The sequence below is a fragment of the Calliopsis andreniformis genome, chromosome 6 (genome assembly GCF_051401765.1).
Source record: "Calliopsis andreniformis isolate RMS-2024a chromosome 6, iyCalAndr_principal, whole genome shotgun sequence".
NCBI lineage: Eukaryota > Metazoa > Arthropoda > Insecta > Hymenoptera > Andrenidae > Calliopsis > Calliopsis andreniformis.
The window spans coordinates 21,993,627-22,115,705 of NC_135067.1; the positions used below are offsets into that span (position 1 = coordinate 21,993,627).

At 39.8% G+C, this 122,079-nt stretch overlaps 17 protein-coding genes and 1 long non-coding RNA gene across 37 annotated transcripts; 10 read left to right on the forward strand and 8 right to left on the reverse strand.

Moving 5' to 3' along the window:
* Positions 1 to 6,867: 6,867 nt before the first annotated feature.
* Positions 6,868 to 20,245, forward strand: LOC143181007 (uncharacterized). Its single transcript, XM_076381129.1, has 7 exons — positions 6,868 to 7,038; positions 10,707 to 10,849; positions 11,248 to 11,465; positions 11,787 to 12,013; positions 12,166 to 12,492; positions 12,584 to 18,212; positions 18,279 to 20,245. The coding sequence occupies exons 1-7, from the start codon at positions 7,009 to 7,011 to the stop codon at positions 20,108 to 20,110; spliced, it is 8,406 nt and encodes a 2,801-aa protein (XP_076237244.1). The 5' UTR covers positions 6,868 to 7,008; the 3' UTR covers positions 20,111 to 20,245.
* A 4,940-nt stretch (positions 20,246 to 25,185) lies between these two features.
* Positions 25,186 to 27,171, reverse strand: LOC143181010 (translation initiation factor eIF2 assembly protein). 3 transcript variants are annotated; one of them, XM_076381135.1, is made up of 8 exons: positions 26,837 to 27,169; positions 26,708 to 26,758; positions 26,426 to 26,640; positions 26,243 to 26,350; positions 25,953 to 26,175; positions 25,750 to 25,872; positions 25,422 to 25,681; positions 25,186 to 25,357 (listed from the first exon to the last, which is right to left on the reverse strand). In XM_076381135.1, the coding sequence occupies exons 3-8, from the start codon at positions 26,630 to 26,632 to the stop codon at positions 25,295 to 25,297; spliced, it is 984 nt and encodes a 327-aa protein (XP_076237250.1). In that variant the 5' UTR covers positions 26,633 to 26,640; positions 26,708 to 26,758; positions 26,837 to 27,169; the 3' UTR covers positions 25,186 to 25,294. The 3 variants fall into 3 exon arrangements, with proteins under 3 accessions (XP_076237250.1, XP_076237251.1, XP_076237249.1); XM_076381136.1 differs by having other exon boundaries at positions 26,426 to 26,650; positions 26,708 to 27,171; XM_076381134.1 differs by having other exon boundaries at positions 26,708 to 27,168.
* A 69-nt stretch (positions 27,172 to 27,240) lies between these two features.
* On the forward strand, positions 27,241 to 30,817 carry Sstn (stepping stone). Its single transcript, XM_076381130.1, has 4 exons — positions 27,241 to 27,548; positions 27,653 to 27,933; positions 28,014 to 28,314; positions 28,384 to 30,817. The coding sequence occupies exons 1-4, from the start codon at positions 27,545 to 27,547 to the stop codon at positions 29,976 to 29,978; spliced, it is 2,181 nt and encodes a 726-aa protein (XP_076237245.1). The 5' UTR covers positions 27,241 to 27,544; the 3' UTR covers positions 29,979 to 30,817.
* Positions 30,818 to 31,010: 193 nt separating this feature from the next.
* Positions 31,011 to 37,297, reverse strand: LOC143181009 (putative E3 ubiquitin-protein ligase makorin-1). Of its 2 annotated transcripts, XM_076381132.1 has the most exons (7): positions 37,028 to 37,297; positions 36,193 to 36,480; positions 35,699 to 36,023; positions 35,304 to 35,626; positions 35,086 to 35,242; positions 34,917 to 35,023; positions 31,011 to 31,043 (listed from the first exon to the last, which is right to left on the reverse strand). In XM_076381132.1, coding segments are annotated over exons 1-7 (1,236 nt in total). In that variant the 5' UTR covers positions 37,063 to 37,297; the 3' UTR covers positions 31,011 to 31,042. The 2 variants fall into 2 exon arrangements, with proteins under 2 accessions (XP_076237247.1, XP_076237246.1); XM_076381131.1 differs by lacking the exon at positions 31,011 to 31,043 and having other exon boundaries at positions 34,331 to 35,023.
* A 645-nt stretch (positions 37,298 to 37,942) lies between these two features.
* Positions 37,943 to 44,114, forward strand: Woc (zinc finger protein without children). Of its 2 annotated transcripts, XM_076381315.1 has the most exons (12): positions 37,943 to 38,040; positions 38,688 to 40,866; positions 40,956 to 41,309; positions 41,377 to 42,212; positions 42,297 to 42,520; positions 42,589 to 42,824; positions 42,903 to 43,089; positions 43,158 to 43,283; positions 43,351 to 43,472; positions 43,556 to 43,703; positions 43,766 to 43,865; positions 43,940 to 44,114. In XM_076381315.1, the coding sequence occupies exons 2-12, from the start codon at positions 38,722 to 38,724 to the stop codon at positions 44,112 to 44,114; spliced, it is 4,653 nt and encodes a 1,550-aa protein (XP_076237430.1). In that variant the 5' UTR covers positions 37,943 to 38,040; positions 38,688 to 38,721. The 2 variants fall into 2 exon arrangements, with proteins under 2 accessions (XP_076237430.1, XP_076237431.1); XM_076381316.1 differs by lacking the exon at positions 37,943 to 38,040 and having other exon boundaries at positions 39,081 to 40,866; positions 43,769 to 43,865.
* On the reverse strand, positions 43,830 to 50,634 carry Rip11 (Rab11 interacting protein). The gene is made up of 7 exons (XM_076381317.1): positions 50,365 to 50,634; positions 47,671 to 47,709; positions 46,849 to 47,095; positions 46,042 to 46,420; positions 45,691 to 45,971; positions 45,179 to 45,620; positions 43,830 to 45,107 (listed from the first exon to the last, which is right to left on the reverse strand). The coding sequence occupies exons 1-7, from the start codon at positions 50,393 to 50,395 to the stop codon at positions 44,931 to 44,933; spliced, it is 1,596 nt and encodes a 531-aa protein (XP_076237432.1). The 5' UTR covers positions 50,396 to 50,634; the 3' UTR covers positions 43,830 to 44,930.
* A 2,833-nt stretch (positions 50,635 to 53,467) lies between these two features.
* On the forward strand, positions 53,468 to 60,586 carry LOC143181100 (uncharacterized). Its single transcript, XM_076381320.1, has 2 exons — positions 53,468 to 54,345; positions 59,978 to 60,586. Exons 1-2 carry the CDS (start codon positions 53,920 to 53,922, stop codon positions 60,317 to 60,319), a joined length of 768 nt encoding a protein of 255 aa, XP_076237435.1. The 5' UTR covers positions 53,468 to 53,919; the 3' UTR covers positions 60,320 to 60,586.
* Positions 60,587 to 62,729: 2,143 nt separating this feature from the next.
* Positions 62,730 to 64,232, reverse strand: Mrpl19 (mitochondrial ribosomal protein L19). Its single transcript, XM_076381319.1, has 4 exons — positions 64,095 to 64,232; positions 63,546 to 63,990; positions 63,181 to 63,465; positions 62,730 to 63,089 (listed from the first exon to the last, which is right to left on the reverse strand). The coding sequence occupies exons 1-4, from the start codon at positions 64,159 to 64,161 to the stop codon at positions 62,960 to 62,962; spliced, it is 927 nt and encodes a 308-aa protein (XP_076237434.1). The 5' UTR covers positions 64,162 to 64,232; the 3' UTR covers positions 62,730 to 62,959.
* LOC143181097 (uncharacterized) lies at positions 64,108 to 66,217 on the forward strand. Its single transcript, XM_076381318.1, has 4 exons — positions 64,108 to 64,362; positions 64,463 to 64,530; positions 64,607 to 64,752; positions 64,841 to 66,217. Exon 4 carries the CDS (start codon positions 64,989 to 64,991, stop codon positions 66,108 to 66,110), a length of 1,122 nt encoding a protein of 373 aa, XP_076237433.1. The 5' UTR covers positions 64,108 to 64,362; positions 64,463 to 64,530; positions 64,607 to 64,752; positions 64,841 to 64,988; the 3' UTR covers positions 66,111 to 66,217.
* A 137-nt stretch (positions 66,218 to 66,354) lies between these two features.
* On the reverse strand, positions 66,355 to 71,625 carry LOC143180901 (oxysterol-binding protein-related protein 9). 7 transcript variants are annotated; one of them, XM_076380946.1, is made up of 13 exons: positions 71,505 to 71,625; positions 70,821 to 71,036; positions 70,518 to 70,748; positions 70,355 to 70,430; positions 70,197 to 70,286; positions 69,976 to 70,096; positions 69,791 to 69,900; positions 68,829 to 68,858; positions 68,590 to 68,752; positions 68,254 to 68,519; positions 67,784 to 68,178; positions 67,473 to 67,700; positions 66,355 to 67,395 (listed from the first exon to the last, which is right to left on the reverse strand). In XM_076380946.1, exons 1-13 carry the CDS (start codon positions 71,610 to 71,612, stop codon positions 67,303 to 67,305), a joined length of 2,127 nt encoding a protein of 708 aa, XP_076237061.1. In that variant the 5' UTR covers positions 71,613 to 71,625; the 3' UTR covers positions 66,355 to 67,302. The 7 variants fall into 7 exon arrangements, with proteins under 7 accessions (XP_076237061.1, XP_076237060.1, XP_076237056.1 ...); XM_076380945.1 differs by having other exon boundaries at positions 69,791 to 69,903; positions 69,976 to 70,099; XM_076380941.1 differs by having other exon boundaries at positions 67,784 to 68,519; positions 69,791 to 69,903; positions 69,976 to 70,099.
* A 164-nt stretch (positions 71,626 to 71,789) lies between these two features.
* Sra (RRM_RCAN_like domain containing protein Sra) lies at positions 71,790 to 74,686 on the forward strand. Of its 6 annotated transcripts, XM_076379979.1 has the most exons (7): positions 71,842 to 71,962; positions 72,121 to 72,239; positions 72,604 to 72,881; positions 72,954 to 73,143; positions 73,218 to 73,370; positions 73,440 to 74,004; positions 74,134 to 74,686. In XM_076379979.1, the coding sequence occupies exons 3-6, from the start codon at positions 72,624 to 72,626 to the stop codon at positions 73,565 to 73,567; spliced, it is 729 nt and encodes a 242-aa protein (XP_076236094.1). In that variant the 5' UTR covers positions 71,842 to 71,962; positions 72,121 to 72,239; positions 72,604 to 72,623; the 3' UTR covers positions 73,568 to 74,004; positions 74,134 to 74,686. The 6 variants fall into 6 exon arrangements, with proteins under 6 accessions (XP_076236098.1, XP_076236097.1, XP_076236094.1 ...); XM_076379983.1 differs by lacking the exons at positions 71,842 to 71,962; positions 72,121 to 72,239 and adding an exon at positions 71,790 to 71,834; XM_076379982.1 differs by lacking the exon at positions 72,121 to 72,239 and having other exon boundaries at positions 71,825 to 71,962.
* A 62-nt stretch (positions 74,687 to 74,748) lies between these two features.
* Positions 74,749 to 80,344, reverse strand: Cul5 (cullin 5). Of its 2 annotated transcripts, XM_076380951.1 has the most exons (11): positions 80,216 to 80,344; positions 79,620 to 79,823; positions 79,362 to 79,541; positions 79,159 to 79,300; positions 78,771 to 79,085; positions 78,217 to 78,689; positions 77,867 to 78,130; positions 77,635 to 77,790; positions 77,077 to 77,357; positions 76,884 to 77,007; positions 74,749 to 76,806 (listed from the first exon to the last, which is right to left on the reverse strand). In XM_076380951.1, the coding sequence occupies exons 1-11, from the start codon at positions 80,216 to 80,218 to the stop codon at positions 76,612 to 76,614; spliced, it is 2,337 nt and encodes a 778-aa protein (XP_076237066.1). In that variant the 5' UTR covers positions 80,219 to 80,344; the 3' UTR covers positions 74,749 to 76,611. The 2 variants fall into 2 exon arrangements, with proteins under 2 accessions (XP_076237066.1, XP_076237067.1); XM_076380952.1 differs by lacking the exon at positions 80,216 to 80,344 and having other exon boundaries at positions 79,362 to 79,440; positions 79,620 to 79,670.
* A 683-nt stretch (positions 80,345 to 81,027) lies between these two features.
* On the forward strand, positions 81,028 to 84,044 carry Ero1l (endoplasmic reticulum oxidoreductin-1-like protein). 2 transcript variants are annotated; one of them, XM_076381100.1, is made up of 9 exons: positions 81,028 to 81,153; positions 81,627 to 81,865; positions 81,989 to 82,192; positions 82,294 to 82,445; positions 82,513 to 82,698; positions 82,785 to 82,831; positions 82,897 to 83,245; positions 83,324 to 83,617; positions 83,706 to 84,044. In XM_076381100.1, exons 2-9 carry the CDS (start codon positions 81,740 to 81,742, stop codon positions 83,755 to 83,757), a joined length of 1,410 nt encoding a protein of 469 aa, XP_076237215.1. In that variant the 5' UTR covers positions 81,028 to 81,153; positions 81,627 to 81,739; the 3' UTR covers positions 83,758 to 84,044. The 2 variants fall into 2 exon arrangements, with proteins under 2 accessions (XP_076237215.1, XP_076237216.1); XM_076381101.1 differs by lacking the exon at positions 81,028 to 81,153 and having other exon boundaries at positions 81,475 to 81,865.
* Positions 84,045 to 85,920: 1,876 nt separating this feature from the next.
* On the reverse strand, positions 85,921 to 86,799 carry LOC143180599 (uncharacterized). Its single transcript, XR_013002158.1, has 2 exons — positions 86,718 to 86,799; positions 85,921 to 86,408 (listed from the first exon to the last, which is right to left on the reverse strand). It is a non-coding gene; the product is annotated as an uncharacterized LOC143180599 (long non-coding RNA).
* LOC143180598 (D-aspartate oxidase-like) lies at positions 86,236 to 87,918 on the forward strand. The gene is made up of 7 exons (XM_076380453.1): positions 86,236 to 86,421; positions 86,696 to 86,905; positions 86,964 to 87,189; positions 87,254 to 87,321; positions 87,386 to 87,503; positions 87,590 to 87,691; positions 87,773 to 87,918. Exons 1-7 carry the CDS (start codon positions 86,237 to 86,239, stop codon positions 87,881 to 87,883), a joined length of 1,020 nt encoding a protein of 339 aa, XP_076236568.1. The 5' UTR covers position 86,236; the 3' UTR covers positions 87,884 to 87,918.
* Positions 87,919 to 88,446: 528 nt separating this feature from the next.
* LOC143180491 (tubulin polyglutamylase TTLL13-like) lies at positions 88,447 to 92,292 on the forward strand. Its single transcript, XM_076380246.1, has 11 exons — positions 88,447 to 88,723; positions 88,919 to 89,006; positions 89,088 to 89,378; positions 89,445 to 89,601; positions 89,802 to 89,902; positions 90,006 to 90,134; positions 90,206 to 90,431; positions 90,515 to 90,696; positions 90,770 to 91,004; positions 91,067 to 91,219; positions 91,300 to 92,292. Exons 1-11 carry the CDS (start codon positions 88,447 to 88,449, stop codon positions 91,708 to 91,710), a joined length of 2,250 nt encoding a protein of 749 aa, XP_076236361.1. The 3' UTR covers positions 91,711 to 92,292.
* Positions 92,293 to 95,189: 2,897 nt separating this feature from the next.
* Pygo (pygopus family PHD finger) lies at positions 95,190 to 98,635 on the reverse strand. 2 transcript variants are annotated; one of them, XM_076380247.1, is made up of 5 exons: positions 98,340 to 98,634; positions 97,397 to 97,694; positions 96,298 to 97,317; positions 96,077 to 96,222; positions 95,190 to 95,989 (listed from the first exon to the last, which is right to left on the reverse strand). In XM_076380247.1, the coding sequence occupies exons 2-5, from the start codon at positions 97,610 to 97,612 to the stop codon at positions 95,869 to 95,871; spliced, it is 1,503 nt and encodes a 500-aa protein (XP_076236362.1). In that variant the 5' UTR covers positions 97,613 to 97,694; positions 98,340 to 98,634; the 3' UTR covers positions 95,190 to 95,868. The 2 variants fall into 2 exon arrangements, with proteins under 2 accessions (XP_076236362.1, XP_076236363.1); XM_076380248.1 differs by having other exon boundaries at positions 95,876 to 95,989; positions 96,068 to 96,222; positions 98,340 to 98,635.
* A 4,970-nt stretch (positions 98,636 to 103,605) lies between these two features.
* Csp2 (chemosensory protein 2) lies at positions 103,606 to 108,677 on the forward strand. Of its 2 annotated transcripts, none has more exons than XM_076380267.1 (3): positions 103,606 to 103,755; positions 107,701 to 107,890; positions 108,368 to 108,677. In XM_076380267.1, the coding sequence occupies exons 1-3, from the start codon at positions 103,738 to 103,740 to the stop codon at positions 108,511 to 108,513; spliced, it is 354 nt and encodes a 117-aa protein (XP_076236382.1). In that variant the 5' UTR covers positions 103,606 to 103,737; the 3' UTR covers positions 108,514 to 108,677. The 2 variants fall into 2 exon arrangements, with proteins under 2 accessions (XP_076236382.1, XP_076236381.1); XM_076380266.1 differs by lacking the exon at positions 103,606 to 103,755 and adding an exon at positions 106,290 to 106,511 and having other exon boundaries at positions 108,368 to 108,556.
* Positions 108,678 to 122,079: the final 13,402 nt, after the last annotated feature.

The window sequence follows — 122,079 nt, forward strand, 5'->3', positions numbered from 1 at the left end:
TAAAAACGCACTAATCCGTAGAATTCCTTCCCTTATAGTTACTCCCCCGCCTCGGCGATGGAGGAATTTTACGACAGGGCGAACGTTTAATTCCGAGGTGTCTGCACGCTTCTGCACGAGGAAACCCAGTGCAAGGGTGCGCGAAGGCTGCCTCGGGTTCTCGAATAATGCGTTTAGCTTCTGAGCCTCGAAAGCTCATTACGGGACGTCGAAGATCGTCTAATCTTGGATAAACGACCAGAAGAAGGTACGCGTAGTACTTCAGGGTTAAGCGTAAACTTGGTTGGTAGGCTCTTTCGAGTTGTTACTAAGAAGCGTTTCAGCAGGAAATAGCTCCTGCTTGTCATATTAGCGAACGAGGCCGCAAAATAACACTACTCGTTGTTTACTATACACAGATTCTAACGTGTAGTTTTATTCATTTTACATACCTGGATCCAATAATATACTTTGGTTCTGGGTTCCAAACGTAGCTTTGGGAATGACACTGACGATGAGTTTGCTTCAATTTTATAAAAGAAAATACTTAAATAGTAAGTAGCAACTGTGTATAGATCACAACTTTGATGTCTCATATTTCTACTCTATCTCGGATTCCCACCTTCTCTATTCATTCCATGCTGTTTCCCTCCTTCATAGTAGATTTCATCATACTTTCTTGCAAGTGTCTTTGCGGTTGGCAGAGTTCACCGTACTGTCGCAGATACTCTTCGCTTTGATTTCAATCTGCATTAACTATGTTCTAGCGCTTTTGACTCGTTCTCGCTTCTCCAAGGGAACGTTTTTCCATGCTCGCGGGAGGTGAAGCGGCAAAAGCAGCTGGCGTGTTTCTCAATTTCTGCGAGGAACGAAAACCAGGGTTCCGCGGAGACGTTTCGGAGAGATTAAAGGCCTCGGAAACAGCATCGGTGTGTCCCATACGTGTATCGTGGCGCAGCGATTTTTGAACTCCATGAGAAATGGGTTAGCGTGGTCGCGAATGGGAGGAGGATCGTTTTAGGGAAGAAAGTGGTCGGCCGCAAAGCGAGGGCCGGAGCGACTTTCTCGCTTTGTGCGCTGCTATCGCGCATTACTCTGACCACGCGCAAAAGCACTAGACGCGCGCGTTATCGTCCCTATCGCATCTTTTTGTGTCGCGTGAGGCACGCGAAAACTCGACAGCCCGACTGGCCAACATCTCGAGACCTGGATCTTCTTGCGATCCCCTAATTCCTTAAAGCTCTCGTCTCGCGATTCTGCATACTACAGACCAGTTACAGATCGGATGACTTTTTTAGTATTTAACATGTTTGCGTAAGTTGGGCAAGTGTCCATCACAGCTTATGTCATTTAAGGGATTACCTTACTGTGGTGTCCTCAAAAACAGTGGGAACTTTGGAAATCCATTTTGAAGATGTAGATTAATAGATACCAAAAAGATGAATAAAGTCGCATTTGTAGTCCTTCCAGTATTAATTCCCAAAGTTCCCACTACTTCTGAGGTCGTCACAGTACGCTAACCATTTTTGGAGTAAGCAAATAGTTTGCTAGGTTTTGCTCAAGGTGTCAGCTGCTAGATACTTTACCCTGTTGTAAGTGGTACTGAACGTGTTGATACCTTGTCATGGAATTGCGTACCTGGAATTGTATTAGCTGATACTGCGAAATAGTCACGAGCGTTGCTGCAAGAGTTTGATAGTTTTTGCTTTGGGATTAACAGAGAAAAAAATTAATCGAATCCGACGACCCCTCCGCTATGACCTCCTTTCGTGTAAGGTGAACTCGTACGAAGGCTCATTTCCTTTTTCCGTCGCGAGGAAGTAGGAACGAGTGACGGGTCTCGCCAGCACGGTCACCGATGAAAAATACGAGAGAGGCCGGCGCTTAATGAAAACTAAGGTATTCGCATGGCTGATCCTGCGTCGATGCATCAGCTGTTATGTGGCAACAGGTGGTCCTTTGTCGAAATGGAGAAAAAAGGTATAGTTTTTTAACGACTTTCCACAGGGCTCGAGAACGAAGCCCGTGAAATTTAGAATCCTTTTTTCCCTCGCAATTATTCTTCGCGTTTCGATTTTCCGTCATCTCTCCTTGCCCTTCGTCCCCCTGTTTCCCCTTTTTTCCTCTCTCCTGGTTAGAAACAATGATCGAATTTAATCAGGCAAGTACGCTCGCAATTTTCCCGAACTTTTTTTTCCAAATTTCCTTCCCTTCCATGTTTAGTTTCACTCGCATTCAAAAGTCTGCCAGACACGTTCCAATTAACTAAACTTCGAATATTCACAATTTCTATTATGTATTTAAAATTGTGTATATAGGTCGCATTAACGATAAGAGTACAGTAGAATATTGATAAAGACTTAAACAGTAAAATAATAGTAGCTCTATGGAGAAAAAGCTAGCTGCCACAAGTATAGATCCGATGTAGAGTTATCCTTATAGTCTGCCACAGTAAGTCTTCAAGAGCCTCTTCGACTCACTTAACAATGGCTCAAGACGCAGCAATTCCTTGCTCGAATCCTCGGTCCACCCTAGGCGAACGTAACGCTGACGACTCCAATGTAACGTTGCCAAGCAATGGCGCTGTTTTATGCGAGCAACGTGTGCCATCGGCCCCAACCATGCTGCGGAAATCTATCTATTTGCGTGCTCGGTCACGCGAGAATTTGCGCGCGATACAAAATGCAGCGCAGCCCGCTCGCTGGCTCGCTAGAACGATACCGAGCGAATCCACGCTAGACTGCAGCGGAAACGACAGGAAAGTTGCGCTCCTCTCTGAAACGAATCGTCCAGAAACAGTTCCATCGAGGGTCGGGTAGTCGTCTATTAATCGACGGGGAAAAATTTACCATGCAAACGGTAAGACTCGTCTCCTTTCTTCCATCTCCTCTTTGCTCCCCCGTCCTTCGAGGAAAATTAATTCCACCAGTAGGAATAGTGGGCGAGCGGAATTTATCGCTCGCTCGGAAGTGGAATAATTTAAATGAGCCGTCGACGATATCGGGAATGAAAATTAAAGAGCCGGTCGGTTGACGAGTTGGAACCGCTTCCACCACGTACTTGGTGGAATGGTCGCTCGACATTAGCTTACTCTTCGATCCTGAGAACCGTAGCGGAAATTCGATTCTGCTTATTTATCAGGTGTATCGAATTTTCCCTTGGCCAGCACGGCTATGAAAACGAACGCGAAAGTTCCTCGCGAACTATGCGACTTCAGGGCCGCCTCTTGTTTCGCGGTGGAATTCCATAGGCTGCCCAGTCGGTGGAGCATCTTCGAAAATCGATGGACAGACGAGGGATTCCATTCAGAAGAAAATTATATATTAATGCTTCCTGTTTTCATTATAGGTAATCTTTACTTTGTATACGAAGGGCCTTTGGAAAAATATCTGTATGTGGTGAATAGAGAACATGACGCGAAAAGCAACGCACAGTGCGAGTGAAAGCTTGGTAGAACGGTAGACGAGGTAGAATGGTGTAATCGATAGATAACTCGGTAGTCTGGCCCGGGCTCTAGTTTCGTCGGGAGACGTTGAAGGGAGAATAATTGCTACTCGTCACGAACCGGCGCGCTTTCCTCCGAGAGAGACGGCAGCCAGGATTAATCTTATGCAAAACATCGGGAAAAGAGACCGACGCCGTGCGGCGTCTACGTCCCCCGCATCCCTTTTTATCCTGCGGATTTGTCAAACTTTATCTCGCTGGCGTGATAATTGAATCCTTTTTGCTGTTCTCGCCGAAAAATCTTCCAAAAGGGTTGCCTGGTAGCACATTTTGTTTCGCCTTGGAAGCGTATGAAAGGCAGCGGCTGATTTTTACAGTACTGCTATTTTTTGGAACACTGTACGACTCGATGAAAGTTTTTCATCGAAAAACGCTCCCAAAGCTTCCCCTGTTGAAAGATTCATCAGATCTAACCAACTCATATACCAAAAGGATCTCTGACGGAATTGGGAAAATAAAATGAGAGGCGAATGAATATTCGTTTGCTTTACGATCGGAGTGTACAGCAGGGCCCTTTTTCTGAGTGTCAAGAAAGAAATAAATGGTCGAAAGCTGAAAGACAAAGTTGACAAGAGAGTAAAAAATTGAAGGGAAGCTCTTATCCTCTGGTCGACCAAAAATTCGTTCCTGAATCGAGCTCGAGTTTCTTGCCCATCGAGATAAATGGATTCATGTGCGAGTTCTCGAGTAAATGAGCGATATTTTCACCCACGACTGTCGCAGCGAAATTTTCCTCTCTATTTTTCTTCGACGATTACATGAACTCTGTAGCATCGCACTCGAGGTAATGTTTTTTTTTTTTCCCACTCTGGGGAACGAAATGCTCGACGGCAGCAGCTAGTGGAAGGATGCTGCGAAGGAAAGAAGGAGGCTGACAGCGGAACCTGTTATTCTTCTGGAACAAAGGAACGACGTTCTAGGGCGAGAGGATCGATCTGGTTCGGGATAGTATCGAGATTCGTGCTTGATAGACGTCCTCTTCTGTTCGTCGGACGGATGAAACAAAATGTATCGCGTGGACGACGCGCTTCCGGTGTAGCGTTCCACTGTGCTCCAAGGAAAACAGATTGGAACGACGCTACTTATCTCAAATACGTGATCCTGCCTCGTATTTATTGTCGCTGGGTTTCTACCACTATTATACGACTTGTATACTCGATGCATTCGAGAAGCAAGAAAGACCATGGTTCTCTGTTGATTTATCTGTGAAAAGAATCCACTTTTCTCATCCATATTAGTTTTAGAAATGCATTCTGCATGGTACGTGCATGTATAAAAATTGTTAAAATACTATGCACCATACGTTGCCCTACTTATCAGTGGTAGAAAAAAATAAAAAAGATGGTAAAAGCAGTTTTCCAGGTGGCTCAAATCTTGCTGCGAAATTCACAATAGTTTGAAGAACGAAATTCAGGAATTATTTCCCTCTACAAACTGTTATCCTGCTCTTGGACTTGTTCCCTTCTCAAAACTACCGATCCAGTTATGGAATCTTCTAACAGGAATACCTAATAATAGATCATCGTTACTGCGTTCCAAGATTCAGGGGGTGTATCGTGCTATCATAGCTAGTAGAATTTTTCTTTTAAGTCGCAATTCAGTAGGTTATATTCGATCGAAAGATAGCGTGAGCGACGCATAAGAGGCGGTGTATAACGACGTTTATCGTGGCTGCGTCACGTACGCTTTCTGTCCTGGTTCGAATTACCATCGCGACTCCGTTGTGTCGTCAAGATACGTCGATAGAATTTTCTCCATGTACCGTCGATGCATTTGCAATCAGGGTCGACGTAGAAATTCGGTGGAAGAGAATCGCGAGAACAAAAGCAGCCAATGAATCGCATAGGAGCGGAACGGGGAAAAACAGTTGCTGACAGAATGGGAAGCAATTAGAAAAGTCCTTGAATAAATCGAAGCTTTTGAAGCTCGGTGTCCCACGCGCGGTAGCAAATCCTTGTCGCGAACAAAGAAAAAAAAGTAGAGAGAGCAGGAGGAATGGTGGGAGGTCCCGGGCAATCGGACAGGGCCTGGCATCGAAAGCCAACAATCAGAAAGAAGCGCGGCTCTCGCCGCGTTTAATCCTCTTTAGATTCGCTAGCTGCTGGGGCTATCGGCGCTCACGTTGTTCCTCTAATTGGCTGTCAGTTCAGCCGGAAAAGAATTTTTAAAGCTCGAAGCCCACAGAATTTCGCGAACATAATCCCCGCGCCACGGCGACTGGATATTCGGCTTGATCCATTTTTATGAGTTTCAGAAGGAATAAACGCCTGGTGACGCTTTACGCCCGAAGCTCTCCACCGTATCGTCTGACGATTTAAGCATAATCCTATAGCGTTTATGATCACAGACACAGATATAGTGAAAGTATCTTATGCACCATTAGAAATGCGAGAAATGTCTTAGGTCACCTACATAAATATAGGTGAAAAATCTGTCCAGTTTTGGAGCCAGCCGATGTATTGATATTCGTCTCAATACTATGATAGAAGAGATAAGGCTACAATGATTTCATTGAAGCTTTAGAGTGCACAATAGAAAGTCGATATCTTACATCGGCCACAGACACACGTGAGCTTCATCTGTTGCATTCCACCGAGGAACTACAGCTGAAGGTGTGTCTAGAGCCTATGTCCATTGAGCGACAAGTAGCGAAACATTTGTCCTGCGACTTTTTCAGCAGCGTAACGCCTGGACACTCAACCCTGTTTCCCTGCCACGATTAAAGTTCCACTACACAGTTTACTCTCGACCCCGCAAGTTAAACGATTTCCCGATTTATCCATCCGTAAACGTTTGTCGTTCGCGGGTGACGCACGCTAGCCTCGGATCGCGTGGCGATCGAAACGGTCAAGAGAGAGTTCGAGGCAGGCAAACTAGGTGAACGACAGGCATCTTTCTCTAGGACGAATAGAAATGATTCGATCGTTGTTATTTTGCATTGCAGATGGTAGCGGTGCAGCAGGCGCTGGCGTTGAGTTGGTAGTGCCGTGTGTCCCGGTTGTGGAGACCACCCGTCGAGTCAGCCTGGAGGAGAGAAGAGGAACGGAGGTCGGCGGAGCTAAAGCGGAAGGAAGAGGCGAGAAGAAGACTAGACGGAGAAAGAGAAAGGGGAAAGATCGGGTCGGCGGGCAGGAACGGGGAAAAAGGGGGAAGAGGCTGAAGGAGAGAGGAGGGAGGCTGGTCTCGTAGGAGGGCATCGTTCAGAGATCTTCCGGTAATTCAGGATCAGGAACCTTGGGGCTGCGAAGGTCGCTGATGTCTGCTACGAGCCCTGCCCTTACCCCTGCCACCTCACCGTCACCGTCACTCTCACCATCGTCGTCGGCCGAACGCATCGGAGGAACGAGGACACCTTTGCTGGCGTCGACGACCGGAAAGCTTGCGTCGCCCCTCGTTACCCTAAGCCTCGGTCCAACGAGAAGGAACAGACTGTATCAGTCTCCTCGACGAGCATCACGCGTTCTATCGCCTGGAACCTCACTACCACTGCTGCTGTACCGCCGATCAGCTCGACCACCCCTCTGAATGTCTTCGCACATCCAAAAGTCGTGCGTGGTGAGGACACAGGTTCACTTCCTTCCCCTTTTATTTTATATTTTTTTTACACCTCCTCTGTTTTTCTCAACGTTACGCTGCTCGAGCCACTTGCTCGAGAAATGAGAACGTTTCTGTATTGTTAGTCGACGCACCCAACTGCAGCCTCGTCCTTCGCTGCTTTCGAACCAATTATCACGGCTGTTTTAGCCAAGATCAATCGCAACCTTCGTCCCCCGAGAACAACACCTGCAAATGACGCGCGTTCCAACTGGAACAGACACGAACTCTGCTCGCCAACCTTCCACTCGAATAATGTTGTCTACTAACTATACTGGAGTTGACTAGTTTCGGCCAATCGCAGTTGTTTCGCTAAGTGCGATGGGGGGGAAAAATCACCTCTGCTTTTCGTGCTGCGTAGAATTGCGTAGAATTGTGTTAGAGGACATACCCCAAATTTCACATTTTCCGAGGTGTGGGCTGAGGAAACCCTCTTTTTAGTATCCTAGGGTTAAAACTTTTGCTTATTTTACTATCCTCCATTTTCCATTGCTGTGTTCTAGCGAATACGGTACAATTAACAGGCAGCAACGTTTGTAAGAGTAAACGAGAACTAAAAATTGAACGCGAATAGCCTATTCGTGTTTCTTCGACCGTTCTAACGCGCATTACGAGCTTTTGATGCGTGTTTGCGCGGCGTATGGAACTGGATTGCGTGTCATAATACATATGGATTCACGGGAAGCGGTCCGTTCGCGGAGCTGAATATTCATATCGAAATCAATCTGTATTTTTGTTTACGACCTCTTGCAACATATACACCTTACAGGGTTCGAGTGTTACATAGCTGCAGTGATGCCCATTTTAGTCTCTTCCTCAACTCAAGTCACTTAAGTTTATCGCGAACTTGAACAAAGTTGACCAAAAAATTATTACCTTTCCTTTTTTTCTATTAAATAGTTGGGTAAGTTAGTCTAAGACAAGAAAGGTAGAAATAAGAGGTAAAGAGTAACTCAGCTAGTCACTTGAAGGAGTAAAGCTCATTACGAGACACTGTTTCCAAGAATTGAAGGAGATAGCAATGGACACTGAAATGGCAGGCATCATCGATCGTAATACGTGGTGGGTTCGTGAGCAATGTTTACTGATTAGAAATGACTAGGAGCCGCTGACTTCTGAAAGGAGATCGTGCACGATGTTGGCCAGACTCCAAGTTGGTTCGAGGCACGTGGGGTACATCGATACGGTGGCTCGCACGCGATCGATGTCACGTGCAGCCCATGGATCGGAACCGCTTTGATAGAGCTCGATCGCGAGTTCGAGATTCCCCCGAGCAAAAAGGCTGAGGAAACAAGAAGGAAGAGAAGGACGAGGAAAGGTTGCGTTCCGCCGCGGCGCACAGTGCATTTAATATCGATTCAATATCGCGCGGAAAATGAACAGAATTTCGCGAAAGGTTGCTGACGCGCGTCGCTGGATCGCATTATTGAAACGTTGGAATTTAAGAGTTTGTATCGGAAATCCTTCACGCGCGTCCCATCGAATTTTGCTGTTTGCAAAGCCGCGCGCATTTTCCCTGCCCGTTGTTCTTTCCTCAGGGAAAAAGAAAATTGGAAAAGTGTAACGAGGGAAGGAGAACTGCCCTCCGGAAATCGTTTCTTTCCTCTATTGAGTCACGAAGTCGTTAAATCCTTGAAGATGCGGTACAGTGGCTCGAAACGAGTTTCAATTTCACTGGAAAAGAAAAATAAACAAATAAAAAATAAAGGGAGGAACATAAGGAAAGATGAGGCTGACTCGCGTGATCTCGCGAAAGGGATTGATTTTCCAGTTCCACCGAAAACACGCACCTAGCTGAAAATTTTGTTACTCAAAGGGAGGATGTAAAATAAAGGAAAAGGTGGCGTGATATGGACGCGAAAGAATAAAGAAGGAAACGGCGAAAAGGGGAGGCGCGATGGTGGTGGTAAAGGTTTGTGCACGGAGGGGCTGGTGAACGAGGCACTGAAGTTGCAAATGGGGAAAGTTAGGCGAAAGTAAGATCGGCAGGGAGAGTTCCGTATAAGTAACTGATGGCCGAGCTTTACCGAAGCATGCCTTCTAAATTAACTCCTTCGCAATCGGGAAGTTTTTCATTCGGGCAACAGGCAATTTTTGCATCGACTTGGTTCGATCGTGGAAATTCTGTCGGCTGTTATTTCCGTCGATTCTTTTTAAATGCCACGTTTCTTTTTCTTTTTCCGTGACTCGACGAACTGATCGATTCTGCAAAGAAGCAAAAACGTCTCGAGCCAAGGTCGCTTTAAATACTCACGGTGTTTTAACGTAGCAGATTTAAGTACTCGCTTCAATGGCCGACCAGTTGACCCTTTGTTTTCATCGGGCTAATTTTCGCCATTACTCGCCTCTTTTCATTCTTTTACTTATTTTCATTAGCTTTTCTCGGCGCCTTAAAAAAGCCTGGAGACGTGAAAAGCACACTTAAGCGCGATAAAGTAGATACCCACGGAAATCTTGGCTGCCTTATTAGTCGTTTCGCAGACGAGACGATTTTTTTCCTCTATTTTCTTTTTTCTTTTTCAAACCTGATTACTCATTCTCTCTATTGGTTATTCTCTGCGGTTGCCCGTTTTTATAGAGACGCTATACACGCGAGGAGACGATTAACGTCTCAAAAAAACAAATCTCACGTATTACTTCACGCGAGAGCTCTTTTTCGATACCGCTAGATCATTTTCCTTTTATTCTTAGATATCATGCTCGTGTGATTTCTTTTATAAATCATACGTTTTCGGTTTAGATAAAGATACCGATTCAATTCTCCGTAATGTCGAGTTATTTCCACGTCGAGCTCGACATTTATTGCACGCTCAAATCATCCGTTTGACCTATATACGAAAATCTCGGGACGCGTGCTATTTCCCGGATTTGATAACGAACAGATTGAATTTGATAAATGAAACTGCAGCTATTCAACGTTTTTTCCTTCGTTCCTCCCTCGAATACCACCAGTCTCATTTTAATCTTTTCAATTTTGACTGGCTCCCGTTATGTTTAGAGACCAATCTACAAATTGCGCCATCCCGATGAAAAATCACGCCTGGGAAAATTTGATTGGCTGTAGTTAATCTACGTGTAACGAGAACCAACTTAGCCAGGGTTAATTAATTGTCGAACTCCGGTGAAACTTCGTCATTAAGTATTTTACCGGTCAGTCGGAACTAGCGTTAGCTACCGGAAGTAGTTCTCCTTTTCTACTTGGATATTACGATCCAGCTTTATCGGGCCACTTTTCCGAAGTTTTCTCGGCGAAGATCTCCGCCGGTTGTCCCTGGAAACGATTTCCGCGTCCTGTCTTGTTGTCGACCCCCTTCTGGCAAATTCCCATCGGCTCTCTCATCGTGGACAGCAAACGGTTCGATGATTTCACGAGTCTCCGCGTCAGTGTCGCGCGTCCAGTTTAGAGAAACGAACGTCATTTTATCGGTTGTTTATCGGACGAAACGGGAGGCGTGCAAACGATGCAATTGGCGAGAATAGCTGAAACGAGCGAGCCGCTCAGTCTCGAAAGGCGACGTTTCAAAGGGTTAATTTAAATCATTTTACCCCCTGTCATTCCGAGGAGTCTTTGAACGCGTGACGTTTTTATTTGTATTTAATCGACTGCTCACCGATTTACCGGATTGCAGGGGCTTGAAGCGACATTGAGTGACAGCAAAAAGAAGTACGGCGACAAGGTGAATGCACTTCTGTCCGCCTGGGAGCATGTCACCAATTTCATTCCTGGGGCAACGCCAGAGGCCACCCAGTCTCTCATAGAATGGGCTCACAAGTGAGTATTCGCGTCGATCGTTCCTCCCGTATGATCGAACCATCGCAATTATCCTCCGCAATTCCTCCTCCCGTTTCCTCTTGTTATTCTTTGGCTCTGGAGTAACGATGTCGCGGCCCATTCGTTTCGCCGTTTCTTCACCGCGAGAAGAAGAGAATACCGCGATGAATGGGTCGCACTGTCTCTGAGGCGTCGCTAAACGAATCTTCTACAGCGCCGAAGAGAAGAATGAGAGACGAAAGAAGGACCGAGCCATTGTTTTTTAAACGAATCCTTTCATGCTTCTCGAGTGCGAGCTGTGCTCGATGAAATGAACGTTTAGTCCTTCGTTACTCTCACCCATCCCAATTTTATTCCTTGTAGTTCGGGGTTTAATGGTACTGTTGGATTTGTCGTAGACACACATTGAAACTGGTACTGCGCGGGGAGTGGCCGAAGTTGTCACCCGCGACAAAGACGCACCTCAGCGTTACCTTACAGAGGTGCGCGTCTCACCTGGTGCAACATCCCGCTGCACCCAGGTGCACTGCCCTGATATCTCTGGTGCACAATCCATGGACTCATCCCGCTCTCGACAGTATACTTAACGGCCAACCTGAATCCGAACATGAAGAGGGTAGGCTATTTATACTCACCACTGTCTCCTGCTTGTAGACTGCGTGGACGTGAAGAATGTCCCAAAATGATGAGATTAACTTTATGATCTTACTATATAGGATGATCGACAACAGGAGTTCAAGTACCTTTTCTCTTGATACTCTTAATATAGCTTGTGAAGACCACAGTAAAATGTAGGAAATGTGATTGATCGAGTCCACCCCCCGTGGCCTTCACATGGAATTACCCTATAAAATTGTTCACACCTTTGTGGGACACCCAGTACATTAATTTGTACTTAGTAATCAGTTTCTAACGACGGGCCATTTGACTTGCATAGAATTCTGCTGTTCGGAGAAAGGAGAACTGCTGACAATGAGGCTGAAAATACTTTGCGAGGACCGCTGCGAGGACATAGCGGTAAACCTCGCGGCCGCCTGCGTACGTTCTCTCCGTCGGAGCGATCGGTTGCGCTCGCTCTCGGATTCTCATCACGTTCATTACATGATCGACGTCTATATTGTCCTCTTGTATAAATTGAAACGCACGCAAGATATATTCGCTCAAGTGAGTACTCCGGAGACGAGAGAGAATTTCTCGCCTCTCATGTCTGTCTCCAAGCCTCGGCTTCTTACTATAAGTCCTGCTTTTTGGCTTTGCCTTTCTGCACGCACAGGAGAATAGGGACTAAAAGAAGCGGGATCTCTTCTATTTTTTAGTTAAAATTAATGGACCTCAGCGATGGATTGGAGTTGGTCCAACGACTCAGCGGAGAAAGGCCGACGAAATATGGAACTGCGCGTGTTTGGAGGAATTCGATAAAGGCCGCCGAATTGGTCGCACAGTATCTCGTTACCGCCGGCATGGTCCGCCCTGTGCCGGAGACGGGGGCAAACATTCTGGAGCAGATCCTCAGTTCTTGGGCATTGTTACACTCGAAATTGAAAGACGTCGCCCCCACTTTGCCGGGGATGATTAGGAAATTGATCGAACCAGCGGAGAGCGCTCAACACATTTATATCTTTTGCGCGGTACTCGTGAAACATGTGAGTATTCTTCTTATTCTTATTTAAATAAATCATCGATATAGTAGAAGTTTTCGTTTCATTGATTTTTATATTTGCAATATCATTGCAGTTTGGCGACAGCATAAAGCCTCTGGTAATCGAATTGTACATCAGAGCGTTGACAACGGATATGAACGAGCTGGAGAGTCAAAAGGCAAAGTCTGACAAGGAGAAGGCTCGCGAAACCTCGAAGCGTTTGAGTTTGCAATTTTTGAAACTGGCTGACGTGGTGGGCAGCAATATCGGTATCGCTCGAGAATGCGTTTTAACTGCATTCTCTCTCCATCCTACGAGGGCTTGTTACGATAGGATCAAAGAGATTGCTGTGGCGTGTGGAAAGTCGAAAGAGGATAGTACAGTGTTTGCTGAAAATGCTGTCGTGAACGACAAACTCAAACACGTCTTGGAGAATCATTCGAATGCGGGGTTGATGAAGAAAGACAGCAATACTGGGAAGAAGAGCGAGGGGACGAACGATGGAAATGAGGAGTCGTCCTCATTACTTCCAGCACCGTCGTTGCCTGGCTCGACGCCTACTCCGTCAACGCCAACGGCGACGAAGAAGAATATCGACTTCCAGAACGGTCAAGTAAGCAAGAGTTTCGAGCGTACAGATCAATTGCTGAAAAGTTTGCTAAGTACGCCGAGAAAAGGAGAGTCTGCGTCTGGCGACAGGTGTCTTCTACACGCGAAGAGGGATCCACTATCGAATGGACCGCTTGGAGAATTGTGTTTCAATTGCGGTGAATTCACTGGGAACGATATTTCGAAAGGCAAACCTGCTGAGAACAATAAGACAGCATCCAGGAACGTAGAGAGAACACTTGACGCTTTAATCTTGATCAAAGGAGATGCTGTTACGGGTTCAGCAAATTATGACGAAAAATCTGTCCCGAATCAGGTCCTAGATGGAGAGAAGCTCGGTTTGTCGCCGCAACTTTGCGACGATTTATCTGTAGTTTTGAGCAGTCCTCGCTATCACATGCTGAGCTGGGTTTTAGACTGGAAAGAGTTGAATAGTTTGTGCGAGAGATACTTGGAGAATGCCGAAGAGATGAGAAATACGAACAAAGAGCTCAAGTACCTCAATATCGACTATTCGCAGTTCAAGGATTGGCCCTCGGAGGACGACACGAAGGACATTTTCTTCGGTATCGAGAAAGGATACGAGCAGTGGGTCGATTTGCCTTCAGACAATTCGGAGCAATTTGGTAGCTTTCAACCTGCTGGAGGATATAAAAGATCCTCCGCTAGAAGGAGCTTAGATGACACCACTACAGACTCGGATAGCGGGAGCATATTGCGTATAAGAAGAACTGGACGACAGAGGAAAATTCACAGACTGGAATCCTCGGAAAGCGACTACGACAGTACGGAACGTAAACCAAAACACTTTAGGAATAGAGTTAGCTCAGTCTCTGATAGTGACAGCAATACACAAGATAGTCAGACAGACAGCCTCGGTAGCGATGGCTGTCGATTGGAAACGAAGAAGAAGCCAAGTAAAGCTTCCAACAAGGAGTCGAACAAGAAACGTCCCAAGTCGTCGAAGTTGACCGTCGAGTCAGTCTCTCATTTTCATATGCTTGTCAACGAGAACGTTCGACGTACGAACGCAAACGAAGATGCTAGCGGTTCGGACGTGAGCAGCAACGATATCATCACTCTGTTCTCTGCCGATATGGACGAGAATAAACGGGAAACGATAAAGGGTTCAGCGTACACCGCAGCTGCTCCTTTAATAATCACTGAGAGAAGAAGTGACCCGGCAGTACTTAAATCCTTGAGAATGTTTAGACCCCAAAACACGAAAAAACCTACAAGAATTTCGCAGATATTACAGAAAAATTTGTTAAACAAAAGTAAGGACAATAATAATTTAGAAAATAATGCAAACAGCGTGACGAAATTTGCTCCTATGCTCAGCACATTAAATTTAAATCCAAAGATCGTGCTGACTAGAGCAGACGAGATCGATGGGAGATTGATCCGATCGAAGAAGCAGCAACGATTGAGCAGTGGCGATATTACCAGTGAACTAATAAATATTCAGAAAAATATGCCGTTTTCGCCTAATAAGAATGCGTTATCCACGTATCAAAAGCAAAAAGGTAACGGAGGAACAAACACAGCCAAGCCGGATTTAAAATCTGCCGATGGGCGAGACTTGAATTCGAAATCGAATCTAGGCAAGCGAAAGTTCGATATTCTCGCGAAGGCAGTCAGAGATTCGGACATCTTGGCGAAAAATGTACCAGGTCTGAACTCATTGGATATGATGGTACCGCCGAGAATGCAGCCTACTGTCAACGTTGTGCAGCTTTCGAGAAACATTCCACAAAGTCCAAATTCGGGTTCAGTTAACAGTGGCAACACTCCTCCTAGACCAAACAGAACTCCGAGTGTAGCTGGAACTATTCAACTACCTGGTACGCCCTCTTCAGGAGGACACGACAGTGGTGTTGGTATGAGTCCAGCAGGGCAGACTCCTCCTCCCAGATCTTCGACTCTCCCTGATGTAAGCGAAGAGGCGAATCAACCACCAGATAGCTCACCAACTTCCTCGATAACGACGAACGCTTCTAGCCAATTAGAAGCAGACTCGAGTCCAAGGCCCATGCCGATTCGTCGGAATCAGCAGAATCAGTCACCGAAAAAGTCTCCTTCCCCTTGCCACGCGGCCACAACAGCCACAACAACGACAACGACGACGACAACGACCACTAGCTCAGTTGTCGCTTCGACAGCCATCTCGTCCTCTGAGCAGTTGCAGATCGTTTGTAAACCAGATGGTACTTATCAGCTGGCCTCTGTGAACCCGAATGTCGTCTCTAATCAGAGAAACATTCTCAATTTACAAAATATGGACGATGGGAATGTTGGTGGGTTCTCGCGACAGAACCAACGTGCTGAGAACACGGTGAACGCGAATAGGAACGCATACGAGAGGCTAACAACAACTACAAAATTGATCGCGCATCAGGGACAAAACGCTGGCTTGCCTAAATTTCAGCAAGCATTCGGTAAGACAATATACACCCTCTCAACTGACACAGCTAGTGGCGTCGCGGGTGCGGCTTCAGAAAACCTTGTTCAAACAGCTTCACCGCAGAAGACGAATCTCTCGAAAGCGGTGCAAACTTCCGTGCCCAACGCGCAACAGACCAATCCATCGACAGGCATCAACGTACAGTCGATCACGAACATTCCAAACACGCTGCAACTGTCCACTGGCAGACAAATATTGAACATAGTTCAGAGCTCTGGAAATAACGCTAACGTAGCGTCCAGTCCGAATGCCAACCAGACATTAACGCAATTGGTACAGAGTGTACAAAACGCTTCCCCGGGTGTGATATACACGCACAAAATTCCTGTTACAATATCCTCTACTAACCCGAGCCAACTGAATATTATACCCACCATATCGCACGCGAACTCGATACCAACTGGAAGAACACCTGTGGTTAAACTGAACATCATTCGAGCCACCACACCATTGCGCCAACAAAACATTACAGGAGCTATTCAAGCCGTCTTAACAACCCCCAGATTGCAGCAGCAACAGCAGCAGCAACAGCAGCAGCAGCAGCCTCAACAGCAGCAACCTCCAGCAGTTAGAACGGACAGTTTAATCGGCTCTCCTATTGAAGTACCGAATCAAGTCAGTTCGACTACTCTAGAACAGCTGAGAGAGTTCGAAAGTGTCTTGGAACAAGTGAAGGAGAGGAGCACGATTCAGCCACAGTCTCATCAGATGATCTCCACGGCAGCTACCACTACCGTGCAGACGCAAACGAACACTCAACAAACGCAAGCTACCAAACAACAGCAACAACCACAACAGGTTTCCGTCAGTGCTCTAGCCCAACAACTATTAATGCCTACACAACAAGCCACTAACAGTGACTTTGCGAGTAATGGTAATACAGTAAATTTCCAGCAGGACGTTTTCTCTCAAAAAGTATCTTTGGCTTATGTGAATCAAAGCGCGGGAACCGCGACAGCTAAGACCCCCAATTCTACGCCAGTCGTCGTAGTAACAAGCTACTGTCAACCAGCTGCGTCCCCAGCTTTGAGCGTCACTTCGCAGAGTTCTTCCAGTCCATGTGTCACGCCAGCTCCCGCGCCTATACCTTCCGCTGGAAAGACACCTCCTACTCCACCATCCGCGAAAACTGTGAAAAAGTCTGCGCCCAAAACCGTGAAAACCAGCGCGACAAATACCTCGAAGGCTTCGCCAATACCGAAGCCCCAGCAGAAGCCACAGGAGGATGAACAAACTGCTCAAAGGATCTACGCTATTTTGGATGAGTATGCAGAGCAGCTGCGAAACTCCCCTGATCTGAATAACAAACCAGCTCCGAGGAGAAGATCAAACCCTCCAACGAATCCTAGTCAGTCTTCGAAGAGAAAGAAATCCAGTGCGAATAAAACTAAGCCTGTTGGTCAGCAGAACTCTGAACTAAGTCCGAGCACAGATGATCTCGGCAGGACTATGGGCAGCGAGGACTCCTCTAGTGGCGTGGTGCACGTGCAAGACAGTCCAGCGGGATTCTCTGCCCCAGAGGAACCAACGAGCAACGTTGGGAGCGTGACTGACGCGAACGCTGAAGTGCGAAACCTAACCAATGACTCGAACGACGGGGTAGAGCTGAACGTGAAGAGACGAAATCTGATCTTCGCAGAACCTGGATCCGGCCAACCACGGGCGGTGATTGTTCAAGAAGCTGTGCAGGCAGGTTCTGTGAGCGTCAGCGAAGCTCTAGCTTCAGTTACAGGCAAAATGGGCAGCACGGCTGTTTTGGTACCAGGCACTAACTACATCTTGCCTATGAACTTGATGAAGAGCGGTCAGCAGTTTACAATAGTGTCCAGCGGATCGAAACTCCTCGCCACTGTTCCAGCGACGGTTCGAACCACTGGGAACACCGGCGTTTCGAACACCTTGGTACTTCAGTCCTTTCTGAATCAAGCTGGAAAGATAATCTCGCAACCAGCGCAGGTGAAGCAAGTGAAAATACCAACGCTGCAGACTCTGTCGGGCAACCAGACTTTGACTACCGCGCAGAATGTTCAGAGCGCCTCGGTAGTGATCCCTCAAACTGGAACCACGACGCAATTCGCTAGTGAGACGTCAACAGAGAAGAGCAACATCATCGGTGACCTGACTATGACGAAATCTGAAACAGTTGCAGGAGCTGTCGCCGTCGAGCCCACGACGAACGCAATCGTGGTGAACAAGAGCAATTCGACGATCGGTTTGATTCAGCGGAACTTGAATGAGACTTCGGAGAATCAACAGATATGCGGTGTTATCACAAGCAATCCGAATTTGACCCTTCAAGGCGCGAGACTGTTCAATTCCTCTATACATAAGTTGTCCACACCGACGGGACTGAAGTCTGACAATGTAGTGTGTCTAGCACCCGCTACGATCGCTCACACCACTGAAAAGAAATCCCCACAGGAGAGTCAAATTCATAATGAGAAGCCTGTCTCTATTCAACCTGGAGCCACGATCGCTCTCGCGTTTGCTACCCAGTCGGATGTTTCTATGCTGAACGATACTCAGTCGCAGCAGCAACAACAGCAACAGCAGTCGCAGAAGGATACGAAAGAAGTATCCACGGAAATAATTCCCGGTGCCAAGATCATCTCTCCAAAAACAGTTAAAAGAAAAATCGACGACTCTATGGGTAAGCTGAATTTTACATATTGCTTGTATGGATAAATAGTATTTTTAATCATATTTTTCTTTGCAGACTCCATGTCAGCTATAACAGTAACAAACAAGCAATCGGGAGGAATCGACAGTGCGACGCAGTTTTTGGTGACCGGTGGACCGAGCAGTTCCGACAGTCAAGAGTCTCCAGTGCAGCAGTCTGCCGAAAATATCGATATGTCCTGTAAGGTCGGGAATGGCTTGCTGTACGGAAACGCGAGGCTGCAAGAGGCTTGGGAGCCGGAAGGCAAAGTGTCACCTGACACACCTTGGCGATACGTTCCTACATCGACGAACTCTTTGAACATAGAGCCCTTAAACTCGAGATATTCGGACAATTCGGAGAATGTGCAGAGCGTATTGCAAATAATTAATAAAGGCCAGGGTGTCGAGATGGCGAGTGGGCAGATTTACCAGACGAATACAAAGAAGTACTTCATGAACCACACGCTGGAACCGTTCCAACATTATACGAATAAAAGCAACGCGATGAAAACACCACTAAACCCTATTAGATTAGACCGAGACCTGTTGCAACAGAAAATGGAGAGAAAAGCCGCGGCGATAGAGCGTGAAATGAGGCTACAGAAAAGCTTGTCCGACGAGTGCGAGGATTTAGGCGTAGATGAGCCAAGCACCAGCGATTTGTTCCCTGAGGCGGACTTATTGTTCGACACGAATCACTCGCCATCGTTCGACCATTCATCTCAAGATGCATCCTGCAGTCAACCTCTTGGGATGAAGTCGTATAGCGGTTCCTATTTTCGTTCTTTAGATTTGTCAAGCGGTAGCAGGGACGCTAGTCCGGTGGCCGATTTCAAAACGAATGAACGTAGAAAAAACACGAGCCAGCGGACCAGATCCTCGAAGGACTCCTCGAAGAGGTCGAAGAGAGACAAGGTAGAGGAACTGCATTTAGAAAATCCAGCAAAGCACATGCGCTTTACTTTAGACAATTTGAGCCAGGATGAAGCGTCGAACAGCAACTCCGACATCTCGAGGCTCTCACCGACGAATCTCGGTTCGCTGGAGAACGATTCGCTGAAGGACAGTGGTCGAACGAAGCTCGCTTCCAGGAACGGCTCGAAGGAAGGCTCGCCATGCAGCGTATCCAGTATTCCATCTAACATGAAGCTAGACATAGACTTGGACTCGGAATCGCTACCTCCTACCATCAACGTGAACAACGCGTCGGCAGCCAGCTCGGGAGACGAGAGTCTAACTTTGCTAAGCGGAAACACCGCCGATGTGACTATACCCTCGCCACTCTCACCAATCGCTGGTCCGATGTTGTCCACGCACAAGTACACCTATACGAATAAGAAGCGCATAGCGAAGGTAACGAGAATGGACTATCTCTCGTGGGAGAGCCCGATGTCCGAGAGAACAAGATCGAGTAGCGACGATGAGGATTCTAGCATAAGCGAGTCGATCAGCAGTCAGCCAGAGGAGAACGTTCTGAGTAATGGTCTGGACGATAGTGTGCAGAGTCTCAAGTCCCTGTCAAACGAGCGGCGTTGCAATTATTTAAAAAAAAAGGATAAGCTGCAAGTGAACGCGAGAGTAGTGCTGAATCGAGCCGATCATCACAAGGGCAACTTGTCAAAGCGTATAAAGGCAAATGAATCGCTTCAGGATTCGGTGATGGTCTCCAGCGACAAAGCGTCCGAGCCTTCCGACGACGAAACTAGCAATATCGCGCTGGTCGAACCTGACTGTCGAGCCAGACGATCCAGCTTGCGCGGTCACGTGAAGAAGGGATGCGCCTGCTGCAATGGATCTCCGGAGAGACCGAAGAAAAAGTCTGTGAAGTCGGATCATTCGAAACTAAAGAAACGCTTATCGTCAAAGCAGGCCGGGAAGAAAAGGTAGTCCTAGCGTTCGAAGGCTCGCTGGAGCATCACGTATCCTATTGTAATGATATGCTCATTCCTGCGACGCGTGACGGAAGTCAGTCTGACGACAGAAGAACAGCTGGAAGAGGAGGAGTTTTCGGATTGTGGGACGTATCGTCGCCTTCGTTTCCGTGGACAAAGCTAGAGCCGACGAGGAGAGAGGAAGAACGAACTGGGGGGTTAGACGATGATCCATAGAACTAATAAGCTTCTTGTACATATGTAGTAGAGAACAGACATGCAAATTGTTGAAAACGGAGAAACTTTTTCTGATATCCCTCGATGTGTGCCTAGCATCTGTATAGGCAAGAAATGTTAACCGCAAGACAGATTCTCCGTGCATACGATTTATCACACCCGCACTTCGTTCTGCTAATAAGGGAGGGAGGACAAACGATTCATTAGCGGTTCTCGACGAGAATAGATCATCCGTTTACCACTAGATGTTATTATGATACCTAGCTGTAAGGTACAGATTATAATGAATGGCAGACTTAGATTAAATCGTTAAGAATATTAGAGACGCAATCTAGTCAAGAGATAAGGTTTGTGACGGGAAATAGGCGCGCTTGGGAGGGAGAGCAAGAGAGAAATTGAGAGAATGGGAAGAAGCAGAGAGAGTGTGAGAGAAGAGGGATGTAAAAGAGTAAGAGTGACGTGAAGTTAAAGAAGAAAGGAGTGAAAAATAGTATGAGTGAGAAGAAAGGAAAGAAGAGAAGAAAGCATGGTCGAACGAGGTAGAGAGATGAAACTAAATAACGTATCCGATTGTTAATAAGATCCCTCGCAAACTGAAGAGCCTGAATTTATAATTCTGTCTCTACCGTATCTATCATGATGATACTATTCCACGTTCTTACACGGTGTGGTCAGACTGAGTAGACGAATAGACTATAGATCTCGTTCGGTGAATAAAACGTAGTGAGACACGCATTGAACTTTTGCCTTTTTGCGTAAACGCTTCTTGATAAGCTTAGAACTTTAACTTTATAATCGGAACGATTCTTGTAAATTGTAGCATCGTACTTTGAATCGAAGGGGTAACAGGAGTTTCAGAAAAAGTGGACGCTCGATAGAAGCCGGTCAATGGCAAAGGAATAAAAAGGTATATCGAGAAAAAAGCAAACAAACGAGGGAAAAAATATATATATTATATATATATATGTATAACTAAAAGTAACTTGTCTGTCGTACGGGCCGACCATACCTTGTCACGGTGCATGTAAAAAAAAGTACCCAAAAATTGTACATTACGTAGACAATTCATTAAAAGTATAATATTATATCGCTGCACTTTAGTACAAAATCGCTTCACCTTGTTTCAGAATGACAGGTTTATATCATCTTTCGGTGTGCTGTCGTGACGCGTGAGAATGCCTGCAATTTATTATAAAATATAAACAAACAAGCTAAACAAAAAAAAATGAAACACTTGTAAAGGTTGTGTGATTAAGCTACGGAAACCACTGAGATGAATTTGCGTACGTTTCTTTCGTGCTTTGGTCGCGAAGCGAGTCATTCGAAGATTCTCGCGTAAGTGGCTAGAATTCATTAGTCGTGAGGCGTTTGTTATATATTATCTTCCGACGCAGAAGCTAAGATTTAAGAATGTTGAAAAGTAATGTTCCTGTGAATAGTCTCCTTTTCGTGATACGAACCAAAGTGACTCTCCATTAAAAAGGAAAACAAATGCAAAAGAAAAGGCACGAAAAATAAAGGCAAACGACACGAGAGAGAAATGACGAAGAAGAAGGCAAGATGCGAAGAGAGCAAAAGTATGGAAAAGATATATGAAATTTACTGTCTTTCTTGTAATTGGATGTAAACTGTATTAGTTCGATTGCTTCTCGATTCTGAACGTATTAATGTAAGTGATAGATATCTTCTTTTCATATTTCCATTCTATCGACGACGATTAGGAAAAATACTCTACCTCGTGCACGTGTCATCTTTCATAGTTCTCATCGTGTTTTTAAGCAATTTCTATACGCATGTAGGTCGAAGAAGTCGCCCGCTGTTGCTGAAACGATTCTCAATAACAATTAACAGACAATCCAACAATACATGTTAATCAGTTTGCCTACCATTTTTTTGTTGCGATAAGTATAAACTTCTAAAGCTGTAACACTCTTTTCAGCTTACTGTCCGAAGCAAAGTAGTCTATCAGTTCTGGTTGTGTTACGGGCAAGAATTCCTCGACTTTTTTTCAAACTTAAGAAAGCACCTCAAGAACATTCCAAAAGGATCTGACAAGCATTCAGCGGCGCGATTGGCGAGTAAGAAATCAAGTTATTGCTGTTGTCTAAAAAAGTAAATTCTTATCTTCCTGTACATTTGAAGCGAGGTATGAACATGTGTAATGTTCGTGAGGAGGACAGAGGAAAGAAAACGGACAGACGAACTTACAAACAAACATGAACGAAATGGAAACACTTAGAAGAGGTGCATCTGTGTGTAGATGTAAATTTTGAAGGAGCGTCGCACCAAAATAATAATACGTATTTTTTGATGGGATGGAAAGGAAAAAATGTTACATGTAGCTTATACGTTAGAGCAAAGCGAGCGACTGAATGAGAGGGAGAGCGTGAAGAAGAGAGTACGTTTTGTCGGTGATAGCCTGGCCTTTTTCGCCACCTTTTAGTCGTACCAATCGCATTTATAATAGAGGGGTAACTGTAGTCTTCGTAAAAAAAAACATCTCATGAGTGGACTTAATTAAGAAAGACGATGGAAATGTAGAAGAAACGCTTAAGGATGAACAAAGTTTTCCAAAGCCGAGAGAACTTTTTCAGGTACTTAAACTAATAAAAAAAGAGATACGAGAGAAGGAAAGAAACGGACAAAAGGGAGAATGAGAGATAGAAAAGGGGAGATAAAGAGAGAGAGAGACAAAGGCAAACATGAGACAAAGAAGAAAAAGCAACCATGTTACACTGGCCGTTAAAAACGATTGACTTAAGAAGATTTTGTATCGTATAGTATCGTACCGTATCGTTTGTTAAGACTACTGTTTTATCTCGCTCGAAATACCCCTTACTACCAGTATTCGAGAAGACAATGTTGTTACCGTGTCACTTTGATATCCGTAATCGAGCAATGCGAAATGTTAATGTAAAAGGGAGAAAGAGGAAGAGTGAGAGATAATAAAATTATGCAGAAAAAAGAAGTTAAAAGATAATTAAAAATGATGTTAGAGAATAGAAGGGGGGAGAGCGGAAGAGGAGGAGAAAAGAGGAAAAATACGAAACGGCCGTACACTGCGAAAACGTACATTGATTAAGAATACGTATTGTCGTTTAGCACAAATCAGTTGAAGATCGAGAGATTAAATGAACGTAAACGATTAAGAATCGTGTTGGAGGAAGAGAAGCCAAGATAGGCCGAGGACGGAGTTGTTGAACAAAAAAGTAATAGTCACCCGGTACAGTCATGTCCGAAGAAAAAGAAGAAAATGAAAAATCTGCTTCTCTGTATATACATATAATCAAATGACACAGTATAAAACGAAGAAAAAACACACACACACCACATATGCGCGCGAATGAAGGGAACATTTCTTTTCTAGACGTATGCCGCTATACATAATGCACTGTAATTAAATACAAAGCGTTAATGATACATATTTTCGAGATACGCATTCTGTCGGAAACTGTTTCTTCGGTGAAGACCAGTCGGTTTGATCCAACTACGCGTCGTATGTATTCTTTAACGTAGGCTCGATGTTTACATGTAAATACACGCACGCGTTTACATTTATATGTAAATATTTGACGAGCGTTAAATGAAGAATTTACGCATAAATTACCGCAACCTTCGTAGCTCTCTCTGCGCTGTATGTATTTATTAATCCCTCATGATCCCCGATGGACGCTATGATTCTCGTGCTATTTCGAAAAATTTGCTTTGGAAAACACGCATTCTGTATCAAAGCTACTGAATTCTTCAGCCAAAATTCGCTCGAACGTGTACCAATGCGTTAAACGATTCGAATTATCGGAATTAAAAGATCGTATGGAAGCCTTTGTCGACTCGATATCGGCAGTGAATGGTTTTTGTTCTTTTCATAGTCACGCTTCCATATATTAACCACTGACCCGTGATACACGAGCTTCTTCATTGTATTCCCGCTTTAAAAAACAATTGAATTTTACACGATCGAAATTGGGATTATAAAAAGTTGAAACCACTACTCGAATTTTTTAGATATCGAATGTTCAGGTATTCGAACATCGTTCATTGAGTGTGGATTCAAAGATCAAATGTGTTGATCAAGGAAGTTCTTTGATTTCATTCTTAATTGATGGGAATAGTATCACTGAGATGTACTTTAGTTGTTTTATTTGATTATCAATTGAATTTAAATCAGTGGAAATGTAATGAAAATCTAAACTTCGGATCCTCACCAATGACCTCATGTTCGAATATCGGAGTACGGATTGTTCTGAAGAACGTCAGAAGAAAAAGGAAATACTAATAGAAGAGTGCTGATTTAATTCACGTTTGTAAAAAGCTACTACCCAGTAGTTTTCGTATCCAATTTTGTGAACGAAGGAAAAATTACCAATAATTAACGGAAATAATCGCTCGATCTCGTTGATTTTTATCGTTGGCGAGAGAAAAAAGATGAAATGCTCCGTGGATATGACTGTACAGCGTATTAACTTGTCCGGAGGTACATATATCGAGAATCCTTTTTCAAATCGAAGTATTAAGGATTGCATATTGTACATAAACAAGACATATTTTCTATATAAGGGACGTCGCTCGGTAAGGCCGATGGCTCGAAAAATATTGCAATATTATGATAATTCTTTTAAGCGGTAGGATAGCCTTTAATCGTTTTATGTAATGTAATGATAGAAGAGGGTCTGGCAGAATAAAAGTGAAAGTTCTGTATTTAAACATGTTCTCAAATTTATATTTATTCAGTTATCATTTATTTATGCGCATTTTTACTATTTATTACCTTAAAGAGTAGTTCAAAGGTAAGAATGATCATTCTCAGAGAACTAAAAACGCTTTTTTCGGTTGAAGTATAAAAAACAGTAACAATTTTTGTTTTATATATAAATAAATGTATTCGTATCTTTTATGATACATTCGTACAAAAAAATGCGGGAACTATCACATGTATAAGTGAAACTTTTTATTCGGATAGACGTTAAACAGGATCCGAAGGATTAGTGTCAGCGCTTTCTTGTTCTTTTCGTTGACTTTCCACTTCCTGGAATAGAGAACATATGGAATAAATATAGCAATAACAGTGAATAAGAATAACGTAAACTTACTCGTTGAATAATATCTAGTAACGTGGAACTTTCATTCGATTGAAAAAATTCATTAATTTCTTGTGGAATGCAAAAATGAGTCGGAGCTTTTGGTTGAATACCAATTTCTTCGCCGATAAATCTAAATTCAGGCGTATCGTTTATCTGATTTTTTAATTCTTCATATGTGAAAAGAGTTCCCTTGGTAGCAGATTCATCCAAAGGTCCAAAATCGACGATCTTTACTTTTTCTTTCTTGTAGCGTATAACATCAAACGAGTCTGTAATATTGTGAAATTAATATTTCATCAGAATTCGATATAGAAGTATATAACATTTATTTACTTACAATTACTCAATGGAAATCTGCCTTTAATACGTTCCATAAACAAGCTTTTGATATCTGTTTGTATATTATACTTTTCTGACTCATTGTAGCTATAGTATTGTGATATATCTCGTTGACTAATTGCTACACACAATTAAGACAGGAATCTGATGAGAAAAATGTGTATCAAAGCAATACAAAATAATGATATGACAAATTATTACCTATAAGTTCATTTTCTACTACAAAGCATCGAAATTCAGTACATGGATTAATATCTCTCCATTGCTTCAATATGAGACAAGATTTCAGAGGAGTTTCATGATCTATACAATTTTTAACATTGTTTAAATCTGTTGCAATTCTATCTGAACTCTTTAGCAGCAGATATACTTCCTCCAATGTCTTGCATTTTAGAGTTTTAGTTGGTGCAACCCAAGTTGCATCCTAAAAAGAGATACTTATAGAAAAAGTAAATAAATACATTAGAACAAATATAAAAAATCTTACATACAGAAGGGGAACTCCAATTACTTTTAATAAAGACTGCTCCATACTCATCTATCACATCTTGGATTTTCTGACTAAATTCTGGAAATGTTGGCTGAGGTTCAAGCGAATTCTGAAAAAAATAGAATTCATTTATATCATTCATAGCAGTAATCCACTAAATTGTTACACATCATGTCAAATATACCTCATCATCTACTACTGGGGACCCATCTGCCCACTCGCTATCTTGCAATGAAGCATTTGTAGCTTCAACTGGTAATAGGAATGCATCGTGCTCCAAATATTCAAGTACTTCATTAGGGATGTGAATAATAGTGGCTTCCAAAGAAACTTTATGAAACTGTGGATACCATGATGAAAAGGAGCACTCAGGTTTCAACCCGCTGACCATAGTAATACCTAAATTAAACTTTTATACATATTTTTATATGCACATGTACTTAACTACAAAAATCCAAATACAAACCAGTTAGAGTTGAAGAAGAATTCTTATGATTGCAGTCAATGATTATACAATCTAAAATTTAACGAAATTCCTTAGCAATCTAACAACAATTCTAACAGATTCTAAAACGCCTAAAACGCATTAGGCTACCGAAGAATAAAAATCCATCGGTGATTGGCTCAAGCCCTCGGAAAAGCGTGTCCTCAGCCGCGCCTTTACTAGTGTAATTCCTCCCAATCTTTAATAAACGCAATTAAAATTGTTGTTTGGAGGACATCAAGTAATGAATCAGAAATACAAATTTACGTTTAAAAAACAAAGTTATGATGATGCTTGTACGAAATTTTTTTAACTGTGAAGTCCAGTTATCTCGGGTTGTCTTACACAATTGGTTTTAAAATGGCAACTTTACGGAAAAGATCCGCGCGTCACTATTCAATAGTTTTGATTGTGTTTTCCGTTTGTTCATCGAGGAGTACTTAGCGCGGTGTTTTTTAAATAAAAATAATTCCTATTTGTTAAGCAACGTTTCGTGAAGTCAAAAGAATGCAGCTATAAAAATAACTATTACGTTACGATAGTTACGAATACGTAATAATCGAAGGAGTTAACCTACTGGATTCTTATCAAGTTCTATATGCAAGTTTACTCAGTGTAGAATAGATTAATATTGAAAATGGATACTTCGAAAGAAATTTTTCTGAATGCAATGAGTCAGAGAAACGTCAAACACCATATCGCGTATCTGTTAAATGCGTCAACATCGATATTTTTAAGCGTCTGAGATACACCTCGATTATATAAACATTCCAGTTAAAGTACATCTAGCGAACGAAATCGTTATATCTCGTTAATAATATGGGTAAGCAAATACGATTCGTAGAAATTGTAATGTAATACTCGCATAGGACTGACTATGTAGGAATAATTTAGTATAGCCAAGTATAAAGGAACTTATGTTTCAAGTGATGGCAGGGAACGAAAGTGCCCCTGGATCTGTGGCAGAAGATTCACTGTCCACAAGATTGCAATGGCTTCGACAACGAAGAGAGGCACTGCAAGAGAAGCTAGCTCAAAAAAATAATGAACTCAAAAACCTATGCGTTGAGGAAGCAGAATTGACTGGTGTTTTACCACCAGAGATCCCATTAGAGCCTGGAGAGAGCCCACCTGTATTTAGAAGAAGAGTTGGGACAGCATTTACATACCCACAGAATTTAATTAACAAATTGAAAACAAACGAAGTTGTATGTCTTATAATTGTGTCAATTATAAATTAGTTTATCTGTTTGGATGTGTTATAACATGTCAAACATTTTTTATGTAGGAGGAATCTGCTCTAGAATTGGAACGACAGGTTCAAATTGGTATAGTAGAAGCTGCTCTAGGAATTGTGAATGATCCCACAGAAAGCAAGGCAGTCCGGCGTAAACATAGATTAGTTTACCAGCAAAGTCAGCGCAGGCTTCAAGAATTAGAAGCACGGTTGAATTTTATAAGACAGACTCGTAGTAAAACACATCATTCACAGCAAGTCCTACACTCTACTGTATATAATGCACAGCCACATTTGTATACAAATGTGAAACATAGAACAAAGAAGCCTAGGCCACCATTGGATGGCACAGGTATTATCACTATGTGTGTTTATTGATAGATAACATTCCCCAATCTTGTTAAATGTGTTTTTTTCACAGTGAACGACGCAAACACAAAATCCACAAGAGGTTTGCTCCAAGAAGGTGGTATAAGCCTAAGTCCATTAGGATCAGAGGAAAAGTGTAATATATATCCTAGCCATGGATACGACGATCAACCGCTAGTACCTAATACGTGCAACCATAATCATATTGGAGCGTACTGTTCCCCAGTCTCCGATCAACGACAAAATATCAAAATAATAGAGCACGATCACAACGACAATCAAAATGTTTACATACTACCCGATCAATATCGAACACGAACGTATTCTTACGGAAGCGGTGGTTCCCGCAGCCAGAACCACTATCAGGACAACGAGCGAATGTATCGTCCACTGCCAAATACGTACACTGAAGAAGAGCGGCAATTACGATATCGTCAACTTCAACAGCAATTGCAAGACCAAACTCACAATTATCAGTACTCGGATTACAAACATTTAGACAATGATGTTCAGCGAAGATCCGGTCAAGAATATTACGAGAGAGACTTTCGAACGCTGCAGTACACGCACATACCCGAATTTCCAATTTACCATAAAAATAATTCTCAGTCCCAGTCGTTACTAAGACGGGATCGTGACGCTGCAGGAAATAAAAATCTGCGTTACACAGATTCACCTAGCGAGGCGCAAATGCCGTCAGGCTATTGGGTGCGCCACGATGACGAAATTATCTGGTGCACAGACGATCAACCTATTACGGATAGATTCGGTAGTTTGGATCGGAGAAAACGTAATGGCATACAATATTCTGGCAGCGTAGGTGCTGACATGCAGCCACGATATCGTACGAGTAGTAAAAATTCTCCTTCTATCCCGCCGCATCAAAATGCCTCTGTTCATTTGCTTCCTTTATCTGAGCAGCCGTCGACGAACAATAAAATATTGCTGCGTACGCAATCGCTGGGGAGCGTAGAGAAATGGCATTCGAATCATTTGCATGATCCGCATGATGGTAACGATACGACAGATAATGCTAGTCGTAAAGTGAGAGAGAAAGAGTGGTATGAAACCTCTTTGGATTCGGGTGTCAGTGCTGGATTAGATTTGGGTTTAGTAACGTCTCACAAGAACACTCATTATCAGTCCACTATTCCCGTTTGCTCTAAATCTCCTCGTGATAGTAATAGCGAGGATGGAAAAAGCAATTATATTCCTCCAATAAGTCATCGTAAACCTGACGTAATAACCGAACCCGAACAACATTTGCAACCACGGAAGAAGGTGCTTGAAATACCAGCTGAGTCCAAATTGTCTCAGGAAACGAATGAAGAAACAATTATATTAGGATCTTCCCAGAATTGCACAATTGTTCAAGCTGGAAAATATCAACCATATAGAGAAGTTACGAAGCCTTTTGAGATGTCTGACTTTTATAAATACTCGACCAAGTTTCGTAAAAGAAATGAAGCGAATGGGCAAAACGTTCCTAATGATGTTCAGGATGATTCGCGAGGGGCTCATTTACACGCAGAATCTGATTCTTCGAATCTGGCGTACAGTGGATCGATTTCTAATTCAGTTCAAAAGAGAATCTATCAGCCGGTTCAACGAATGACCTGCCAGCCTTACCTTGCGTCATTGAGGTAATTGTTCATTTCTACATAAATTAGAAAAAAGTGAAAACGATAAGACAAAACAGATGAGATAGGCTGGACCTATCTGGAGAAATATTCGCAATGTTCTGTTCACATTACATGACAGATTGAAACGTGATTTACTGACTGAAATAATTCACGTTCTAAGAAACTTCGTGATTAAAAATACTCGGAAATAATCGCAATAAATATATTGCATTCTCGGTTTGTCTAAGTTGGTAATTGATATTATTAACGTCATATTTGTGCAATTAAAGAAATTTGTACTTTCAAAAGGTCTAGTAGAAAGTTGCATTAACATTGAGACCTGAATAGTGCCTTATTTCAATTAAAATAATTATCAAAACTTGTAACAATTGAAATCATTCTAAATACGAATGTAAAAACACGGAGTTGAGAAATTTCATGGATGAAAAATATTCTTGAAAATGTCTATATATTATATAATTTGTAATTACAAAAGAATGATCAAATTTGTCTATTATACAAAATAATAGAACAAAATATAAATATTTTTATAATTAATTTTATATCGAACACTTTAGAACAATGAAAAGCACTGAAAGTGCATAAGAGAAAAATAAGGACTGATATAATACTAGAAAATGAGAGATTCATAAGTTAATTATTATCAATAAGGAGTGATCCCTTGAATCATATCTTTCAATATATCAATATGTACTCCAATATATATTTTTTTGTACCAGTATTCTATGCAGCGTTTGACATACACAGTTTAGTATATATTAGAATATATCTTATCAGTAGTTTATAAAAATATGAATTTCTATTAATTTTGAATGCCTTCAATTTGAAGAGCCAAACATTCATGTCTGATTAAAAATATTTTATATTTATTCAAGTGGAATTTATACATATTTCAAATATAAAAGTGTAATAAAATTATATTTAGTTTTGTAATATATTCGTAATATTAGTTCCATTTTAAGTTTTTTTACTTGTAAAACAAATTTATTTCCAAAATTAGAGATACTATAAATTCAAATGAATGTTCAGATTCATTATTCAGCACATTTTTTGAGATGTTGCAATGCATCTGTAAAGAGAAAATAAAGAATTGATTAATTTACATCTGTGTGTCATCGATCGCCTCTACCAAATGTAAGAGATAAGAGGATGATTTTTTTCTGCATGAAAGGATGAGTAGGGTAGATAACTTCAAAATTGTTAGTCTTTGTGCATAGACTCATGGTCTACCGTTTTATTAATCTACTTTAGATAACAAAAATATATCATTGCAAGAAACGAAGTTGAAACCAATATAAGTATCGCTTATTTTTAACATTGAGCTTTACTAATACGTATATATAAATTAATGACTATGAACGTACTACTCGACGCTCGAGCAAAACATGTTCTTCGCGATGCTTTTGAAAAATTTACACTTCTATTTCGATTATATATAATATAATCATCATTCTTCAAAAAATTCCTTATATTTTTTAAATACTTTCGCTCACGAAGCGAAAAAGTATCTAAAATAAAAATGTTAAAGATTCACAACGTGCGAGACGAATTATTGAATCTCTAACAGCATTATAAATTTTCTATAATTAGTAATGATCCTAATTACGCGCGGTATGCAAACTCTTGGCGATGGTTTCGCATTCTTATGAAAGGACAGTGTAATTATGTTATATTTAATTGATCAGCACCTTAACTTATAGCTTCCTAATCGAATGCTGTTAAACAAACGCAATTATAATAAGCCAATGTTTGTCACAGAAACCATCACTGCTTTTTGAAGTGGCAATTAGCGCTTCAAATTAAACTCCTAGCTTATATGGGACTTTACAAAATTCCATTTATTACTTACATACCCCAGAAAGCCATTATCTATTAAGTATCTTAATTCGGTTAAAAACGAATTCCTTTTTTTCGCAGTATCATTCTACAGACTTATCTGAAGTACTTCGAAAAACTTGTCACATTCTCCCAGTGTATACTTAAACAATTCTATCTTTAGCAATTTACAAACGCTAATGGATGTTAATGTCTTAAATATTGTACTTAGTTTGTTATTTAAGCGGCAATAACAGTTAACACGAAGATGTTCGCCTTGCTATATTTTTAGCATTGCAAAGGCGCTGATTTTTGTGACAAGAAACTGATAGAACATTCTTATTTCTAATGTTTGGACTTATAATAACGGCACTCAGCGACAATGCTACCCTGACTTAGGGAACATTAAAACATGAAAGACATGAGTGCATCGATAAATCAGATAAGATAGAAATTGCATTGTCTTTTTTGCAGTTAGCGCGACTATATTTAACATATAATAATAAAACAGTACTTTTTTGTTTAACGCCATTTGTTGAAGTTCTCTTTAGAACAAAAAACGAAAACATTAAGAAAAAAAAAGGACTCGAGTTTTAAGCGCATAATAACTCGAATCTCGTTTAGAAGATTCGTCAATATAATTAGGAAGTAAAAGTCAAGATCCATTGTACCTAAAGTACATTTTATAAATCTACTATCGCTTAAGAAAATGAATCCTAAAAGTTTTGTGACTCGTGCAAACACTCGCAATTCATGTAAAAATTCTAACTTCATACATTCATGTAGTTGTAATAGCAATTATACATAGATGTAATTTCTTTCGAAAAGAGAATATTCCATGTTCTCTTGTACAACTAAAATAAATTAACGCTGAAAACTTGCAATCAAACTCATTGGCACTTGGAATATGTACTTTCTTTTCTTACATGGTGTTAAGTAAAAGATAAACTTTTAAAACGAATGCTAATTAGAATCTATAAATGGTCGTAATACTCATATTGGCAAACATTTAATATTCTTATTATTCTTATTGTTAACGCATGAATAATAATAATAATAAATTTTGTCTCGACATAATTCGAAGAAATTTCAGTAAAACGTAAATGCATAAAAGATTTATAATCATGAATTTTTCAATTAAAATATCATTAAAATTATAATTAAAATGCCTAAATGAACTAGATACTTGACTGATAACTTTAAAAGAAAAATTCAAAATAGACGTCTATCATATGCACAATAATACTTCAAATGTGTTCATAATTTGCGTTAGCAATAACAATAACTGTTGAACTATAACATTATCTATAAAATTAACGGTAGAGAAATTCTATAGAAAATATAAACAACTCGTACACAGTATTGTGGAAAGTTTGTCCGTTAAAATGTTGTATAACGTTAACTTATACTGGCGAACAATATAATTACACTGTTCATTAAAGGCAACACTGAGAGTAGATTCTTGTAAAAAAAGAATGTATCTTATTACTACGGACAACAGGTTAAATTTTTATGCGCAAAATATTTTGAAATGATTTAGTAATCTAGTACTTGTTTAAGGCAATTTCTGTAACGCCATAGAAAACCGTTCTTACAAAATAGTTCTATCGAAAAAATTGATACCATATTCTTTGGCTTTTATTTCTGTTCATAAAGCTCTGATTGCCTTCATTTATCAGTATAAATAATTATTTATCTCTTATAACAAGATCGTCGATTTCGGAAAGACAGTAGTCACAGATGTGTAAATATAACAGATAATAAAATGTAAAGATAAAATGATAAAGATACCGAACAGTTTTAACTTTACCTATCATTTATGACATAGTCTTTATTTGTTATTTTACTTTTAATCTGGAATCCGTGAATGCATATTTGCCAAAAATCATTTCTTTTTTGATATACTTAGCATTAGACGCATTCAAACGAATTTTATATACTATCGCATCACACATACATACTTATTACACGATACACTCATTTTGCGCATTTATCACGAACATCTTAAGACTATCGATTAAAAATTAACACTATACAATTGAATAATTTAAGAAAAGTTTTTAAATATTCGCAGAGTCGTGTAACAGGAGGTAGGACGAAACTCGTTAATTGTATTTTCGATATGAATTATTGATAATCAAATAGATGTTATGCATCGATTTTCACGAACAATTGTTTTTTTCTTTTTGCTATATTTTTGGAACATGTACTGATACTCGTGATGTTTCCCATGAATTTTTCTTTATTTGCCAAGTCATGTAACAAGTAAGATTAATAAAATAAGACTTGGTTCATTTTACCTGCAGAATAAGTACTAAACAAAGTCTAAAATTAATTCTAAAGGATCTAAATCTATGCCATAAGAGAGATGAGAGTTAATTAATATCCTTTCAACTTATTCAGTGGGTTTTTAAATTAACTATGAATTTGTATGCTAAAAATGAAAGAATCTAAAAATAATGTTTATAGGAGTACTCTCATTTGAAACAACAAAATAATCGTAATACACTTATTCTGCCCCCCCGCCCGCCCGCCCGCACATAACGAAAATTCATTGCATTACTGAATCCAACATCATCAATATATTACTTGCTCATTGCGTGACTTAAAAAAAAAAATAGGAATATAGAGAATTGTAGCAACATAAACAGGTGTTTGTACCTAACAAAAAATCATTAAAAATGTATTAACATATACTCTACACATTGAATTAATTTGGACCTCTGATGTAGTAGATTTGATATATACTGTATGATTGAGTTGTTAGAATATTGGTCGAGATATACGGAAAAAGACGATTGCAAATGTGACAGCGCGTATTAACAAACTTGTCCTAATTATTCATACGACTGTGACCTCATTCTTACTATTATTTTCTAATTACCAACCTGATGTTATTTACAAATTTCTCGTGTAAACATCATCAAGCAAAGCACACAAGTTTTTTTTATTAATGCAGACAAGACACTTCTGAATCGTAACCATTTAAACAATTCATAAACTACTTATCTATTCAGCCATTGAAACCACATAGAAGTGGTAGGTAAGAAAGATAAAGAGATAACAGCAACAGCAATAATGATTACTGAATTAATACAACTACTCAAAAGAAAATTCGTATTCTGACCAATTAGAGTCGTCCGAATCCGACAGAAAGGGAACTATGTCTTCGAAATCTACATCATATATCCAACGATTATCTCTTTCTTCAAGAAAGTCCCACAAAATAACTTGCTGTAAAAAGATATTTATGGATTAAAATTGAAGATTCGTTTTGCAGAAAATTTAGCACTTACATGCAAGATATCAATTTCTGCATCCGCATTGCGCCGTTGACGAACAGGTGCATCAACTTCAACTTTAGTGCCATCTGGAGTTGCGTGTAGATAAAAACACTTTTTACCAAAGGGACATTTACCACGTCCCTTGTTGAAATATTTGCAATCTTTGGTCCTGCAAGAAATGAACGATGAAAGTAATGCAATTAACCGCTTATGGAACATGCGCTTCTTACCTTAACGCACGTTTATAATCTTTGATTAATTTTTCCTTCTCTTCTTTTGTATCTACCCAATACATACTGGGGCACACAAAGTCTGAAGTGACACGACATTCTGGACAAGCTCTTATGATTTTATTATCAAATTGTTTAGCTTGTCTCCATTTCCTAATACAACTTAGACAAAAGCAATGATTACAATTCGGTAAAATACCGAATCTTTGTTCTTGAGATGCCTTTTCCATTACTACTTCAAAGCAAACACCACAAGACTTGTCCTTACTACGCTGAATAGCAAAAGAAAGCTCCATATCTACTTCATGTTGTTTGATACATGCCTGAAAGTAAATAGTGATTAGTGTTTGAATTTAAAATAATATTGACAAGTGGTTAACAGAAGATATAATTACAATTGTATGTTTTTTTCGAAGTTCTACATTGTGTGGATGCAATGCAGCACGATTGCATAATTCACAAATATCTCCATGCAAGTATGTACAATTACGTTTTTTACAAATTCCCATTGCTTGTGCATATGGACACAGAGGTTCTAAAGATGGACTGGATGCCTGACCAGATGGATTTAAAGCTTGAGCATAAGATACAGGTAATGAAGAACTAGTAGATGTTCCTGATGTGGTAGAGGCTTCATTTACAGAGGATGAACCAGCTACATATGAGGGTATAAATTCTGGTGCCTTCACCCATTCCTCAGCTATACAAGCATTCTCTTTGCTGAAAATGTGTAAAAGAATATATTTTTATGTGCCATGTCTTTTACCACTTTGTAATATACATATGTCGCATATTTTTATATACCATAGTACAATGTATTATGTGATATGCAAATGGTATTAACGACTTAAATCTTGCTGAACTATAATGTCATCTGACAACAACATACACATTCTTTATTGTTGTCGAAGTTGAAGTATTTGAAGTCTGTTGACCAGGTGAAGAACTTTCTGAATTTGCATTCACCAAATTATTATCAGCAGTGTCAGCACTGTGACGAAAATGGCACTGATTTCCAAATTTACAAATGCCATGCTTAAAAAATCGACAAATAGTGTTAAAAGGTGGTACAGATGAAGATATTATTGTGTCGTTGGTACTTCCATCGTTTCCAACTCCTTGGGTATGGCGATATCTGCAATTATTCCCTTCACGGCACATACCATTTTTGAAATAACTACAACCAAAAAAATCAAATAGTAAATCAAACTATCTGTCCCAAAAAATAGTTTATTACTAATATATACAGCAACTTTAAATATTATTGCAAATATATAGTACACAATGCATATACAGGTGCATAGAAATAGATGAAAAATGATTCACATAAATGTCATAACTTCATTTATTGCAGATATCGTTTTAAATGCATACATTTTGTAAACATAACATTGTTTTCATTTTGTGAGTTCGAAAATATACATAGTTTATATTCGAATGAAACATATATTTAACGGAAAAAGAAGCCTTGAGTATACAATTTTCTATCAATTGACAAACGATTTTAATCCTTTGACAAGTGATGAAAACTAATAAATAGTTACAATTTATTCAAAAAACAAGAGAGAACAGCGATCGACTCAAGAAGTATCGATATTTGCACGGTACAGTTTGTTGACATGTTACAAAATATCTATCCATGAAAGGAAATACTTTCTACTACTCTGTTCTGGTCGTGTTATCATCGAAACCCATTGGCAAACTTTATTATGCGAATCTCTTACCGGCAAACAACGTTCTGTGTCCAATTGTCGGCCATTTTCTAAAGCTTCCACTGTACAATGATCGACAACGCGTCCTCGTAGAGTCGCGTGTACTCTCTTCTCGTTACAGCAAACCGAGTTACAGCACGAATTTATTTAAAGAAACCTGCACTAAAAATTGCACGATAACTCGTGCTGCACCACCAGTTCTACCCGACAAGTATCTTCTCACAGAATTCCTTCAAATGTATAAAAAAACACTTCTCTTGCACTCTACCTCCTCTTCCTCCCCCTTCCTCCTCCGACACTGTTTCGTTCGTCTTCTGCACTATTCTTATTGTGCAAATTTTAACCGTAGATGTATACTCTCAGTTTATATTCGTTATCGACAAATGTTTAACGTGCGCTATATAATCATTAGCTTACGCGTGAGAACACATATACGTCACACTTAAACTAACCAACAGGCAAATTCACATTTGACCTGTATACACAAGCAAGAGCATGCGCTTCAAAGTTTCAACCATTCAAACATGTTTCGTTACATTTAACGAATTCGACTGCCAATCTTAACACCTGCTGCTACGCAGTTGATGGAATTAAAAAGAAGTCGCGGAGAAATTTTCGATGAAAAATTGAAACTTTATTCTTTATACTGTCTACTGTATTTGGAACTACTGGGTACTTACAGCAGAATCCTGCATCTTTGTTTACATACAGCAAATTATACATAAACAACATATTTTTCTAATATCTGTTTTTTCAAATACATTCAAAATTATGATGACAATTATTCACACGTGTTTGTGATATTGTTTTGCAATTAGTCGATAAAAAAACAAAATAATGCTCATATTGTAGTTGTTATGAGAATGCGGCTTCACTTTAGTTTGATCCAAATAAGAGATTAGGATCATATGTTGGTAGTGGATGCGGATTGCCGCCACGACCGTGATGTTTTAACGATGTGTACGAGTTAATATTTTTATTTAAATATCGTGAGACGAAGTGCTGTTTAGCATCGAGATTAAAAGGTGATAGTTTTTAGTTTTAAAGGATTCACAAGTATTTCGTGCCTTTAAATATACTGCAGTGATTGCGACCGATCTGTGATTTTAAACTGTACGCAATATTCCACTTTGAAATAGTAAATTCTGTGGATTGATTTTCTCTCCATTCACTAGATATTACCGCCAATTATTATTGAGGGACACAAATACAAACTTTCTGTGCTTTCCTTTATTTATGTTTTGTTCTTGCTGTCAGACTCGATTAAATCGCAAGTGTAAAATGCAACATGGCGAAGCGAAGCTTCTTTTTGCGATAACCTCAATCTTTCGTACATACAATGATCTATTACACCGATGAGAAGAATATAGTTTCAATTGTTTCTGGGCAATGTTTCATTATTTCTTCACGCTGCGTAGTATTCTCTTCTCAACTGTGACTAATTCATCGTACTGTTACATTCGAGTTTTCTGTATTTCTCCCAGTGTTAGGTTTAAGCAGTTGTTTATGCAGTTCAAAAATGAATTTACGCAATTTACCCGCGTGTAGCGAGTAAGATATTTTATGCATTTTTTAATTGCTTACTTAAATTAACTATTTTTTATCACTGCTTTAAATAATTTAATTTTATGCTTTTATCGCAGCTTTTCAATGTTATTGTGTGTACTTTCAGATACATGTAGGCATATTGAAGCACATGACTGAGAATGGATCTCAAAACTGATATGGAATCCTCAACTGATAAATCTGAAATGGATTCATGCAAGGAAAATGAAGAAAAAACGGATAGTTCAGTTATTCAAGATAAAGAAGCAGCTGTTACTACAAGTGAATCAAAAAAGGAATCAGTGATTTCTGAAACAAATAATGAAGTTATTGATAAGTGTGAAACAAACAAAGAAGTAGTTAATACTGATAGTGAAACACAAGAAAGATTGTCTAATCAAAATGTAGAAAATAAAGAGGTGTTGAATATTGATTCACATCCAGAAAATGTTTTGGAAGAAGGTAACTTACCACAGAATGAATTAACTTTACAAGAAAATAATACAAGTGTAACAGTTACAGATTCTAATGATGTACAGTCAGAAAGTTTACATGAAAATACTACAAAAACTGTTTCACAGGAAGAAAGTTCAGGAATGACATCCATACCCAACCCTATGGAAAAGGATGGCATAGATAATTTAGCAACTGATGCAAGTGTAATAGAACCTACAGAATCTCAGAAAATTTCAGAAGAAGCAGCAGAGAAAATGGATACACACACTATAGAAACTGTTAATACAGATGATACTTGTGATTCAAATTTCACAGAAAAAGAAACTGATAACAACACCTTAGATGCCTCTCAGACAAATAAGGCACAGATGTCTGAAAAAGATAACATAACTAATAAAGAAACTGACTCAGAGGGTATATTAAATGATTGTGATAAAGATATATCAGAAAAAAATATTGTAGAACCAGAGAATACTGAATTTGTGCAGTTTTCTCAAGAGAAACATGGAGATGTACAAATTGAAAATCAATCCATAGATGCTGAAGATCCATTTGGAGGAGACAACCTGAATACAGATAATGTTGAACCAATGGATACAGATGATCTCACAGAAACAGATGTACTTCCCAAATTATGCGGTCAAGCTGATAATCTGCAAGATGTTGTAAATGCTAGAGAGGATAATCTTAATAGTAATAGTAAAGATAATGAAAAAAGTGAAAATATATCTATTCCTATATTGCAGTCTTCAAATGTCATACAAAGTGGTGAAAATGAGAATTCAATCAGGACAAAAGGAACTGAAACTTTAAGTACAGAAGTCACAGAATCAACTAAAAAAGATAATAATGAGGCAAAAAAAACTGTTGATGGAATAACACCAATGGATACTGAAGAGCAGTCTGATGTTTTACCTGGGCAAGATGATGAGTTATGTATTATTCCAGACAGCATGAAGGTAATAATCCCTGGTCATACAGAAAAGTCAGACTCTACTAGTGAAAAAACATTAGACAAAGTTACTCATGAAAGCAATGAAGCTCCACAAGATTGTCCGGTTAATAAATCACCTACTGATGCTAATAAAATTTCGGAACAAAGCGTGAATGAATTAACAGTTACACATCAAAGTAATGAGAAGGACACAGAAAAGACACAGAATGAAAAAGATTCATCTGTCCCCAAGGTTACAGCTACAACCGAAGATGTTATTAACATTGATGATGAGTCAAAAAATTCTGAAATTGAAGAAATCACAGCTAAGGAAATTTGTAAGCAGTGTAATGAAGAAAGATCATGTAAGATTAAAGTAAAAGTTGGTTTTGATACTTATAATGTCTGTTCTAAAACTTGTAAGGCATTATTCAAAGCAGCTAATAACAGATCTGTAGACATACCTAGTGATGGAGTGAATTCTAAAAGAGAGAAACGCTGTGCAAATTGTTTACTAATTGTTGAACCTAATGATGAACGTAATCTTTCCTGGGAGACAATGGAATTTTGTAATGAAGAATGTTTGGGCAAATTTCAAACAAAATATGGCAGTTACTGTAGAAATTGCAATGGGTCAGTACAAGCAGTGAGTTTGGGCAAATACTGTGTACGATTTGGCTATGATGTTAGACAGTTTTGTTGTTCTGTATGTTTAGAAGAATTTAAGAAAGGACTAAAAGTATGTACGTATTGTCAGAAAGATATCAGTTCAAGTACAGATGGTTTCCTTGCACCAGTTGGTGATAAAGGACAATTTAAAGACTTCTGTACACAAGATTGCATGGAGAAGTATTCAAGAATGAGTTCTGTTGAACCCATAAGCCTGGAAAAAAAGTGTTGTAGTGTTTGTCAAGAAGTAAGATAATATTTTGTTTTCATTTCATACTTGTACACTTAATGTGGAGTATAAAAACTTTGATGTTAAAATCGTTTTCTTTGTAACAGGAAAAGGTTGTTCATTGTGTGGTTCAAATAGATAGATCTGATCCAGTATCTATTTGTAGTGAACCCTGTTTTGCAGCATTCAAGTTTGTAAAAAAGGTTGATCCTGATCAGTGTTCTACTTGTAAGAAGTTTTTTGAATTTCCCAACAAGAAGTGTTCTGTTGTGTTTTATGAAAACGAGGCTCATACGTTTTGTTCTAAAACTTGTTTGAATATATTTATAATTACGAATAGAAAAATTATCCCCTGTAACTGGTGTAAAGTAAAAAAATATAATTTTGATATGATCAAAAAGGAGTTAAAAACAGGTCAAGTAATGATGATGTGCAGCTTAAATTGTCTAACACTGTATCAGGTATGTTTCGATATTATTAATTCAAAACATAAAAAATATAAATGACTCCATTTATTTCTGTATGCAGGTATCAATTAATGCAGTTTCGGCAAAACGAATAAACTGTGATTTCTGCAGAGAATTCTCCCAAGCACAGTATCATTTAACAATGTCAGACGCAACGATACGAAATTTTTGTTCGTACAACTGTGTAATGAATTTTCAAGCTCAATATACTAAATCTCCAATTACTATTCCAACGAATGACGATCCTGTGCCTACTGGTGGGCCTAAGAGATCGATACCTCCAATTAACCGACTATCAAATAGTCAGAAGGCTAGCGATTTGCAAGCCAAGAAGAATATGCCAGTTATTTCTTCCGTAACAAGTTTAGCCGCATTAGCAAATGGACAACCAAGTCCAACGACGCAACAGAACAATGTAAATAACATGGTAATACCTCCAGTTGCCATTGCCCAAAATCAAGCACCACAAGTAATTTATAAGCAACACATTATAACGAGACCACCAAGCCCGGTCCAAGTCCATAATAAAACTACTCAATGTAAGCCTGTTACGCACACTAAAGGAGTTTCGGTTCGGCCTCATCCTTGTACAAAAGCCACGCAAACCGATGGACTTCAACAGGCAGTTGTACCAATACCGGTACCAATTTATGTCCCATATCCAATGCACATGTATAGTATGCCTTTCCCAGTTCCATTTCCTTTTCCATTGCCAATTCCCGTCCCAATTTTTATACCTACAACAAGAAATAGTGCTAAGGGAATATTCAAAGACATTAAAAGAATACAAGAAAAAATACCTGCAGATCCATTTGAAGCTGAGCTTCTTATGATGGCAGAAATGGTAGCAACAGAGAAGAAAGCTAATGAGAGTGATTCAGATTCTGCGGATGATAGGTATAAAATAGGAGAGATTAATAAATTAGTCTTACTCTATTCAGTCTTATTCAAGGAGTAATATTTATTATTTTCTTTCTACAGGGATGAAGATAATACTGACCGTGATCATTCACATAGCGGGGGCTTTAGTCCAGAAGGAGTTGACTCTAGTAATACATTTGGCGACGATATGTTACAAATGGCTTTAAAAATGGCAACCGGGGAATTAGATGAACCGGCTGTTGATTTAGAAGCTGCTTTAACTCCGAATACAATTACTGCTACGCAAGCACCGGCACAATCTGATACAACTATGGAAAATGATGGTAATAAGACAAATATCGGGTGTTGTAATGAAATTGAGGTGGTAACATCATTTGTACTTAATCTTTAGTTCAATCAGAACGATTAATTCCTGCCCCTCGTGGAAGAAAACGTATGGTCCCATACAAGCCACGATCTACTCCGAATAAACGAGGAAGGCGGGCATCTGCGGCAAACGATATGCCTTTGATGCCACCTCCAGAGCCACAACCACCCCCTCAACCGAGAATCATAGAACCCATTGAGAAACCAGATGCTAACATGGCACTCAAGTATACTTTTGGAGTAAACGCATGGAGGCAATGGGTAATTAAGGAACAATTGTAATTTATTTGACTGAGAATGAATACAAAGTTTTAATTACAAATTTTTATTCAAAAATAGGTGGTTGCAAAAAATGCTGAATTAGAAAAACAGAATACACCAATGAGGAAACTGAAGTTGTTTAAAACAGACCTTCTGCAACTCACAGCGGATGAATTAAATTACTCTTTATGTCTTTTTGTGAAAGAAGTTAGAAAACCAAATGGCACAGAATATGCTCCCGATACGATATATTATCTTTGTTTAGGTAAATTTATTGATCAAATTTTTTATTTTAAAAAGTATTGGGTTTTTAATCATAATGTCACATTATAGGAATACAGCAATATTTATTCGAAAATAATAGAATAGATAACATTTTCACGGATTCATATTATGAAAAATTTACGGACTGCTTGAATGAAGTTGCAAAGAAGTTTTCTGTTCTCTATAATGATTCACGTAAGTTACATAATTTTTATTTGTTAAATGAATTTAGAAAAATTGCTGATATTTGCATTTGTTCCAGAATACATTGTTACGAGGGTTGAAGAAGAACATTTATGGGAATGTAAACAATTAGGTGCTCATTCTCCTCATGTTCTCTTAAGCACTCTCATGTTTTTCAATACAAAACATTTTAATCTCGTAGTACGTATAAATCATTCAGATGTTTCTTAGTTTTAAGAATTGAAATTTTCATTAAAATTCTACAAATAAGAAAAATTTTGCAGACGGTAGAAGAACATATGCAGTTATCCTTTTCTCACATTATGAAACACTGGAAACGTAATCCTGCTGCGCAGCCTACGGCAACAACGGGAAAAGTTCCAGGTTCTAGGAATGTTCTTCTTCGTTTCTATCCTCCTCAGTCAGCCTTAGGTAAGTATCAGACTATGTAAAAAAAAATTGGAACCAAAAAAAAAGCACAAGATTTGTTTCAGAAGGCAACTCACGTAAAAAAAAGGTGTATGAACAACAAGAGAATGAAGAAAACCCATTAAGATGTCCAGTAAAATTATATGAATTTTACTTATCCAAGTGGTATGTTAACATATTTATTCAAATTGTCTATTAATAAATATCGTAATATTATTAATGTATTATTCCTGTTCTAGCCCGGAAAGTGTAAAGACTCGTAATGATGTGTTCTATCTATTACCTGAAAGGAGTTGTGTGCCAGATAGTCCCGTATGGTATTCGACATCTCCATTAGCTAAAGAACATCTCATAAAAATGCTCTACCGCATTAAAATGGTTAAAGAAATCAATGTGGCATTATTAACTAGTTAATTTCATGTTCACATATTTATCTTTCCCCTGTTCATTTGGATTACATAATATACATAGAAAAGAAATTATTTCCTTGTACAACAAACAAAAATGTTCGACGGATAATATGTAATCATTGAAATTTTATAATTTCTATTGTATATTTTTCACTTCCTAATAAAACAAAAAACTTATCATTAACAAAATTTCTGTCTAACCCTTGGGAAGGGTTAACTTCTTTATTAGAGGGTTCAGTACATTCATGGTAGTTCTGCATAAATTATTTAGATCAGATGTATACTTATATATGTAATATTTCAACTTCTTATTGAAAAGTCCATTTCTAAACGTACAAAGACTATTATAATATAATTAATTTTGTTGGGACCATACTTTGGACGGAGATATCATTGAATATAAAAGATAATTCTTTTTCTTGGGAAGACTAGGGGAGTATTCACATTTTTTCGTAGTTTCAAAGCGGTTGGCACAAATGTCGCACCTTTCCTTTACCCTTTAAAAAATATAAACCTTATAATAAAATACTTGATTCAAATGATAACAAAGTATTAAACGTACGATAGAAGTTTATACAATTCAAAAAGCAACGAAAAAATTCTACGTGCAAATTACGCAAGAACTAAGTTCTAATGGTTATTAGTTAAAAATAAATTAAAGCGCGTGAACAATAAGATAGCCGGTTGCACCGGCAGCAGTCAAATGATACATAAAATGATCGGAAATAGGGTCAACGAGTGTTACGCAATTATCACTGTTACGCTAGATAACGTAATTAACCTCGACATCGAGGGACATCGAGATGAGAAAAGCATTTATCTACTGATGCCCAGGTGATGACAAGCGCCTCTGCGACTGGAATGGGTTTTGCAACAAACGCGGCGAACATTCAATTACTCGCAGCAATAGCGCATCTATGTAATCTTCCAAGTCAGTTAGGCGTTTCTTCTTCTCTGTTACTTCCGCTTGTAGTTGCAACGTCAGTTCTATGAGATCCTACATTCATAAAAGAACAATTTAAAATATATGCTAATTAGTATGCACCGGAGTACAATCGATGCAATTACCTCTCTCGATTTTCCTTCAAATTGGGTGAGGACTTCATGTGGCAAGTGACTTTTCCCAATCACTGTACTTCTGATAGCATCTTCACCACCAATGATTATTCTTTCCGAAGACAAATGACTTTCCTCAATTAATTCCTTCAATTTAGCTTCCTTTTCTTTCTTCTTATCTTTTCTTGATTGTTTCTCCTCTTTAGGACTCCAGCAACCATATTTATCATCCTTCCTGTCTTTTGTCTTGTCTTCTTTGATGTTCTTCTCTTTGTTTGAGATAGTCTTCTCTTCTTTGTTTTTGTTGTGTGTGGTGTCACGTGGTGCTGGGACAGGTGATTCTACTTTTTCTTGAAACTTTAAAGTAGATGCAGGCGAATTCGCAGGAGACGGTTCACGACGATCATCCTTTGGCTGATCGATTACAATTTTCGGGCTTGGTTTGCTTTCCCACCTAAAAATAGCACGTGTCAAAATATTTGTTCTTCTTATAGAGAAATTCTTTAGAAACCATTCGAGTGTACCTCTTAACAGGGTTGTGTATTTGCTTGCCATAAAGTTTCAGGCCCCATTCGTCATCTTTGGTATTTTCAATCTTAGATAAAGAAGTAGTTGAAGCACTCATAGAGTATCGCGGGGGTTTGCTGGGGGCCGCGTTGATTGGCGCAGGTGGTATGAGGTGTGAATCGTTGGCATTGTTACTGGAAGAGACGCTTGAAGCTGCTGAACCCACGCTATTGCTGTGGCCACCGACGACGGGGGCGTTTAGAGACGATGCCGAACTCTTATGAGATAGATCATCAAACTAGAAACATTTAAAAGTATCAATTAGTGCATGAAATATGCTTAACACTTCAAACAATAGTTTTACTTACTGTAAACTCATCTTCGTCTTCGCTAATAACACCAGGATCTGCCTCACCAGGCTGCTGTCGCGTAGCTTTAAACTTGTGCTCTTCTCTTTCATCCAGGCCTTCCTCCTTATCAAGATTGTGCTTGCTTTTCCCTTTCACGCGATTCCCGATTGTCTTGGCCAACTTCTTTAAACCTTTTCGTTTCTCAAAGCTCCCTATACTTAGCAGACTTCCTCCAATCGAGTGAGCAGCATTAGAGAGCTGCCCGAGCGAACTTTTGTGACGTTCTTTATGGCTCAAATCTGTCAGGCTCCCAGCTTTGACTGTGAAACCAATCTTGACTTCGAGTTCGCCTCTCTCCTTCGTATTTTCTTTGCCTGGCTTACTTCCCAGCGTGTACCTGTAGAAAAGTATTTATAATATACTTGACTCTTAACTGAATTTTGCGTTTATTAATTTTTTAAGGTACTATTGATATTTATAATAAGGCATTATTGATTTTAGGACACTCTCATAAATGTTGATTTAGAGAGAACTTTCCTCCAACCGTATCTTACCTTTCTCTTTTCTTACTAATTCCAGAGTACGATGGAAAAGGCAATAATTGCAAGACGGAAATTTACCTAATATTCGCCGCAACTTTCCAAAACCCATTACTTGATCTAACATCACACGTTCACTCGCGATACTTTCCTACCTCTAGTGTGTATCTAATATTACCATACAAGCAGTAATTGCAACATTAACTCTGCTTCAGATAAATGAAGAAAAGCTAAAGAAAAGTGATCCACTTATTTCTCTTATGAAAATCGATCCCTAATGACTTACCATCTATTCCTCGGTCTCTCGTAAACATCGAAGCTGGACAGAGGTATGCTGATGGTGCCCAGGAACTCATCCACGCCCAGGAAATTGCGATGAAGCGCTGTCAGGACTATTTCCGCGGTGTTTCCCTGCTCCGGGATTGTTAATTCGCATTCCTCGTGCCATTCCACGTCCTTCGGCGCCTTCTCTTTCACGGACGTTTGAAATTTTTCCTTACCGAGGGCGATCGTCACGAAACAGTCGTTGCTCTCTGTATTTTATTAAGTTTAAATGTCTTAACGTGGGTGGAGAGAGTAGCAGAGGAAGAAAGAAATAAAAGAGGAGAAGAAGAGATTGTTAACCGCAAGGTCATGATTAACGAGCTATATAACGGGAATTAAATCTCGCAGGCGGCCACGGGCTCTCATTTGTATACTTGTTGCCCGTATAAATTACCATTGCACATGAACTCGACGTGATTCGGCGAGCACATCAATATTCAAAAGTTTGAATGACTAGAAATCCAGTATCCAGAAAAGAGAATTGTGGCAGCAAGTTAAATACGTGAAAGGTGTTCGTTTCACACGACGACAGAAATATACGTCGATGCATTTGCATCACAAATTTGAAGTTTATACATATGCACGCGGATTTTGCATGCTCGGTGAAATTCGAATCAAACTCCGTAAAATCGACGCAATATTGACAAGCGTCATAAATTCGATTTCCATTATTTTGAAATTTAACCCGTCGAACTGGGAAAAAGTACCGACGTTAGCAAGGACGCTTGACGTAACGCTATGAATGCTGAGTTATTAATATCGCAGGCCCAATCGCGATACTTACTGTGCTTCCCTTTGGTCAATAAGTTCCTCGCCCTCTGAACTGCGAACAAAGGAAAAGGTCTAGTTAGACGGCAGCAAGTAGACAAGATTAATCTGATTGACTCCGCGACACGCTTCGATACTTTGTCGTTCAATTTGATTCGTTGTACGAGAGCTGTATGTACACATGTACAAATTCGTACTTACAAACATTACGTATAACTTCAAATCTCCATAAAAAGCATAAGAAAGTAACTTTGTATAAATAACTGATAACTTAGAAATTGATCATTGACGTCTACCCACACTTTCCTACTTATTTATTTAGTTTCATTACTACGTCGGCATACTACGAATTTTGCAAACATTCTGTGCATGCGTCATACTCTGATACGTTCGTCAAATCGATACGTGTGTTTTGCATCAAATTCGTAAGAAATTCGAGAATAGGATAATCGGAAGTAGGCGTAGTCGGGAACGATCTCCCAACGCGCGATAAAATACTTTACACTTTACATGATCCGAACGAAGCGTGAAGCACAAAGTATGCACACCTCCAGACAGCAGTTGGCTGAATTTCGACCGATCATTACAGGATCGAGATTAATAAATTAGCGAAGGTGTTTTTCCTTTTTGCGGGATAAAAAGTTTTTCCTTTTTTTCGGGAACGATGAAAGTGAGTCGAGATATTTAAGATTTGCAAAAACACGTTCATGGCTGGCGAGTTTAATAACGCACCTTCCTACCGCGGTAAAAGCGTCGAACGAATCAGTTCCTACCCATTATTCGCCCCTACATTCTTACCGCGAAACCACACTTCTACCGCATATCGTTGCCTCACTATTTTCGACTGACTCCCCTCTTACCAACATTTCGTTGCTTTCCGTTGCATGTACGTTCAAGCAGGAAACGAATATTCTATATTAGTTTCAACATTTCTAAGGCTCGAGCCATGTTCAATAATTTTGAATCGAGTACGAATGTTGCTATTGAATAACTCAGTAATCTTCAGTCAACTAGAGATCTCGAAACTAGAGTGTATAATTGCATATATAAATGAAGAAAATAAGCACTAATAATGCGGGACTCTCAAGGTACCGTTCTCATTTTTGATGAAGACTACCAGCAACGCTATGTTCCACTTTGCGCGCCAAATAATAACGCGTGGGATGCGCTCAGCGAGCACTAAAAAGCAGTCGACTAGCTCGTATAGAGATACAATACATAGTTTTCCTCCGATTTCTCGGCTGGGAAAATGAACTCTTCCGTTGCATTCCTTCCACAATTTGATTGAACGTAAGCCGCGCGTTGCAGCCAAATACCGTTTACTCGGAGAGAAACATTAACGGTTTAAGAACGTGAGGGTACCGGCTCGATTAAATCGGAATACTTTTTCAGTCGACAGAACACGAAAGAACATCCTTAAGGCTATCATTTTATTCAATGAGATACAGATAGCTTCTCTTCCATACATATCATGGGAATAGTCACGATAATTTGCCACCAGCTCTATCTAGGTAGTCAGACTTCGTATTTTCAGTATATGTGTAGAAGGACATAGTCGAAGGGCTCTACAGGACGTAGACACGATCCTGGGCAGAAGACTGGTGCATACGAATGAAAAGGGGGACACATCAGCTGCTTCTACACATGCTTTCACGCTCTGCCTCTTTTGCATGGAAACGAAAGCGTCGAGAGCGTGTCAACCAACATGCACAGGTTCCAAGGGTCACGATTAATTGGAATAAAGAAAATCTTCAAACGAAAACGTAGGTCAGTATCGTAGCGACATCTCGTTGTGCCCTTTGTGCTTGCGCAAGCGAACGTATCCGCTTGACAAATTGTTTACCTAGCAAAACACGCGCGAAACAATTTTCAGCTGTTGACTCATCAAGAGTATCTGGGGCATAGATACGATCGTATGCCTTTTAAATGCCTCGCCCCATTCGGCGCATCTCCGGTGCACGTCTTCTGATTTTAAAACAGAGCGGAGGAATATTTCATTTCGAGGGACGAACAGGAATGCGCAGGTTCGTCCTGCTCTCGTGCATACGCGCAATAAAAATATGCATGCGCGCATGCAAACACGAGCAAGATCGCTATCTCCCCGCTTTTCAAAACGTAAGTAACATTCTTCAAGTTTTCACCGCCTCTTCCGAGCTGCGTTACGAGAGGCTGAGTTTCAAGAATTGATCAGACTTTTCATCGACAATAGCTTTCCCTAACTATTGTTGACAAAACAGGTAAAAACCTGAGATTAACCTTTTACATTCCATTGGCTGCTCCGAGTGAGCATCATCTCGTGCATCCCAACTAACAGCTGTCCTCTCAGAGTAGATAAGAAGTATTTAAAAATGAATAAAGTGCATAGGATTGGATCGACCCATTTATAAATACTGTCTTTCGATCTTCGAGGTTAGTTTTAAACGTATTTGTTGATCGTAGAATAAAGATACATGAGAAAATTGTTAATCTTTAAATGGAAAGGGCATCACGAGATATTCGTTAGTATAGTGACACTTTCTTTTGCTAAACGAGTTCTTGGAACCAGGTAACGAGATTGCGGGGCTTCGATCGCCTAGATTCAAGCCTGAGTATACGTAACCTAGCTTATGCGCATGCAATAATCGGTTTACGGTACATCTGTTTTAGTTCAAGCCACTTGCCGCGCCAATCAGCGTTTGGTGCGTTTCGGAGCACTTCTTCTTCGACTTACCTGTCACTTGAACGTGCGTAGGACTCCACATTTTCGTCGACTAGGTCACAGGCGTTCGCTTACAATGTTCATCTGTCGCTTCTCTAACCGACGTACCGATCTACGTGACAATGGGTAATTTGAAACTGGTTACTAGCATCACGCGTCGTTATTTTCGCGGCTTCGCGAGCTACAGAGACGAGTCACGCCAACGGCTAAATAATCGCTCGGCACCGTGTATTAACAACAACTATACTTCGCTAGCTGCTGTTCGAACAACCGCTACGTCTGTCTCGCGCATCGCGCACCATTACGGTAACTACTGCGCATCAAGCCTCGCGCAGCCACCACGCTTACGTCTCAGGATCGTACCACGCAATTTGGGGGCCCTAATTCTCTAATTGCGTACGTCTCAAATAATAGATTTTGAGACGGCAATATTTTACATTTTCATCTTTAGATGAAACATTTGCAGTATTATACATGCAAGAAATAAGAAAGACTAGAGAAAATTCGCCATTTCTTTTGTATATTTTTTATAATCTATGTCAGAAATTATAAGCAACTCCGTTTTATAATTGCTAAGTAGCCTGTAATAACTCACATTTGTATGAGTATAATTGTAATTGGAAATGAGTGAGGGAATTACCGAGAAAACACTGCGACCTCTTTGAGGATCGTGATCGATAGGTTGGAAACGGGGGCTCTAAATCGATGTCATCAAATTCAGGAAATTCTAATGTTGAAAATAAGGAAGTCTGGTATAAATTAAATATGTCAAATTAGAGCTTGTCCCGTGTGATTCTAAGGCGTTCGTAGCAAAGTATTGTTCTCGTACAGTGTATCCTTGGATGACTGTTACGCTCGGCCTTTGTACTCGTTTACTTCAGTTACAAATTATTCCACCCAGGCTCGCGAGGAAGGCACACGGCATGCATATTTAGTCAAAGAATGAAGTTTGTGGAGAATAATAGACAATATTTACGATACACCAATACATCGTAAGTACAAACATTACGATTCGTCATCGGTATGACAGAAGAATACACGAACAGCAATTGTACAATTGATACGGAAACAGGATGATTAGAAAAGAATTTCATATTTTCAATTTTATCCACACTTTCTCAATTTTCGTAAATGTCGCGCATTTTTTAGACCAGAAGCTGAAATGACACGGTACTTCGTAATGATGATAGTATAATGACACCTCTCACGGGTTTCAGTAACCGTGGTTCAGAGTTGTTGAGGGAACGGAAGCGACAAAGTCAGTTTCTACGTGATTGATCGTATATGTAGCCGCAATCTCGGCATGCATTGATATTCCCGTAATTTCAATGATTTGATGTTAATGCAAGACCGATCGTAAATCGTAGTTATGCACACGCGAGTCATTTGAACTATGCACATACGCGCGTTAAATATTTTTTATTTCTTTTCGGTATAGCTTACAATTCGCTACAATAATAAGGAACAATCGTTTATGGATTCGATCCTAAGTGGTCACACAACATATACTTTCTAAAGGAATGAGTGTGTCGTTCGAAGAACGTACAAAGATTAACTTCTTAACATTTATTTTAGCGCAGATTCGTCATCGTTGTGTTATCACACGATTTACCTTCCTTTATCGCGATATGCTTACTTATTTCTTAATTGGCATTGTCACGGATGTTGATTACATCACGCCCCCATACTTTACACTGTATTTACTTTTCCTCTCTAACGTAATACTAATTTTCCTATCTTCATACATCTGCGAAATTTCATTAATCGCGAGTAATTGCTGTTTAATACAAAACCACAATTGCAAATTCAAAAGTTGCAATTACTGTTTTCAAGGAATTTATCTAACAACATTTTCTTCGAAGTACAAATAAATTTTGTGCTTGGTATGATATGTCATTAATAAAGTACAATATACGTGAATATAATGAACAGTCGTATTTAAACAGATCTAAGGAAGTGCGCACGCTTACAAAAGACCTTCAGATAAGTCGATATTTGATGGGTAATAAAAGTCAGTGAATAATTGGATCGTATGTGTAAACTTCATGTATAGTTTTTTGATGAGGTTCGAAGACGTATGACATGTCATTGTTAACTCTATCGTCCATTGTTTAGAACCACCTGTATTTATTAGTATTAACGCAACTTTTTACGATGAAAACATATGATAATATTGCTTGATTCATTCTACGTAACTATCACGTGCGTGATTTACTAAGCAGACATTAAGCAACAGGTGTTTTACTTTTCTGTCTTTCTGTAATATAACTATGACGCATTTAAAGTATCTTTTAACACAATCCAATGGTGTTTATTGAAAATATAAGTCGTGAACTATTAATCACTGAATCATTTAGTTAAACAATTATTTCTACCATCTTCTAAGTACACTCGAAAATTTCCAGGTTAAATTTCATTGGATTGTCAACAGGTGGTGCTGAATAGGTGACATGTTTCTGGAATTTACTACTAGAGGGCGACGTATGTTATCTTATTCTCGCAAGTGGTTGAAAGAGTAATTCAAACATCAGAATACATTCTTATATTATTTTTTAATTATTACTACTCAGTAGTTTTAGGCAAGCCCTGATAGCCTCTGCTCCGCAAGAATTCTAAACTATCGACTCAGAAATTTATATCCTTCCATTATTGTCTCAGATATGCTACCAGTTACTACAATCGTACAAATGAATTTCATCCCCTCTAAATGATCCAAACATTCTCCTTTTCATTCTCTTGACTTTTGATTTGCCCCTACTCTCTCAATATGTTTCCCACTTCTATCTACGTAGCTTTCGAAACAATAGGAACAACCTGTCACTTAAAAATTCCTTCAACCTATACTTAATCCTTTCTTTCCCAAATTATTCACTTCGAGTACTTCTTCAGAACAGTCTTCGAAACATCTTCAAAACAGCCAAGTCCCCATTCCATATGCTATTATTTCTCGACAGTGGCGGACAAAGTATTCGATAAGACTTAAATTTCGATGAATTAACAGCGTATCTCTTTGAATAAACCGTGTGTAAAGATCCGTCTAATTTGGAGAGATTCCTGGTGGTACTCATTCGACCGAGGTAGCCATTGGTGCACGCGACAGATCCTGTACGCGTGAACCGACCTTTACGTTTCCAATCCCCCATGCTCGGCGGTTGTGTTCACCGATCCACGACGATTCACGACGGTGCGTACCGCAGCGTGCTGCAGCGTACCGCCAGTCGATTCGAATAATCGCCTCGTGGCAGGTGAGGAGGAAAATCGGCGAGAGCAGGTAAAGTCAGTCAGTCGCCTAGTCGGTCAGCCGCCGTCTGAGCACGTATGAGGCACGGACGAACCGAAAGACCGCGCCTCGATCGTCGATCCTCCGCAGAAAATCGCCTCGTTACCGATCGGCAGTGTGCGACACACGGCGTGCGTGCGCGAGCTTTCTCGTGACCATCACGCGTGCAGCCTGTGCATTATCTCTCTGTTCTTCGTTTTTATCCGGCAAGTTCCTCCTCTCTCCGCTTTTCACTCGGCCAGTTTCCGTTTCGTTTCGCGCTGCGCGACACCACGAAGCCCCCAGGCATGTCTTCGACGAAGGGTGAGAAGGTTCCATGTGCACGGCTGTGCCATATCGTGAAATGGGACGACTTCGACGGTTACGGGTTCAACCTGCACGCGGAGAAAGGGAAGAACGGGCAGTTCATCGGTAAGGTGGACGACGGGTCACCGAGTCAGGCTGCTGGCCTGCGACAGGGCGATAGGATCATCGAGGTTAACGAGATCAACATCGCGAACGAGACGCACAAACAGGTGGTCGAGCGCATCAAAGCCTTCCCCAATGAGACGAAGCTGCTGGTGGTGGACCAGGAGGCTGACGAATATTTCAGGGCCAACAACATCGTTATCAAGGGCACTATGGCGAACGTCAAGGTGATCAAGACACCAGAGAAGAATCCGAACAGTGTCGAACAGGAGGAGCTTAATGGCAACAATACTTCCACGGACGAGGTACGTACCTATCGAGACGATTTTTTAATGGATATTACGCAACAAGGGGCGAATATTTACGCGTATGGAGATCTTGGGAAAATAAGCGAAATCGATCCTCGAATCAGTGAGAGCGCATCCACCTGTTGCTCCCGTGCACTCTCGATCTCTCGGGAAAAGTGACGAAGATATCGCGCGAATATTCGATGGGCATACAGTCCTTTATATTTCGCAGATACCTTGGGAAATGATTTGCAGTTTGAAGATTGAACTTTAGACAGATTATGTTCTTTGTCGATTACCATTTAGCCAACCTTGTGCTGTGTAATGTAATAATGACAAACTGTGGATTAATTTCTCTACGGTGGTATTTTCGAATCATGAATCATGTTTCCGGGTTAGGGGAATGAGTTTTCTGTTTCTTGTTTCTCGCCATGCAGCTTGCACGAGTTCGTAGAACTCGAGAATCATACCTCGAGCGTAATAAGGTGGACTTCGATTGCGTAAATGCCATCGGCGTAATATCTCTCATTTTAATTTCTTATCAACGTAACACCTCGTAGAGAAATGTGCTGACCGTTTTACATATTCAAAGATAAGAGTGTTCCCAAGCAGCTTTTGCGGTCTCGAAACATCTGTGTTTACCCCGGATAGCAGGCACGAGACGAGAAAAAAAGGCGCGTACCATACGTGGATCGCCTCTCAACTTCTGTGCGCAAGAACGATTGAACACACTATTGTCTCGTTACGAAATCGTTGTTAACCTAAAATTAGCCATTTACATTCTTGATAGGGCCAAAGTAGACAACTGTAACCATGAGTTCAGATCAGAAATCAACTAACCAACGCTATAAACTCGGTATTAACATTAACCTATTAAGCCTCAAAGTTGCGTAAACGCAACATTTCACTCTCTACTTTTTTTTACTGAATTTACATAATCAAATTCTGTTTCTTCATGTTACTGTTATGAAAGGGGATCCCAAAGATTAGCTTAATATTTTTTCCGTTATTACATATTCTTTCGAATGGAAATTCTACAATGTCTTGGAACCTGACAAAATTGAAGCATTTATAACATTAAAGTACATCAGCTTTTGGTAAGTTGTAGACTTCTTTATGGGTCTTTTTCGTTTAGTGGACATCATTAAGAAATCTTGTACGTAGAAACAGAGAGTTCGGATCTTTTTTTCGCTTTCGCTGTGATGAAAGGAATCGGCATGTTGCGTGAGACGCAGCATTCGAATTGCGCGCGTTTCTCAGCTGGCAAAAAAATCCTCGTCAACCCTGAGAAAGCTCATTTGTCCAGCGAGGACGGTTCTCGTTGGATGATTCGGGCGAAACACGAACCGCCGACAGCCGTGAGAAGTTTCTCGACATCAAAGATCCTGTTCAGGTTGTTGCTGCGCGACTTTTATTTGGCATACAAACACGAGAGAGCTTAAAAAGATTGTTTTTCAAATAAAATAAGATCATCGAATATTTTAAGCAGATGAGGTCGTTTAGATTATTGTTTAAACAGATGCTGCGATCAGGCTTGTGCAAATAAAACACCGCAGACAGTGGAACACCTTCGTCTGCAATACTCTGAGCAATTTGCAGCGACTTAATACAAAACTGGCGCGATATAATATCATGAATACGCTTGTCTTCTTCCGGCGATTCGCTACCAAATGATAACTCGCACTGTACTTGATACCATTATCGCAGTCTCCGCGAGCATTTTTTCCGCGAATATCTCTTAAGTACTATTCTGTTCATTGGTTTCATTTGGCAATAATTTTCGCCCCCTTTTTTAGTCGATACGTGCAGCTTTGTTTTCTCGCTTATCTAATCGCAAAAGCAAGCGATGCGATAGGATTCCAATTTTAACTGGTTTATTTACAGGGCGCTCCAAAATATGTGAAACATTCTGCAAGGGGATGACTTTTCAGAATAATATAGTTCAAGTTTCCTTAGAAACGGTTGGACCACATTGAAACACCTTGCGCGTTACGTAACTCTCGCTGCAATCGAGTAGCTTGAAATTCGACACTTAATCGATTGTTCGTCGTATCAGGATCGAGAGAAGAGTCTCAGTCTCGACTCGAAGCGTAGTAAAGTCAAGGCACATGGGAATATTCCGTCAAGGTCTGTACAGCGTACGTTCTTGCTTGCCCAAGGACGATTGATTATCTTCACCGACAAGGCGAGTTATTAGAAAAGCCGATTTTCCCCGTTTCGGATCGTCACTGCGATTCGTCGTCGCCCGAAGGTGAGCGATCGTCGAGCCACAGAATGACTCATATCCCTCACTCGTAAACGATAAGACACGTTACGGAATCGAGTCGATGATTCGTTCCCTGTACCCACGTCGAATTCAAAAACAAAACGGTGCGGCGCGTCTCGGCCTTCGCTCGTAACCGCGCGCGTTTTGTTCTGTTATCAGGTGAAAAAGCCACCGCAACTTCCTGTTCGTCGAAAACGCCGTGCACCATTCTCGGATATGACAATTACGGTGCTAATCACCGGAAGTTCCTCCTTTGCAGAGCGACGCTGGCCTTAATTCACCTTCCATGGGATCCGTTCGATCTTCTTTCCGCGATGCGTCGCCGTTGTTACCACGATTCTGATCGCGCCAGATAAACCAGCAAAGGATTCGTCCTCGGTTGATACGATTCGCCGGATTTCCGGCGATTTTTGCAGCGCAAAATTACGTACATTCTGTGCTGCTCCACGCCATGCGACCCAAGACGCATCTCGCGGAATCTGCAGTCATGCACATGACTGTGTTGCTAATTTCGATGTTTTTTATTCAAATCTAGACGATTCTAAGTACATTTCAATGCTAGGAGATACTATTCAGGTGTCACGAATAAATATAGGTGGTGGTTTTAATAGAATCTTGATTTCTAAATGATTTTGCAGAACTTGGGACGAAGGACAGGATTTGTCGAGTTAATTTTATTGGTAACTATACAATGTCAGTCGTACCTATAATAAAAGATACCGTTTTTATTCTTTCTAAGCACTTACAGTAATTGTAGAATATTTAAAAGAGATCGGTAACAGGTGTTTCCTTCGAATCGCGAAACAGAACGTTCGTTACACTTGATAAAAAATTGCGTGCACGTTTGTAGGATAGATTGGATTGTGCGTATGGTAAATAATTAATCGGCTCTCTACAGGATAGTCAATTTCCTGCCACCGTTTTCTGTTACGCAATCGGGTAACCGCGCGCGGTGTGCACGCGACACCAAGAACGAGAGGGAAAACTGTTTGCCCCGAGCGGAACGGCCAAACGTTCCTTCGAGATTTTCTTTAATATCACGGTCGGTGTATGAGAAATGACGCTTTCCAGCTACTTAAATCTCACGAAGTAATAACACGTTCTAATTATACTATTAAGCGTTGCGGTAAGAATTCTTCAACACAGATAGTGTTCAGTCTGTAACACATAGTGTTACAGAAATGGTCCAGAACATAGCGAAATGGAAATTTAGCGTTTACAGAAGAATGATTTTTAAAGTTAACGTTACATTATTGGATACAGAAGAAAATGAAGAAAGTTGGATGAAAGCTGTACGTGAAATCTAGTTCAATCGAACGTACAAAGTCAGTGGAGTCTTATTGAAAAAATAACATGCATAGTTTCGTGTGTGCCAAGGTAATAAGTCTAGTTAGCGAGGCGTTTCTATTGCGTGTTCAACTCAGTCGGAGGTTAACGATGTCACGTTAAACTCGGTGAAATTCTGTCGCGGCAACGACTAGCCTTAAAAATCCGTTATCCGCTCTTATTCGATTTCCGTGTCCCGAGCCGAAGCGATTTTCGAAGAAAGCGTGCCAAAAAGGCAGTGTGTCCACGGCTGAATACGTATGCAGATAACGGGGACTCCCCTACCCAGGAAGAATTGACCCGATCGACCACATCACCGTGTTTCTCTTATCGAGAATAATTAAATGCAACGCTTCAGTTGAAATCCTTCATAGTCGAATGGTGTGTCGTTTTTTTCGGGGCTCTCTAGACCATTCAGGAAATCGATTACCTAAGCATTCTTACAGGGATCATAATGATCGTTGTCATGCAACGAACACGTGCTAGTAATTCTTTAGAAAAATATTTGAAAGGAGTTTCAGGAAAAATAACATAATGTAAAATCGTTTTCTTCTGTTTTTCCTTGAAATTAGAAAAACTGATTCACACTCTCAAGATTTCATTTTTCAAGCCTGTAAATTCGATTTGAACTCTAAGTATTTGTGAGTTAAAGAAAAACTAAGGCACCGGAGATTATAGCTGTTCGATTGTACGGTTTGATTCATAGTAACGTCCTCGTCGCAGTGGGAGGCAATAATTGAATTGCGATATCGTGAACGATGCCGCAACGCTGTGACACAGATTCAAGAAATTTTATCCAGAGATTACGCATCATCCTGGCGCGTAAAACACAGTCTTTTGCATGGGACAGTCATTACGTTCGGCGTTAAACGTGTCCATCGACAAGTGTTATCACCTGCACGCGAATATAGCACGATTTCGTACCTGTCCAAAGTCAGAAATTTCTTTTGCAATGGGTGCCGGTGTCCAATGTTGCACCCGAGGCGCAATCGTGGAAGAATTCGATCGTGTCTGCGTTCCGAATCGCGAACGGGAAGGAACGTAGGGAGAATGAGTTTTCTCGATTCCGGTGGCGATCGAAGCGTATGGAGAGGACAGCCACAACTAACATTATTTCGAAGAGATTTAAACGGTCTGCGGCTTGAAACCGGTTCTACATCGCGCTTGCCTCTATTCGATGGAATTCCTTTAAGTACCGTTCGGTATATTGCATCAGGACCCAAGGTCGTTCGTGAGTTTCTTCGACACGAATTTGTGTCTGCGTTTTCAGCTCCTGAATCGTTGTATCGTTATTTATATTTCAGGGGGACAACGTTCTTGACAGAGATCCTCCTGCCAATGCAGATTACCACTTCGTTCGAGTGGGTATCGAATTCTACTTCGATAACTGTTCCCTGGTTCACTGTATCCTACTTCATTTCAGTCTAGTCTACTTAGCTTACTTTTAATTAGACGAGAACAAACACCTGCGTCATTTAATTACCATGTCTACGCTCTTACTTTCTATCGGCTAATGTTAAGATGAAACGCTCCGCGTCTCAGAAGAAAAAAAAAGTGTCTTGTTTCTCGCGTAAGCGCCATTGATACAATTTTTTATCCTTTCTCAGTAGGAGTCTAAAAGTCGATCGATAAAAATTCGCGAGTTTGAATGACCTTCTCATTATCGTTCGCGATAACGTGCCCGAATGCTACGATTCTTCTCGATTCGACGTGGTCGACTTCGAGTTCACTCAGAAGCGCATGTTTAGGGAAAAAAGTAGCGCGCCGCAGCGCGCGATCGACCTTGATACGTGACGCGCGTTCCTCACACACCATTCGCGTCCCTTTCTAGCGACGCCACATCTTTGGCCGATAGAAATATTGCGGAATATTTGCAATTCCACGAAGGGGACAGGTGGAATCTACAGGACGCTCCAAGATTATAGGCCCAGCTCTAACTAAACGAACATAAAATAAATCAGATTTCAAGACCATATTTGACTTTCTATCCATGAAGAATGATCTATTGTAAATACAAATAATTGTCTAAAAACTAAATAAGAATAAATTTGTTTTCAGAGCACACAAAAGTTGAGCGGTTCAAACGACGACTCGCAGCATAGCGAGAGCAGTACAGTGTCGGCGAATGCGACGAGATCGTCGATGAGGAGTGAAAACGAAAGCGAACGCGAGGAATCTAATCGAGAGAATGGAAACACTATCAGGAACAACGATACGTCGTCGATGGATGGCCATATGACAGGGAATGGTAACGTCGGTGGTAGCGAATCCCGACAAGGTCTCAACCTAAAGATGAGCGCCAAAGAACTGAGGGCCCAACTCGCAGCGCGCAAAAAGTTTGATCCTAAAAAGGAATCTCTCGGTTTCAAAGACAAATTCGATATCGTGCAAAAGTTATAACCAACGATCGCGTTTATTTTCGATTCTGCAGTTTCGTCGAGTATGCTTCGTGCGGTGCTCTTCCTAATCCGTCGACGTATCGATAGTTGGAACAGTCTTCTGTGCGCTCGATAATGTTCCCTATTGCTCAAAATATCGACGCTGATTTTCAATGACGAGTTACCATATTTGGGTTTTTGTTCTATCGAGCTGCGTTTGATATTTTCCCATTATTTTTCGAACAATTTTTACAATTTCGAAAGTACAGTTGACCTTTCGAAAACCATCTCGGACTCCAGACGAAAGATAAGACACACGAAAACTTCGTTTTCGTTTACCTAGTCCATTTCAGTCGTTATTTTCAATTATTTTCAAACGCGTTTGACAATTAGCTCGAACACTGTTTCTCGTTCCTTTAGACTACGGTTGTTCTCGTAGACTACAAGAATGGTAATTCGCGCTGTCCAAGGACAATTACGACGATGTAGGAGAAAGTGTTAACGTGGCTGTCGCGCGTCATCGTTCATTTCTTTATCTGTTATCAAATTCAGGACACACGTTCTCGTGCTATTATACATTGCATAATCGTATCAATACAGTTCGTAGCAGTGAATAACAGTTTGGTACGCTTCTCATGGGCCATGATCGTTTCGTGAGCGAATGGAAGATCCCCTAAAGCAGGCTGCAACTGGTGCTCGGTACGAAGATTCGAACGAATTATGTAATTTGAGAAATGTAACAGTGCCGCAGGAACAGGAGGAAGCACAATGGTGGGAAGACTTGCGCGACTTTCCACGTTCGTCTCTTGGAGTCGCAGGATTCGTAGAAAACATTGAGTTACCATCTAAACCGACATTGCTAAATATTACGACAACTTGTTGTGCAACATTCAATTATCGTGGTTGTCATGATCCTTCTGTGTCGCGTTTCATGTAACCCAATGCGAATACTTGACAAGTAGTTGATTTTTCTATACGACTCACATATGTTATTACTAGTATTTTATTTTGCAATAATTAGTTTCGAACAAATCTATAATTGAATTATAGCAAACGGCCAAAGAGGAAATTTAAAACTCTTGCTTGTCATTATTTTTGTACATGTATGAAGAATAATGTTCTTCTTTGATGTTTCGAGATATTGTACGTCGAGTCTTATCAGTTATCTACTTGGAAATATTTAGGTCGAACAGTTTGCATTGCCCGCATCGTTGGTACATTGTATTTAAACATCTTTCGCGCTAGAAACGTAACGCGAATATTGATACGCAGTTCGTGGAAACAGTGAATAGTCGCACGAAACATCTCACGGTTAGAGTAGCGATATTTCGATAGCGTTAGAGCCACGTTTTATGCGATGGGTCTATTGTCCGGGATAATTAAGATCGATACGATCGTACTCTTTCGTAACTTAAGCATACGCTGTGCTCCGTTCCAAATACAACAAAGACGATTACTTTGTTTTAATCACTCCACGCGTTTTGTTTTAGTTTTTAAAAAGATATATAAATAAAAATAAGAGATTCTTTTTCTTTACAATGGTTTTAAAGAGAAAACCAAAACACCCTTATTTTAATATGTAGAAGAAGTTTCTTTTAAAAGGAATAATTCTCTTTTTTTGTTAAATTGTGTTTTATCAGGGACTTCTGCGTGTCATAATTCAAATCTCTTAAATCATTATAACTTTCAAATATCGAACAAATAAAATAGATCGATCGAATAATATAATTCTCAATCAATGTAAATGATCGCATAATTCAGAGTTGGTCTGCCACGACCTATTAGCTCAGGCTGTGCGCCGGGCATGTAAATTCTCTAATATTTTATTTGTGTTTTGTTGCAATATTTTTTGTGAGAGGTCCGATGCATGACCGATATTCGCTTTTCTGTAAATATTAGATGTTCGTGCATCAAGACCGGTGCAACGATTAGAAGAGACACGATCGGAACGATGAGAAAGAAGAGACATCTTATTTAAAACTTAATATCCATCAGTCAAACTGGCACGAGTTCACAGTTTTACAATTGACATTATTTCATTTTAAAACAATTTAAAAGATGTATCAACAAGTCGTCAGGAAAGTTTCTCGCACGAACCATTGCACCGGTTCCTTGAAAGTGTATATATAAACATCTTGCGTGTAAGATCAGAATACACACGTTGTTACGATTGTCGCACATTTCCGAGCGTTATTTGTAAGATGTAACTTTAAGCATTATGTTTGACAACAAGACGACTTTAGTTGTATGTACGTTATTCTTCAATTTACGTTTATACCGCGTATATCTGTGTATAAAATAGCGTTGTATGTACGCGTTTGTTGATTGTTTTTATTTCTCCTTTGCCCTATTACGCCCAATACTTGTGTTGAATTTTACTTGTACTAATCATTTTTCCTAAACATGAGGCATGAAATTGATTAAATACGTAAATAAATAATTAATTTACATTATATATTGAAGATGTAATTTAATTCACTGTATGTTATAATGCAATACCAGCAAAATTGGACATACTTTTAGAATTCATGATTGTAATGTATGAATTATTGATCTATTAATGAACTATAATTAAAATAATAAGGGAATATTGTATAACCAACTGTTTTCATTACATATGTTATTAAGACAAAAAAATGCTCACTTACAATTTAGAAAAAATTTATACAACTTTCTTTGGTCTTACAAATGTTCGTTTGCGTTTCAATATACTCTTCTTTACTTCTAATTGAGAGAGTTCAGTGTGTACATCACAGAATATTTCATTCTGTTCTTCCTCTGGAATTGTCTCCCTAATAAAACAAAAATTACTCATTTAAGAACATACAGATTCTTAAAATGATTGACAGTAATTGTATATTTTTTTAAATTGCTGAATTTTACCTATAGATTTTCATTAAATCATATTTCTCCCATGGTTTACGAGCAGCCTCTGCTTTCCTCAGACGTTTCTCATTAACAACTATTGACTCCTTTATGACTCCTTTCAATTCTTTACGTTCCCACCTTTCAAGCCATGGAGGTTTATTGAGAGGAATTTTAAGTTCATTTACTGGCACAGTTGTTCCTTCACTTTCCAGTTCTGGTTCCATGTCAAAAGGAAATGTACTGTATTCTATTGGTGCATCTCTGAGATAAAATAATTCATTGTCCAATCTCTTTTCCAATCTGCAAATGTAGTAATAATAGAATTACAAAACATGTTCTGTTTATTGTAACACTTCAAATTGAGCTTAAATTCCAATTACCTTAAGCATACAATTTTTTGAATAGCAGGATCATATAAGTGGTATTTTACTTCTACACCTTCACCATTCACAGCATTCCTTAAAATGAATGCAGCTCTTAATCCAGCACCTTCTCTTGAAATGCATATACCAACAAATGTGTTTACTTTTCCTGCTGCATGTGGTTCAGAATAAGTTACTGACAATATGGAACCAACATAAAATTGGGGAATGCTTATAACTGATCTTCTAGCTACCATATCCATACGTTCTAATTTTTCTCTAACATTGTTACGATACAATGAATTTGGATCTGGTAAAAATTCTGGATAAATGAATCTGTGATTTACAAAAGATGTGGATTTAGATGAGTCTTGTGTGACTCTTGAAGGAGTCTCATCGCTATCGCGTTTTATATCTTCTTTTAAAGTTTCTGCAAGTGATGAAAAAGCTTTTGTCTCCTTGCCTGCAAACGTAAAGCCGCTTATTAATTATTATAACAATGAATGGTTAGATCCAAACTGTATCATACATGATATAATGTAATCATAATTAAAACGTAAAACATACCGAGTGCCTTTGCACGATGCAAATTTTGCCATACTCTATAGGATAATAATCTCGATGAAATAACCATGATTTTCTTATAAATATGTTTATAACTTAGGTCTATTTTGGTTTGCACTTTCCATTAGGTTATTTTGTAGTTCCAACGTTTCTGTTAGATGGCTCTTCTATATTTTTGTATTAAATTTGATACGTACTGTGCGATTGTGCGACATTACACTGTGAACTGACTTTGTGTAAGATGTCAATATACAGCACGTGGTCTATTAAAGTGAGAATATTCCAACCACATTATGAATTATAATTATTTACTTATTTATTTATATTGTCTGAAGATGCGAATTTGTAAAAGCATTGATTTTAAATTACAGCCATAGTAAGCCATATGTTTTGAAAATTATACTTGTTTCATAGCGATTGAATACAACATCTGACAAATGTAATTATTCATGAAAAATTTTTATTTAATGTTATATTTTAATGCTATTGCTTTGTAAAATAATTTTTTTTTTCAGGTATCTAACAGTAACATCAGAGAGCTTACAAAATAAACCTCGATGATATGGGTTAAGGAAAGCTATTTGTTTGTTTATGAATAGCAGTTTATTTATTTTATATCAGATATATTATTATTTTGTGCAATAAACGCACAATATCAGAGGTAAAATAGAGAGAAATTTCATAATTCATATATATGCATGAAATAAATCTTCTGAATTTGTTTGAATCTACATCATTTCTTTTTTTAGGTCTAATGTAATGATTTTTCTATTAATTTATTTTTTTGAACAAAATACTTTCAATGTCAGATGTGATTGATTGAATCTAAACTAATACCAAAAGGCTAAATAATTAGTTATTGTATATAACATATTTAAAGATCAATTTTTCCAAATTATGCATTATAATATGATAGAATCTGTAACATTGGAGCTAAGACCAAGGCTGCAGATATGCAATGCTTTTATCCATTTACGAAAAAAGATAAATTCTACAAAAGTTGGGGTAAAGATTTTAGAAGAAAGTATAGAAATAATAATAGAGAAGAAAACAGAACAATTTATAACAAAATTTGTGAAATTGATACCAAATTCATTATCAGCATTAAATATTATGAATGATTGGATTTGTTTTCGTGTCCAAACAAAGTCCAATTCTGTTTTTGGTTCTTCCCAAACAGAAATAATTACCAACACAGCACCAAAGATGAATTTTATAAAAGATTTGTCTGATAATACTGAATTACTTAATGTAACTGATGCCAACATATCATGCTCATGTTGTAAAACTATTCTTTCTAAGAAACTATCAATTAAAAGAGTGTTACCTATACCAGATATGAACTATGATCCAAGTGAATGGTTTTGTTGCAAACACAATCATCACAGTATCCCACAAAATTTAGTACCATCAGAATCTGATATTTTTTATGGACCAGTTTTCTTCATTTTTCATATCAATTTGTTTAATAACAATTTAAAAGTAGATGAAAACACTATAATTTGTAATAGATGTTTACAATATTTAGGTAAAGTTCACAGTGATAATTCAATTAAAGTGTGGAGTTGTTGTATAGATTACAATTCTTTAACCAACTCAAAAATAAAAAGTGCAACAGATCCATTCAATGATTTTTTAATAGCTATTAAAACTTCTATGACTGGAATATTTGGTGAAGAAATAATTTTGCAATCTTTTGTAGGAAAAGAAGTTCATTGTCTTATTCTAAAACCAATGGACTGGAATTTAAATTTAATGACTGAATCTAAAACAAGTTCAAATAGTGATATTATAACTTTACAAAAAGTGTCCATTGTTAAAGTATTATATAAATACGAAACAAATAAATGCATTATTGACTCTACAAATAAAACATTTTGTGAAGTAGGCTTTTTAGTAATACAAGCTGGTTTACAACATTTATTATTGTCAACTAAACGATTTCCCCAACTTCATAGAGTTGCATCTGATTATTATATTGGACATTTATACTTGGAAAAACCTAAAAATGAAAACTGATTATACAAAAACAAATAAAAATATCATAATGACAATTTAAACTGAAAATATTACGTATTATTATAATAGTATGTATGTATTATTTTAGTGAATAAAGTTTTACTTTTATTTTATGTCTAGTAGTGTAATCAGAAAATATTTTATAATATAAATTTATTACAACAAAATTTTTAAAAATAAAAGTTATGTTTATTTATATTTGACTGGAAACTAATCTAGGGATAGGAAAATGTATACACAGATGTTAGAAGAAATAGATACTATATATTTACATTAGGTAAATGCTTACTTTTTCAATCCAAGTTTAAAAAGAAACAATTATGTACATATATAATGTACATAATATATATTATTTTCACAATAATGAGTACAGCTGTCTTTTTAGAAGTTGCTTATTAGCTAAGTTTCTCTGAAAACACATCGTTCTAGCTATGATTACTCATAAGTTCTTAAAAACATTTTACATTTGTAGTAATTAAGAAACGAATTTGTACGATTTGAAAGCTTGGAACTAAAAAAAAACACAACTTTCACAAGCAAAGAAATTAAACATAAGGTGATACTTTTATTAACACAACTTCGTCTGCAAACGTTTAATGAACTATTCGAGACACGGTAAGTATAATTATTTCACTAATTTGTTCATTTTCTAGTTTATCATTATTCAATTAAATTTATTTATATTTATTTCATGTTACGTTATACTAGATTTAAGTCACATTTCGTCTCTTATTAGCAGCGAACATGATGTTCTGAATATCATTTTTATATTTTCTTAATAGCTATGTCATTTTTATGAATTTATGTTCAAGTATAATACATGGCACGATACTCTGCTGATTTTCCTCCCTTAATATCGTGACTATCAATAGCGATATGTTATAAAAAATAATTTGCCAACTATCAAACTACATGTATATCATTGAAAACATTAGTATTGTATGTAGTTTTAATATTTGCTATTGTACTTGATCAGGTTAATGTGAGAAATCAATATTTTAGAAGAAAGAATTTATAGTTTTTCTTGGTTGTCTGTTTTAATGAAATAAAATCATTAGGTTTAAAAACCTTGAAAAGCATTCAAATATATAAATCAATGAATATTATTATGACGAGTCGTGCCTTAATTAATTAGGCCTTAAATTTCTAGCACTGTGCACTGTTTAAAACTGCGGCAAAGGATTTTATTGGTTTATGTAGTACCCGTTTGATCAATAGAAGAACGTAATCTGTCTGCAAGAGGTTTTATGTACACCCAACCACCATCCTCAGTTTTTCTAAACAACTATTAAAAGACATAGATTTATACATTTATCTGAACCAAGAAAATAAGGAACAAACACAAATATAATACACATTTACCTTAGTTTGCCAAGTAATATTATTTTCCTTTCTCATACGAGCTTCATCTCGCTGTTTTTGTTCGATTGCACATTTAGCTGCTGTAGCTTTTTCCATATCGTTGATCCTTAACCCAATGGTTACGTCTCGCCAAATTTTCCGCGATTCATGTTCTTCTTGCTCACAAATAGGTTTTACTAATTTTCTTTGAGTATGGAGTTCCCTAACATCCGCAAATACTTCAGTCCTCTATAATATTTGAACACATAATGAAATTAAATTAAAATGATCTCGCAATATTTAATATAATTAACAGTATTATTTATACACACCCCATCTGGCCATTTTGCTTCCATAGCACCACTCCATTCTCCGTTTATAACAAGAAATGGTTTCTTCTCTCCTGGCTGGGTGATTTGACATGTAATTCTATTACGTTTACCACCATAAAAAGGTTTAGTTAAAAATTCTACAGTAGCATGATAACCAGTTTGTGTACAATGGATAGTTGCAGTTCCTCCTAGTTCTATCCACGGTACAGTAAAAATAGATCTACCATAACCATTTGGAAAAGTCACAACATATTCTTCTCCATGTTCTAATACATTTACCCAACCCTTCCCAACATTATGTACTCCTATGCTCAATCCCAGGAATTTGCTTTGTGTCCATACATGTGCTCCAAAACTAATTCTTTTTGTATAGTGCTCAGCATAAAATGCACTAACTATAAATGCAGGTGACATTATTCTTTTCCTTTCTTTCTTTTTTTTTTCTAATAAAATAGAAGGCAAAAACTTACCTGGAGGATGATGAGATACTTGTTCAGCAATAAATGAAAGCTGATCCTCTTTACACCAAGGTACAGGACCTTCATCAACTAATTTTAAATCATTTGTACTATCTACAGTTTCATTGGAAATGTCCCAATGACATCTAAAAATTTCACCTAATATTGGATTATATGGTTTTTTGGCCACTCCTGATTTGCGGCCTGCATGAAAACTACATAAATACCAACGAACTACTTGAATCATTCTATCCTTCGGGGTAGTCATATCTGCTATACTAAAACCATTTACAAAACAATATTAAAATGTATTAAGGATATTTAGAATTTCTGTTTAGTTTTCTATACCTTATGAATTGATCTGGATGGGTAAAATAATCTGCATACATTTCAAGAAGCGACCTGCGCTCCAGAATAAATGTAGGTAATGCTACTTTTGTTAAATCCATGCCAATTTTTACTTGTGATAAAAGGTGAGTCACAACAGATCCATGAGATTCCATGGAATCCACTAAAAAATAATGTACACTTAAGTACCAATAAACTTTTGAATAATACTAAATTTAACTAATATGGTAATAACTAACTTTCTGTTTCGCTCTCCTCCTCGTAAAGAGCTGTAACACACAATAGAATTTCATAATAGAAGTGTCATACTGTAGGAATTTAGTGATTGAATAAATATAAAAGAGAGAAAATTTTGATCAAAGTTTGAGTACTATAATTTTTCTAAACAAATGATGAATGCCAAAGAAAATATACATGAGGTTAAAAAATTCTACTTATAATCCTACAATTTTTAGGTGTATGTTAATTCAGTTGAAAAACTCACTCTTTGAATCTGCGTCCAACATATTGTCTTTTTATAAAATACCATCTAATATCCATTCCTAAATACTCTCACTGTGCAGAGCTGACTATACATGACATAAAAGTCTTTCTACGAAATAAAATCCACGAAAAAGAAAAAAACATCTGCATTTGATAGTATTATTTTTTTCTCTAATTTTTTCATATTATCAAACATTCACGCTTGATTTTAAATATAAATTTGATGGGTATTTTACGATAACGTTAAGATAACACGATAATTCACGTGTTGTGTAAGATGCTCGGTAAAATCAATAATTGTGATTGCGGGTAAAGTCGACTGGTGCAGACCTGTATTATCGATACCTACAAGTCGGTCATGTTATGATTTTTGAAACTCGTTTTACTTAAATTGTGCTTGAAATAAATGTAAAGGTGTTCTAATGCGAGTTCTGAACAGCAAAAATTATAGCAACTACACGCCACAGGATTGTTTTAATTCACTGTAATACACTTTAATTCACATTTACTTAGCTTAAACATTTACATATCAATTGCTTACTTCAATTTTTTTTACCTTTTTTAGAATCTTGGTTTCGTTTTGAACTCTATAAATCTACTACATGCAAATACACAGAAGAGTACTATCATGCAACAAGTATATTTTAAAAGGAACTCGATATAACATATAATAATACTATAATCGTTAAAACAACTGACAAATTTTTAAATTACCTACCATCATAGTCGACTGATCCATCACCTTTTCTAGGAGGTAATGGAGGTTGTTTTCGATTTTCATTTGAATTAGTTTCCGTGTGTGTCTGTGAACGTTCACTATCTCGTCTCCTACTAAAATTAGTTAAATCATTATTAAATAATAGTTTTGATATTTTTAAACCTATAAAGATTATGAATGCTTACCTAGTGATATGGTTTTGTGTTGCGGACGGCGATGATATCTCATCTGCTGCGTCATAGTAATCTTCATCCTCATCCGAAGATGAATATGAAAACTGTGGTACTGGGAGATCTCTATCTACAACTGCTTTATGAATAACGTGATAAAAATGCGTATTTAACGCGGATTTGTAAATCTGAATGTTCTATTTAATATAAGACATGTATATAAGAAAAAAAATTACCACTTTGTAGTGTAGGTATTCTTGGCTCCACACATTCAGAACCTAATTCAATTCCAGTTTGTACAGTAACCTCTGGTTCTCTAACAGTAACTAAAAATTTAGAGTGTTAAGAGCTTTCTATCAAAGTTATATTTTGCACTTACATTTAACATCATTACCATGGGCCATAGGAGATGAAACATGTACAGAGTCAGTAGGTCCCCTATATATACCATTTACAGGTATTGCTGTATTCTAGAAGCAGCCAATTACATTACTGCTACAAAAGTTTAGTGGGGGAATCAATAGAAGAATGTATTGTAATTGTTGGTAAATACTTACCTTTGCAATTTGTAACTGAACTATTGTATGTTTAACAGAATTGAGCAATGCATTGGCTTGAGTTAAGACTGCTGCATACTTTTGCTGTTTTTCTTCATTTTCTTCAGCAGCACTTTTTTGTTTTGTTTCAATTAACTTTATTTGATCAATTAGTAACTGAAGATAGGCATCTGCTTCAGCTACTTTCCGATCAAAATCCTGTTTAGGAGGTGATTTTTTAGGATCCCATCTCTGAAATAGAGATGTTTACTTTATTATGTTTATACTGTTCATAGAATGTAGTGATATTATACGTGATCATACAGCATGTGAATGACGTAATATAGTATCTTCTAAAGCACGTATCCAACGTTCTCTTTCTTCTGAATTCCTTGCTTGAAAATGAAATGTCTTTGAATCATCCTTGTACGAGGATGTAGTTATTGTAAATGTACTGTCATCTTCATCATCAATACCAATAATAGCACCTCTTAAGCGTACACATCCTCGCCTTGCTCCCCTCATCATCTTCTCTTTACTCTAAAATTAAAATAAAATTTAATTGTACTTTGTAATTACAGTATTTATTGTACTTTTATTATAAAACATTACAAATATCTATTATATTTCTGTATAATTAAATACTTTTTAGTATTACTAATCTAAAAGATTTAACTTATACTGTATGAATGTTTGTATGTTAATCTTAAATTTTTTTTCAAAAACTGGATTCGTAATTATAGAACTTTAGTAACTTTGAAATACAAAAGTCAGCTGATTATGACAGATTGATAAGCCAGTTTTATGAAATCAAATTATTACTCGAATATAGAATTAATAAACAAAAGAATCACTAATATAAAAGAAGTATTCTACAGCACTTTTCTACTAAAATTTTCAATAAGATATTGTTTAAACTTTTCGAAATGCAAATTTGGGTGTAACCTATTAAAGATTCCTGACGAATGCACATTAGACGTTCAGACTGTAAAATTGTAGAAGTCTTACCGTATAATACGATAAAAGACCGGCATTATCGTCTAAAACAAACCATCGATATTGCCATCCATTAACAACATTTGTCCATTTGCTAAGTGAACCCTCCATCGTCGACATTATTTGTTGCTCACTGTCTCCGCAAATGTGTATGCATCTATATACACTATACACATTATATGTATACAATATGCATGACGTATACGTGTGTTCTCGTATTAATGTATAGTAAGGTGACTCTACAAGAGGAAGGCTAACATAAGACGAATTTTCAAATAGTCCAACCGTGAAACAATACCTTTTTATCACGCCTACAAACAATATCGTATTTCAAATCTACTGGTTTGTTTATGTGTTTAATCTAAAGTCGATTTTGTTGTCACTTGATACATGCACTGACATGTTCAGCTTTTTCTTCAATGAGATGTGATCTTGTCAAGGAGAAGAATATCCTGTGTGCGCATATGTGTGTATGTACCGGCTTGTTATCTTTCTAGCTACTTTTTGTAGTTTAAGATTATGAAAGATTGTGCCAGGATGATAATAAAAGAGTAAATACAGTATAGAATAATGAAAGTTGTGAAAACGGTTAAAAGTACGCTAGTGCAATGACCAATTTTTTATGTAGATTAAAGCTAAATCGAGTGATTCCTAATAAATAGATGAACGATTTTGGACTCGACTAAATATTAGGATAAACAGGCATTCTGCAACATCCGATTTAGTCACTCGGGGAAAATTCAGCAAGTACTATCTGTATCTAGTCAGCTGATTAATTGCTTTTTCACTGAAAAAGCTGTGCATGTGTGTTGCGATAGTAATTACGCGCGTCATTTGTGTTGAACATTAAGAAACAGAACAGTGTCAATTAAATTTTTGTTATTTGTATACATGATTCATGCAAGTTTTGTAAATATGCATGGTTGCATGATCCAAGAAAAGGCATAAAATTCTTATTCAGATAAAGTATAGTGTTTAAATAATTTATTTAAAAAACTGGTATATTAACTTGAATTAACATTGTATTTAATTGGATCAGAGCACTGTTTGTTTTGATAACATAAGTTTAATGTAAAGGGTATAAAGAAAAATTGCAATTTAATGTTTGTAGATTAGCAGTAGAAAGTAAACATGGAGGAAAAACACTGTTCAAGTATATTGGGAGATGAAGAGTTGGAGGAATCAGAAAACATAATAATTAATGAAGTTGATGGATTACCAAATTTACATCCCAATTATCAACAATTAGAATTAGAGTTTGATTTAGAAAAGGATCGTAGTAATACAGCTACAAGGTCTATAGCTGATTTAGTATGCGATGAAGATTTATTAACATCAGTTATTGTGACTAATGTAGACTCAAGAGTATTTAAAAGTGATGAGTGGAAGGTAATTAAATAATATAGCAAATTTGAATGTAACAAATACTGATTTACCTAAATGACATACTTTAAATTTCAGCATGAAATAGAGAATCTCTTCAAACAATTTGGGGAGGATGCAACATTTCAATACTTCAAATCATTTAGAAGAATGAGGGTAAATTATACTTCTCCAAATGCAGCTGCAAATGCTAGGATACAATTGCATCAAGCTCAGTTTGGTGAAACCACCATTAATTGCTATTTCGCACAGCCTGTTACACCAATAGGTTTGTGAAGATATCTTCTATAACATAAGAATTGTCATGAATTTCAGTAACTATAAAAGTGACATATTTTATAGATGCAGAAGATCAACATCTTCAACCACCAGCACTTACTAAACAGTTCCTAATTTCACCACCTGCGTCACCACCTATTGGATGGGAGCCCAAAGAAGAGAATGAACCTTTGGTGAATCATGATTTATTAGCAGCTATAGCAAATTTATCTGCAGGTAGTAATATTTTACTTACATATTGTGTGCTCTTTATATAATACACAAATTACACTGTCAATTTTGTAGGAGGCAGTCATGAGTTGCATCCAGGAGGGTCAGGACAACCAGGTATAGTTGTTCATGTTTGTGAAACATCCAATCCTGTGAAAAATGCTCCACGTATTCAACACACACGTTGTCCAGAACATTCTTAAATGGCTCTATTAGAAAACGTTAGTGTTGATCACCCCATGACAATGAATTATTTATCCATCCAAGAAGCAACTAGAGGCATTATGCAGACAATGACATTCAACATTCAAAAGTTTTTATTGCTATATTGCAAAATCAACAACTTTTTTGCTCGTACAGATATATGTGAGTACTTGATAGAAGCTGTAAAGTAAAATATGAATGCATCCTGTTGCTTTATAGAAGAAATTATGTTTGTATTTTCAGATATAAAATAATATTATTTTACGCTGGTGTTACGAACAAATATATCGTCAAAAACGTGATACAATGAAATAGCTCAAAAATCATCGAATATTTAATAACGTACAAATAAAATATTAGGAAGACATAATGCATATTATTTCAGAATAACTTTATAGTTGTTCTTATCTTCTTTTTGTCCAAAAAATAAATTAAGGTATTAGAAGCTTATTTAATATCGTAACTATTAACAAAATTAATCTTAATGTGTTAAGAATAAAAGCTATTAAAACTAGGAGTATCAAAGTTCTACTTCGAATTATTGATGTTACTTGTATTATCACAGAAGGCACATACAAATTGAGATTTTAAAAACTATCAGGAAAAAGTAGAGTCCAATTGCTGTTTTCGCAAGAATTACGAAAGACGAATATTAGCCTGAGAAGTAGAGGTTTGTTAAAAAGTGGATGCGTGTGTGATGAACTTAATAAGGGCAGTTATAAACATTGATGTATATTTGATGTACATACATGTGATTGTGAGTGTATATCATATGAATGCATAAAAATCGGTACTATTACTAATATTTTCTGCTATTTTAATTAATCTACAGTGAAGTTGAAGTGATAAATAATTCTTTTCTTCAAAAACGTGTTATAAATGATATATTATGAATAACTGATAAATTATAAATAGTGTTACATGTACTATTCACAATATATCAGTGTTACTGTGCTATTGTAGCAGTAATGCATATTTATATGTATATGTAAATGTACATAATGTTCCCATTTGTGTAAAATATATTTCATGTTGACATAAGATTTACTCTAATGTAAAGCTGTTGAAAATTTATAAATATGTTATAGTGAATTACTTTTGTGTGAATAAATATGTTACCAGAAATTTATTTTTGTAATTGAATCTGGCATAGGCAAAGTAAAAAAGGAATATAGAGGATTTCGTTTTTTACTTCAGATATTTTACTTTTACATTTGTCATTAGCTTAATGAAATAATATAAAAGCTTTATACATACAGATATTATCAATAATATTAAGTCAATACATCATGATCTATCGTGATCGTGTAAAAGTCCCTCAGCACAAAAATTACACATTGTTTTATTACTTTGATAAAATGAATTTGAATTTTTTAATGCCACATTTAATGGAACAGACCATTTATTACGTCCTTTGTTTGTATGTATTTTCGTTCAATCTAAATCTTTACAATCAAAAATACATATTTATTTAGTTTAAAATGTCATGACACACAATCGATATAAAATAGAATGCAAATATTATTCAAAGAAACTTGGAGTTAACATTTTTCTACAATTCAGACAAATTAACAAAAATCAGTATTTGAAAAATATGTACAAATGTAGTAAATGTACACGCTTGCCTATATAACTTATACTTGGATGTATTCTGTTATGTGTTGTACACATCATGTATATTAGAGATCCTGATTCTGTACGTGTATTCAAGTTACACGTGAAATTAAAATATTCGTATTTGAATCCGTGTAGCGTTTAGTACACGGGTACACGTGGTACTATTTTTTTTTTACGAGACGCTATTTCAAAAATAATAATCTCCAACGTTGTTAAAATAATTTTCAGACGGTACAAAAATTTATTTAAGAAGATCAATCGTTCTTAATTAAAAGAAAGCTTGAAGCACGTAAATACGCTAAACAGTTTCCGAAATAAAAATTTCCAAGTGTAACTCATTCTACACGAAGGCGGACAAAAATCGTTATATTGAGTAGACAAACATTCCAGTTTCAACTAAATCTCAGACATCAGGGGAAAAATTTACCCATTTGGCGTAGAATGAACATCGGGTAAATGGACTTAAATATTCGAGTATTTTATTATACATTAATAATTACACAAAATGGAATATCAATATGTTAATACATATTTAGTATTGAATATTGCGACATACGTGTTTCCATGTATTTCGAATTTCGATACATAGTACACGTATACCTACTCGCGTACATAGTTCCGGATCCGTATAACCGTGTATTTCGGGATCCATGTACCCGTGTAATTTCAGGATCTGTCTACCCGTGCATTTCAGGATCCGTGTACCTGCGTAGATCTGGATCCGAGTATTCGTGTATTTCGACACACGTGTACCCGTGTACTAAACACTATACGGATTCAAACGCGAATATTTCAATTTCACGTGTACACGTGTATCGAAAATACACGTGAAATGGGGATCTCTAATGTATATACATATACGTATATGAATACTATTTCCCAAAATGTAAAACAGTTTCCTCAATTAAATCTAAAATTTTGGACATTCTATTTTTAATATTGTAATAGAATAAAATTATCGAAATACAGTCGGACCAGGGATCGCAGTCAAAGTTTTAAAAAATCATTAATTTAATCGTTGTTAATGGAATCAAAATCTTTTGAAAAGTAAAGAATTTAATTTGTACGTATGAAAATTATCGACATGTAAATATTTTAGTAGAACTCTTAGGAACGCACATCTACTCGGAAGTCTTCATGGTAACACTTGGTTTTTGTTACAAAATTGATAATTGTAATCATTGTTGTTGTAGTCGAAGATGGCACTATCTTTAATCATAATTTAAGAACGATATGATTCCATGTATCAACGTTTTCTTTTGAAAAACGTGTCATTTTGTGAATGTGTTACAAAAACATTAAATATTCTTCAAATACATTATGATTTCTTGAGCATACATTTTCGTACACAAAAACTAAATTTTTATAAAAATATAATATTAATTATAAGAGATTGAATAATCTTATACGTATGTATAATCGCGATTCATGCCATATACACAAAAGTGTTTATGTCGTCGTCGTGTCTGCGAATGTATTTATGTTCAATGAGCCATTCAATTTGCTCTTTTATCATCTTTTTACTTGGAAGAAACATATTCTTCAGTATATCAACTAGTTCGGTTTGTAACTGAGCATTGCTAATTTTTTTTCGCATTTTTAGAATTTTAATGATTGCTTCCTGTTGAAAAAAAATATGTTTAAGTTGGAAATATTGCTTATAGAACAAAGTGGAAAATTACTTATTTAAGTACATACCTGAACCCTTAATATTCTAAGTTGTACAATAGACTGGTTGTCTTCTTCTTTACTGCGTTCAGTTGATAATTGAAGTCTTCCTATTAAGTTGATTTTACCCCGTTTCTGCAGTTTTCCATTTTTTCTAAATAACAAATGTAAAGATTAGATACATACCTTAAATGATTCATATTTGACTTAATATGTTACTAACACAATGGCAAATTCTTGATTCACCCAAAACCTCGTGTCGTTTGCAAAATCTTTGGGACTGTGCGCATGAGGTTCTACTAAAAGGAGTTGTCGTTTGAGTTTTGGAAAGGCACACAAAGACCACAAAGTTCGTCTCAGCTCGGGATCAGGAAGTTCCGTGGCCAATCGTAAATTTTCATAAGATATTTTTTCAAACGGTCGCTGATTCCATGCAAATAAAACTGCCATTTGAAAAGTTGTTACATCCACGTCGAAGCGTCCCACTTGGTTGGAAAATGTTATCTGGAACACCATCCAAATTGGTTGCAAGGTGAAGCTGAAAATTAGAACCGAGGTATTGAATTCTTTGAAAAGTTCTACCCTATACCCTTGTCTACCGAATCAGAAAAACTTATCTTGTTCTGTTTCAATAAGTTCACATGTATGTAGATTATAATTAAAGTCATATTAATATATTTATTAATGCGAGAGGAACCTTTGCTATCCATAAAAGCCCACCATAAACACAGAAAAATCTGTTTTCTTTTTTTTGTTTGACAAAAAACATTTTCTTCCTTACCGTGCCATTAGACATGTGATGATACCACTGTAATTTTCTCCCACTGTGTTTCTTCTTATAAAATTCTTCTACTTCAGGTATATAATCTTCTAATTGTAAAGGTAAACTTACAGTGACTCGCTCACTGCCTCTAGCCCATGCACCTGCATTTAATATCTATAGAAAATTATATTAATTCAGTATATATTTAGCATTATATAAATCAATATATTTTAGCAATTTGTATTAATACCTTAATATTTATACTGTCTGCAATAGCAGCTCTGCATTGCTCTTTAAACTGTTGATTGAGATCTTGAGATACTTTAATATCTTGGAACATACGAGCTAACTTATTAACATAATCAGCAGGCATTCCAACTTCTCTAAGCCATTCTACCATATTTTCCTCTTTCTCAGAATCTGCAGACGTGTCTAATATTAAGCGCCGTGTTAAATGAGCTTTATGGTAACGCATAAAGACATCTTTATTTTGAACATATTTTAACACTAACAACTAAAATGGAATTAATAAGAAGTGAATATAACAAGAAATAATATTAGTATGTAAATTTATAATTATACATATAGAAATATACTTACTACATCTTTTAACTTGCTTTCAATTTCATCAGAAGTTAGTTTTTTACTGAGGGGAGTCTTTCTAAGTAGCATATCACAGTAATTAGCAAGAAGTTCTGGACATTTTGATTCTGGCTGTCCATTATTATTGTTATTAGGTTTATTATTTAAAATCGTTGTACCAATACCAGCGCTTTGACGTGCCGGTAATTCTAGCCTAAATACTGTCGCATCATTTACGACAAGTTTGTATGCTTTATCTCGAGCGGTCAAAAATCGGGGATCATTGTCGAATGCTTCCTTAACAAGAGTTGAAAATCGACGAAAAAGATCCAATAGTCTTTCAACATATTTTTCAGAGTCTTGAGTGATGACATCTACAGCTGCCATCATATCAGCTAAACCTGCACTAGCTATATGTTCTTCTAAATTTCTTAACATTGGACCAACACCTTCTGGTACTCTATCCATTAATTTTAGCATTAGCCTAAGTTCTATAATTAAAATATATTTAATATTATTAATACATAAACATCACTGCTACAGTGTAATAGTATGAATTAAAGCATACTTACGGTCTGTCTGATGATGTTGGATCATTCTTGGACATTCTGCTAATATAGCTGGCTTAAAAGTGGCTACTAATACACGTACACAACAATCTGTTAAAAGCTGTACACTAGCAGTATTTGGTTCTAAATATTTCTTAGCACGAAGTTCTTCTTCCCTTAATTTTGCTTCTGCATAACGCATATAATTTTCTACACCATGTAATGATAATTGTTCCGGTGCTTTGACCCAATAAAAAGCTTCTGTTGCTTCTATGTATGCTGCTTCAAAATTTTCTCTATAGATTTGAAGCTTATCCATTGTGTTTGAACACAAATTTACTGTAATTTATAATCAAATTGTAAAATATAGTAGTATTTAAAGCATCCTATGCATTATAAGTAAATCTATTACCATAAGATTCTCTAACACCAATAACAAGTTGTGAATCAAATGCTTCTCCATTTCTCTCAGCACGAATAAGTCGCATAGCTGAATCCTGGAGCTTCTGTTTTATTTCTCCAAATATGCTTTGATTCCAGCTATCCAACATTAACTAAAACAAAAGCAAAATATTATAAAATTATACTAAAAAAATTTGAAAATATGATTCTTACCTTTCTAACAATGTCTTCAGGCTGATTTCCTTTCTGACCACTATTAGCTGCTTTCCCAGCAATATATCTTTCTAATTGTCTAAAAGGTATTGATAAATAAATACACTGAGTAAAAAACTTTCTCCATTCTGCTATGTATGCCTTTAATAAAGCTTGTTCTTCTTCATGTGCTAAAACTCTCTACAAAATATGTAAAACAACAATCTCCTCTTTCTGCTTTGTACAACATATAATCTACCTTGAAGTATTATCTCATACCTGTTGAGCTTGTTTAATAAAATCCATTATATCTTCTTTAAGTGCATTCTGTAACTTAATAATGTCTCTTTCATCCCATACACATATTAGATGAACAGAAAAAAATAAATCATGCCACTCTGCTTTAGTCACTGGTTCTTGATTCAACAGTTTTAAAATAGTTGGTCTCATATATGGCCATTTTGTATCAAATTGACGTTGCGCCTAAACATAGGATTTTCTTAAATAATACATTTGAAATCTTAATTATATTTAATTTGTATAATAGACTTTTAAGTATTTTGAACTTGCTGCACTATTAATACATGATAATAAATATAAAACTGGCAGTTATGAAGAAATACTACTGTAGAAAATGATTCCATGAACTTTTAGTTTATAATTTCTACTTTTTAAAAAGAAAAACAATTAATTTATTCAAAGAAAATTTGTATTTAATTATTGGAAAAGATAACAGCAATTAACATGATGTTATGTAGATATTATCAAGTATGTTCTATGTAAATCTTGTGTAAATATATATTTATAATAGTAAATTTCAAAATGTTCTTTGACAATTCAAACATTGCATAGGTTATTAAAGGTGAAATACTTACCATCGAAAATAAAACGATGCAGTAGAAAATATTACAAATTGTAAATATTATGCCGTTACGTGTTCATCAATATAAATCAACTTTAACTAAAAATTTCGTTCTTCAATGACAACTAACCTTTAATACCGCCGCCATCACAAATCTTTGACATGTCCTATACCATAAAGCGGCTACACCAATGAATAAATGCAACCCTATGAACTGATTTAATCATAAAGATTAGTTCTAACACTTTTATCTTATATCTTTCCGCAACATTTGGTTTTCTTATTTTTAAAATATATTTCATTTTACATAATATTTATTTATATATATATACATATATCAAGACTGGCATTTATATATAAATATTATTTTAACTCCAATGTTAGAAACCTACAGTTTTCAATTTCTTTTTTTCTGTTATTTTGTAATAGTTTGTATGGAATACCTAAGATAAAACGGATAATTTTGACAACAAATGTCATCGAGACTGTAGCGAAGCTAAAAAATAAAAATTCATAGTCCATAAATTATGCAAATATTCCAGATAAAAAATATGTAATTATTTTTGTTGTCGTACACCGTTTTAATTTTTAATGCGACCCCTATCGCATGTCGTATATTGGAATTACGTTTAAAAAAAAATAGATTATTTAAATGTGTTTACAAAATATACATATATGATTTCTTTTCGCTTGTTTATTTTAATAACTTATCACTTATCCTAGTTCTGGCTATTATCACTGATGTTTATTTAGAGATATAGCAGCAAATACTATAAGTACACGTGGACCTAAATTTAAATCTGGTCGGTTCACGAATATAAGAAGAACGAATGTATTTATTTAGACATTATATGTGTAGAAACGATATTATTACTTTCCCTGGGCCTCGAGATAAGTATAATGAACAGTATTGAGTGGATTGAGTAGTAGACTTGGTGCAAATGAAACTGAGTAAGTAAAGAAGTTTACTTGATCACAATGCGTCATTGGAGTAATAACTACTCCATGTGCTCTTCCATACAGTGCTGGCTATATTACAATTTCAGTAATTAATATTGTCATTTCGCAAGTTTTTTTTACGATTGTTATAATACTCAGAATTGTATTAATATTGTTTGACGCAAATGCGTTCGAACATCATGCTTTCAGTCACGTCGTTCAGATTAGAGCGTTTATCATGACGAAGTAAAAAATTCCAGTTATGGTACCGTTATTTTAAAGATTTGCCTATATATATATTCAGTGAAAGACAATTTCCACGTTTGCTTAAATATACCTCATATATGACCATATTTCTAGAAATGCGCGGGTGTAAGAATTAATGTATATTTAATGGGGAGTAGTGTTAATCGATAGACGGCACATTAAAAATGTCAATAAAATTTAATATTGACAGGAAAGTTTACGTTTCTGTTGGCACGTAGGTAGTCTGGTCGATGTGGTCAAAAGTGGGAAATCCGCTGTATCGCGATACCGCGCGATAATAATTCATTATTGAGTTGAAACTTGTTTGAAAGGTGTACCAGTGAGTTTAACTATGAGAAACGAACCCAGTGCAAATATGTTAGGAGCTCTGATATTATTTACGGTGCTTTTACCGTCCATTGTTCATAGCAATTATTTCGGATCGAATAATGAGAAATACGATCAGTGCTTTTGCAAGGTACGTTCTTCATTGTTTTCCCGTTCTTCAAATTTTCTATCCTAAAAAATAAACATAACCTACAATATGGTGTCAAATCTGTCAAATTGACGCGCATTAATTCTGTCCATTTACAATTTTTAGTTGAAAGGATCGATCGATGACTGTAGCTGCAATGTGGATACTGTGGACTATTTCAATAACATGAAAATTTATCCAAGACTTCAGAGTCTTCTAGTCAGAGATTATTTCCGTTTTTATAAAGTGAATTTAAAACAAAAATGCCCTTTTTGGGCAGATGACAGTGAATGTGCTATGCGATATTGTCATGTGCAACCGTGTCAAGATGTATGCAATTCTAAATAAAGTTCATTATGAATAAATATGTTACAATATGTATCATATGTGAGAATATTATACATACTGTATTAATTTGTTTTTGTCAATAGGAAGACATTCCAGAAGGATTAAAAGGAGATATGTTAAGGAACATTTATTTCAATGAAAGTCCTGCAGATAAGTATAGAGCTCAATTTGATGACTGTTTTCAAAGTGCTAAAGATCACAATAGAGAACTTGGATACTTGAACACAACAATTAGGTAAATAAATTTTTATAAATTTAATTGGTGGGCTTCAAATTCATATCATTGTTTCTTTTTATTTCAGTTCAGAAAATTATAAAGATTTTCAACTATGGCAACAATATGATGATGCTCAAGATAATTTTTGTGTGAAAGAATCTAGTCCTGGAGAATATGTAGATCTTTTACTTAATCCTGAAAGATATACAGGGTACAAAGGACCTAGTGCTCACAGAATATGGCGTACTATTTATATGGAAAACTGTTTTAGGTGTGTATCTACTTTTAATAAGTAAAACCATAATAATATAATGAATTTTATGTACAGTTTTATTTTACATGAGCATTTCATTTCAGGCCTGAGAATTCACCTCACAATTTCATTCAGTCTTCAAAAATAAATGGTAAGTTATTTTAATGTAATGTGATTACACGTACATATTTTGATTACAATTTTTTGTTATTTTAGGAATGTGTTTAGAAAAAAGAGTATTTTATCGTGTTATATCTGGGCTTCATGCGAGTATCAATATTCATTTATGTTCAAAATATCTACTATCACCAAAAGACAGTTTAGGAATTGTACCTAGTGGTCACTGGGGCCCCAATTTGAAAGAATTTAGAAGGAGATTTTCACCAGAATCAACAGGAGGTGAAGGTCCAAATTGGTTAAAGAATTTATATTTTACATATCTACTCGAATTGAGAGCTTTAGCCAAGGCAGCACCATATTTAGAGAAAGAAGAATATTATACTGGCAACAAAGTACAAGACAAGGATACTCGTTTAGCAATTAGTGATGTTATATCTGTTGTTAAGTAAGTTGATTAAAACGTACAAATAATGGAACTATGCTTGTTTTATGTATCTTTCTAAATTTATGTTATTCATTTTAGATCATTTCCGGAACATTTTAACGAGAGTGTCATGTTTACTGGTGGAGCAGAAGCTCAGTTGTTAAAAGAACAGTTCCGGCAACATTTTAGAAATATTTCCCGCATTATGGACTGCGTAGGATGCGATAAATGCAAACTTTGGGGAAAACTTCAAACACATGGTTTGGGTACAGCATTAAAAATTTTGTTCTCAGGAAAATTCGATAGATGGGAACCAACGCTGCATAATTTTAGTAGGAAGCAATTTTTCTTAGAAAGAAGTGAAATCGTTGCTCTTATAAATGCTTTTGGAAGGTAAAAATTATTGTTCAAGCTGGTCTTTTAAATTATAGCGAAGTGGCTAAGATTATGAAAAATAATGTTGAATATTTTCATTTCACAGATTATCAGAAAGCATCTTTGAGTTGGATAAATTTAGACAAATGATGAGATAACAAAGCAGTTATCTAATTAAATGATTAAGTTATTACCGTAAAATACATCACACAAATTAACTTATATAATAAGTTTGTTATAAAACTGGTTTATATCAGTTGTAAGTTATTTTTATGATTCATATAGTTTACTAAAATATGATATAAAGTCGCAATAGAAATTGTTATAATATGTATGTATTCCATTTTATATCTATTTATAGTGTTTAACTTCTTATGACAAAAATTAGTTTAGTTTTGCAAAATCAGAGAAGATATGGCTTGATGATGTTCACCATTTCCTGAGTGATAGTGTAAAGAGAAATTTCAGATTGTACAAGATTTTCTATGTTAATGTTTTATTGCGATTTTAACGATAACTTCGACTCTATCTGTGATAAACATTTTGTCAAGGAGGAAGAGCCTGATACCATTTTCGAAAGTAGTACGTGTGAAATTTCAGTTCTACAGTATTTAAAAAAAATGATATTAGTTAAGAATGTCTTAAGAAATATCGACTATAAACCGTATAGTTTATCAAACCTTTACACAGTATAATAATCACCCAGGATTAATCAGTTTTGTATAATAAAGGAGCGGGTGCACACTCTTTTGAAACGTTATATTCAATGTTTTTATATTATTGCTAAAGCGACATAAAATGTTATATTATTTTCCGATAAATTTACACATAAAAAGATGCCAGTGTATTATATTTCTATATAACATTTCATAATAATTTATAAAACATTTAATACTATTGTACATACGGGTAACTTAATTTATTGTCAAATGGCCAAACTATACTATTTAAAGATTATAACATGACCACATTTACTTTGGTTCTATTAAATATGTACGAAAATATTATATACTTCCAAATAAATAAGAGCACACAAATGACTTCAAGATTTTTTGAAATGTTATAAAATTTCTGATAAACTGATACCTCAATCCCACACATGATATATCTCAACTCATATATATTCTTCTAGTATCACTCGTTTATTGTGAAATTTTCAATTAGTGTTTTATTGTAAAAGTATAGAAGTCCAAGTAAATGTACATACATAGGTATGTGAGATGCAATGTAATATCATCGCATCATTCTGACAATATTCTCGGATAACAGACACCTAAGTGTCTGTTATCTGAACTTATCGGATGGATCGCAAGTGTTGAGAACAATTCTTGACCACCCTGGCGATCTCAAAGGACGATAAAGTGTTGCTCGATATTGTTTTAGTAGGCCGAAATTGCAGTTCAATAAAATTTTACCAGTCCTATCTTGTGCAATTCTCTTATATTATAAATTCAATTAATGGAAATCCTATACATGAATTTTTCATGAACCAATAATTGCAGAAACTCAATAATCTCATGAATTTCAAATCCAATGAACAGAGTCGAACCTTGTAACTCATATTCAAGCGAATAGTGTGCCCGATCAAATGTCTCTCCTCTCATGATCATCACCCTCTTTAGGATAGTCGACCCGCTCGAGGCCCTTGACGTTACGTTGTTCGCATGCTCTTCCCTTCTTATTTAAATGAAGACTGATCTAAGTACAGAAGAGCGTTATGTTCTTAATTAACATTGGTCGAATGTTCCGATGCACGGCTTCTACCAAAAGTTCTAAACGCATAAGGAGTCATGAGCCAGTTCGCGCCAGCTATCCTGTCACCTACACCCTTTATCGCATTTCCGGGCTGTATTATGTCTAGAGCACTCGTATGTGATGTAAACAAATACTCGCTATCGTGATCTGTCATTAGGCACTTCGGCTTGGCGTTTCGTGGGACTCAAAGACGCGTTCAGGGCTCAGTCTGGCTCAGTCTACGAGTTATATGTCGAGACGATCGCTTTGAAAATTTCCCTTCGCATTCTTCGCTCTCGCGTTCGTCACACGATCATCGTCCAACGTTACTCGATCGCGGTAGGGAGATCCTTTTTCGTCGGTGACTCTTCGCGACCGCGAGTTTCGATCTGGTTGCCGTGGTCGTTGGAACTGAATCGCGCGCCGCGTTATCGGTAAGCAGAGTATAAGACCTTTGAGACGCGATATTTAAAGCATTATGCTCTGTTTATTGAGAGCGTGGCGCGAAACAAGCATCTGTTCAACTGAGACGTAGGGATCTTCGAAGTTCTGCGACAGAACGCGATCTTCCCACTAACTTCCACGGTTCCCATATTTTAGCATAATATTGCCGAGCAGTGCAAGGGCATTATGCTATGAATATGTGGGATTGTAAGTTCACGGTGACCTTTGACCTATTTTATCCTTCATCACTGCGGATTAGAACCAACTCTTCCGATGGTCCAGTGATCCTGGCTATCGCAGATCTCGTTTCACGGAGCATCGAAGGCTGACCTTTCACACGAGGGTTATCGTTTTCAGAGGTTTGTTTTCTCTCCTCTATTGACAATTCTGCTGCTAGAGAAATTTCGTTGTAGATACGGCTCGCTACTCGCCGCAAGCACATCAAACAGATCGCGAAAGATGCGTGTGGCAGTGATTGGCGCGGGTATTATTGGTATCACCAGCGCGGTCGCGGTGAAAGACGCTTTTCCACAGTTCGAGGTGCACGTGTTCGCGGATCTATTCTCTCCGGATACTACTGGCGATGGGAGTGCTGGTCTCTGGAGCCCGTACCTTGTTGGAGACACTCCCCCTGACAAGATAGCGTAAGTATTCAAATATTTAAGAACCTAGTTCATATTACAAAGTTTAAAGAAGAGCTTCAATTGAAGAACAGTACAAGTCCCAAAACCACATTCTGGGACATTCGACGTCAGTGTGTAGTTCTATACATTTTCGATATCTGAATCCCAAATCACAGCGCTTTAACTACACTTATTTTCTGTGTGACTAAAGCTATAGTTTTGAGATACTTTTAAACTTGCCTTGTTCTCCAACTTACAAATTCAATTGATGTATAATGTACATATATGTTAATAGAAAATGGGGCGGTGCGACGTACCGATGGTTAGAAAAGCTTTGGAAACAGGGTCTCTCCTCAGAAACAGGAATCTGTCTATTGCCAGTATACCGCGTCACCAGCGATCCTAAAAGATACGATTCAAGTTGGATAGAGCTGGTACATGGTGCGCATAGAATGACCACGAAGGAGCTGGCGAAGCTAAACGAGGAACATCAATCGAACTATAAGTAAAACACTCGGAAAGCGACGCGAAAATGTTTAGTTCTAGTCTTTTAACAATTCCAGAGATGGCTGGATGTTCATGACGTACACCAGCGAGCCGACTGTTCTGTTACCATGGTTGACGAAGAACTTTCTCGCGGCGGGTGGGAAGATCCGAAAGAGGAAGATCCATAAGTTGCATGAGTTGGCGGAGGATGGATACAATTTGATAATAAATTGCAGCGGACTTGGTGCACGCGAGCTGGTCGGCGATAACACGGTCACATCTATCAGGGGTCAAGTTGCTAGGGTTAGTGATTGTAGAGAGTGTATTATCATTGCATAAAGTTCATTCACGACTTGTTTTCTTTAAGGTGATTGCACCTTGGGCGATGCACGGGCAGTTGGTGGTCGACGATAACTCAAATTATGTACTTCCAAAGTAAGTCGAATATAAACCATCCTTCTGAATTTTACAAGATACTTATGCACTGATTTTTTTAAAGTGTCGATAGCGTAGTGCTGGGAGGCACGCATCAAGAGAACGACTTTGACTGCACCCCACGAAAGGAGGATTCCACGTTTATTTATGAAGGATGCTGCCGAATTTTGCCTGGACTGAAGGTACGACTCAAAATCACGAGTTTTGCTGTATTTTATAGAATATTAGCGATGCAATTAATATTAATGGCGCTTGTATTCCACTAAAGGGAATCACAACAGTCAAAGAGTGGGTCGGCCTTCGTCCAGGAAGACCCAGTGTCCGTCTTGAAACGGAAGTGCTCACGTGTCCTCGAGGCAAAGAATTCACGGTACTAGACGCAATTCTTTGCATTAATTGCAATTTTACTTATCAACTATGGAACAGATTCAGATTTATTCAACCTTCTTAGGTGATACACAACTATGGACACGGTGGCAGTGGCGTGACACTGAGCTGGGGCTGCGCTTTGGACGTAGTCACTATTATACAGAATATCAGAAGCCTGAAGTCGAGTTTGTAAACCTAGAGTACAATAAAGCGTGATTAAACTGCGGATGCGTCGCGTTTGCAATCCTTTCGTGATCCTTTCCACGATTGCAGGAACTTTGCCCCCTTAGCCTGTAATTAGAGCAACGAAACTTCTACTTCGATATGCGTCCCGCGTGAACAGTGTCGCAGTGTCACTGACGAAGCCGCAGCGCGCTTCTCGGTCGAAATCGAGTGTCGGATAAATTCCAGAACGTCGACGCTCTTCGAACAGATCTCTCCGTTTGTTTTCAGCCTCTTCCCTCGCGAAATGGAAAAACAATTGAGGACAGAAGCGATGCGCGAAACGCGTCCAACTGCATTTCGGACGAAGCAGGGTGAGACAGAAGGTAAATAGCACTCACGTGCCGCGATAAATTGACCGCAGTCCAATCGCCCTATTCACCGTGCACTCATCGCACTCTTTCCTCCGATCGAGCCATCGTCTTGACGCTCAGTGAAATTCACGGATCGTAGTCCATACAATGCGTTTGGCCTGATTTAATGTAAAATTGATGTGCGAACACGGATCGCTCGAAATAATGAGATTCGCTGGTCATGAACATCGTCGAACGCAGTTACAAACGTCCTTTGATGGTGGTCCGCGAGTATGAAGTCAGTGATACGAAGAAACGCAATCCTGTGAACGGTGAGATCACCAGCGAGTCCGATTCGGGCACCGAGGTGCGATCTTCGAAAACTGTCTACAGAAACCAATGCAAGAAGCTTGTTGTGTCTGAGACTTCGTCGAACCTCGTTCCCTTCGTCGAGTTTGCGAAAAATGATCGAGATACTACTGTCCCCAAAAGCGCTACGGATAGAAAGCATGATAAAGGTATCAGTTATAACCTAAGGTACCCTTCAAACACTCAACTTCAGTTCACTCTTTTGAACGATGCTAAAGAGGATGGAAATTCGAAGTTTTACGCAAGGGGGACATGTATATGTAACTGGACCTTTGAATATTCGTTCCAATTCTGCTTTTTTTATTTCTAAAGTTATTATATTAATAGAGGTATGAATTTGACAGTAGACATTTCGCTTGGAGACTCTGACCCGGAGTCGAGAAGGGACAACGCCGATACATTTTCGGCGAAGAAGAAGAAGAAGAAACGAAGGTAGTTGACTACGTTGTCGAGGAAGTTGGCCTACAATTTTCTTGGTTTTTTATTCATTTTTATTCATGATTTTTTTCGCAGATATTTAACAATATGCACGACGAACTGCAAGTACGAAGCAGTGAGGCGCGTGGCCGCGCGATTCGGAATGAAGGAAGTCACTGAGGACAGCAGCTGGAATCTTTACTGGACGGACCTGAGCGTGAGTGTGGAACGAGCAAAGGATATGAAGAGATACCAGAAAGTCAATCATTTTCCTGGAATGACGGAAATCTGTAGAAAGGACTTACTCGCGCGGAATTTGAACCGAATGCTGAAGCTATTCCCGAAAGACTACAATTTCTTCCCAAAGACCTGGTGTTTCCCCGCGGAGTAAGCTTCACCAAATCGTTTCTTTTTCTCCAAGAAAATTCTTGCAAGCTTTTTGTACCATTTTAGTCATGGAGACGCAATGGCTTATGCTAAATTGAGACGCTCTAAAACCTTCATCATCAAACCAGACACGGGATGCCAAGGGCGCGGAATTTATTTAACGAGGAACTTAAAGGATGTGAAACCTACGGAGCGCATGATTTGCCAGGTGTACGTGGCGAGGGTACGCGAATACTGTTCAGATTAACACGTTCACTGCCCAGCCCCTAATGCAGCGTGCATTATCATTACACTGAAAATAGGAATTTTCATAAACCTTCGCAGTTTAGTTATCATTGTGCACCGTAAGTGATGCCTGGGCTAGTGAACGTGTTAAAGTTTTCGTTTGTGCTGTTCTCTGGTGAAGACGATTCGTGTCTGTAGCCCTTCCTGGTGGACGGCTACAAGTTCGATCTTCGTATCTACGCGCTCATTACGTCCTGCGACCCACTCAGGGTTTACGTGTACAACGATGGCCTCGCTAGGTAATCACCTTTGCCGTATCACTCGTTATCGTCGCTTCTTTAGTATTCTTCGTTGTCGCCTATTTATAGCTTACGGTGTCTTTTTTACTGGCTTACGTTTCAGGTTTGCCACGAGCAGATACAAGGAGCCGACTGGCCACAATACGTCCAATATGTTCATGCATTTGACGAATTATGCTGTCAATAAGCACAGTCGGATGTACGTAATCGACGACGAAATTGGCAGCAAAAGGTCTGTGAGTGATACTCGCGGAGATACTCGAATTTAGTCGATCTTACGCTGATGCATATTTTTGGACGCAGGAAAATATCGACTTTGAACAAATGGTTGAAAGCGAAAGAGGTTGACGTGGACGAGCTCTGGCGCAAAATTGATGAGATTATAATAAAAACAATCTTGGCGGCGTACCCGATTCTAAAGCATAGTTATCATACCTGCTTTCCTATGCACGACAAAACTTACGCGTGTTTCGAGCTGTTGGGCTTTGACGTGTTGCTCGATTGGAAGTTGAAGCCGTATCTTTTAGAGGTAACGACTACGAGAATCTATCAAGATTTCTTTCAATTCAGACATAGACAGTTGAAAGATAATGGACAAGGAAAATACATTAGGTGAACCATTCTCCAAGCTTCCACACCGACGCGCAAATCGACAAGGATATCAAGGAAGGCTTATTGATGGATACGTTCGAGATGCTGAATTTGCATCAGTGCGATAAAAAAAAGATTATCGAGGAGGACAGGAAGCGGGTCAGAGAACGACTGCTGCAGGGGATAAACCCGAAGGACGGCAGGTAAATCGACGAAAATGTTCTCGTTTTATAACCAGTTCTCAGGCAAACGACTAATTTGGATCGTTCGACCAAGCTGCAACGATTCGGCGATCGGCGCGACGAAGCCTGAAAAATCAGAAGAAGATTATCTGCAGCGACAATTCAAATGGGAGGAGGAGCACATGGGAAATTTCCGCAGAATTTATCCGTGTGCCGACAGCGCAAAGTACGAGCCATTCTTCAGACAAAACAGCATTTCCGTGTTTCAGGACACGGTGGCTTCCAGAGCGCGAGAGGAAGCGTCGAGAATTCAGAAGGAAGAAAATGAGGTAAGCCTTTTCGCGATGAACAAGTATAAGAATATTTGTAATAAAAATTGTTTGGCTGTTAGACAAGAGCCAAAGAGCAGGAGAGCAAAAAGGTGTTTGGTAAATGGAGCGATTCGAAGCTGCATCCAGAGAGTCCAAACACAGGGCACAAGCTACCGATAGGTGCTCAGGAGAAGAGCAAGTCTGCGTCGAAAAGAAACTTATCTTCTGGAAATGTTGGTTGCCGCAAATTATAGGAATATAAAGAAAATGATAGGCACAGAAAATGAAACACGATCGTTTCTCATCACTGTAGGCGAAGAAACAAACCATGACTCCGGTCGTCAACACCTTGTACTCGTTCGAGCCTGAGATCATCTGCGAGTCCGAGGAAAGGGAGCGTATCACGGCCCTGGCTCAACGAGATTTTCTGATTAAGAGTTACGGTATGCTGGAGCAAATCTACATGGCAATGAAGAGGAATGGCACGCTGAGGGCCGTTGATGAGAGGAAATACGGGCTCTACGGGAGGCTCGGTTACGAGGACAACGCGAGTAGGAGCGCGAGCTTTTGCAGACACAAGTGCCATCGTCATCAGCAGCTCGTGATGGACACAAATAATTCGTCGCAATACTGCTTGAAAGCAAGTAAAGTTGATGCGGATCGGTGGGCTGTCCTTCGAGCTCTGTTAAACGCGTGCCCTTTTCCCTTTGTTTCTGCAGGGTAAAGTGCCAGAGGGGGTGACATTGCGTTTATGAACTCGAGAACGAGCAATCGCAGATAGAGCGTAACGAGAACACGCTTACACTTGTTTTATCTTTCTTTTTTTTCTTGATAGAAAGAGTACGAGGTGAGATGCACATTCGGGTAACGGGAAATGCCAAGTATAAAAAGGATTTCGTCCTGTTGCAGATTTTAAAGTGACTTGTAACGAAGCTCCAGTCTACGTTCGGCCAAAGATACCGAAGAAATTTTGGGTGGACGAGTTCAATACCGATGATCTGCACAGCCGAATCACGAAGGCACATGTGGCTCGCACGTTGTCGAATATTGTGCGTCTCCACACCCTCGAGAAACGGGAGCAGATTCATTTGTCGAAATTCTAGCGAGCAAAATAGGGGCAAAAGATAGGATTTGTTAAACTAGTCTGTGTTTGACAATAGTCTTTTAGAGTACTCAAAGTTTAATTAATTGTTACGATCTGAAATCTTCGTATTTTTATGAATTTTAGGTGTTACATCGCAATGCGTTAAACCGTTATTAATAAATCATTCTATTTTATTTTTATTTAACTTTATCGTTTTATCGTATCGAATTTCTCAGAGGGGATAAGTGGTTATTGATTAAGGCATTTGTTTGAACAAGTGGAAAGTGTTTAACAAGGTACACAGAAGAACGATATTAAAAACCAACATGGTATGGATTTGTTATTTAAAGTGCCATATAAATATGTACAATGAGTGAACATGTACACGCCGCAGAAAAAACGAGAAATATCTCCGCACGCTTTGATCGCGTACCGAAATCATGAGACACGTACGCCGATCTTTAATATGTCTAACAATTTTTTTTCCCTTTATGTATGTATACATATTCCGTATTCACACGATAAAAAATAATCTATGAACAATTTGTCCAGTATATTTTTCATCAACGACATCGCGCCCACGTTACATTCCCTTTTTTACACCAGTGCGCGGACACTGGTATCGATTTGTGTCTCGCGTGTTTCCAGTTCTATTTTCCTTCCTGTTCGTTCTCTTTTCGATTAATTTAATCAGCGTCTCCAGAGACAGGAAACGCGACGCGTTGAAAACCGATGATCAAGTCATCGCGACACGTTAACTGAACGCTTATATAATCTCTCGAAGCGTTAAAATTAATAACGAATATAATTCACATGCCAGTAACAAATATCGATCTGGTACAAAGTAATAATACAATAATGATGATAATGATAATGACGATAATAATAATAGACCTACGTATCCGAATCGTGTGTATCGGGTCTCTTAGGTTTCTCTCGAATCTTGATTAGTAATCGAGCCCCTCAATTTTGGTACAATAATTACCTAAAGAGGGAGGAGAATACGTGATCGTATCGCCTGAAATATTGCGATGAGAAACTACACGGTGCAATGTATAACATATTCGTTTTGTTGGTTTCGCAAACTGTTTTCTGCCGTCGCTATCGCGCGTATCAATGTAAAGTCGAGAAATAGACTTTATTACGATAGACACGCATTACCGATTCGTGAACGCGGTACAACAGTTTATGTACAAGTCGCACGTTGCTGTTTCTCGCACGCGCTATTATTCTAAGCGCATCTTGCGTTCGCTAACTTCTTAAAAGGTGCAAAAAGGCTTATGTACACAATTAATTCGTTAGTACTCAAAGGAGCTCTACAATTACTTAAGAGAGGAAAAGAAAACGATCAAATATCCGGACACTTATTCACTACCGCATCGTGTAAGAGGTTTCCATCTTCGTGAAAATCATCAATCGATGAAGATCGTTGCGCTTTGGATACAGGGAAAACTCGTTCGTTTTCCGGTGTGATAGAACAAGCTGAAAGACGACGAAAGATGACTAAATTTGAGTAGCATTCTGTTTCAGGTGTGTCTCCGTTTCGGTGATCTTATTAGTAAACGATACAACTTGTGTGCGTAAACACTGAAATATAGGAGTTATCCGTGGCTACTTAAATTACAATTCATGCGTTTGTACTAGAAATTATCTCCCATACTTCCGAGCCTTTAACATCGTTTATGGTTTCGAACTTCATCTAAATAACAGTTTTCTTACAATATTCTTTTTCCTTCCTTAATCCTCTGCGTTCTTTTCTCACTTTTTTCAAATAAAACGAAGAAAGCAACTTCAACAATTTTCAGCATGACCTTTCTCCCCCTCGTGAAACAGAAAATTATAGAATAAAATACGCGAAGATGGTATTCTATTTCGTTGTAATACTAACATGAGCATTATGTAACCATAGGATTCTGTGTAATGTTACTCCCGCGTAATATTCGTTAAAAAGGATTACAATAAAACAAGCTTATGGCGTGGATTACACGGAGAGAAACCAGGCGTAAGGGATTACGAAAATAACTAGTCTGGTCCATCGCGTACAGGAAGGACTAGTTATTTCGAAATACTCTGAAAGTTTTTGTTATCAGACCTCCGTTTAATACAGGCGTCAAATAGTAAAACGATAACTGGCTATATTTCATATATATATACGTGTATATATATAGATACATATATATATATATATATTTATATATATATATAAAAAACTATACAATCCGTGGACTCGTTAATTTTGCGTTAGCTGCCGACGGAATTTAGCCCACCTTCTCTACCTAAACTTCCCCCCTCCCCCCTTTTTTCTACTGCGTGTTAATTGTTTACGTCGATAATACTTCGTTCTTTCACGATATATCTTTACATTATTACTGACATCGATGGTCTGATAGATGTGACGATTAAATTGGAATCGGTGATGAGAAAGGGTGTGTATGCAATGTAACGTATGTATGCGTGTGTATGTACGTGCACAGAGATTTTGTTACTGTAACTAAATATGAGATTCCAGGAGATATATATTTACTAAATATTTTGAGCTTAGATTCGTCTTCACTATTAATTACGAATCTGTTATCAGGTTATGAGAAACATTCTGTTGAGAAAAAATGAATATGCAAAAAATATAGGCGCGCCACTGCTTCTTCACACTTTCCTCTATACTTTCGTTCTTGTAGTAAACAGTTCCACGTTTTTTCGGCATAGAATTCAATGACATCGCGTGTTTCTTTAAACACCGTTTTGACTAATCCATTTATCGTGTGATTGTTGATTAAAAGTCCCTGAAAATTATCAGTCCAATTAATTCCTGCTGTTTTACTCTCAAGAATGCGCAGAGTGATGATACAAAATACTTCGATGTGATAATTTAATTAGATGAAGAAGTGGATTTAGGAATTTCGATAGTCGATGGTACATATTGAACATTTACATTAAAATATCGCGTTATGAGAACAATTTACATTGTGAAATTCACATTACTTTGTTTTGAAGTAGATGTGTACTCGCAATATTGTTTCCTTTTTCAAAAGTACCACATAGATCCTTCGGATTCCCTTGGTTAACGTGACGAGCCTGATGACAAATGGCAACGACATAAATAGAAATTACTTATGAAATAATACACGTTTGTAATTATTTGTGATTATTAATTACAGTTTATCAGGAACGTTTACCCGAACCTAAACGAAACAAACAGAATATACTCGCTTCTTATTCATGTGCATTTCCAACAGCATCCACCGTTCATCACATATATATGTATTATCTTATACAAGATTACCATCCCATTTCAAATTAAATGCGGTTAACAATAAGAAATCGAACGAGGATTTTCGACGTGCATATACTTCTCAATATTTAAAAAAATTTTTTGTTATAGATTCAATATAAAACGTGTATGTCTTTTAAATTTACCGTTTACGTACTCCACGTTAAAACGACAATGAAAAACAACTTAACGCGTCTGAAATTTCAAATTCAAGTTATAAATAAATTTTCAAACGGACGAATCCACTTGTCATGAACAGACTCAAAATTTAGTTTAACTTTCGAACATATGTTGCTTCTGCCATCTCATTCATCAATACGACTCATGATACCCTAATATTTCAACAAGTTAAAGCTAAGATATTAACAAACAGCGCATGTTTATATTATACGCACGATTTCGCACGTGCACCAATGTATGCCGTATGTGTATATGTGAGTGTGCAATCGCACGCGCATATGTGCGTGTACAAGGTGTAAACGCTAACAAAGAGTCACTCGTGCGTCGCATATACGACGGGTCAAGAAGTGTTATGGTTTAAATTTGACCAAAGGTATGTTTTTCGACTGCAAGCACTTATCACAAACCCATTCTGCGTAAACTTCTGCTGTTAGTAACTGAAAGGCGGTTTCCGATAATCCTGTGCACCCCCTGGAACCAAGTGATCACAGATATATGTTAGCAGCACATTATATACGCGATATTTACGTATAAAAACAAAAAACATACAAAGTTTACCTGTGAAACCAAAAATTACAACCAGACTCACAAAGAATTGCCTGATCGTTGTCGTGCACTTCTTTGTGACATACTCCGCAAGGATATATAGGCGGAGCATTAGGATTTTGTGGGTTAAATACCATTGGCTGATCTGGAGGATATATCTGTAATAATAAAAAAATGTATGTTAACACTGCGCGTTAACGTGATATGTAGATATTAGTAGAAAGTATAGGTACCTTTCCTGCAGAAACTGGCATAGGTTTTGGTCCCATTCCTGGTGGGCCTTGAAAGCCATGAGGTGGCATGGAACCTCCCATGTTAATTGGATGACCCATTGGTGGACCACCACCCATATTACTAGACATTGTGCCCATTGGGCCAGCCATGTGGCTCATTTGATTATGATGACTGATACTCATATTAGACATATTGTTCATAGGTGGTCCTCCCATGTTCATGTTATTTATTTGATTTGGACCACTCATATTCATGTTATTGGATACCATAGAATTCATGGTTGTCATAGGTCCATTTATGGGCCTCCCTAAATTATTAAGATTATTTCCCATATGATTAGGATGCGGCTGAGATCCATTGTGTCCCAGTGGACTGTTTACATTGTTCATAGACGGTCCATTCAGAGGGCTGTTAGGTGGTATATGACTATTAATGTTATTCATATTCATAGGTCCATTAGGCATGTGATTGGATCCTCCCATTGTGTTCATAGGTGATCCTAATGGACCACCCATAGGACTTCCCATACTGTGGCCCATGTTATTCATTGGACTACCCATTGGACCACTATTCATATTATTCATCGGACTACCCATAGGTGGGCCACTGAGTTGAGAATTTCCCATGTGGCTCATGTTCATGTGATTGTTCATGGTATTCATTGGGCCAGGTGGCATGTTTGGTCCCATGTTATTCATTGGACTCATACCACCTATTGGTGCATGGTTCATAGGAGACATGGCTCCCATGTGGTTCATATGATTCGTCATGGGTGAGTTTCCCATTGGACTCATACTACCCATGTTGTGAGGCATCATAGGACTCATTCCACCTATTGAAGTCAACGGACTCATGCCTCTCATGGGTGGTCCACCCATGTGGTGAGGATGGTGTGGATGCATATGAGGTGGTCCAGCATGCATCATTGGAGTTTGAGTGGTCTGGGGGGGTGTATCATCAAAAGGGTTACTTGCCACTATTGTATCTCCATACCCTGTTAAAGGTGGAGGTAGTAAATCCTGGAAAGAGACTTTTTATAAGTAACAATAGAATGGAACATAGCCATTTATCCTAGGAAGTCATGATAAATAAAATTACCTGCACTGTTGGAGGTTGTTGAGGAGGTGGCTGTGCAACATTTGCATTTGTACGCCTTTTTTTCTTGGGATTAGCACCAGCAGGTGGTGGTGGTGGAGGATGAGGGTGAGCAGAAGACTCAGGATGTGGGGCACTAGGACCCATATTCACACCCATACCCATACCCCCCAAAGGCATCCTTGCAAAGGGTGGCATGCCTGCAATATTGTGGCTCATCTCCCTCGTTCGATTCCTTTATTTTAACATGCCGTATCAGCACTTCAATAAATTTTGGTGGTAAGTATTTACTGCTGTTCCACTGGTATGTTCAAAGGTAAAAAACATATTATATTATAACTGTATTTCATATATATTTTTATGTATATAAAAAAAACAAAGATTACACAATAATTAAATAACTACAAAATGAATGTCTGAAAAATATAACAAAAAGTTCCTATACCATAAATAATGTCAAACTTGTTTCATACAATCAGCTAATTACAATATATGCCATTAAAGAAAATTATAATTTGCAAATACATATGTGCATTGGTCGAACGTTTCACCATTATTATTTTCGAGGGTATATTTATAATCTTACGTTTGGAGTTGCATACATGTTGCAAGGGAATATATATATGATTGGAGTTACTATATTTGCGTGTATGTGAATATAAATAAGGAATATTTAGGTAGGCTTTTCAAAAATAACGATCGTACGAGTAAAAATAACGCATGATTCTGAACGACAGCACGTTCGAAGCGATAAAAGTGACGTAAAAAAAATAGGCAACCCCTCGGAAAGAGAGCAAAATAAAATCCGCCGATGCCAGTTTCTCAGACCAACCTAACCTACACATTTTTCGAAACCATTTACACTTCTACCCTTGGAAAAGTCGTACGGGGTGCAAGATCGAAAAGGAACGTCTGTTAAGAAAATAAAAATGATGGCTGCACTTACCAGCGCATTATAATTGGCAAGATATCGATGTATACATGGCTTTCCCGTTTTTTCGGCAGCGACCAACACCATTGAATTGTGTCGTGCGCCTAGCTGGCTTTAACTACTCGATCAACGCGGTTTCTCGTTCCTCGCGTCTCCACTTCACCAGTCACATATTTTACGATGGCACGGACGTATTTCACATTCACGAATGCACGAAAAGAGCACGGTAAACACTAGCGAGATGTCAAAAGTATACGGAGCAAGGAAGCGCACGCCAGTCTTTCAGGTCGCCATTGTCGCGTTACGCGTGTCCCTGTAGTTGTATTGTTCGCGTCAGAATATTGCACGGTGCATCGTGCAGATGGCGCTACCAAAGGTATTCCTGCACTGATCCATATATACAAGATACTGTAGGTGGCTTCTGACCATAGAAAACCTCTGTGAGCACTTCAGTAGCGCCATCTTCAAGCATAAACCCTATTTCGCCATCTGAGGGGAGTCACTGGTACTAAGGTTTTTAATTCAAATGCATATTTCTCATGCAAAATTGGAAAAATTACGTGAAAGTATTATGCAAAGCACTAGATAAAAGTCATTAGATGAAATTTGAAAATTTTTAGGAAATAGTGGAATGCGAATATAATAGTGTAATATAATGCAATAGGAAAATGTAACAAGAAATAGACTAAGCTCTAGGAGATGAGAAAGTTCAGGCGGCTAATTCACAAAGCGAACATTTTCAATTTAGGCGAGAGGTAGAGGACGGAAGTTCGTCCAAGATAGAGCAGTTTAGTTTAGGACACACGTTACTTAGGCAGTGCCATTACGCGCGACTGAAATTCTCTCTCCTTCCGTTCTCCCTTTCTCTCAACTTCCGTACGTTATATCTTCCATCTGCATTTAGGATCTTGGAGTTGTCCCTGTAACCTCAGAGTAGGGTCTGTACCCGTCACTTTAATTATTTGAGTTACATTAGCAAGTTAGCTACGGTTTAACAACTGGAAAATAGGTTTCACGCAATATCTACCGCGGGCAGTTGCCTTCTAGCTACTGGTAATATAGTTCGCGTAATCATCGTACTGTCATGTCGTCGTATAGTCTACGACTTATTCAAAGAAAGAATGTACATAAAACAAGAAAAAGTAGTAGCGCTAGCCCATAAAGAATTTAATACCATTGTTGTGTTTGTACTCTATGGGGCTGAATAGGCAAAAAAAAAAATGATACCGCAGCAATTGCGCGCGGGCCTCGTAAAATTTGAGAGTATCATATCCGTGCAGAGCTACGTATTTCAGACCAATACATAACGAGAAGGCAAGTATCGTAAATCAGAAATGCAAGAGAGAAGAAACTGGCACGAGTAATCGGTGGCGAAAAGGTAAGGCACCGCGGAGAACGAAGAAGGAGAAGGATTGCGAAAGGAAAGGGAGATTAAAAGAGAAGAAGGACGAAGGACAAAGGACTGGAAGTCGGTCGTGTCAGTGCGATGTAGCAATCGAACAGGGACGCAAATAGGTTCCACAAATAGCGGCGTTCCCCAAACAAACACGGCATGCCAATCAATCTGCCGCGTACACACGCGTGCTCTGAATAAGAATGGCCGATTTGCGCGAATCATAAAAAGAAGAAATCACCGATTAGTGCCCCGTTGAGAGAATGCACCGAAAGAGCTGCACCGTGACCTATAACTTTATTTGCTATTCAACTTTATCGCAGCGAGATGCGTCCTCCTTGAATCGAGGATCTATTCCCCTGGATGTATGTTGAAAGTGAACACGAAAGAAAAATATAAAGTAGAAGAGTGTTGAGGAAAGAGGAGGAGAACTGAGGACTAAGATGAGGAGCACTCTGAAGAATGGATGAGGGATCAGAGGACAATCCTCCATATGGGGGTGGTAAGGGATAGGGGTCAGGACGCAGAGACATGTCCTGTCTCATGAGTGACAATTTTATCTTCCCTTCCTTTGAGCATAAGAATTCTTATTTATTCGTGAATAGCATAATTCAAGTGAAGTAAATCGATAGTAGCGAGTGTTCAATGAACAGAAATCGAGCAAGCTGAATCAATTTTTATGCATAATCCCTCCACGTCACTATGCATCGGTCGCATTCGATTGGCACTGGAAGCATTGCAAAACGCAGTTCTCGCGCGATTCAATCAATACCAGGGTCGAGGCCCGTGGAAGACGGCAAACTTGGTCGAACAATCAAAGCAACCAGTTGAATTCGATCTTAGAGCTCCCGGGCTATGTCCCCAGCGCTGCTGTAATCTGTTGCAGAATCCGTTTGAAATCCTTAAAACAGAATTTAATGGGACAATGCGCATGAAAGTTCGCTACGCGCTATTGATAACCCCATGGAAGGATTCATGAGCTGGTTATCTTTGAGCGGCCAGATGTTCCTCTGCCGAGCGTTTCTTATCTTTGCAAGCGCATAACGCAACGTTTACGACACAATATTTCTCGTGTTTCGAATACATCGCCCGTGTATAATTAAAAGCTCCGCTTTTTCATTTTTAACTCTACTCTCTTCAAGTATGTCTTCCAGCTGCTCCGAGGACAGCGTTGCGGTTAGATGTGTAATAGTTACACAATATTTTTCATGTATAGAATCTTGCATTCAGCGTGCACAGCATGGAACTAAAAATAAGTTGGAGTTGCCAGTCGACTGCGTGGAGAAACGTCGGAGTGCAGAGGGTTAAGCGCTCTGAGCGTTTGTTGGGTCTCCAGAACCTCAGACACGACTACGCGACGACTTGTCAGCGTGGTGTAAACGTGCCCTTAGGCTATCGCGAGCGTCCGCCTCTTATCGTGTCTTATTCTCGAGGTGAACGGCCGAGCGTCTCGTTTCCGGGAACCGAGGCTACACTGTATCCATTCAACAGCGACAAATCCACCTTTTCCCACTTTCTCTCGCGTACGCGAGCGTAACGTGTTCTCGTGAACTTTCACCTTGGGATTTCCAGTTTGGGCCGGATTGTAGCCGCCGCACAGTCAAAGTAGCTCCTCTAAATTTTGTTTAACCAGCTTGTGGGAACTCGATGCACAGGTGGACTAGAAACAGGGCGGTAGAATAGGGCGGTAAATAGAGGTATCGAGTGAAAATACCGTCTAACATAAAAAGATAATAAAACACTCGTACAGTCGAAGTTTTTTAAACTAACACGATGTCAGTGGCCTACATTCACCACTGTCGTTTCGAAGCAATCAAGAGTAACGTCACATCGGAGAGGAAGTCGTGTCGCCGGTCAGGCCTTTTTATTCTATTGCTTGGTAATTCGGAAATTACGAACGCGTGACGCATCCTCACGTGGGAAGCGATCACTGCGTGTTGGTCTGGACGGAGTTAATCTACTGCGAGTCGCGGTGGAATTTCACTCGCGATGGTCGCGTCGTTGGACGCGCTTAAACGGCGGCGGAGCAAGAGAAAGTGAAAGAACAACGGCACGTAAAGTTGCTGCAATTAGATCGAAATGAGCGTAACTGCGTCACTGCTGCGAGGAGGAAAACGGTGTACAGTGAAATTTATATCCTCGCCTGGGGACACTGTCGTACCACGAGCCAGTGGACGGATTACTCGAATTTTCCCGAAAGAGATTAACCTTCGCGAAAGGGCTGAGACAAGACTGTTCCTTCCGCGTCTGTAATCTAGCGACCAGGTAGCTTCGTTGATCCGCCTCTCCGTAAATTTATCTGCCAGCGAAGGATTTACTGCCGTGCTGGAATATTATCGAACACGCGTTCGCTCCGAAATCCTTCGTCCCAATTTTCCCGTGAATTTCGGTTTCCATTTCCGTGGTGCGATGTCCAGCCGTTCCAGATGGCTGAACTAACTCTAACGCTCGTGTAGGGAGAGAACGTTCACGCGATTCGCGTCGTTCCCTCTGTTGTGTCGCTTCGAAACGCACCTTCGTTTTCCGCCCTTCCCGCTATTGACGAGAGGGACGAAGGGCCGAAGAAGCAAGGACCCATTTCGACTTTCCATGGCCTTGCGCGGAATCAACGGATGAACTAGCCGCGAGGCGAAATCAACCGTCGCGGAATCGCGCGACGTGACCAACAGGACAATGAGCCATATCAATCCTTTATTTTTCTTCTCCCGCCCCCTCCGTCACCCTTGTCCACCTCGACGGGAGGACGAATTCGTTCCGTTCGAACGATCGAATCGCCTCGAAAACGATCGGCTATTCAAACGGCTCTCAACAGCGAGTCGGCGAAAAAAGGAAAAAGGGGAGCGCAACGGGGCCAATGACGGAGAAGTGGGTAGTCGGGGGATGGAAAAATAAAATGGCGAGAAATAAAAATAGCGAAGGAAAAAGCGAGAGCGTAGGGGATCGGTGAACGCATCGACAAGGAATTCCCTTGACACCGCAAAAGCTTCGAGCTGCCGGGTCGAAAGTAGATCGACGAGTCCGGCCCGTGTAATCTTTATCGATACAAGGCACGATTTTCCCCCAGCCGCTTCGTTTCGTTCCGTTTCGAACCTTCCCTCGTCTCGTTCTCATCGTTTGTTCTCCATCGGTCACTTCTCGCCCCCTTCCCCCTTCTCCCTCTCTCATCCTCACTCTTTCTACCCCCAGCCGTCTACCCTTTGGCGAACAGTTTAATCGTATTTCACGGCAGATCACCTCGCAATTCTTTTTGCCGTTTTTTTTTTTCACCAAACCAATTCGATGGCTGTTATCGTCGGGGACAGGCACACACGGTCGGGCGCGAGAACGCACCGAATCGTCGACCGCCCATTAAATCCGTCGCGGTTTTATCGAAATTTCTTTTCCTCTGTTGTCTGCGCCTCTTCCACCGTTTCGACGGAAGAACAATGGTCTATCTCTGTAGATTAAAGGAAAAGAATAAAAAGAGAAAAGAAAGGCAGAATTAGTTTCCGTTTAACAGGCTGGAAGATCTGTCGTCGAAAGGTTAAGTATCGGGAGGGGGCCGAATCGCGAACAGCGAAACGCATCGGTAGCTGGCCAAAGAAAGTGCAACGGTGCAAAGAAAGGTCGGCGAGAGCGAAGGGGAGAAAAGTGCAACCTGCACGGCGCACACTCACGCACGTCTCAGGTTCCCCTACCCGGGCATCGGACTGCTGCACCAAGAGGTGTTTGGAGACGGAGAACTGCCGGTATATATCATCACGTCGTCGCCCGCCACACACACTTTCGTATTTATCGAGAGAAGAAGGGGAGGAAAGGCCACGGACACGTACCTTCGGGCCAGTGCGTTTCGAGATTTCGTGGTGAGAGGACACCGAGCAACCGATTTCCCGCTCTCTCTACGCGACGTTTAACTCTGCGCGAACCATTCTCGCTCGCAGCTCGCTCTTCACCTTTTCCCTTTTTTCTTCACCGCCCCGACATTTCCCACGGTCATTCGCCCGAGGAGCAGAACGATTCCGCGCACGAAGAACCCTCGACATGGCTCCAACGATCAAGGTGAGTGACGAACGTGCAACAGGTAGATACACACGCACGCTATGTACACGTACGCGGGGTGATTTAAAGTTTCGGAGTATCCGGAGGGGTGTCTCTCCGTCTTGCCGCCCTCTTCCCTTGTCCCCGTGTGACTGGGACCAATTTGCCGTTCTCCTGCGCGACCAGGGAATTCGATACCGTGGTCGAACGCGGTGAATACATAGAAAACCAGCCAGAGAATCGGTGTTCCTTGTAGCACCGTCTCTCGGGCACATTTTCGTAAAGAGATTTCGGGTTAGCTACGATGGCAATTCACGCCTCAAATCTAATTTCATCTCTAGATAATGTAAAGGTACCTCGAAACTCCGTGTATTATACTTGACTTCTTAGGGAAATTTACCAAAGTTGACTACTTGTTTCTTACTGCACACTGGGTATTTTACCGAGGTAAGGGAAACTTTTTCGCTTTCTCAGTTTCTAATTCAAAATCCCCAGAATTTCTATTCCGAACGACAGGTGTTGAAGGGCTAAAAAGGATCTAGCGAATATATTCAAAAGCGACATGCTTGGTGCCTATTCGAATAGCTATAGAAATTTTGCTCAACCTGAACAATTTCCAGCGGCACGATCGAAAGCGTCATAACATTGTCGTATCGCGATAGAACGTTTATAGAGCGTAACAGTCCGGATTAAGTTGCGCGCTTCCTAAAGCGGTGAACATTCTCGGAGAAAAGCTGGCACTCGAGCGGTGTCGAAGCGAGGCGCTTCTTTCCGCGTTCGCGGTGGTTGGCGACGCGTTCGACGCGCTGCTGGATAATCCCCGCGATATTGAAGAGCCAATAAACGAGAACAGGCAACGAATTCGCAGTCGTCCCGTCGAAAAGAGGATATCGGCTGGCGATATTCCGCGCCAGACAAGTAACCGCTTTCCCAACGAAATTCTATGCGTTTTTCAGCCGACTGCAGCGTGTTTATTTTCCTGTCGCGGAAACAGAGAATCGCGAGGAGGAAGAAACGAATCGATTCTTCGTATTTTCTTGTTCGTCAGCCTTCTAGAAAAAGTTATTAAATTCCGTGGCACGTAGCTCGGTTCCACTCGAACGATCGAAATACAGCCTTTATCGACGGCGTCGCAACGTCATAACTCATGCGTGTTGTAATCGTTCGCTTACATATACGGCACGCAAACGGTCGCTGCGTAGAATAACAAATCGATCGGAACGATTTCTTCGTCTATGAGCAGGGTAGACGTGGAAGTTCTTGGAATTAAAAAGTGCAACGTTTCGTAACAACACACACCACCGAACAAATCACTACAGTCGAACCTTGATTATTTCCTCAGCGATGGCTTCCATATTTTATACAGATTCCCATTTCTTGACTCCACTTGGGAAAATTCCTCTAAACAATTCTTCACTGATTATTTATTCAGAAAACACAAGCTTTTTAACGATGCTTTGTCACCTGGCAAAAGCGCAATCCTTTCCAAGCAAAAATACGCCAGCGTTGAGAGATTAACCGAACCTCGGTTATCGGCAATTTCTGTTCTACTGCACCTACTCGTAATCACAGGGTCCTCTGATCGCTCGAAGTCGTCATCCATTTCTGGCGTCGACGATATCGAAACACGATTCACCAACCTATGTAATTATTGTCCGTCGGTTGCGAGTCGATAACTAGACGATTGTAAATTAATTTAATAACTGCGAACAGCGCGGCGGCTGGGCCGGCTGTACGCGAACAATAAATTATTATTTATCGTGTTGGGGTGTAGTGGGTCGCTTGGGTCGGCCGGCCGATAACTATAACGGAACATTACGGCTGAAATGGCACGAGTTTTCCGCGTATCCCGTTTAACTGGTAAATTATCATTCATAGACTCTGACGTAAATTAACGGGGCACGCGTAGCTCCGACGGGGGAGTATATGGTCGAGAGAGGAACCGTCAGCGTCTCACTCGGACGTAATAATCCAGGACGTTATGGTTACTATCGTAACAGCCAACGTGACAGCAATAAAATCTATATCACGCCCATTTGCCATTCAACCCGACCAATAATTCTTATAATCCACGTCGATTTGCGGAAGTAAGCGGTTTGCGTGCACGTAACCGAGCTCGCAACCAATCCACAAATCATTCTGGAGCGGCTGTATACAGCGCTATGGTGATTTACAGAACGACGCGATTATTAGCACCCCTCGGGGAAAATCGAATCCTCGCGAAAGTAAAGCTGACGAGGAACGAGATCGTCCCGCGCGCGGATTGGACAGTTTTCGAGGGAAGCCGCGACTTATTCGACTTTCAAAGTTCAAGAGTCGAAGGAAAATGTCACGAGCCCTTCAGCTCTGTGGAAAATCGAAACAACTCGATAGTTAGGGATGATACTACAGAATCGAGAGGTCGAGCGGGGAAGCTAAAATTCAACTTGGAAATATCAGTCACAGAGCAACGGGGGAAAGGATGAAAAAGTAGAAGATCGGTATCGCGTGCATACTGTTCTACCGACGTTCCGCGAAAGTATGCTCATTCGTCAAGCAGCTGCGGTTTAATTCAACCTATTTCCTGTGCAAAGTCCACTACTGGCCATGTAGCTCCATAGCTTTTGAACGACGAACAAGCAATCGGTCTGCTCGGGGGCGAAGTCGAGGTCGCTGTGAAAAAGCATCGGGCGTACGTGATGTACGACAAAGGCTCGGCGCAATAGATGCTTCCAACGCGGAGATTTAAAAGATGCTCGGTCAGTGACGAGGCCAATTTACGTTGCTCTGGGAACCAGGTAATTCTTCAAACTTCGTTTCGTTTTGTCGCGGCGCTATTCCCACAACGCCACCCTGTGAAACAATTTCCTCCTTTTCCTTGGCGCGAAAGTACGCTCGAGTTTCCAGCTCGCGACACGAATTCCAAAGCGAGCCGCGTTAGCCGCTGCAGGAAAATACGTTTAGGATCTCTACTTGACGCTTTCGCTGCCCCTTTGTTTCGATTGCCCCTTTGCCTGGGCGACGGGAGCTTGCACAGTCGTGCGTTCTTGAAGAAATGCGTCGGCAAAGGAAAAAGGCCGAGGGAGGGTAATTCAAAAGGAAGCCCTTAGTTAGTCGGCGTACATAGCGCAGGTAACTGCAAGGAAACATGGAACGGAAGCGTGTCGAAGCGGCGTGGCGTGCCGCCGGCTCGGGCCATGAGAGGCAAACAAACGGAGGTTGTAGGGACGCGCATGCCATCGTTACTCACGGTGGTTGTTGCTTGTTTAGCTATGTTAGCTTTGCCCTGCTTCCTCTGGCTCTGCGTTTAGCCGCTGTCTAATGCTGGTTCCTCCTTATCCCCTTTTCCTCTTACGCCACGCACTCGAGCGTTGCGACCTTTACCTTTGGACGCTACAATTGCCGATTCGGCCATTGTCCTTCTCGTCTACCTGTTAACTGTGCCCCTCTTGCGTTCGTATCTAATTTTCTCGCCAACGTTGGAAACTTCGGGTCTCGATTTCGACGGAGTTCGTTTGAGCAGCTACTAACACGGTTAAGTGGAAGGAATATGTATAGGTGCATCTAATTTACTTTGCTTGCGCGCGCTCCGTCGAGCATTTGAAATTTTCGAAGCGACTGAAGAAACGCTGGAGGGGCTCCGAGCCATGTGTATAAATTTAGGGCTTTCAATTTGCGACGCGTCTTATCGTGCCGGATAAGCGTCGTTGACGACCGTTCATCCCAGGCTTTTGTTAACTGCTTGATGCGTGGTAGATGCTCGGTCCCTTTAACATGAATATCTATTTACATAAAGCGAGTTGTTTTGTCGGGACATACGGTCCTGAATAATATCTTGTTGCTACTATATTGTCTTGATGCTGCTACGCTATTGTGCTCTTGATTACCTCGTGGTTTACTGCTGTCCCAATATTTGTGCTCCCTTTTCTTAGATATCAATAGAAATCAAGGTTCTCTCCATTTACACTGTCTCGAACGATGTTTCAGCTTCTGTTTGTCGCTTGTACTCTGCTGGTCTGCGCGACTGCGGCAGAGACGGAAAAAGGAGAAGCCGGAAGATCCCGGGTCTCTGACGAACAACTGAACGCGGCCCTGAGCGATCAGCGCTACCTGAGACGACAGCTTAAGTGCGCCCTAGGACAGGCTCCCTGCGACCCCGTTGGAAGACGTTTAAAAGGTACGTGCGCCATGTTGTAATTCCGCTGGGATATAACGCGCGATCCGTGCACAAGATTAAAATAACGTACACGTTCTTTGTGAGCGAAGGCTGTTGACATTTGCAATTACCCGCGCCTCGGCTTGCGCGTTAGTCTCGTTCGTTGGTACGTTCAAACGTAGTTCTGATTATTATTTTCGAGAAATTATAAGAAAACAAAGTCGAAGAAAGGAAAGTAGTTGGAAAGCGTAACGCAGAGAGGGAGAGGGGGGGGACGAGCAGCTATTCTGTTCGATTCAAAGGATAAACTGATCTCCGGCAGAGTTAACCCCATTTTGTGGGAAACTCCGAGGGAGGTCGGAATGGCGAGTCATCGAATTGCTTAGATCGGATTTATACCCGTATTTCGAGGGGCGCGTGTTTCCTTCGAAGACTTTGCCGATAAATTTCTATAAAGTTACCGGCAGAATTCGATTTAACCCGGTCGTTGTTATCCAGGTTTAGCACCGCTGGTTTTGAGAGGCTCCTGCCCGCAATGTAGCCCCGAGGAAACACGACAGATCAAGAAGGTCCTTTCACACATTCAGCGGACCTATCCGAAGGAATGGTCGAGGATAGTGCAGCAGTATGCCGGTGTTGTGTGAGGTGGCAGATAATGGGGGCAGCTGAGAGGAAAACGACGGTGTTGGATGCGCGTCGATAAAAAGGGAGGAGCTGCTGACATGGAGAATAAGGACGATCAAGGCTAATCCACTTAGAACAGCTGCTCGGTCGATCGTGTGTTTGCCACCGTCGTTGCTCGTTAACATCCAGAGGTTCTACATATTTTCTACCTACGTTCCAAGTGGGGTGTCGAGGGGAAGTCTCTCATTCACCCCCGCAACGCGTTATACCGAAGAAACCAGTGACCTTTTTTATCATCTACACTTTTACCCCCGTCCAGTATTGTTAATCACTGCGTGCAGTATTTTATATGATGTAATAATATATACAGAGTAATAAAGTTTGTTATCCTATACATGATACAGAATCGAAAGTCCCTTCCGCGATTATATCAAATAAATGTCCCAGTACTTGGACACTAACGCTAATTTTATTTCATTTTAAGCTGAAATTCTAATGTACGTAATAAAAAAGCAAAAAATAGTACGTTCAGCTACTAGAGCGTTATTAAAGGTTGTCTTCCATACTGGGACATTTCACATCCTAAGTGCCCACGTATTGGGATTTTCAAGAGTAAGGACCCGTTCTGATCGAATCTTACTCACGAAACGAGGAACTTGAAATCCAAAATAAAGGGAATTGGAGGAATAAGCAGGGGAAACGATCGTCTGCGACTGTGACGTCAGAAGCGAGGACAGTAATAACGGCGGATGCAAGTAGAGGGAAAGTAATAAGCCGGATTCATATTTTATATTTTATTCCCGCGTCTCGGCTGGTTTCAATTTCCCTGTATTACAATAGACAGCTTTGGTCCCGTAAACTATGCGAGAAACTTTATGCCAGCGTATCGTTTTATAGCGACTGAATTCTCCTAGTGATGACGGTTCCGCGAATATTTCTCTATACCTCTGCTTCCTGTTTACTCGCCTAGACGTGTCACGATACTAGGAGTTTCGCTTTCTACGAGCTTGTTACGCAACGATTGCGCCGCGCGTTTTTCCCCATGCGACACGTGGCTCGCATACGACATCAAGAACACTTCAGCGATTCGAGTCGCCATCGCGAAACGCAACTAGTTGCTGGAGGGCAGACCTTTGAGTCCACTAGCTTCTGATCAGCCACGCTAAAGGAACCTGTTTCACAGACGTCATTTTTTTCGAAAGGCAGCGTTTTCCACAGAGCTTTGAGTATTATCAACTGTAAATCGTAAGCTGATAGAAACGTCAAAGCGTGTCACCATTAGCATGGTTGGCTCTGTCAACGATTAATAACGATCAACAAGTTGCTAATTATTTGGAGTATAATTAACAATATATTCTAGAACCAACTATCCATAGGATCTCGTACCTGTGCTGCATTTCCATCCTCGTCGCTATCCCTTCGTGCAAACTCTTTCCGTCGCGTTTATTCCGCTTCGTTTATATTTAATTTCGTCGCTGTCGATATTCCAAGCCGAAATCAATTACACCGCATTCCAATGGCGATTGAATTCCCATAGAAACGAGGAATGCCGAGAGTTTTCTCGCGTTTGTGATCTCGCTTTGACATCGACCACGTTTCGGCTTCGTCCTTGGGCGCTCGTTCAAGGTTCCGATTCGAATCGCGATCGATTCGCCAGTCGAACCGCGCGATCGAGGGATTTGGGTCAGTCAGTGTCTCGATGGAAGTAGAAAGTGACTTTCGTAAAAGAGATGGTCCAACTCGCGAGTTGAACTAGACAGACTCAGCGATCCGTGACAGGAGATTGCTTAATTGGACAGTGATGGACCGCAGCGTTTCACTTCTTCAAGTGAAACTGAAATACACTTCGATAAACGAGAGGAGAACGAAGTAGTTACGAAGCGCTGGGAAATTGTTGTATTTTCTTTTGACATCGGGAAGTTTATTCTCGGGTTAATACCGCCAATGATTGCCACAAGTACTTTAATTCCTTTCGTAGGAAACATTGAGTGCTGTGGAAATGAGATTTCCTGTTTATCCTGTATTTATTGATTCGACACGATTGTATAATTATGAGGATTATTTAAACAGGTAGAAAATGAATTCGGATGTATCAGACTCGCACAATGAAAATTCTTCACGAGCGTTTGTTTCCTCGATTAACATGAAATGATGTACTTTCAACATGAAAATACAAATATTGAACCTCATATCAGGGATCCGTCTGTTGATGTTGGTTTCTAGCTAAGTTCCTAGACGACACTCGCATGGATCACAAACCGTACATTTACGTGTTTCTCCATGAAATTATTACCCATTCTCTGACCCACTTCGTTTACATGTAACCAGCCAAGCGGATCCGCGAAGGAACGATCAAAGCGCCAGCAAAAGTTCCCTAGCGAGTATTTTTATACGCAAAACCGTCGTATTTCTCGGCAAAAAAAAGTACAGAGTACTCCATGCCATATATTCAAAAGATTATCATAAACGAGATTACAGTAGATAATATAGAAGCTCTTGGCGATCGAAAAACGATAACGCATGGAAATATAGGAGCTTTCAAAGGGAAACTCAGGCTCCCGTAATGAAACAATAAACTTAGTTTCCCAAGAACTTTCCCATGGCACGCGAAGAACTTTTAATTCCTCCAATCGAGCGTGGATCGCGATCGAGCTGAGTACCAAAGGAGACTGCTGCTCTGAAAATTTGTGTGAAATAACCGTGACACGATGGGGACACGATGGAGCTGCGATAGAAATACTCCTTTTACGCTATGTCGAGTACAAATCGGAGATAAACGTTATCATAATAAAGCAATAAAAAATTCGTCCATAGCAGAATTTTAGCAGCACGTCCCGCGACATTGTGGAATATTTGTACGCGGCTCGCGAACGTTCACCTTCTCGGAATAACAATAAACCGAGCGGAGCGAAACGCGGAGCGAAACGCGGAGCGAAACGCGGAGCGGGTTCGTACACGGTTATGGGGTCCGTGGTCGTTCGATCGCGACCCTGCTCCTATAATTCGTTATACGATCGTGGTAAAACGACCTACTCCGTTCTTTCGTGCAGGATCCGCGGTGTCGTTAAAACGCCGCGCGAGGATCACTCGAGCCGAGCTCTCGACTTCCCCCGATACGAGGCGACTCATCCTGAGGGATCATCGTTCCGAGGCTCTATCGACCAACGCTGTCGATGCAGGAGGCCAACTGGTTTCGCCCGATCTGGAAAAGAGATAAAAAGGCACGTTAAGTTGGTGTATATACAGCTATATGTACGGTTGGCCGAGCCGGAATAGCGAGAAAAGGAGGCGGGGGTGGACGGAGAAGTTTCGGAGGGAAGTTTCCGATGAGAGGGAACCTTTATAGGACAAGGAGTCCGGCTGCGAGTGATTTCTTCGGTCGGCGAGAAGTTGCCGTTTTCGCACGTACCAGCGCATAGGCGACTGCGCTTTGCCTGATATTTATGTACACACGGGAGGGAAACAAGTTTCCGGCTGGCTCGTTCACGCCGCCGCCAGCAGAAAGGAGCTTTCCACGATAAAAGTTTCGTGTATATGTAAGGTAGGTGGTAGGCAGGATTTCGCCAGTGTTTTCCAATTCACCACCGATAAGGAATTCATAAAGTAGGAAATCAGAATGGCTAAATAGTTGAGTTGAACGAGGAGTGCTGTTCTGCCTCTGGCAATATGCGTGGTTTAATTAAACGCGATCAAGCGTTTTCTTTGCCCCTGAATGCACTGTGTTATAAATATTAAAATTTCCTCTTTGTAATTTTTATAGAACCATCTATAGATCAGCATGGAGAAATTGTGGGCATTTATCTTACCTATTGGTCCAATTTTATGGCGTACTGCGCGCCTAGGGAGCCACTGCTCGTTCGAGACCCCTGATTCGAGGTCTTGAAAGATTCAGAGTCTAGCAGGGAATCGGGGAAGCTCTGCCGCGGCAACAAGCAATGAAACGTAAAGTTAATTCGTTATTCACGCGGTGCGTGCCGCGGGTACAAAGCGAATAGCAACGGTGGCTCAACCGAGACGCCCGGAAAATGCAGGTCGTATTTAAATTCGACCACCGCTGTATCTTGCCTAGAATATCGAAGAGTATTCATTACGCGAATATAGATAGCGGTCGGCTATCGCGAATCAAAACAGCGCTTGTCGCGTAATCGGCCTAGGTGTCACTCATGCTACGCGTATGCGCATTTCTTATCAAGATTCTGCTACATTTCATTAATGGAGAACAAACTGGGCCACGTTGGTAATAGCACGCATTTGCCAATAGAACAGGAGGACAACGAGGAATACTAGCATTCAGTTCTCTATGGTGCAATGGGAAGCTGAAAGAATTAAATGGCGAAATCGAGGCAAAGAGGATGTTTGATCGAAATAGCTTCGAAGAAAGAAGGGGAGTGGCGAACGATTAAAAGCACGTGATTCGATGAAGATCAGGTTTTTCGAGGTCGGAGTGTAATTGCGTTTGAAAGTCGTAGATGGAACAGAGAGACGACTGGAGTGAAAACACAGAATGGTATTAAAGGATACGATGGTAACGAGGCTCAAATACACGAGGCATGCCGATGCAACCAATACGCTTCCGGCAACTCTTGTTATTCACAATGCCTGAATACAGACGCACTATTCGCCAATGACCCGAGCATAGTCTATATACGTGTAAAACGCATTTTGTCGCAGATACAAACACGAGCTCGTTGCCTCTGTGACTGTTACAGGCTGATTCAAAAGCACTTTACCGAATGCCATAAACGAGCGACCCTTAACACGTTTATCTATCAGCCTCATTGTCCTATCTCAGCTTCTTATGCATCACATTGACCTTTGTGCTATTTGCTCCCTCAAATTTGCATAAGGCAAATGAAATAGTATTAATAACGCAAAGAGACAAAAGCTCGTGACATAGAATCCTTCCTCCCGTAGGTGAAACAAAGTTACACGTGCTTTTGATTACATACGTTTGCTTTCTACAAGTAACAGCAGTTTAAGCAACACTGTTCAAACGCTTTCCAAGAACATGTATTTCCACTTTGACAACGCGCCTTTTGAATTGCCTTCTCGATGATACATTAGATTTCGAGACTTCAAACGAGTTTCATTTTTTTTTTAGTCGACCTCTGTAAAGCGTTTATACACTTTTGAGTCGGCCTGTATAACGAGCTACGATTATGTGGCTCGTTTCGACACGTGGCGAGGGGACTGTGCGACAGAAGCAAAGAGAGCACGGCCGAGAGAAAAGGACCGAGAGCGCAGAGGGCAGAGAAAGGAAGACAGACAGGGGAGGAGGGCACCGGCTCGAAAAGGCTTAATGAAAGTTGCCTGTTGCTCGTACAAATCGTCGTGTCAACGGAGAAAATCTCCATTCCCCGCTCTTTACCTCGGCCGTATACCAAACGAGAGTAGCCTTTCACGTGATAGCCGCTCGTAACGCCGGATCAATTCCGTCCCATACTACTCGCTCTGCAGCGGTTCTCTCCTAATTACGAGATATTTTCGTCGCGGGGGATTTTCAAAGGCTTCATCAAGACAGCTCATCAGATAATTACACAATTATAAAGGCGGCTAGGTCATAAATGGCCACAAAGAATGATAACGAGTCCGTCGCGCGATGAATCGCCGAGCAAATGATTAAAATAATGCAGTTTACTAAACTGGGTGAGTTGTTGTCCTCCGTCGTTTTCGCGAAACAATTTAACAGCGGGACGAAACGGTGGGTAAAGCGAAGTCGAAAGCAAATCGCATTATTCGATGGAATAAAGGTTGTTAGACTTTAAGCTACACTTTACGAGGAATTACGTCCTCCGCGGGACTGGTTGATATTCTTCAATGGCGAGCTCTCAGCGTCGGACCGACTTTGCGCCGTATTACTGGTAACGTGACTGTGGTATAAGCTGGTCCCTGGTGAACATGTCGGCTTCCGAGCAAGTTTCCGACGGAGACAGCCCGGGGAACTTTGTGGACTTTTGGAAAATGGGAGTGTCTCTCAATAATGCGATAATTGTGTAGCACTTGTGTACACGCTCCCATGTTATCTGTTCTGCATCGTCAATATTCGCCTTCGTCGAAAATGCCTGTAAAAATGTTTCTGCCATCGTTTCGATCGATCCCACGCGCGTCAACGAGCCAAACAATCGAAATGTCAGTTATGTGGCAACTCGCGCTGCCCGAACCGGAATGGTTCCGATTTTGTAAAATAGAAAAACAGTTAAGTTTCAATGCGTCCAATCCTTTGGGATTAATCTCTTTTTCGATGCGACTAAAAATTGTGGCCCATGAAGGATAGGCGGAGAATTCAATTGCATGGTGCTTGCGATGCGTTTGAATTTCTATCGTGGGAGAGTTCAAAATAGAGAGAGTTTCGGTGACGAAAAAAAAAGTTGCTGTGGTAGGCGACAATTATTGTGAAATTTTCGATTCAGATTTCGTGACCACGTCGACAAACTCTTCATCTGATTGGTAGAGTAGTCACGTCAATGTGCGCGATCGATAGGGATAAAACTACGAGGAATGAAATGGCCACTGTGGTTGGCGATGAATTTTTCGCGTGTCGATTTTCGATGCCGATAGTTACGATCCGATGGACTTCAGGAACGTGTCATATCTCTTAATAATGCGGTAAACACAAAGACATTCCTGTCAGTTGTCCCCGATGGTTATGTATACATAACGCATTCTTTGGTGGTAAACGTGGTTATGCGCGTGGTCCGACTCGCTTCTCATTCCTCCTCCGTCGTTCACCACCGCCGTCGCCGCCACCAGACAAACACAAACGGACAGAGACACGCGGAGGCACATGGTTTTGAATCCTTACAGTGTGTGGGTGGCAGGAATTCGTCGTCGGAGCGAGAGAGAGAGCGAGCGGAAGGGTGAAAGAAAGTGGAAACGCGAGAGGGCGAACAGGAGGCAGCTGGACCGACAGGGACGTCCAGGGAGGAAGAGGAATGAAGAGGGATGCGATTCCAGCTGGAACGAGGGACGAGAAGGGAGGCAGAAAGCGACAGACAATCGCGAATAGAGGGAGGTGCGAGGAGGTGGAGACAGAGGAAGCGCGAGAGGCTGAGAGAAAGACGAAGACGCGAGGGCAGAAAGGAGAGAGGAAGGAGGCAAGTGAATAGAGAGGGAGAGATTGGTATATGTACATGGCAGATACATAGCACGGCTTGCGGAGGGCCCAAGTTAGTGTCTATATACGCGAGAGATCGATAGAGGACAGAATCCCGGGACATCCCCAGCGATCCTGTTCTCTTATTCTTGCAAGAAGCATCCTCGGGTAGCCTACGTCGTGCCGTCGTTGCATGTCGTCGCTTTGCATTAATGCGAGACTAGCGAGCGAACGAAAGGGAGCACAGGGTCCGTGGGTGGCCAAGGAGAAGCGCCGAGGCTAGCGGGCGGCAAAGGAACAAGCATTATCGGGCATGCATTACGCGTTCGTTCAACGATCACTAGACTTCTTTCTTGATCCTTACTGTAGCACTATCAAACAGGAAAATTATTACGTCAACTTCTGAGTTTCAGAGTCCACGACGTAATCGTATCCAGCGAACGACTTTCTGGGGCTGATATCTTTCGCGAAGGGAAACTCGTAGAAATAAACCGAACGAAAGTTAAACATCAACTTTAATCGTTTATCCCTTTAGCTGTATTTGTCATACCGCTAGCAGACGCTGGTCAGGGGGTTAGTACGAGTGCTAAATGTTCTCGATGAAAAACACGAGATTATAAGTAACTCGGAGAGTCACTATTTTCAAATTTCCTGTAAAGAGGTGAAAATTTTGGTCGACGAATACGTTGCTGCCGCCTTTCGAGGCAAGATTTTCAAGCAAGACGTCGACTCTTCTCTCGATTGAGTTATATCACATTAGATTATCCCGCATAGTAGTCTTCGAAATGTCAAAATGTAATTACAAGCAGCGGAGATAACACCAAAGCTGGTCGTCGAATACGCCTGAGACGGGAAGGAGGCGGTGTCGGAAAACGCGCGCGAGCATTATTCCGACTACATTACATCATCGTACCCGGTAAAACTGCCCCTCCTGCACTTCCCCTGATGTTCGGCGAATTACTAACCGTGGTGTAATTATCGGGAAGAACGAGGCGCGTCGTCACGTATCAGTCGTGACGCGTCGCACTTGGGAGCATTCGTCCCCCATCTTCCGAGAGTTCGACTAACGAGGTTACAAGGATCGAGAGATAGTAGGAAGCGGAGAAGGTCGGAGGTTCCTTCCCTTTCCTGTCGAAAGGATCATATTACTCCGCGCGACGCGCCGAGGGATCTCCTACTGTGCAATTTCCCCGTCTTTGGTATTCACGGCTAATAATCGTCGTGGCAATCCTATTGTTAGATCTTCATACATATATACGGGGTGATCCTCGATGCCGCTGCCAAATTCCTGGATATTCTATGTTAGCTCGAAATCCTTCGCGCCTACCAGCTGTTCTTTAATGGGCGACGAGCGTTGCACATACAACAAGCAGGAACGCGCAAATAGACTCTGTTTGCGACTCGATTTCCTTAGATTCTAATTCAACTTTTACATTTCCCTTTTTCCAATCCGTGAAACCGTTTTTGCGGGCAAGAAGCGCTTCCTACGGACACGAGATAGATTCTAACCGCACCGCTGCGAGGTGACCAGCCGTATGTAAACCGAGGCAACCCTAGACGCTTCTAACCGCACGCGATTTAGTTAGATGGTCGATTCATTCGTAACTGTGCGACCAGAATCAACCTAGCCGAGTAGCACGCCGATGTCGCGTTAAAAGGTCGAACGAGGAGAAAACTTGATTTCCCCTCTATTTCTTCCCATTCGAGGTACATTCGCACCCTCTGCTTTGACAGGGTGATTTTCGTGCCATACACAGACCGAATTTGCGACGCAATTTTTCAAATTTCCCCCGTCTGGTCGTCGTAACCTACCGGGAATTCGGGTTACGAGGGAAAACGGCGCTATTTCTTCCACGTGCAGGAATCAAACCGACGGAGACGCAAGAACGATGTAACGAGCACTCGTGTTCCGTGTGTAGGACGGACATAGAGGAACGTAAATGGAAACGTTCCCCCGATCGAATCTCCGAGAAAGGAACCATTCTACCGGCTCCCGAAATATCAGGTACGTTCGCAGTTTCTTAGAACCGTATACGATCGCTTTTACGTTTCGCGTTGGCATCCCCTATCGTTGTCCCCTCGTAATGGCGTCGCGGCGCGAAATTTCAAGGAATTCCACGGTGACTTCATGCATTTTTATGCGCCCCAATCGGCGTAATTGTCCCCTGTGTCGACCCGTGGCTCGAGCGTATCGTGGCTCGTTCGCTCGTAACGACCAAGCGAGCAGACAAAATGGAAATATACGCTCCTCAAATTGTCCCACGTTCCTACCTTCACGTCGAAATGCTTTCCCGCGGATTTTCGAGTCGATTCGACGCGACCGTGAGCGAGTGCACGCACCCACCTCAAAGGGAGAACGAGTTAGGTAAAATGTGTGGGGAGACGCGATTTTGTGGTGTGCGCCCTTTTCTCAAACATTTTCCAGGATAGTAGCTAGTTTCATACGAGCCGACGCTTTCTTCCGTCGCGTCGTTCAACGGCATTTAAGCAGACTGCCAGCAGTATGCCGTAATAAACTGTAACTCGGGGGCAAATATCATTAAGCGCCACCTTTAACATCTTGTACCTTCTTATTTACCTCTCTACTGTGCTCTTCGCGTTCGTTTTTACCTCGTTTCAAAAGCCGGTAGTCAGGCGCGACTATCTTCCTCTCGACTCCGTTTATTAACGTTCTTATTCGATTTCTTCGACTTTTAATTCCGCCTTTTATATTCGATCCAGCTAACGTCAATACAATTCCGTTGCCGTTTCAAGAACACCCCTGACATTAGCGTTTTGTAATTGTGCCTCGGCTTCTTCGGACAATTCCAGTATTCGTCCTTTGCTCGAGCCATCGGCCACCTACAACTTTTAAGGAGAGTAGCGCAACTTTAATGAAACTTCAGCGTCTCGCGATGTTTCCCGCGGTTACGGAGAAAAAGCCGTAATATTCCATAAGGCCGACCGTGAACGTCCGATTTTCCATTTTCCACGGTGACACGACCGTCCTGGGATGACATCTCGAACGTATTCGTATATTCTCTCGAGTCTGCCTCCGCTACGTTTCGAAGTTATACTTGCAAAGTCATTGCGCGAGGCGTTGTCGGCCTTGTCGAGGCGACGCCGTCGACGTCGACGTAGTCGTTTGTGCCGTTCGCGACTGGTGGCAACGTTAATCTAGAGAGCTTTGGCTCGGAGCAAGTGAATTTCATAGATTGTACCCGGGAACGATTGCCGCGTCGGTACACGCTATAAAGTTGCCCCCGCTGCAATTACAAGCCGAAACTTTCCTGAGAAACCGAAGCTGCTTATTGAAAGGCTAATATAGTTAGCTCTATTCACGGCCGACCGTTAAGCTGCGATAACTACGTTATTACGTGCTGGGAAATGTGAAAGTGGTACTGCTGGCTGGCGCGAGGGAAGTCGAGAAAGCCTTCGCGATGTTAATATATGCGATTGAAATTTTTAATTACCAGCGGACGAAAATTGTTTCGAGGTGAAACGCGTCACGCTGACAGCCGATGGATTTCTCCTCTGCCGAGCGGAAGAGGTTTTCTCGCGTGGTGCTGCGAGAAGCAACGCGTGAAAGAAGCAGAGTCCCGCTGGACCGCCCGCTCGCAGCAGCAGACCAAAGAATTTCTCGTCTGCCGGTCCCACATGGAAAGAAATTTTCGTGTACCAATAACCTTGATAGGTATCGGCATAAAAACGGGGATGCTGGCTGGCTGGTTGGCTTCCTAGCTAACTGCTGCTAAAAGCAGCTCGAAACAGCCTGGTGTTACGGGTCTTCGAATATTAATCCAGTACCGTTGGAATGCATTATTCTCTTTTTGCCGTGAATGCGGCGTTGTGCGTTATTTTTATTTTTAATAAACATGACCGCCAGAGATTTGCTCACGAGCTATGATGCGGAGAGACATTTTCTTGATTAAAACCATCGATCTCGTCGGGACTACGGACACGTACTTCCGGAAATGAACACACATGTACCACGGACAGACAGTCTGTACGCGTTACCTCTACGCGTACCTTACCGTTTACACGTGCGCGCATTAATTAGTCTACTCTATCGATTCAGCCGAATAAGCGACTGCGTCTCAGACGAAGGAAATCTTCCTCTTTCTTAACCCTTTCAGCGCCACCCCTCTAATCTCAACACACACGGAGAATTCCCAAGGCAACATTTATCCACTTTTCATGCACCAAGAAAAAATTCTCTACTCGTCACAAACGTCACTACTAGCGAACAAAGTTCGTTCCAATACATTTAACAGTAAAAAAGTTATAAGTTAGGAGAGTTTTACAATAGGTGCAAATGGATCGATCTGCGTTCTACTATCGATAGATCGATACCTCGGCACTAAGAGGGTTAAGTACCAAATAGCGATTTGAAAGGAAAAGGGAAAGGAGAAGTTACGAGTAGTTCTCGTTCAGAAGACAAACTTTCTGCCGCTTGCACAGAGACAATGACGCCATAGCCTTACCGCGGTTTTTGTACAACACCGTTCATGCGTAAATTCATTCATTTCATCATGAATGAATGCGTTCGTCTTCGAGCGATAGTATACATCAACAGCATCGCGCAGTTTCCCTTCGTTTCCTTGCTACCGTCGTTCGATAATGCAAATGATCGTTCACGTTCGTTTTCGGACAAGCTCACTGCACGAAATTCGCCTGTTGGCGTGGTTCGTTCGGCGCTGTTTATCGTAAGCGACGTAAACGCATTTCAGCCATTCTCTGGAAAGGATATTGGATTCGTCCGAGGGCGACAATTAAGAGGAAGATTAATAAGAGATTTTTTCACGAGACAGGACAAAAGATTTTAATTGCTCGCGTTACATACGGTCTCTCTCTGGCTCGTAAGAAACGACAAGAACAAAGCGGGAACCAATCGCTTTGACAGCGAGCGCATGGATCGTGTTCATTAAAACGACGCGATGGCTCGCTGTCAGTCGATTTACCGTTTCTTTGGCGTCTTTAATTCTTCCTCCTTTGGGAGAGACACATCCGTAGTCCGGTTTAATATTAATGCCAACGAAATTGAAATACTAATTAGTATTCCGGGTAGGGATGGCGCACTGTACAGTCGAGTTTCTCCTGGTGTCGGTCTCTTAAAACGGGGCGGACGGCAGGAGACACGAGGGGGCGGGGGTGGCGTCGAGGGCAAGTTTCGTGTCTGTCGTGTCTGAAGAAACTCAACACTCGCGGGAAATTACTCGTAAAATGGCTGGCGGGAAGCGCGAGAGCGTTGGTACGTTTTACGGTTTCCGAGGATTCATCCGGCGACGTTCGTAAACACGTCGGGATCGCCTTTTTATCGAGCTCTGCTCCGCATTTAATCTCAGACAGGGCAGGATGTATGATGTGTATCGACATCGTCGGAAGTCGATGGGACGAGTGCGTGCCGCGTACAGTATTGTACCATGTACCGATACGCGCATACGAGACCGAGCTCTTTCTCTCCCTCGTTCTGCGTCCTGCCCTCTCTCGCTCCTGGCCCATGGAGAATTTCTATCGACATTTTACGCGTTTTACATACTCGATGCTCGACGCTCACCGAGCTTTTCGCCACGATGGTGGTTTTAACGGACCGCGCTCTACCTCTGCGGATGCGCTAAATTGTTTCGGACTCGTTGCTTCAACGCTCTCGGTAATTTATTACAATCACTGGCAAACAACGTCGCGACTATTCAGCGACCGTTGTTCTGCTCTCCACGAGCCGTTCTCATTTCGCGTTTTGGTCTTACGAGTAGAAAGAATTTTGCAATTTTCATACTAATAGGGATCATCCCGCTAATCATCCTCTGAGTTTCATGGAGTTCTGTGGCTTTGTACAGAGGCAAAGAATGATAATAATTTTTCAGTTTGTTTCATGAGTAATATCGGGGCGTTGCTGAAAAATTATTAACACATTCACAGTTCACCAAAACAGGTATCGGTTGACTCCTATATTTCAGGACACGTTATAGGGTTCGCAAAATTGTTAAAAATATCAAGTGAAACATAGTGAATAGACTACTTCATCGCCAGGAAAATTTACACATCTTCTCATTGAAAATTCAAAGAAAATCTAATATAGTAAAAAATTGTCCTAACGAAGTTGTGAAACATTCAGGTCAGAATTTCGTCAAACTTTTAACACAAGATTAACATATTGTGCAGTTACTTACTGTATGTCCTTGTACAGTACTCGACGCGAGTCAAAAAGTGGTCCCCTGAGAACGCGTCATTTAACAAACATCCTGTGTACGTTTAACGCGTGCACACGCGTGTTAGAACCCAGGCGGTTGTAGTGGACAGTATAACACATGTGGTGGCAAAGATAAGCCGGAGAGAATACGCAGAGTCACGTATTTTATGAAATATACGCGAAGGTTTGGCCTAGTCCATGTACTATACACGTACACTGACCTGGCCTTGGTGTGAGTATCAAGTTTCGAGCAGCATTAGTGCGTCGCGCGTACGATAAACGAATTTTCCAGGGAGGTACGCCCAAGAAACGGATGAACGATCC

Bases quoted from the DNA above. Each gene is read 5' to 3' on its own strand.
- LOC143181007 (XM_076381129.1), top strand. From the start codon at position 7,009: ATGTCTTCGCACATCCAAAAGTCGTGCGTG. The intron at 7,039-10,706 runs GTGAGGACACAG...ACCGGATTGCAG, and splicing joins ACATCCAAAAGTCGTGCGTG to GGGCTTGAAGCGACATTGAG. The intron at 12,493-12,583 runs GTGAGTATTCTT...ATATCATTGCAG, and splicing joins GCGCGGTACTCGTGAAACAT to TTTGGCGACAGCATAAAGCC.
- LOC143181010 (XM_076381136.1), bottom strand. From the start codon at position 26,632: ATGGTCAGCGGGTTGAAACCTGAGTGCTCCTTTTCATCATGGTATCCA. The intron at 25,873-25,952 runs GTAATAATTTGT...AATTGTGTGTAG, and splicing joins AGTAGAAAATGAACTTATAG to CAATTAGTCAACGAGATATA. The intron at 25,682-25,749 runs GTAAGTAAATAA...ACAATATTACAG, and splicing joins CAGATTTCCATTGAGTAATT to ACTCGTTTGATGTTATACGC.
- Sstn (XM_076381130.1), top strand. The intron at 27,934-28,013 runs GTATGTCTTATA...TTTTTTATGTAG, and splicing joins AATTGAAAACAAACGAAGTT to GAGGAATCTGCTCTAGAATT. The intron at 28,315-28,383 runs GTATTATCACTA...TTTTTTTCACAG, and splicing joins GCCACCATTGGATGGCACAG to TGAACGACGCAAACACAAAA.
- LOC143181009 (XM_076381131.1), bottom strand. From the start codon at position 37,062: ATGGCCGACAATTGGACACAGAACGTTGTTTGCCG. The intron at 36,024-36,192 runs GTATGTTGTTGT...ACACATTTTCAG, and splicing joins TCGACAACAATAAAGAATGT to CAAAGAGAATGCTTGTATAG. The intron at 35,243-35,303 runs GTAAGAAGCGCA...CATTTCTTGCAG, and splicing joins GATTATAAACGTGCGTTAAG to GACCAAAGATTGCAAATATT.
- Woc (XM_076381315.1), top strand. From the start codon at position 38,722: ATGGATCTCAAAACTGATATGGAATCCTCAACTGATAAATCTGAAATG. The intron at 42,521-42,588 runs GTAATAAGACAA...CTTAATCTTTAG, and splicing joins TACAACTATGGAAAATGATG to TTCAATCAGAACGATTAATT. The intron at 42,825-42,902 runs GTAATTAAGGAA...ATTCAAAAATAG, and splicing joins TAAACGCATGGAGGCAATGG to GTGGTTGCAAAAAATGCTGA.
- Rip11 (XM_076381317.1), bottom strand. From the start codon at position 50,395: ATGTGGAGTCCTACGCACGTTCAAGTGACAG. The intron at 47,710-50,364 runs GTAAGTCGAAGA...CTTTGTTCGCAG, and splicing joins TACGCACGTTCAAGTGACAG to TTCAGAGGGCGAGGAACTTA. The intron at 46,421-46,848 runs GTAAGTCATTAG...ACTTTTCTACAG, and splicing joins GAGAGACCGAGGAATAGATG to GTACACGCTGGGAAGTAAGC.
- LOC143181100 (XM_076381320.1), top strand. From the start codon at position 53,920: ATGTCTTCGACGAAGGGTGAGAAGGTTCCATGTGCACGGCTGTGCCAT. The intron at 54,346-59,977 runs GTACGTACCTAT...ATTTGTTTTCAG, and splicing joins ACAATACTTCCACGGACGAG to AGCACACAAAAGTTGAGCGG.
- Mrpl19 (XM_076381319.1), bottom strand. From the start codon at position 64,161: ATGGTTATTTCATCGAGATTATTATCCTATAGAGTATGGCAAAATTTG. The intron at 63,466-63,545 runs GTAATTGGAATT...CTACATTTGCAG, and splicing joins CAAAAAATTGTATGCTTAAG to ATTGGAAAAGAGATTGGACA. The intron at 63,090-63,180 runs GTAAAATTCAGC...TTGTTTTATTAG, and splicing joins GATTTAATGAAAATCTATAG to GGAGACAATTCCAGAGGAAG.
- LOC143181097 (XM_076381318.1), top strand. From the start codon at position 64,989: ATGCATTATAATATGATAGAATCTGTAACATTGGAGCTAAGACCAAGG.
- LOC143180901 (XM_076380939.1), bottom strand. From the start codon at position 71,612: ATGTCGACGATGGAGGGTTCACTTAGCAAATGGACAAATGTTGTTAAT. The intron at 70,749-70,820 runs GTATGATCACGT...TCTCTATTTCAG, and splicing joins TATTACGTCATTCACATGCT to AGATGGGATCCTAAAAAATC. The intron at 69,904-69,975 runs GTAAGCATTCAT...AACTAATTTTAG, and splicing joins ACACAAAACCATATCACTAG to TAGGAGACGAGATAGTGAAC.
- Sra (XM_076379983.1), top strand. From the start codon at position 72,624: ATGGAGGAAAAACACTGTTCAAGTATATTGGGAGATGAAGAGTTGGAG. The intron at 73,144-73,217 runs GTTTGTGAAGAT...CATATTTTATAG, and splicing joins ACAGCCTGTTACACCAATAG to ATGCAGAAGATCAACATCTT. The intron at 73,371-73,439 runs GTAGTAATATTT...TCAATTTTGTAG, and splicing joins TATAGCAAATTTATCTGCAG to GAGGCAGTCATGAGTTGCAT.
- Cul5 (XM_076380951.1), bottom strand. The intron at 77,008-77,076 runs GTTAGTAACATA...TTTGTTATTTAG, and splicing joins AATCAAGAATTTGCCATTGT to AAAAAATGGAAAACTGCAGA. The intron at 76,807-76,883 runs GTATGTACTTAA...TTTTTTCAACAG, and splicing joins TTAGAATATTAAGGGTTCAG to GAAGCAATCATTAAAATTCT.
- Ero1l (XM_076381100.1), top strand. From the start codon at position 81,740: ATGAGAAACGAACCCAGTGCAAATATGTTAGGAGCTCTGATATTATTT. The intron at 82,699-82,784 runs GTGTGTATCTAC...ATTTCATTTCAG, and splicing joins TATATGGAAAACTGTTTTAG to GCCTGAGAATTCACCTCACA. The intron at 83,246-83,323 runs GTAAGTTGATTA...TATTCATTTTAG, and splicing joins GATGTTATATCTGTTGTTAA to ATCATTTCCGGAACATTTTA.
- LOC143180598 (XM_076380453.1), top strand. From the start codon at position 86,237: ATGCGTGTGGCAGTGATTGGCGCGGGTATTATTGGTATCACCAGCGCG. The intron at 87,504-87,589 runs GTACGACTCAAA...ATTCCACTAAAG, and splicing joins GAATTTTGCCTGGACTGAAG to GGAATCACAACAGTCAAAGA. The intron at 87,692-87,772 runs GTACTAGACGCA...CAACCTTCTTAG, and splicing joins CTCGAGGCAAAGAATTCACG to GTGATACACAACTATGGACA.
- LOC143180491 (XM_076380246.1), top strand. From the start codon at position 88,447: ATGAACATCGTCGAACGCAGTTACAAACGTCCTTTGATGGTGGTCCGC. The intron at 90,135-90,205 runs GTCTGTGAGTGA...TTTTGGACGCAG, and splicing joins GACGAAATTGGCAGCAAAAG to GAAAATATCGACTTTGAACA. The intron at 91,005-91,066 runs GTAAGCCTTTTC...TTTGGCTGTTAG, and splicing joins TTCAGAAGGAAGAAAATGAG to ACAAGAGCCAAAGAGCAGGA.
- Pygo (XM_076380247.1), bottom strand. From the start codon at position 97,612: ATGAGCCACAATATTGCAGGCATGCCACCCTTTGCAAGGATGCCTTTG. The intron at 97,318-97,396 runs GTAATTTTATTT...GTCTCTTTCCAG, and splicing joins AACAACCTCCAACAGTGCAG to GATTTACTACCTCCACCTTT. The intron at 95,990-96,076 runs GTAAACTTTGTA...ACTTGGTTCCAG, and splicing joins TGTAATTTTTGGTTTCACAG to GGGGTGCACAGGATTATCGG.
- Csp2 (XM_076380266.1), top strand. From the start codon at position 106,440: ATGCTTCCAACGCGGAGATTTAAAAGATGCTCGGTCAGTGACGAGGCC. The intron at 106,512-107,700 runs GTAATTCTTCAA...ACGATGTTTCAG, and splicing joins TACGTTGCTCTGGGAACCAG to CTTCTGTTTGTCGCTTGTAC. The intron at 107,891-108,367 runs GTACGTGCGCCA...GTTGTTATCCAG, and splicing joins CGTTGGAAGACGTTTAAAAG to GTTTAGCACCGCTGGTTTTG.